At 42.2% G+C, this 144,179-nt stretch overlaps 4 protein-coding genes across 8 annotated transcripts in view; all 4 read right to left on the bottom strand.

Moving 5' to 3' along the window:
• Positions 1–12,277, bottom strand: part of LOC122552215 (G protein-signaling modulator 2-like) — a 26,586-nt gene extending 14,309 nt beyond the window's left edge. Inside the window, exon 1 of the mRNA XM_043694847.2 lies at positions 11,903–12,277. Coding sequence (XP_043550782.1) covers positions 11,903–12,043 — 141 coding nt within the window. The 5' untranslated portion in view covers positions 12,044–12,277. The remainder of the gene's footprint in view (positions 1–11,902) is intronic.
• A 10,537-nt stretch (positions 12,278–22,814) lies between these two features.
• Positions 22,815–34,384, bottom strand: LOC122552217 (serine protease 52-like). The gene is made up of 4 exons (XM_087983250.1): positions 33,869–34,384; positions 32,365–32,645; positions 27,925–28,073; positions 22,815–23,664 (listed from the first exon to the last, which is right to left on the bottom strand). Exons 1-4 carry the CDS (start codon positions 33,871–33,873, stop codon positions 23,260–23,262), a joined length of 840 nt encoding a protein of 279 aa, XP_087839376.1. The 5' UTR covers positions 33,874–34,384; the 3' UTR covers positions 22,815–23,259.
• A 4,510-nt stretch (positions 34,385–38,894) lies between these two features.
• stxbp2 (syntaxin binding protein 2) lies at positions 38,895–109,451 on the bottom strand. Of its 2 annotated transcripts, none has more exons than XM_043694850.2 (19): positions 109,389–109,451; positions 87,244–87,293; positions 82,087–82,168; positions 79,446–79,522; positions 77,280–77,358; positions 75,719–75,822; positions 74,875–75,023; positions 70,725–70,809; positions 61,919–62,049; positions 61,296–61,403; positions 58,598–58,655; positions 55,946–56,011; positions 55,545–55,625; positions 53,956–54,094; positions 51,962–52,068; positions 50,725–50,823; positions 47,617–47,702; positions 46,822–46,979; positions 38,895–42,692 (listed from the first exon to the last, which is right to left on the bottom strand). In XM_043694850.2, the coding sequence occupies exons 1-19, from the start codon at positions 109,423–109,425 to the stop codon at positions 42,613–42,615; spliced, it is 1,776 nt and encodes a 591-aa protein (XP_043550785.1). In that variant the 5' UTR covers positions 109,426–109,451; the 3' UTR covers positions 38,895–42,612. The 2 variants fall into 2 exon arrangements, with proteins under 2 accessions (XP_043550785.1, XP_043550783.2); XM_043694848.2 differs by lacking the exon at positions 109,389–109,451 and adding an exon at positions 109,027–109,066.
• Positions 109,452–131,817: 22,366 nt separating this feature from the next.
• pet100 (PET100 cytochrome c oxidase chaperone) lies at positions 131,818–141,582 on the bottom strand. Of its 4 annotated transcripts, none has more exons than XM_043694855.2 (4): positions 141,517–141,582; positions 133,459–133,545; positions 132,889–132,921; positions 131,818–132,101 (listed from the first exon to the last, which is right to left on the bottom strand). In XM_043694855.2, the coding sequence occupies exons 1-4, from the start codon at positions 141,544–141,546 to the stop codon at positions 132,006–132,008; spliced, it is 246 nt and encodes an 81-aa protein (XP_043550790.2). In that variant the 5' UTR covers positions 141,547–141,582; the 3' UTR covers positions 131,818–132,005. The 4 variants fall into 4 exon arrangements, with proteins under 4 accessions (XP_043550790.2, XP_043550791.1, XP_087839272.1 ...); XM_043694856.2 differs by lacking the exon at positions 141,517–141,582 and adding an exon at positions 141,284–141,422; XM_087983146.1 differs by lacking the exon at positions 141,517–141,582 and adding an exon at positions 139,352–139,588.
• Positions 141,583–144,179: the final 2,597 nt, after the last annotated feature.

Below are 144,179 nucleotides of genomic sequence, written 5' to 3'. Positions count from 1 at the left end.
GCTCTTTGGAGGGTCAGTGTGGACTGGTTGGGCCGAAGAGACTGTGGATGTGTTGGTGATTATTTTCCAGAGTTCGATAGATTCGGGATCAGTTCCTGCGGATTGGAGGGTGGCTAATGTTGTACCACTTTTTAAGAAAGGTGGGAGAGAGAAAGCAGGAAATTATAGACCAGTTAGTCTGACCTCAGTGGTGGGAAAGATGCTGGAGTCTATTATAAAGGATGAAATTATGACACATCTGGATAGTAGTAACAGGATAGGTCAGAGTCAGCATGGATTTATGAAGGGGAAATCATGCTTGACTAATCTTCTGGACTTTTTCGAGGATGTAACTCTGAAGATGGACGAGGGAGATCCAGTAGATGTAGTGTACCTGGACTTTCAGAAAGCTTTTGATAAAGTCCCACATAGGAGGTTAGTGAGCAAAATTAGGGCACATGGTATTGGGGGCAAAGTACTAACTTGGATTGAAAGTTGGTTGGCTGACAGGAAACAAAGAGTAGTGATAAACGGCTCCATTTCGGAATGGCAGGCAGTGACCAGTGGGGTACCGCAGGGATCAGTGCTGGGACTGCAGCTTTTTACAATATATATTAATGATATAGAAGATGGTAGTAGTAATAACATTAGCAAATTTGCTGATGATACTAAGCTGGTTGGCAGGGTGAAATGTGAGGAAGATGTTAGTAGATTACAGGGTGACCTGGACAGGTTAGGTGAGTGGTCAGATGCATGGCAGATGCAGTTTAATGTGGATAAATGTATGGTTATCCACTTTGGTGGCAAGAACAGGAAGGCAGATTACTACCTAAATGGAATCAATTTAGGTATAGGGGCAGTACAAAGAGATCTGGGTGTTCTTGTACACCAGTCAATGAAAGTAAGCATGCAGGTTCAGCAGGTAGTGAAGAAGGCTAAGAGCATGCTGGCCTTCATAACAAGAGGCATTGAGTATAGAAGCAAAGAGGTTCTTCTGCAGCTGTACAGGGCCCTGGTGAGACCACACCTGGAATGTTGTGTGCAGTTCTGGTCTCCAAATTTGAGGAAAGACATTATGGCTATTGAGGGAGTGCAGGTCAATTCCTGGAATGGCGAGACTACCTTACGCTGAAAGACTGGAGCGATTGGGCTTGTATACCCTTGAATTTAGAAGACTGAGAGGGGATCTGATTGAGACATATAAGATTATTAAAGGATTGGACACTCTGGAGGCAGGAAACTGATGGGTGAGTGCCAAACCAGAGGACACAGCTTAAAAATAGGGGGTAGACCATTTAGGACAGAGATGAGGAGAAACTTCTTCACCCAGAGAGTGGTGGCTGTGTGGAATGCTCTGCCCCAGAGGGCAGTGGAGGCCCAGTCTCTGGATTCATTTAAGAAAGAGTTGGATAGAGCTCTCAAGGATAGTGGATCTCAAGGGTTATGGAGATAAGGCAGGAACAGGATACTGATTAAGGATGATCAGGCATGATCATATTGAATGGTGGTGCAGGCTCAAAGGGCAGAATGGCCTACTCCTGCAGCTATTGTCTATTGTCTATTGTAGGGAATCTAATCTAAGAATCTGTGTCTAGAGTAACTCTCTGTTGAATAGTATCATTTGATCTCGCGAGCGTGCTGTATTTTACTTGAATTGCATTCAAAGGCAGCTCAGAGACAATCCATTCAACTGATTTCTGAATGAAAGATTTTATCAAAAAGTTCAGCAGGTTTGACCTTTACTCATTGGAGTTAAGAATGAGGTGCTCATCATATAAGATCCTTGACAAGATGGGTGCAGAGGAGATGTTGCGCTGTGCATGAGAGCACAGATCTAGGGGCCACAGTTTAAAAAGTAGGAGGTCTTCCTTTGAGATGGCGGTGCAGATGAATTTTGTCTCTTAGACTCTGTGAGACTCTCTTCCCCAAAAAGCAGTGGCAATGAGTTCACTGAATGTATTCAGGGCTGCACTCGATCGTGTTTGTGATCATCGAGGCAGTTGCAGAGCTGAAAGTGGAGCAGAGATCACCAAACCGACCATGACCTTACAGATCAGTCCAGCAGACTCAAGTGGTTGAATAGCCCGCTCCTGCTCTGCAGTCTTCAGCATTCCCCCTATGGTGCAGAGTTTACGTGATTGTCACTTCATTACCATCCTGGGTGGCACGGTGCCTCAGTGGTTTGCACTGCTGCCTCACAGCGCCAGGGACCTGGGTTCAATTCCAGCCTTGGGTGACTGTCTGTCAGGAGTTTGCGTATTCTCCCCGTGTCTGAGTGGGTTTCCTCCCACAGTCCACAATGTTCAGGTCAGGTGAATTGGCCATGCTAAATTGCCCATAGTGTTCAGGGATGTGGGCGTTAGGTGCATTAGTCAGGGGAAATGTAGAATAATAGAGTAGGGGAATGGAACCGGGTGGGTTATTCTTCAGGGAGTCAGTGTGGACTTGGTGGGCCATAGGGACTGTTTCCACACTATAGGGATTCAATGATTCTTTGTAATACACTTACCTTCAAAACAAAGACCAATGTTCCACTGCATTCAAGGTAGACCAATGTTCAGGCAGGGTCACAGCATTTTGTATACACAGCTTTCAATGTGAATTCTCTTCAAGGTAAAGTACACAACATCTTCCTTTCCAAAAGAATGTCCAACTTGTGTGAGGTAAGGATATGCTACTAAAGCCTGAAATTACTTGCCTAATAGTTTCTGACCTGGTCAATGTACCGCATCCATGACCTCATTAATTGGCTCTGCAAAAGGAATTGGTGAGCTATTGCATGTTGAGAATTTTATGCTCGCACATTTCATTACGGTGTCCCTTAGAGTTAGAATCCCAGGACACTTTGGAAGCAGGCCATTCAGCCCATTGAGTCCATACTAATCCTCTGAAGATGGTTCCACCCAGACCCATCCCATCCTCTGCAGTCCTGCATTTCCCATGGCTAATCCATCTAAATAATAAAAAAAAACAGAGTACTCACAGGAAACCCCCACAGACACGGGGAGTACGTGCAAACTCTGCACAGTCACCTGAGGGTGGAATCAAACCTGGGTTCCTGAGAGGCAGCAGTGCTAACCTCTGAGCCACCGTGCCACCCCACGTTCTATTGCGTTTGGGTGCGGGGGGGGGTGGGGGGGGGGGGGGGGGGGGGAATAATGTGTTACGACATGCTCTTGCATCAGTCAGCCAAGAACATACAGTCATCCGTTTTCTAGGGACAGAGCATTTGAAATTTTGGGAACATTTCAGATGTTGCGATGATATTGAGGTTTCCCATGTGACTAAGCGTGAGACATGTTCACCATTCTATCTCAACATCATCATCAGATTCTTGTCTGTCAATCACTTCACGTGGACACCTCTGGAGAGATACCAGCTGGTCTTTATTGCAGTTTACAGACACTCCTGGGGGTCAGTGCATCGCTCTTCATTGCTTATTTGCTCTTATGCACTGATTAGATTAGATTCCCTACAGTGTGGAAACAGGCCCTTCGGCCCAACCAGTCCACACCAACCCTCTGAAGAGTAACCCACCCCAGGCCCATTTCCCTCTGACTAATACACCTAACACTATGGGCAATTTACCATGGCCAATTCACCTGACCTGCACATCTTTGGACTGTGAGAGGAAACCCACGCAGACACAGGGAGAATGTGCAAACTCCACACTGACAGTTGCCCGAGGCTGGAATTCAACCTGAGACCCTGGTGCTGTGAGGCAACAGTGCTAACCACTAAGCCACCGTGCCACTCACTGTCTCTGCCAATGGCCTTTTCTGTTGCTTGCCTTTCCAAATTGATTGAAAGCTGAGCATTTCCTTGTTGCATACAGAAGCCCTCACCCGTCACATCTCCTGCTGTCTTTGGGCGCTGTAGTGTTTGTGTCAACCATCAACTTCATACAAGTAAGTTTCTTTCTCCCAGACTGGAAATGTCAAGTACTCAGGGACATAGGTTAAAAGTGAGAGGGGGCAAGTTTAAAGGAGATGTATGAGGTCACCTTTTATTTATACAGAGGGTGGTAAGCTGCCTGGAACATGTTGCCAGGGGAGGTGCCAGGGGATAGCAACATTTAAGAGGAATTTAGACAGACTCGTGGAGAGGCAGGGAATAGAGAGATACAGACAATGTGCAGGCAGAGCGGGTTAGACTAGAATGGCATCATGGTCAGCACAGACATGGAGGGCTCAAGGGCCTGTCACTGTGCTGTACTGTTCTTTACTTGTCGGCCTGTGAAGATTACTTTGTACTAAATTCAGCCTCCAATAACCATAGCATATCTCTCTGGGAAGCTGCCCTGGGGGTAGGTGCAATCATCACCTCAACAATCTGTTCACTAACTGCCCATCTGAAAAAAAACAATCACAGAACGAGCACTCCCCTCTGCATTTGGGTCTACAGCTTCTACACGCTCCTGTTTAAATGACATGAATTCTAGTCTTTGATTATGGAAATTTAAATCAGACTTTGAATTGGTTTTTTAATGCGGTGAATATCTTTTGGGGATCTTTTAGCTCATAGGCTATTAATCCTGATATGTTAAGTATATGTAGACCTGCCTTCCCAAATACAAAGCAAATATTAACAGCTTGCTGTTCCATGTAGGGCACAACTACATCTAGAAACCATAGCTCTTTAAGTGTTTTAATTTCTGTTAAGAGGTCTGCTGTGTCCCAGTTTAACTCAGAACTTCTGTGGATGTTCTGACAACGTGTTTTTGACCTTCCCTTGCTTATTATTGACCCTGCACGTACCCAATCACTTACTTTCTTCAAGTGAGTTAAACTGGACTCTCAATCAGGATTCGCCTGCTTACCAAAGCAAGCTGTGTTTTGAATATTCTCCAATGCTGTAACAAGGAAAGACTTTGAGGATTGTCTCATACAATTTGATTTAGCATTGTTCACCATGTGTTTCACCTGTAGATTAACTTGCTTATTGACTGTTCAAACACAATCAATTCTCATGAGTGACTGATCAACTTCATTTCATTTAAAACAGTAGAAGACATAATAACTTATGAAGCAGACATTACAGTAAGCCAACTGATTTCTGTGCATGCAATTTATGAATCCAAGGAGAAAGTGAGGACTGCAGATGCTGGAGATTAGAATTGAAGTGTGGTGCTGGAAAAGCACAGCTGGTCAGGCAGCATCCGAGGAGCAGAAGAGTGGATGTTTCAGGCATGAACCCTTCATCAGGTCCTGATGAAGGGCTAATGCCCGAAACGTCGACTCTCCTGCTCCTCGGATGCTGCCTGACTGGCTGTGCTTTTCCAGCACCACACTCTTTGACTTATGAATCCAAAGCAGACTATCCGCCTGGCAGAGTCACAACATTATGTACACTTAAAACATGGAGTCCATAAAGGTCCGCAAACACCACCTAACTGCTTCTGTTTACTGAAAACAAAAAATGCTGGAAATTTCAGCGGGTCAGGCAGCATCCATGGAGAGAAAGCAAGCTAAGGTTTTGAGTCTTCATCAGAGCATGGGAAGGTCAAAAGCATATTTCCTAGTTGAATTGGGACACAGCAGACCTCCTAACAGAATTTAAAATGCTTAAAGAGACATCATTTCTAGACTTGGCTCAATAGAGAAAAACAAGCCATTAATATTTGCTTTGCATTTGGGAAGGCAGGTAGACAAAAATTTAACTGGTCAGGATTAATCACCAAAGAGCTACAAGAGATTCCCAAAAGATACAGACCCATTTTTATTTATTCTTTCATAGGAAGTGGGCATCGCTGCCAAGGCCAGCATTTGTTACCCACCCCTAACTGCCCTTGAACTGACTGGCTTACTCGGTCATTTCAGAGAACGGTTAAGAGTCAGCCAGATTGAGTCGGGCTGGAGTCACATGTGAGCCAGACCAGGCAAGGGCAGCAGATTTCCATGCCTAGAGGTCAAAGAGTGACAAATGTTTGGACAAGGTGATGATTTGGAGATGCCGGTGTTGGACTGGGGTGTACAAAGTTAAAAATCACACAACACCAGGTTAGAGTCCAATGGGTTTAATTGGAAGCACTAGTTTTCGGAGCGCTGCTCCTTCACAACCACCTGATGAAGGAGCGTCGCTCCGAAAGCTAGTGCTTCCAATTAAACCTGTTGGACTATAACCTGGTGTTGTGTGATTTGTAACTTTGGACAAGGTGAGGACCGGTTAAATCTGGGTTAGGCCCGAAAAGGAGAGCGATAGAACATTGCATTAACAGAATGAACGCAGTTGGCCCTGTTTTTTGGAGTCCTTATCATATTTAGACAATTGACTTATCAGTAGGAGCTTAATAATTCTGAAATTGCCCTCATTGTGAACATCATAAGCATTTCCATTTTGTCTTTGAGTTATTTAATCCTGATGAAAACAAATGCCATTTTAAGATATCTTTATCCGCCATGAAATCGAGTCACACAGGAATTTGCATCACAAGGTTGGCTGGTCGCTTAATTGTCTTCCCATGAGGGATTGTTAAAGGACCGGGAGGGGCCTGCTGACAGAGATTTACCCAAAAGACAAACAGGAGAGAATGTGTAATGTGTATAGTTCGTGTCTGAGGGAGGGCTACTTGAGGGAGACACCAGGAACGGGAGAGGGGGGCATACACACTCTCAGGATCTTCCAGAGCAAAGGGGATTGAATGTAGATCATTTTCAAGATGAAAAGCAAAACCAAATCTCCAGAACGAACACTACATTTTAAAATTTTAATAATTGCAACTTAGGTGAAAAGGATTTGTCAGCCTGAAACAGGAGTTATACAGTTATATCACTCCTGGAGTACAGGAGTTATCCCATTATAGAGTCATAGAGATTGACAGCACAAATAAAGGCCCTTCGATCCATCACGTCTATGCCAATCAAAAACAACTGCCTAATCATTCTAATCCCATGTTCCAGTATTTGGCCCATAGTAGGGCGGCACGGTGGCTAGCACTGTTGCCTCACAGCGCCAGAGACCCGGGTTCAATTCCCACCTCAGGCGACTGACTGTGTGGAGTTTGCACATTCTCCCCGTGTCTGCGTGCATTTCCTCCCACAGTCCAAAAATGTGCAGGTTAGGTGAATTGGCCATGTTAAATTGCCCGTAGTGTTAGGTGTAGGGGAATGGGTCTGGGTGAGTGCGCTTCGGCGGGTTGGTGTGGACTTGTTGGGCCGAAGGGCCTGTTTCCACGCTGTAAGTAATCTAATCTAATTTAATCATAACTTGGAGTGCACACCTGAATACTTCTTCAATGTTATGAGCATTTCTGCCTTGACCACGCTTATTAGTAGCGAGTTTCAACTCCCACAATCCTCTGGGTGAAAACATTTTTCTAAATCTTCTGCCCTTTCCCTGAAAATGTATGCCCTAGGTCATTGAGCTGTCCATCGGGGGAAAAGTTCATTCGTGTCTACTCTATCAAAGTCCATCACAGTTTTGCACATCTTAATTATGTCCCCTCTCAATCCCCTCTTCGGTAACAAATCAATCCCAGTCTGTCCAATCATCTCTCCTGGGTTCGATTCCAGCCTCGGGTGACTGTGCAAACTTCACACAGACATTTCTCCCCCTGTCTGCGTTGGTTTCCTCCAGGTGTTCCGGTTTCCTCCCACAATCCAAGATGTGCTGGTTAGGTGAATCAGCCATGCTAAATTGCCCATAGTGTTCAAGGATGTGTAGGTTAGGTCAGAGAGATGTACAGCATGGAAACAGACCCTTCGGTCCAACCCATCCATGCCGACCAGATATCCCAACTCAATCTAGTCCCACCTGCCAGCAACCAGCCCATATCCCTCCAAACCCTTCCTATTCATATACCCATGGAGATGCCTTTGAAATGTTGCAATCGTACCAGCCTCCACCACTTCCTCTGGCAGCTCATTCCATACACGCACCACCCTCTGCGTGAAAAAGTTGCCCCTTAGGCCTCTTTTATATCTTGCCCCTCTCACCCTAAACGTATGCCTTCTAGTTCTGGACTCCTCCACCCCAGGGAAGAGACTTTGTCTATTTATCCTATCCATGCCCCTCATGATTTTATAGACTTCTGTAAGGTCACCCCTCAGCCTCCGACGCTCCAGGAAAAACAGCCCTAGCCTATTCAACCTCTCCCTAGTGTATTAGTCAGGGGTAAATGTAGGGGAATGGGTCTGGTTGGGTAACTCTTCAGAGGGTTGGTGTGGACTTGGGCTGAATGGCCTGTTTCCACACTGTAGGGATTCTATGAAACATCTATTTACTGCAAAGATAGTGCACTAAGGGTTTAATTGATTGACAATAGTTCTTTGAAAGTGATGCCACAGGTAGACAGGGTATTGAAAAAGGCATTTGGGAGACTTGCCTTCATTGGTCAGAGCAGGTCAGGCAGCATCTAGGGAACAGGAGAATCGACGTTTCGGGCATTAGCCCTTCTTCAGGAATGAGGAAAGTTTGTCCAGCAGGCTAAGATAAAAGATAGGGAGGAGGGACTTGGGGGAGGGGCGTCGGAAATGTGATAGGTGGAAAAAGGTCAAGGTGAGGGTGATAGGACAGATTGGGGTGGGGGCGGAGAGGTCGGGAAGAAGATTGCAGGTTAGGGAGGCGGTGCTGAATTTGATGGATTTGACTGAGACAGGCTGGGGGGAGGGGAAATGAGGAAACTGGTGAAATCCGAGTTCATCCCTTGTGGTTGGAAGGTTCCTAGCCGGAAGATGAGGCGTTCTTCCTCCAACCGTCGTTTCGCTGTGGTCTGACGATGGAGGAGTCCAAAGACCTGCATATCCTTGGTGGAGTGGGAGGGGGAATTGAAATGTTGAGCTACAGGGTGGTTGGGTTGGTTGGTCCGGGTGTCCCAGAGATGTTCTCTGAAACGCTCCGCAAGTAGGCGGCCTGTCTCCCCAATATAGAGGAGGCCACATCGGGTACAGAGGATGCAATAGATGATATGTGTGGAGGTACAGGTGAATCTGTGGCGGATATGGAAGTTTCCTTTGGGGCCTTGGAGGGAGGTGAGAGGGGAGGTGTGGGCGCAAGTCTTGCACCTCCTGCGGTTGCAGGGGAAGGTGCTGGGAGTGGAGGTTGGGTTGGTGGGGGGTGTGGATCTGACGAGGGAGTCACGGAGGGAGTGGTCTTTACGGAATGCTGATAGGGGAGGGGAGGGAAATATATCCTTGGTGGTGGGGTCCGTTTGGAGGTTCCTTGGTGGTGGGGTCCGTTTGGAGGTTCCTTGGTGGTGGGGTCCGTTTGGAGGTCCTTGGTGGTGGGGTCCGTTTGGAGGTCCTTGGTGGTGGTGGGGTCCGTTTCACCAGTTTCCTCATTTCCCCTCCCACCAGCCTGTCTCAGTCAAATCCATCAAATTCAGCACCGCCTCCCTAACCTGCAATCTTCTTCCCGACCTCTCCGCCCCCACCCCAATCTGTCCTATCACCCTCACCTTGACCTTTTTCCACCTATCACATTTCCGACGCCCCTCCCCCAAGTCCCTCCTCCCTATCTTTTATCTTAGCCTGCTGGACAAACTTTCCTCATTCCTGAAGAAGGGCTAATGCCCGAAACGTCGATTCTCCTGTTCCCTAGATGCTGCCTGACCTGCTGCGCTTCTCCAGCAACACATTTCCATCTCTGATCTCCAGCATCTGCAGACCTCATTTTCTCTTCATTGGTCAGAGCACTGAGTATAGGGGTTGGGACATTATGTTACGGCTGTACAGGACATTGGTGAGGTCACTTTTAGAATATTGTGTACAGTTATGGCTGCCCTGCTACAGGAAGGACATTATTAAATTGGAAAGGGTGCAGAAAAGGATTTACAAGGATGTTACCGGGATTTGGAAAGGCTGGAACTTTTTTCCCTGGAGCGTCAGAAGTCGAGGGGTGACCTTCTAGAGGTTTACAAAACCATGAGGGGGCATGGATAGGGTGAATTGCAAAGTTATTTTCTCTAGGGTGGGAGTGTTCAAAACTAGAGGGCACAGATTTAAAAGGGAACAAAAGGCAAGTTTTTTCCTACAGAGAGTGGTGCGTATGTGGAATGAACTGCCAGAGAAAGTGGTAGATACAGTACAGTTCCAGCACTTATAAGACACTTGGACAAGTGCATGAATAGGAAAGGGTTAGCGGGGTAGGGGCCAAACGCAGTCACATTGGACTGATACAGCTTGAGAAACCTGGTCAGCACGGACCAGTTGGGCTGAAGGGCCCTTTTCCATGCTGTATGACTATGAATTATTCTACATGATGAGATGGGCTGAATGGCCTGTCATCGCCATAGTTTGGAAAAATGTGAAGTGAATTTGTGAAATGACTGCAATTTGAAAGGGGCTGAACCCAGGTTAGAAGCTGAAAGGCTATTTGTGCAGTCGGGAGAGTCCTGCAGTGCAGGTCACAGCCTCAATGTGGAGGTGTTCAACCACTTTGGACTGAGCTGAGGAGAAATTTCTGAACCCAGGGGGTTGTGAATCTTTGAAATTTTCTCCCTGAAGGGTTTGTGGATGGTCATTGAGTATATTCAGGTCAGAGATCAACAGTTTCAATGATTAGGCCATTTTTGGAATATTGTCTGCAATTCCCTGCTATAGGAAGGATGTGGCAGCACTTAGTCATAGAGTCATAGAGATGTACAGCATAGAAACAGACCCTTCGGTCTAACCTGTCCACGCCGACCAGATATCCCAACCCAATCTAGTCCCACCTGCCAGCACCTGGCCCATATGCCTCCAAACCCTTCCTATTCATGTACCTATTCATGGCATAAGCCCTCCTTCAGGAATGATAAAAGGTAGGGAGGCTAAGATAAAAGGTAGGGAGGAGGGACTTGGGGGAGGGGTGTTGGAAATGCGATAGGTGGAGGGAGGTGAGGGTGAGGGTGATAGGCCGGAGAGGGGGTGGGGGCGGAGAGGTCGGGAAGAAGATTGCAGGTCAAGAAGGTGGTGCTGAGTCCGAGGGTTGGGACTGAGAAGAGGTGGTGGGAGGGGAAATGAGGAAGCTGGAGAAATCTACATTCATCCCTTGTGGTTGGAGGGTTCCTAGGCGGAAGATGAGGCACTCTTCCTCCAGCCATCGTGGTTGCCATGGTCAGGCGATGGAGGAGGCCAAGGACCTGCTTGTCCTTGGTGGAGTGGGAGGGGGAGTTAAAGTGTTGAGCCACGGGGCGGTTGGGTTGGTTGGTGCGGGTGTCCCAGAGGTGTTCTCTGAAACGTTCCGCAAGTAGGTGGCCTGTCTCCCCAATGTAGAGGAGGCCACATCGGGTGCAGCGGATGCAGTAAATGATGTGTGTGGAGGTGCAGGTGAACTTGTGATGGATATGGAAGGATCCCTTTGGGCCTTGGAGGGAAGTGAGGGGGGAGGTGTGGGCGCAAGTTTTGCATTTCTTGCGGTTGCAGGGGAAGGTGCCGGGAGTGGAGGTTGGGTTGGTGGGGATGTGGACCTGATGAGGGAGTTGCGGAGGGAGTGGTCTTTCCGGAACACTGATAGGGGAGGGGAGGGAAATATATCCTTGGTGGTGGGGCCTGTTTAGGATGAGGGGGAAGAATCTAAAAGGGACCTAAGGGGCAACCTTTTCACACAGAGGATGGTATGTGTATGGAATGAGCTGCCAGAGGGAGTGGTGGACGCTGGTGCAATTACAACATTTAAAAGGCATCTGGGCGGGTATATGATTACGAAGGGTTTAGAGGGATGTGGGCCAAGTGCTGGCAAACGGGGACTAGATGAATTTAGGATATCTGGTTGGAGTGGACCGAAGGGTCTGTTTCCGTGCTGTCCATCTCTTTGACTCTATGATTCGTAGACACTGAGGAAGTCAAAGGATGCAGGGCTAGAGTAGGGAAACTGAGTTGATGTGGAGGAGCAACAATGGTGTTTATTGAATGACGGAGTGGGCTCAAGAGGGACATGGTCTACCTTCTTTCTGATATGCAGCAGATTGAACAGAGAAACAAGTGACACCAATTGAGGCACTTACCAGCTCAGTATCAATGGCACTGGACAATTCCTCAAGCATTTCCTCCTTGCAGTCTGTCCCCGTATCGGGCCTACCTGGGTCGGGGGTGTTGAGATCACTGGTGGGCGAGCTCTGCTGAAGCAGCTTACCGCCGTGACTCATTGTTGAGAGGGACTGGTCACAGCTTACAGAGGAGAAGGCTTGATCAGCGCTTGCTCACGATATCCCGTCCAACTCTTCAACCGCGCTCTGCTCAATAGATGCTCATCGTCGTTCAGGGGATCTCACTCATCTCCTGCTCACCCCGTTCCACCAGCTCAAACACCACAATCACAGGTGCAGGGCAGAGCTGGTCAGATCCCGCAACTCTCAGTCTTAGCTCATTGCAAAAAAAAATCCACCCTGGTTCAGGTTTACAAATCCTGCGATCCTCTCCAACGCAATGCTGCAGCCTATATAGCAAGCGTGAGGTAAACACCCAATATGTTTAATCTGACAGGCAGCTTATCTCCAACGCACAATTGATGAGCTAAAAGAGTGATTAATTCTTTCAGATACACATTAATAAACAGCCTGTACCAAGTTAGACCAGCATCACAGAGTACAGTGCACACAATTTTGATTTCCATTTTCTAAAGAAAAGGTGCTGAAGGGGATTTTTTTAGGAATTGTTAAACTGAGAGGTTATCACTGTCAGGAAAGATTCAACAGGCTGGGCTGCTTTTCTCTCAGAGAGAGAGAGAGATCAGGAGTGATCTACTGGATATAGGTTTGAGAGAGTACTATACAGAGGGAAACAAAGAGCAATAAAAATAAGATAGTCAGTGGAGATTCAGGAGAAAAGCCCTTTACCCTGAGTATGGTTGAAATGTAGAACTTGCTTGCACAGGGAGTGGTCAAGGTGAATGGTATTGATACTAGACAGACAGATGTACTGACAAGGAAGGAAGGAATACAAGATTATGCTGATCGGAAGAGTCAAAGAGGGAATGAAAGAAAAGGTTGAGTGCAGCATTAACTATAGCATAGACCAGTGGGACCGAATGGCCTCCCTTTGTGCTGTACGTTCTGTAACATCCTCTGTCAGTTACAAGGCATTCATTCATTCACTCATGAAGAAGTTTGTTTCCCATTTGCCTAATGAGGAAGGCAGATCTCTCGAGCTGTCAGGTCCCTTTTACTCAGAAGTTTAAATATAAAAAGAACGCAACAAGCAAAGAGGCCATTACTTTTGCTAAATTTGCCTATTGCAGACAGACGTATCTGTTCAATTTATTGTTGAAGCCTCCACTGAATCCCAGCAGCACAGGAATCATTGTACCCCTGGGAAGTATTTTATGAACAATTACTCAAAACCTTAATAACGGATGGCACAGTGGCTCAGTGGTGCCTCACAGTGTCAGGGACCTGGGTTCGATTCCAGTGTCGGGCAACTGTATGAAGTTTGCATGTTCTCCCAGTGTCTGCATGGATTTCCTCCCACAGCCCAAAGGTTAGGTGGACTATGTGTTGAATTGCCCATAGCGTGTAGGCTAGGTGGATTGACCATGGGGAATGCAGGGATTGGGGCCAGGTGGGATGCTCCTCTTTGGATGGTCAGTGCGGACTCGATGGGCTAGGTGGCCTGTTTTTCACACTGTAGGGATTCTATGAACAACCAAACAGGGGAAGAAAGAAACAGAGACGTCGAGGTATCCATCTTCTATAGCACGTTGTAAATCTCTGACTCAAAGGGATGAGTCCTCCTCTGCTTGGAGGAGAGCAGGTAGTGTCCCTACCTCTGAGCTTGGAGTTCAGAATTTGAATCTCAGTCAAAGAGTGAAGGTGTGTTCATCACGTAGTTGATTATCAACTTGGAAATCCTTCCAAGACCCACCAAAGGGAGGCGCTAACAGTAGGAGAGATTCCTGGTCAGCATGGAATGGAGAGAGAGTTGGAGTCTTGACTTTGACCAGTCACAGCTCCAGGCTGCAGCATGTTGCCATGGCAGCCTGGGTATCCTCAGTGGGTCCAGAACACAGCACCATCACTCTTCCCTTACCATGGCCTTTGTGACGCTATTTTCTGAATGGATTGCAATTTGAGTGAAGACAAAGGGAGCAGATTAATCAGGCCTGCCCAATGCTAGCATCACATTATGACCCATCCCGCCACATAACTGAATTTAGCAGGGCACAATCAAATGAAGGCTTAAGAATGGTCTATTTTGTGAATAAAATGGACTGATTTGAGATTTGTGAAAGTTGGTCTGAAATAGGGGGGAACAAGGGTTGATGGAGCCTCTGTGTGAAGTGTTTACGTTTACTGATTTCACCGGCCCCTCACTTTGTAGAATGATCCTGCAGATTCTCTCTAGAGATTGAAGATCCAACAGAGTATTTTCATTGAGCACTAGAATCCTGCCCACTCTGGCTGACAGCTGCTGAGTAAAAGATTTTTAATCCCAAAGCAGTGAAGAAAGGATTGGATCTTTCCCAGAGTTGTAGACTCTCCAATCTCCTCCAGTCGCTCAGTCTTTCTGAAAGATCCTGCAGCCCTCTTCAAATCTCACTATTGTTAACTTCCCTCCAATTCCTTCCGCAAGGCCGCTCAGAGTTCAGCCACTGTTGAAACCTTTAGGTTACTTCCAACATTGCTGACAACAACACAGCAATCCTCATCCCCACAAAATATATCCAATCTTGACTGTGAGATGACCTCTTGTAGCACTGCTCATGGGGAGTCAGGACTGAGTAGTCTTCAGGTGAAGTGTAGTTTGAGTACATGGCTGAATCCTCATTTAAAACAAAAAAATCATGCATCCTGTCCTTCTTATGTAGAGTTCGATAACATTTACAGCATAGAAACATTACTCAGTTTAACTGATCCATTTAGTGATTATTTTCCATCGATGTCTCATGCCATTCCACTTTATCCAAACATTCTTTTATTCCTTCCTGTGTTTATCAAGCTTGCTCTTAAATGTATCTTGGCTGTTATTGAATCATGCAGTTCAGAAGAGGCCATTTGGCCCATCATGTTTGTACCACGAAAAATACCTATGTTAGTCCCACTTTCCTATAGTAAACCCATAGCCTTGAAAGTTATGACACTTCAAGTGCTCATCCAAGTACATTTTTAAAAGGTTGTTCTCCTTAGTTTCTGCAAATGGAGGTATCCTGTTCCAAATTTAAATATTCTCTAGGTAACGGAGAGTCTCTTGAATTTACTCCTAGATTTATTAGTAACTTTTTTTTGTTCAACACCAGGTTATAGTCCAGGAAGTTTATTTGAAAGCATGAGCTTTCTAAGCGCTGCTTCTTCATCAGGTGGTTGTGGAACAGGACCGTAAGACACAGAGTTTATAGCAGAAGATTACAGTGATAAAATGATACCTTGAACAAACCTAGATTAAGTCTTTCATCTTTTAGAATGGATTTGCTGGTTTCGGTTCTTCTGAAAGATGAAAGACTCAGCAATCTAGGTTTGTTCAATGTATCACTGTCATCTTCTGCTATCAATTCTGTGTCTTATGTCCTGCTCCACAACCACCTGATGAAAGTGCAGCCCAAATAAATAGTATTTCCAAATAAACCTGTTGGAACCTTAAACCTGGTGTTGTGAGATTTTTTTTACTCGGTCCACCCCATCCCAACACCGGCTCCTCCAAATCATAACCTCTTTTTGGCTCTTCCTGCCTTTTCTTTTCAGATAAAAGAGCCCCATTGTGTTCGGAGAGTTAAAACTTCTCAGTTCCGTTCTCATCATCTTAATAATTTTCTGCTCTCTCCAGTGGTTTTCTTGTGCTATTGGCACTAGACCTGAACGCAGCATTCCAAGAAAGGCCTAACCAAGATTTTGTAGCAACTTAACCATCTCCTGGTATTTCCAATCTATTTCTCTAGAAACGAATCTCTGTGCTCTGTTTGCTTTTTCTTGTGGCCTTCTTAAACAGCATTTTTATTTTTAACAGTGCGTTCATGATTTTTAACCCTCGCTTCTATTCTTAAATTTCACAATCAAGCCCCATATCTATATTTAATACCTGACTTGAGAAAGGATGTACTGGCACTGGAGGGGATGCAGATGAGTTTCACTAGGTTGATTCTAGAATGAAAGGGTTGGCTTATGAGGAGAGACTGCATAGACTGGGACTGTACTCGTTGAAATTTAGAATTAAGGGGGAATCTTATAGAAACATATAAAATTCTGAAGAGAACAGATAAGATCGAAACAGGGAGATTGTTTCCACTGGTGGATGTACTGTACTTTTAAGAGAGTTAAAAGCTATCTCAATGTAAACATGTGGTCCAGCTTCTGGGGTAGCTAGGGTAGCTGGTTGCCTGGAGACATAAACAGATTTGAATTAGGCCAATCAGTTTAAATATACCCCCCAAAGAAATACCAAACTCCAATCCAGTTTGATTTTAGTACATTGGCAATCTTAAAAGCCAATGACACAATCTGATGCTTTGGGGGGTATAATGTCAGGGAAACTTGAACAGTTGGGAGGAGAACTGCCAAGCCAACAACATCTGCAAACAGCCCAGAGAATCACTCTCTTAAAGGTACCTTTATCGATCAGTGACCTGTGAGGCAGAATCCCCAACACGAAGAAAAGAAGACCGGAATATAAAGAACCAAAAGCTGCCTGGTTTTGGGGTAAGAAGTTTTGTTTTGAAAATCTTAAGAGGGTGGGGGGCGCGGAGTTAATCGGACTAGTATTATAGAAGGGAAAGTTAAAGATAGGTTCGAGGAAGGAGTTGTAAATAGTTGTTAGTTAATTATTCTGTGTTACTCTTTAAGAAATAAAGTTGTTATTTTTACTTTACTTTTACTGGTCCTTGGCCTACTGAATTTTCACAGATTATTGCACGGGATAAATCTTTTCTGTGTTGCTGGTTTCCAATAAGCAGGAGGGTTTACCCAGTGTTGTAACAGTTTGAGAGCGCTATTTTTTGGGCTGTCCCTACATGCTGGCTTGGCAGTTCTTCTCCCAAATGTTCAATTTTCCTTGGTCTTCTACCCCCAAAGCATCGAATTGTGTCATTGTCTTTTAAGATTGTCAATATACTAAGTTCAAACTGGATTGGAGTTTGGTATTTTTGGGGGGTATAATTTAAACTGAGTGGCTTAATTTGAATCTGTTTTTGTCTCCAGGCAACCAGCTGCCCTCGCTACTCCAGTAGCTGGAGCACATGTTACATTGTATCTTACTGAGAACACTTGATGCTGTCACTGCTAGCTTTTAACTCTCTTAAAGGTACAGTACACCCACATCTTCATAACAGTGGGTGGAAGTAGAACTGGGGTGTAGCCTCAAAAGAAGGGAGAGCAGATTTAAGACTGAGTTGAGGAGAAACTCCTTCATCCAAAGGGTTGTGAATCTGTGGAATTCCCTGCCCAGTGAAGCAGTTGAGGCTACCTCATTGAATGTTTTTAAGGCAAAAGTAAATTTTTGAACAGTAAAGGAATTAAGGGTTATGGTGGAGCTGACTCCACGAAAAGATCAGTCATGATCTTATTGAATGGCGGAGCAGGCTGGAGGGGTCAGATGGCCTACTCCTGCTCCTAGTTCCTTATGTTCTTATATCTAGCAGGAAATTGCTATGTAAACGTTCATATTATAATTGCACTCTCCCACCAGTGGTGGCACTGCCGAGTCCCTTCCCTCCTAGAATTTCTCATTTACCTCTGCCCTCTCTGTTGGGACTGTGCATGCAGTCAGTGCTGATCAGCAAATAAACAACTCCCCAGTTGTTTCAGGAGAGGGTGAGACAGCAAATGAGGGGAAAAAATGTAACAAAACAGCATGACAGCAAACAGTACAACAAGCTTCACTGACAAGTGAGTGTTATACTCTTAGCATTGAGAGGTCTGAATGTCCCATAATAGTTCCAGTTTCTCTCGACACTGCACTGAAAATCTTGATTCAAGCAGCTTTACACCCAAACTAATGTAAACTGTGATGGTGACTGTACATTTCAGAAGTTTCTAAACCGTGACTTGCTACAATATTCATTTAAGAGGAACAGTCAGCTGGTGAACGAACCTCTGCCCATTCTGACTCATTAAATCCCATCTTAATTTCTATGTTTAGCTAATCCTTATTTTTGTATTCAGATTTAGCAAATCCTAGCTTTCGGGTAAACACTCTGCAAATCCTGGCTTTGAAGCGCTTACACTAATGGAAATTGGAAATTTATGCTTTGTTGAGGAGGTATTGAACACCCACAGTAACGTGGACTCAATCATAATTACCAGCAGAACTGTGCTTGTGTCGCCGAGGTTCAGGAAAGAGGCCATTCAGTCCACCGCATAGGAGTGTTCTTCTCCACATACATCAGCTACAGATTTCAAATGGTCTCTGGTCTGACCATTCTCTGTGGTGAATAATCCCTTATTTCAGCAACTCTAAATCCTCCACCCCGCTCATGGTTCATCCCCTTGGTCATCAAGCATCTCTACCTCTGCCTTAAACATTTCTACGTCCACTCTTGAGGAAGGGAATTCCAAACCTCTGATTGAATACTTCCATTAGATGTGGGCTTCGCTAGTGAGGCCAGCATTTATTAACCTCCCTCTGGACAATTAGGGATAGGTAAGAGTCAGCCACATTGTCTGGAGTTACATGTAGGCGAAAGTGAGGACTGCAGATGCTGGAGATGAGAGTCAAGAGTGTGGTGCTGGAAAAGCATAGCAGATCAGGCAGCATCCGAGGAGCAGGAAAGTCGACATTTCGGGCAAAAGCGCTTCATCAGGAATGTGGAGTGACATTGTAGGCCAGACCAGGTGAGGATCACAGATTTCCTTCCCTAAAAGACCAGATATACTCCTACAACAAAAATTATAGTCACTATTACTGAGACTGACTTTACATTCCAAATTTATTCATTGAATTTTAAACTGAGAAGACTACAGTGGTGGGATTTGAACCCATCGATTCATGCAGAGGTCCAGATTAACACTGTGACGTTATCAGTAAAGCACTTCTTCCCACAGTTGATCTTCTGTCGTATTTCCAGTTATGGTCAGTGATAAATTCATAAACATTAAAGGCCATCGACTGATCCAATGCGACCCTCTATTTAGATTGAGAACTCTATTTTGTTCTGGCAACAGGAGCAGTGTGGACAAGCTACATCTCTTCCTCCTCCCTCCATGGCCCCTTAAACCAACACTCCCCCCAGTTCCTCACTGCGTGTGGTCTTTTCCTCACACTCCACAGTCCCTTTTGGATCATTCTGCAATCTTGTATGCACCAGGAAGGGGCTGGGTTCAGATCGTTAGATTCCTGTGCTTTAAGACTTCAACGTTAGAGGGCAGCACAGTGGCTCACTGCTGCCTCACAGCGCCAGGGACCCAGGTTCAATTCCAGCCTCAGATGGCTGCCTGTGTGGAGTTTGCACAATCTCCCTTTGTCTGAGTGGGTTTCCTCCCACAGTCCAACAATTTGCAGGTTAGGGTAGAATGGCTATGCTAAATTGCCCATAGTGTCTGGGGATGTGCAGGCTAGGTGGGTTAGCCACAGGAAATACAGGGTTACAGGGATAGGATAAGGAGATGGATCTAGGTAGGCCCCTCGTCAGAGGGGTAGTGTGCACTCAATGGGCCAAATGGCCTGCTCCCACACTGTAGGGATTCTACGATTCCTGCGCAGTCACCCCTACTCCCAGCTTAGAAGGAACTTTGCATACACCCATGTGAAATATTACCCCTCTGATGCTGCCCTTTTGCACATTCCTGTGTGTGTGTGTGTACGCACATGCACATAATGAACTGCCAGAGAAAGTGGTAGAAAAAGACACTTGGACAAGTTCATGAAGAGGAAGGGTTTGGCAGATGGGGCTAGTTTAGTTTGGGAACAAGGACTGGCTGGACCCAAGGGTCTGTTTCCATGCTGCGTGACTCTGTAACCAAAACCCTGCAGTCTGAAATTCTTCCCTTAAACCTCTTTCCTGCAGGACGTGTTCCCAAACTTCCATCTGCCATCTCTCCCACCACTTTGTGACTTATTTTAACAGGGGACAATGGATCAGCATTCACACTGCACCTGACCCTCTTCATTACCCAGGGTCCACTGGGGAAACAAACATAGAATAGAATCCCTACAGTGTGGAAACAGGCCATTCGGCCCACCAAGTCCACACCGAACCTCTGAAGAGTAACCCATTCAGACCCATTCCCCTACCCTAGTACTCTATATTTACCCCTACCTCGTGCACCTAACCTACATATCCCTAGACACTATGGGCAATTTAGCACAGCCAATTCACCCTAACCTGCACATCTTTGGACTGCGAGAGGAAACCAGAGCACCCGGAGGAAACCCAGCACAACAGTGGAGTCCAAGAGAAAATTGTGCACCCTTCCCTCCTCCTTTTCCTGTCCCCCATCACCAAACCACCAGTCTCTATCCTGGGCAGTCGCTGAGTAAAAAAAAATATCATTTTGATTCAGCTACAGAGTACCTCGGGCCATGTTAGAAAGGACTCTGAATGCAGGGTGGTTTTTTACTACATTGAGGCTGGAAATGCAGCGACATACATCTAGCTCGGGGTTAACAAGAAACTGGAAGGGAACTTGAAGCTGAATTCAATCATGTGCTATTGTTCTCCTTTACAGAGATTGCTAGGATGGGAGAAACGACAAGACAACATAGAACATTACGGCACAGTACAGGCCCTTTAGCCCTCGATGGTTTCACAGGTTGGCACAACAATCTGAAGCCCATCTAACCTACACAATTCCATTATCATCCATATGTTTATCCAATGACCATTTAAATGCTCGGAAAGTTAGCGAGTCCGCTGTTGCAGGCAGTGTGTTCCACATACTCTGAGTAAAGAACCTATCTCTGACATCTGTCCTATGTCTATCACCCCTCAATTTAAAACAATGCTCCCTTGTGCTAGCCATCACCAGCCAAGGAAAAAGGCTCTCACTGTCCACCCTATCTAATCCTCTGATCATCTTGTATGCCTCTATTAAGTCACCTGAAACTTCTCTCTAACGAAAACAGCCTCAAGTTCCTCAACCTTTCCTCATAAGACCTTCCCTTCATATCAGCCAACATCCTGGTAAATCTCTTCTGCACCTTTTCCAATGTTTCCACATTCTTCTTAGAGTATTGTGTATAGTTCTGGTCTCCATATTATAAGTGCAGCCGCACAAGAGTTGTGTACAGCTGCAACATGACCTCATGGCTCCGAAACTCAATCCCTCTACCAATGAAAACTAACACACCATACGCCTTCTTAACAACCATATCAACCTGGGTGGCAACTTTCAAGTATCTATGTGCATAGACACAGATCACTCTGCTCATCTACACTACCAATCTTACCATTAGCCCAGTACTCTGTATTCCTGTGACTCCTTCCAAAGTGAATCACCTCACAGTTTTCCATATTAAACTCCATTTGCCACCTCTCAGCCCAGCTCTGCAGCTTATCTATGTCTCTTTGTAATCTGCAACATCCTTCTGCACTGTCCACAACTCCACAGACTTTGGTGTGATCTGCAAATGCACTAACCCAGCCTTCTATGCCCTCATCCAGGCCATTTATAAAAATGACAAACAGCAGTGGCCCAAAAACAGATCCTTGCGATACACCATGAGTAACTGAACTCCAGGATGAACACTTCCCATCAACCACCACCCAGTCTTCTTTCAGCTGGCCAATTTCTGATCTGAACCATTAAATCACCCTCATCCCGTACCATCGTATTTTCTGCAATAGCCTACCGTGGGAGGGCAGACAGAATTTGCTGACCTTTTCTGAGGCCTGACTTTTAAAGCAGACCTTCCTCATGTTGTAATCTGCCCAAATTTCCTCCTCTCTGAATCACAGACCCCTTCAGGACTAGTTTCCCTGGGCGTTTGACTGGCTTAGGACTACTCCATTCCTTAGCCGACACAGCCTCCAAAGTCTCACCCTATCGTGGTGTAATCATGAAAAGGAACTCTACATTGCAAAGTTGGAAACTGCCGTCTGTCACGGAGTATGTTCTAAGCTCAGAGGTTTCTGTCATAATAAATTGTCAAAAGAAAAATAGGTCATTACATTTCATTGAAAAGTGATGCATTTAGCAATCGCATTTGTGAGCAGTAGCAATATTTAAAGCTGTAATGACTAATTCATGAACCAAATAACAAGGGAATTAAAGGCTCAACTCCGCTGTGTGCCCGGAGACTCTAGAATTGAAGTCGATGATAATAATGAATCCATTCCGCCATCTGGAAAGGCAATTATTGCAAAGTGCTCTTTGAAACATGACATGGTTAGTTAACAGAGGATTTCCTGCTTAAAGGGAGCAGAAGGTCATTGAGCTCTTTAATGTTCATTCATAAAATGATTGAAATAACCCAAATTACAGTTGCCCTGTCATAATACCTCGATAAATCTAACGGCATTATTTGAAGAGCTGGTGGGAAGGCCTCTCTTTCGGTCTCTCCAGTGTCCTGGCTGATATTCATCCCACCATCCACATCACAAAGACGGATAAGGCGGCTATTATTGCAACGGTGTTTGCCAGCCCATTGCGTTCCCTACATTCCAGAGACCAGCTACACTTCATAAAGTACCCTGTCAAGATTGTTGGCTCGTCCAGAGATGGTGGAAGGCACTATCTAAATGCAAACCCTTCCAACAAGCTGGCTCGAGGCAATCCTCAGTGGGGTTCTCCTAACTCCGCTGCCTTTCATTCCCATGACGGGGAGTCATCCTGGTTCTTTGAAGTACAGTGCCTAATTGAAGCCAAAATTATCAGCACTCTTCATGCCTTGAATTCACATCCCCAAGAGGCAGAGCTGGTTTGAGGCTGCCCAGATATATTTCACTTGGGACTTTAACAACCAAAGACTACCCTTCATTATAATTACAGAAGAGTAAGTGCAAACTATTAATGTACAGTTACATTTTGACTTGCTAATTATAACCATGGTTTATTCATTAAGCATCATTAAGAATGATTTTCAAAGGTATTTTTCTTTTGCCTTGTATACAGCTCTGACAAAATCATATCTTGCATTGGCATTCCCATTAAATTCCATCCCTTCCTTTCCCAGGCACAAAAACTAAGATTCTCGACCACCCCACCTTCCCGAGGGATATGCCCCTTAGAATGAGGGTTGCTTCTTAAACCCCAACATTGGGAAGATGCCTTGTCCACTCTCAGTAGATATAGGAAGCCTCAGTCAGAAAGTTAGAGGTCTACTCCCGAGTCCCAAAGCACTGAATCAAGACACACATTGACAAATAAAGAGATTCATTTAATTCAGTTCAAAAACTTGCCACGGTAGGATCTGAAGTCTGGGATTGCTAGTCCATTACTGAAACAAAACAACCATATTCACAGTGCGAGCCTTCAGTAAACCCTCTCCTTCACTACAACGTTCAGCTTAGTGTGGTGAATAGCAGCAGCGCCAGTGCAAGGCAGGGGAGGACCTGCCGCGGATCCCACTGCCGATTGGACAAGTTGCTCCCGAAGACTACCTTGTGCGGTCGCTGCTTTTTCCACTTGCGTCTCCGTTCCCACTTCCCCGCCGATTCCCGCCTGGAGTTGCGGTTGACGGAGTGCCTGATTTTCTTGCAGGACAGGGTGGGCTTAGGGGGCATTTGGACGGGAAGGAACGGCTTCCCCGCCAGGAGGGTGCGGGTTTCCACCCAGTCCAGGTAGTGGGCGTACCTGGTGAACAGGGCGGTGTAGTTGCACCACTGTTTGCAGAAGCTTGCAGCTCCGGCTATGATCCAAACCTTCGTGCGCTTGTCCTGGCATTCGAGTGGGGCTCCGTAACCTCCCTAAGTAGAAAGAAAAACTGGAACCAATATCACTGCAATTACTTGGAGCGTTCATAGTCATAGAGCCAAGTGATAGCCTCAGCAGTAGCTCTTTAAGTCTGTGTTTTAGTTCAGACAGTGCACATTTCTTGACTATCTGAGCCCCTGCTTGGACAATACCATATTGGCGGCCCCATTAATGTCAGCGGCTTGGCTGACTGCAACCATTCAGTTGTTGCCTTTCTCAATGACAGTGAAAACCATTCCAGCACTGACCTTCACGAGTGTGACTCAGCAGATAACCATCAATACCCCATGGCTGTGGGCATCTGCTGTAGGAGTCTACACTGACAAGAAATTCAAATCGGGGGGGGGGGGGGGGTGGGAGTACAAATTACGTTCCATTCTTTCTCAACATCTATCCTCGAGAACGTATGAAACCTCATGAATCTTCTTTGATTATCTCTGAAATCAGGACAGAGAGACAATATCCGTAGGTCATTTCCTTCAGAAGATCCAAGATTAAGGAATAGTCTATATGGCCAATGAAAGGAATGGATTAAATGACTTTAAAAACAAAACTAGAGTCGTACGGCACAGAAACAGACCCTTCGGCCCAACTCGTCCATGCCGACCGGTTTTCCTAAATTAGACTAGTCTTGTCTGCCTACATTTGGCCTTCTAAACTTTTCTTACCATGTACCTGTCCAGGCGGCTTTGAACGTTGTAATTGTACCATCCTCCACCACTTCCTCTGGTAGTTAATTCCATACTCTGGGAGAAAACGTTGCCCCTCAGGTCCCTTTTAAATCTTTTCCCTCTCACTTTAAACCTATGACCTCTAGTTCTGGACTCCCCCACACCAGGGGAAAAGCTATTTAAGCTGCCCCTCATGATTTTATAAAATTCTATTTTATGAAATAAAGGTCATCCCTCAACCTCTGGACTCTCCAGTGAAAACAGCCCAGCCTATTCAGCCTCTCCCTATCGCTCAAACGCTTCAGTTTTTGTAAGGATTTTTTTGCAGCCTTTCCAGTTTAACAACATCCTTCCTATAGCAGGGAGAACAGAATTGTCCACAGTGCTTCAGAAATGGCCTGGCCAATGTCTCGTACAGGTGTAATATGGCACCCCAACTCCTAAATTCAATGCTTTGACTAAGGCAGACTCCCCTTCACTGCCATGTCTACCTGTGAAGGAACTATGTACCTGCACCCAGAGACTCCTCTGTTCGACAACGTTAGGGCCCTGGGGAGTGTTAAGTGTATAAATTGTGCCCTGGTTTGCCTTACCAAAATGTAACACCTCACACTCATCTAAATTAAACTCCATCCTCCACTCCTCAGCCTACAGGCCCAGTTGATCAAAATCCTGATGTATTCTTCTAATAACCTCAATGTTCTAGACCGACAAGTTCCCTTTAATCCAACATTTCTTGGTCTGGGCCATGGTGACAGAAGGGGTACTGCAACCAGCCTCAGTACTCTGCAATCAGAGGAGAATCAAAACTAGTATGGGGACTCCTGAGGGTTTTTCTCTGCAAGAAGCACACAATTGGTTTCAGCTGCCTCCAAAATTGCTCCAAACTCAATTTCTCTAATTGAGAAATCCACCTGCCTAGATTCAGAGATGAAAAAGTGTCACTTGGATAAGTTTCTGCCGGTTTACTGAGAACTGTAGCAATCATATTGAGAAAGGAGGAACAAACAATAGGAGAAGCAAGCCATTTGTTCCTTCAAGCCTGCTCTGTCATTCAGTAAGATCTTGTTCTTAGATACACCATCCCACATTATCTCCACATCCCTTTATATCCCCAAATATCTAGTAAGCTCTCACTTGAATACTCCATGTTTGGGTATCCAGAGACCTTTGGGATAGAGAATTTAAGATTCTTAACCCATTGTGTGAAGATATTTTACCTCCGGTCATGGAGAGGAGATTCGAAATCCTTGAAGATGGAGTCGCAGGTAGAGTAGTGAAGATGGCGTTTGGTACGTTGGCCTTTATTAGTCAGTGCATTGAGTTGGGAGGCCATGTTAGGGCTGCACAGGACTGTGTGTGCAATTCTTGTCTCCCTCCTATCGGAAGGATGTTATGAAATGTGAATGGGTTCAGAAAAGATTTACAAGGATGTTGCCAGGGTTGGAGGGTTTGAGCTACAGGGAGAGGCTGAATAAGCTGGGGCTGTTTTCCCTGGAGTGTTGGAGACTGAGAGGTGATCTTATAGAGGTTTATAAAATCATGAGGGGCTTGGATAGAGTGAATAACCGGAGGTCTTTTCCCTAGGATATGGGAGTCCAAATCTAGACGGCATAGGTTTAAGGCGAGAGGGGAACATTTAAAAGGTACCTAAGGGACAACTTTTTCATGCAGAGGGTGGTGCGTGTATGGAATAAACTGCTAGAGGAAGTGGTTGAGGCTGGTACAATTATAACATTTAAAAGGCATCAAATGGGTATATGAATAGGAAGGGCTTAGAGGTGCGCCCACACCTCCTCCCTCACCTCTATCCAAGGCCCTAAAGGAGCCTTCCACATCCAAAGTTTCACTTGCATATCCACTAATATCATTTATTGTATCCGTTGCTCCCGATGCGGTCTCCTCTACATTGGGGAGACTGGGCGCCTCCTAGCAGAGCGCTTTAGGGAACATCTCCGGGACACCCGCACCAATCAACCACACTGCCCTGTGACCCAACATTTCAACTCCCCCTCCCACTCTGCCGAGGACATGGAGGTCCTGGGCCTCTTTCACCGCCGCTCCCTCACCACCAGACGCCTGGAGGAAGAACGCCTCATCTTCCACCTCGGAACACTTCAACCCCAGGGCATCAATGTGGACTTCAACAGTTTCCTCATTTCCCCTTCCCCCACCTCACCCTAGATCCAAACTTGCAGCTCAGCACTGTCCCCATGACTTGTCCGGACTTGTCCTACCTGCCTATCTCCTTTTCCACCTATCCACTCCACCCTCTCCTCCCTGACCTATCACCTTCATCCCCTCTCCCACTCACCCATTGTACTCTATGCTACTTTCTCCCCACCCCCACCTTCCTCTAGCTTATCTCTCCACGCTTTAGGCTCACTGCCTTTATTCCTGATGAAGGGCTTTTGTCCGAAACGTCGATTTCGCTGCTCCTTGGATGCTGCCTGAACTGCTGTGCTCTTCCAGCACCACTAATCCAGAAGTTAGAGGGATATGGGCCAAGTGCTGGCAAATGGGACAAGATTAATTTTGGACAGCTGGTTGATGTGGACAAATTGGACCAAAGGCTCTGTTTCTGTGCTGTACACTAATGATTTTCTCTCAGAATAAGGGTTTGACTGTAAGCCTGAGGCAGTGTCCTGTTGTTCTACATTCTACAGCTGGGATAGGGGAAAACGTATTTCCAGGATCTCAGAGTCACACTTATAATCAAGGAAGCCAATTTGAGATCAGAATAAGTTTTTCTTGATAGAGTAGATAAGGGAGAAATTGTTCCTAATCATAAACATGGCAGCACAGTGGTTAGCACTGCTGCCTCACAGCGCCAGAGACCCAGGTTCGATTCCCGCCTCGGGCAACTGTCTATGTGGAGTTTGCACATTCTCCCCATGTCCGTGTGGGTTTCCTCTGGGTGCTCCGGTTTCCTCCCACAGGCTAAAATGTGCAGGTCAGGTGAATTAGCTATGCTGAATTGCCCGGAGTGTTAGGTGAAGGAGTAAAATGTAGGGGAACGGGTCTGGGTGGGTTGCTCTTCGGAGGGTCGGTGTGGACTTGTTGGGCCTGTTTCCATAATAACTAATCTAATCTAATCATAAAAGGGGTCAAGAACAAGAGGTTACAACTTTAGGGTAATGTGCAAAACCCTGTCTCATGATTAGAAAATAGAGGGAGATTCAATTGACCCCTTCAAGAAGGCATTTGATAGCAATATCAAATGGAACCAATGTGCAAGGTTATTGATAGGGGAAGGAGATTAGCAGTAATTCACAATGCTCATGTGGAGAGCAGGGACCACCTCCTGTACTAGCACAGTTCTGTGATTCTATGGGGCATTGGTTTAGTTCAGTTGGCTGGGTTGTTTCTTGAAGCAAAGTAATACCAAGAGCGTGGGTTCCATTCCCGCACCGGCTGAAGTTACCAGTGGAAGGACTCAACCTTTCCTGTTGCCGGAGGTTGCAGTGGGCCTCAGGTTAAACCACCACCCAATCGTCTCTCTGGAATGAGAGCGCAGCCCTTTAGTGACCCGTCACCTGTAGCTCACTTGACAGAAGACACAGCACTGTAAACAAGTTTTACCATACACAAAGACTGCTTCTTGTCCCAGTTCGTCACGCAAATCAGATTTTTCCTCAGGTTCTGCGGGTAGAACTTCTCACAGGTTGCAAGTGTCTGATGTCCGACATTCTGCTTCACCATGTGGTAGATCGGAGGCATGGGACCTTGAGCTTTGCACAGAAAGCAAACATGGTTAAAACCTTAGGAAAACCAGCTCCATTTCAGGCTGAGCCTAACTCAGCAAAACTGCTGAGTTTAAGCACACAAGGACAAAAATTGGAATGTCGTACGAGATTTATTCTTCAGTACTTTCCAAACCACCTGTTCAGGGGTGCTATTGCACATCTCTGGAGCAGGCAAGACCTTACCTCTAGACCAGGGGATCCAGGTTAAGGACACTACCACTGCGAAACAAGCACCTCAAAAGCAAAAGGTTCTCAGATATGCACTGAAGGCAAGCCCATAAGCTGATTTTGGATTGTCCCATTGCCTTTGTACTCTTCCCATTTTGTAACTATTTCTTCAGTAATTATCAGACATCATCTTGAGGCAGAAAGTGAGGACAGCAGATGCTGGAGATCAGAGCTGAAAATGTGTTGCTGGAAAAGCGCAGCAGGTCAGGCAGCATCCAAGGAGCAGGAGAATCGACGTTTTGGGCATGAGCCCTTCTTCAGGAATGAGGAAAGTGTGCCCAGCAGGTAGGGGCGTTGGAAATGCAATAGGTGGAAGGAGGCCGGAGTGGGGGTGGGGGTGGAGGCCGAGAGGTCAGGAAGAAGATTGCAGGTTAGGAAGGCGGTGCTGAGTTCGGATTTGACTGAGACATGGTGGGGCGGGGGGGGCGGGGAAAGAGGGGAAATGAGGAAACTGGAGAAATCCGAGTTCATCCCTTGTAGTTGGAGGGTTCCTAGGCAGACGATGAGGCGCTCTTCCTCCAACCGTCGTGTTGCTATGGTCTAGCAATGGAGGAGTCCAAGGACCTGCATGTCCTTGATGGAGTTGGAGGGGGAGTTGAAGTGTTGAGCCACGGGGCGGTTGGGTTGGTTGGTCCGGGTGTCCCAGAGGTGTTCGCTGAAACGTTCCGCAAGTAGGCGGTCTGTCTCCCCACTATAGAGGGGGCCATATCGGGTACAGCAAATGATGTGTGTGGAGGTGCAGGTGAATGTGTGGTGGATATGGAAGGATCCCCTGGGGCCTTGGAGGGAAATGAGGGGGGAGCTGTGGGCGCAAGTTTTGCATTTCTTGCGGTTGCAGGGGAACGAGCCGGGAGTTGAGGGTGTGGACCTGATGAGGGAGTCACGGAGGGAGTGGTCTTTTCAGAACGCTAATCGGGGAGAGGAGGGAAATATATCCCTGGTGGTGGGTTCCGTTTGGAGGTGGTGGAAATGATGACGGATGATACGATGTATATGGACGTTTGTCGGGTGGTAGGTGAGGACCAGTGGGGTTCTGTCCTGGTGGCGATTGGAGGGGCGGGGCTCAAGGACAGAGGAGCGGGAAGTGGAGGAGATGCGGTGGAGGGCATCGTCAATCATGTCTGGGGGGAAATTGCGGTCTTTGAAGAATCAAACCGGCAGACAATGCTCGCGGACACCTCCTCCTACTGCCCCCTTGACCATGACCCCACCTCCCACCACCAAACCATCATCTTCCAGACCATCCATAACCTCATCACCTCAGGAGATCACCCATCCACCGCCTCCAATCTCAGTCCCACAACCCCGCACCGCCCGTGTCTACCTCCTGCCCAAAATCCACAAACCTGACTGCCCCAGCCGACCCATTGTCTCAGCCTGCTCCTGCCCCACCGAACTCATCTCTGCATACCTTGTCCTGTCCCCCTTAGTCCAAGAACTCCCTAGGATTTGCGCTTCACCGGCCCCCAATGCCTTATCTTCACCATGGACATCTAGTCCCTGTACACCTCCATCCCCCATCACGAAGGACTCAAAGCCCTCCGCTTCTTCCTTTCCCGCCGTACCAACCAGTACCCTCCCACTGACACCCTCCTTCGACTGACTGAACTGGTCCTCACCCTGAACAACTTCTCTTTCCAATCCTCCCACTTCCTCCAAACCAAAGGAGTAGCCATGGGCACCTGCATGGGCCCCAGCTATGCCTGCCTCTTCTTAGGATATGTGGAACAGTCCATCTTCCGCAGCTACACTGGCACCACCCCCCATCTTTTCCTCCGCTACATCGATGACTGTATCGGCATTGCCTCGTGCTCCCACGAGGAGGTTGAACAGTTCACCCACTTTACCAACACCTTCCACCCCGACCTCAAATTCACCTGGACTGTCTCAGACTCCTCCCTCCCCTTCCCAGACCTTTCCAATTCTAATCTCGGACGACCGAATCAACATGGACATTTACTATAAACCGACCGACTCCCACAGCTACCTAGACTACACCTCCTCCCACCCTCACCCTGTAAAAACGCCATCCCATATTCCCAATTCCTTCATCTCCGCCGCATCTGCTCCCAGGAGGACCAGTTCCAATACCATACAACCCAGATGGCCTCCTTCTTCAAAGACCGCAATTTCCCCCCAGACGTGATCGACGATGCCCTCCACCGCATCTCCTCCACTTCCTGCTCCTCCGTCCTTGAGCCCCACCCCTCCAATCACCACCAGGACAGAACCCCACTGGTCCTCACCTACCACCCGACAAACGTCCATATACATCGTATCATCCGTCGTCATTTCCGCCAACTCCAAACGGACCCGACCACCAGGGATATATTTCCCTCCCCTCCCCTATCAGTGTTCCGAAAAGACCACTCTCTCCGTGACTCTGTCAGGTCCACACCCCCCACCAACCCAACCTCCACTCCAGGGACCTTCCCCTGCAACTGCAAGAAATGCAAAACTTGGGCCCACACCTCCCCCCTTACTTCCCTCCAAAGCCCCAAGGGATCCTTCCATATCCGCCACAAATTCTCCTGCACATCCACACACATCATTTACTGCATCCGCTGCACCCGATGTGGCCTCCTCTATATTGGGAAGACAGACAGTCTACTTGCGGAACATTTCAGAGAACACCTCTGCGACACCTGGACCAACCAACCCAACCACCCCGTGGCTCAACACTTCAACTCCCCCTCCCACTCCACCAAGGACATGCAGGTCCTTGGACTCCTCCATCACCAGACCATAGCAACACGACGGTTGGAGGAAGAGCGCCTCATCTTCCGCCTAGGAACCCTCCAACCACAGGGATAAACTTGGATTTCTCCAGTTTCCTCATTTTCCCTCCCCCCACCATGTCTCAGTCAAATCCCTCGAACTCCGAACCGCCTTCCTAACCTGCAATCTTCTTCCTGACCTCTCGGCCTCCACCCCGGCCTATCACCCTCACCTTGACTTCCTTCCACCTATCGCATTTCCAACTCCCCTCCCCCAAGTCCCTCCTCCCTACCTTTTATCTTAGCCTGCTGGACACACTTTCCTCATTCCTGAAGAAGGGCTCATGCCAGAAACGTTGATTCTCCCGCTCCTTGGATGTTGCCTGACCTGCTGTGCTTTTCCAGCAACACATTTTCAGATCATCTTGAGGCATAATTGATACATCAATGTATAAGGCATTGCCTTCAGCACCAGGAACTTCAGTTTAGAAAGGAAGTCAGTGGGATAATGAAATCAAAAATAATGACTTAAAAAACCAAACATCCATTGGGAGTGTGGGCTGTGTACCGGTGGCAACCCAGAAGGTACATTCCCAGTCCAACACTGAGGCAGTGCAGTACTGTCAGAGATGCCATCTTTTGGCAAACTAAGGCCCAATCCATCTGGTGCAGTAGGTGCTAAAACATCAAAATAACCAGGTTTGGTATTCCAGATGGACATTTTTCCCCAAGGACCATAGGTAGTTGAAAGGTGAGCTTATAGAAATTTAAAAATAGTGAGGGGTATAGATAGAGTTGAGGGTAGTTGCCTTTTCCCTAGGATGGGGGATTTCAAGACTAGGGGCACATTTTTAATGATGACGGGAGAGATTTAAAAAAAAAGACAGGAGGGGCATTTAAAAAAAATACAGAGATCAGTTTGTACATGGAATAAACTTCCTAAGTGGTTGATGTGGGTAGAACTACAGTAGTGGATAAGTACATGAACAGGAAAGGTTGGGAGGGATATGGGCCAGATGGGACTAGTTTAGTTTGGGATTATGGTCGGCATGGACTGGTTGGACCAAAAGGGTCTGCTTCCGTGCTGCATGACTATGACTCTAGCACGTCAAACTCTCCGGCAGCATCCCACTCCCTAGATAGGATATAGCCCAGAAGGTATTAGAGAGAGAGATGTTCTGCCCAGGCAGGAAGGGGAAATGTGAGATTGGGACACACCAATATTTCCTGCAAAAAGATCCTGCAAAAACCACCACTGGCCTAGGGTGCCAGTCATCAGTGTGTCTATAAGGGAAACAAACATAGACATCTTTGAAAAACAAGTTAATTACCTACACTTTTCAGTTGCCATCCAGTAACCCAGCAATTTTCTAGTGTATCCATGTCAAGGTGCCGATCATCTGGGAAACAGATTGGGGACACCAGGTTGTTGAAAATAAATGGCTCTCGCACCAGAACAAGGGCGATATCATGGTCTGGAATTTTAACCCCAAACAGATCGTACGCAAAATATTTGTGCAAAATGATTTTGTGGACGTTATAAATGATTTGCACGTCGTCTTGCTGAAGAGTCCCAGCAATGATGACCAAGTTCGGATAGAGTTCACTGGAGCTGTTGGATGATTTGAAAAGCAGGAATGAAATCAGGTGTCAGTATATAAAAAAAACTGAATTAAGAATGAACAAACTGTAGGTACTGGAAACCGAAAATAAAGTATAACCTGCTAGAAACTTGCAGCAAGGGAATTCAATAATTTTGGACCAACACATTTTTACTCCCTATATCCCTGTCCACTTAACTCTCTACAATTTGGGAAGATTTGACCTCTTCTCTTTTAAACGTCTGTACATTACTCCTTAGGTGTTCTTACCGTCTAGCACTTAAATCTTTTTTTAAAAAAATTCAATTGCCTCTGACAAAAAGAAGTTTACACACTTGGCTTTTTGTCTTTACCTGCTTCAATAGTTTTCAAAAGGGACTGTGACTTTTCTCTGAACACAGATCAAATAAAGGTACACCAAACATTAACTTCAGATAAAAGGTTAGTTTAATGCACTTTCAGCGTTTTCCCTTTTTAGGGGTTTTAAATGTCCAAAAGTAACCTAATTGTGGTTCCCAAACAGCATATTGGTGTCTCATAGAATCCCTACAAGTGTGGAAGCTGGCCATTCAGCCCATCAGGTTCATACTGACCCTCCCTCTCAAGAGCATTCCCACCCAAACCACCCCTCCTCCTTTCTCTAACCCTGCATTTCCCATGGCTAACCTCTCCAACCCTCACCCCTAATCTGCACACTGTGGGCAATTTAGCATGGACTATCCACCCAACCTGTACATCTTTGGACTGTGGGAGGAAACCCACGCTGACAGAGCACACATATTCAACGGTCACCCAGAGTCTGGAATCGAACCCAGGTCCCTGGCGCTGTGCAGCAGCAGTGCTAACCACTGATCCATTGTGCTGCCCACAAGTACCCTTGTACATATTCTCAATCTTGCAAGGTGCTGGACATGTGGTTTTATCTTGGTTCTTAGCTTAACAATCAGCTCTTCAAGCATCAAGAAAACAATACTATCTTTCAAAAATTACTTCCCAATTAATTTGTGAAGAGGCATTCTTGAGAGACTATGCCTGCTGCTTAAGTTTCTTGTCAAGACTACACAACTACTGCAGAGCAGAAATATAATCTCCCAGCTGAACTATCCCCTTTGGAAGGCCATTGTACAATTAGAAATCAGTCCCTTTCGCTTGGGGAAGCTTAACTCAGGACTGCCGTCACTCAGTGCCCAGCAGGCGAGAACGATGAAATTGCATGAGAGAGAGAGATACTTACAACATGAAAACACAATGTGCTGTTGTCAAAACCCACCATCTGTTCAGAATAATACCACCACACAAATACCTCCAGTTAAACTGCAATTGGACTTGCCATGGGAACTCTCCAGGGCGTATCTCTCTGGCAAAGTTGTTTTTATATTTTATGCTTGGCACACCACACCCTGTAAAATAAATTACAACGGATTTGTAGATTCAAGGCCTGTGGCATCAGACCTTGCTTCCCAGTAGCTCGTTCAGGCACTCCCGTGCCAAAACATTTGCAACTGCCACATCAGAATTACGATGCACTGTATTTAGTCTTGCATCTAACTAATTGTGCTGGTTTAAGGTTCCATTAGCACTGGTTTGATTCCAGCCTTGGGACAACTGTGCGCACACTCTCCCAGTGTCTGTGTGGGTTTCCAATTTCCTCCCTCAGTCCAACGATATGCAGGTTACGTCAATAAGCCGTAGTAAATTGCCCATAGTGTCCAGGGATGTGCAGACTAGGTGGGCTAGCCATGGGAAATGCAGGAATAGAGGAGGAGGATGGGTCAGTGTAGACTCATTGTGCTGAATGGCCTGTTTCCACACTGTAGGAATTCTATAGATAGATACACTGGCATTGGGAGAAGGCTGATCCCAGGTTTGGAGAAGTTTCCTCATGAGGGAAGGTTGACCAGGTTGGGCTTGTACTCCTTGGATTTTAGGGAGAATGAGTGGTGGCCTTACTGATACATACAAGAGTCTTAGAAGACTTGACAGGGCAAATGATGAAAGGTTGCTTCCTTTGTGACAGTCTAGGACCAGAAGACAAATCTCAGAGTAAGGAGTTGCCTACTTGAGGCAAAAATAGAGAACAACTTCTTTCCTGAGGAATGCGATTTGGTGAAATACTTTATTGCAGAGGGCATTTGAGACGGCGTAATTAAATATGCCCAATGCAGAGACAGATAGATTTCTCAAAGGGTCCAAATAGTCTATTATGCCTTCTGGGTTTGGTATTTTTGCTCGGTTCCTGCTCAAAAAGGGACAGATGCTGCGTGTCTCCTGATTCTAAATGACAGATGTGATGTGAAGGGATATTTAATTGCATTTTGTGGCAAAAGGAATAGAATACGGAGGTACAACATAGAGAACAAAAGTTCATGCTGGACAACAGCCCCACTGTGCTAAACTCTGCCCCACATACACACATTCTAAATATTAACTGAAGTGATGAGAAACCATACTTACCAGGGTAACACCAACCTCCTAACAGATTCCAAACAAATATACAAATATAAACTAATTTCATCATTTTTCTAAAAATACAGGGACAGTCATTTTAAAAACGCCCACCTCCAACAGTTTCTTTATTGCATTTCAATGCAATTGCTTACCCTATTGTGACATCGCCAGTTTCCTTTGCAGCATGAAGTGATTGTTTTAGAAATAAAATCATGACAATTACTTTCTGTCGCTCTTTAATTGGTCTATGGCTCACTTTTGTGCACTAAGAGCTCTAGGCAAGAAAGGTGACCAAATGGTGCTCATAACACACCCAACACTTTGAATTTGACTGTCGTGCAAGGCTGAGGTTTAGAGGAAGGATCTCTTGTTTAAATATCAAAAAGGGCTGCACCATTAAAATTTCAAAAGGGCTAGTGAAGTTATAATAGCAAAGTTGGATATCTTGGGTAGAATGCTACAATCAGTCCTCCTTCCTGTCTCAGTCTAAGGATTTTATAGTAATTAGTGATGAAGAATCAGCCACGACCAAGTCTCAGCATAACAGGAATCCATCTTGGGCTAACAAGGTAAGGTTTATTACTACCATATGCAAGCTAAATTATACTGATGGTTATGCAAGGGTGGCACAGTGGTTAGCACTGCTGCCTCACAGCGCCAGGGACCCATATTCGATTCCAGCCTCAGGCAACCGTCTGTGTGGGTTTCCTCTGGTTTCCTCCCAGAATCCAAAGACGTGCAGGTTAGGGTGCACTGACCATGCTAAATTGCCCATTGTGTTCTCTGGGTGGGATAGTCTATGGAGAGTCGATGTGGGCTTACTGGGATGAAGGGCCTGTTTCCACACTGTAGGGATTCTTTGTTTACAAAGTAGCAGACACCTGTCGCCAAATAAACTGCCCAAGACTCATTTTGACTGCCCAATCACATCGGGACCAACCTCAGCTTAGTTCCTAGACTAACACTTCCATTTTAGAGGGTATGAGCTATAAAGCAGAGGCTAGAAAAACTCAGGTGGTTTTGCCTGGAGCAACAGAGGCTGAAGGGTGACTTGATAGAAGTTTATAAAATTACAAAAGGCACAGATAGGGTTGACAGTCAGAATCTTTTTCCCCAGAATTGAAATGTCTTTATTAGGGGGCATGCATTTAAGAAGGTGAGAGGGGGAAGTTCAAAGGAGATGTGAGGGGAAAGATTTTTTTTTGAAACAGTGGTAGGAATGTGGAAAGTGCTGACAGAGGTGGTGGTGGGGGCAGATACAACAGGGGTGTTTAAGGGACTTTTAGATAAAGGAATAGAGGGATATGGACCAAGAGCATGCAGAAGGCATTAATTTAATTTGAATAATTTTGAGCACAACATGGTGAGCGAAAGGCCTGTTCTTATGCTGTACTGTTCTATATTTATGACCATTTTCAACAAGCAAGCTGATCAAGGGTCACTCAAATATCTGCCATGGCTCCGTTGGTAACACTGGAATCAACAAGATTTGAGCACAAAATCTAAGTGCGTTACTGAGGGAGTACTGAACCAGAGGGATTATTTTTTTGGAACAATATGAAAGAGATGATAATTTTATTCCAAAAGCAGGGGAATGCTCAAGTCAACACACACAACACAAAACTTGCTCACTGGTCCCTCTTCCCCATCTAACTTTCAGGACACTTCATATCCAGTAATGTCTTATCTGGTACTTTCCAGGCTGGAAACAATCAAATACTAGAAGGAATTTTATTGAACAAAAACTGATTAACTGTAGGTCAATAAACTTGCTACAATACACTGGGTCAGCATGCTGGAAATTGAACTCTCAGAATCGTTAACTTTTTGTGATAGTACTAACAAGTACATAACGTTTCCCAATTTACCAAGTTTTCAGCCCCATATTGATAGAAAGCATGGACCAGATTTCTGTTCTGAACTAGAGTAACTATTAATTGCAAGTAGCCAGACAAGCTACAGGTAAACAGTTATAAACAATCAGCATTTAATACTAATTAAAATGCCTAAATTCCCTTATCTCCCTCCCTCTTTTACACACACACACACACCTAATCTGTTATGAACAGAGGGTAAAGACAGTCCAGTAGTCTTTGTTTCCAGGTTCTGTTGTTGAGATGATCTTTACGACCCTTTCGCTGACCAGCACGTAACTTCAGTTATCTTTCTCCAGATGTTTCTGATGGTTGCCAAGACACACAAGGTGGTTGGTTCTGCTTCAAAAAAAGTCTGACTTAACAGTTAAAAGACACAGCAGACAACAATTGTTGCAGGCAAGATAAACTGGGTTTTCACATCACTGCAGGAAACAGGGAGGTTGCTCTCGAGCTGGGAAGAACTGCACACTTAACCCCTGTGAGAATTTGTCCCAGCTCCATGTTATTCAATTACCAGAGAACCAATCTCACAGTTAATGGCAGACAAAAAAAAAAAGTCCCTGTCATTGGTCTATGGACTAGTGACCAGTTATCAATCAACTTCTCATTGCCAACACAAACTGCTAATGAACACTCCCCCTCTTCTGCACCAGTCTACAATCACAAACTTCACTTACAGCTTGTTCAAACAGTTACTTACAATGCCTGCTATCAATGTTGAGTTACTTGCTTCTGAAACTTCAGTCACTCAAAAAAAAACAACAATTCTCTCATCTCAGTCCACACAGTTTTAAAAACAAAACAAAAAGATATTGTCCGACAAACTGAACGCTGACCTTTTGGGCCTTTTGTTACATTATTAATACAGTGGAAAGTTGAAATTTTTATTGCAATAGCACTAGAGAAATTCCTCAGAGTAACATTGAAGCTTCAGTTGCTTCAATGACCTTCCCTCCAACAAAAGCTCAGAACTGGGATATATACTGGTGATTAGTGTTCAGTTCCATTTACAATTCTTTAATGAAGTAGCCAACACCTACATGCAGGAAGAATAATACAACATTCGGAGCTTGGGCAAGTGACTTTACACTACATAAATAACATGTCACAAATCATCTTCACCGAAGAGAGTCCAACCATCTTCCCTAGGCAGTTCACATAAATATTTGTGTGGCTACAAGAGTAGGTCATAGGCTGTGGCGAGTGAGATTCATCTGACTTCCAAAGCCCTTTAATCACCTACAAGGTAAAGTCAGGATATAATGCCCCCATTTGTCTGGATGAGCACAGTTCTATCACCACACCAAGCAGCTTGACAACATTCAGTAATGCATAGCCCTAGTGGCTGGTATTCCATCCAACACAGATGCAGGGGAGTTGGTTACAATATGCACCATCCACAACGTACATTACAGCTACTCAGCAAGTCTTCCACTATGCCTCCTGGGAAGGTATCTTCAAGGGCCTCCCTTGCTAACTCAGAAGCTTACTGACATAACAAGGACCATAATGGGTCAAGTGGACAGCTTACTACCTCCTTCAAGGCCAACAAACCCCAGTAACAGCTTCACATACAGATTTCCCTCAAACACTTCATAAGATGCAAGTCTACAATTGAATACAGAACTGCAGAGAAAGGAAGCAATGAGTTGAAGGGAAAACTAGCCCACGCAGGAGGCTTTTCAATGCAGGAACGGGGGACCAAGGAAGAGAGTCACATTATTTGGCTACTTAACAACAGACTACAGCAGTAATTCTATGCATTACTATAGTGAATATACTTCAAAGTGGATGGGAGATACTGTAAAAGATCCTGAGGTGACAGAAGCACTACATAAATGCAGTGTTTAAACAAACTACAAATACATTACATGCTAGGAATGGAATCAAATAAGTGTTGAAAATGTAAATGAAATAAAAACATACATAAACAGAGAGTTTCTAGGACTTTAATTATTCAATGCATATACATACAAAAGATACACTGACTACAACTATTAAAAGGTGAAATATTTACATCAACTTTTGCCATCTAGTTAAATCATGAACACAATGAAATTAAACTCACTGAAATGATCAAAAGGTAGATTACATGTTGGAAACAAAAGATTCAAACAGGTCAGAGTATTAAGTTAATTAGCACACCCCTCCACCCAGTCAAAGTCTGCAATGAAGGGGTCTGCAGCAAGACATGCTTAAATGTCTGCCCGCAGCCACTTCATAAGGGCTCAGACCTAATAGTGAAGGTAGGTCTGGTTTACATACAGAAATCCTGGCTGATATTAAGGTCGCAGTGACATATGCAGACACACACCCCCTCTCTAATATAAAGTGGTAGGTGGACCACAGAGCCAGAGGTACTCATTGGATTCCAGATGCAACGTTAAAGCCAAATGGTGAGAGATAGCCACTTGGAAAAGCAGAAGGAAGGAGGGGGTTGCAACAGGGTCTTACGACTACACAGAGCATGGGACCATATGGAATACACCCAGTATGAAACCAGTTGGAGAAGTGCAGAGGGGTTCCGATAAACCTAGAAGCTCACTACAGAACCTGCTCAATTATCATGAGCAAGATAGGTTATTCAAGCTGGTCTTAAGCACACTCTTCAGACCAGGAGCATGCATGTGGAAAAGCATCCTCTTGGCTAGAAGAGGGTGACTGACAATCAGATACCACTGACAACACATCCTGTATTTGCCCAGATGTGACAGATCTGCCAAAGCGTGCCTCAAGCTATGAACTGTGCGTAAACCATCAGGTGCTTACCCCCAAGTATAACACATTTCTTAAAATAAGCCACAATTCAGGAGATTCCCTTTTCTTGAATCTGAACACACTTAAGAGCCCAGAGTGCATACGCCATCCTTTTAGAACTGCTGCTGGGTTAGGGCAAGAGCATGTTATGCAGTTTGAAAGGTGCATTTTAACAAAACACACACAAAGCATAGATCAATGCACAAATATTAAAGAAAAAGCACACAGATATTGTCAATCATTCTTTAAACAAAGATTGTATCACAGTATCATCCAAAACTAGAATGTTCCATCAAAAACATTGACAAAGCAAGATTTTTAAAGAGAGATTTCAACGTGGACTAATGAACGTGTTTACAGCTTTCATTTAAACAAAATTTACAAACATCTACTCCATTGAAAAATGTTTAAAAACCACACAAACTGGTGACAGGAACTTATGCAGAGGTTGCATTTAATTAGTGCAATAAAGCTTAAAAAAGTGAACTCATGCAAATCTACACAGACGGTCTCAGAGGATGTAGCCTTGACCAAAGAGCATTGTCACCCTCCTGTGAAAACCCTGGGATGCTGAGTTCTTGCAAATACCTTTTGCCAGATTAGTTTTATTGCTGCAATAGTTTAAATATCTCCTCCAGCGTGAAGCAGTGCAGTTTTCACAACCAGGAGTTCTTTTTGCGTCAGACAAAAAGGGAACAGTATTATGTAATACCAGGGACTGTTATGGCTGATCAAGAACATAAAACAGTGCTGTACATCTCAGGGAAAAACTGGATGCTACTGAGGATAGGGGAGAGATGAAGTCTCCAGGCACCATATAGTGTAGTGAGTTTACAAACAAATTAACTCTAACATAATCCCTAAAGGCAAGCCTTCGTTCTAGCAATACAAATTCCTCTTCTTTCTCCACTGATGATTTGTCTTGAGGTAATAAGTGTTTACTTGTAAATATAAATGTTATTAAAACATCGTTGGATATAAAGGTTAGCATTACAAGGTTATATGATCTAGAAACTAATTCAACATCTCTTATTTTACAATGATGGGATATTGTGCCGTGCCAGTTGCTGCAATACATGGTGCCATCCAGTCGGAGGATGAAAGTTTATGCCATGATTCCACATACAACAGTACAAATTTGGCAATGTTAGTGGGGGAGGGGACAAGGTGGTGAAGAAACTCATGCCCACCCTGAGAGAGCAGGTAACAAAAAGTTCCAGAGCAAGTCTCTCGGATTTTTATGTATTTACCTCAAGCAGCCGAGTAAAAAGTAGTAGTAGATGAGTCGCTCACTGCAGGAGTAAGGGAGAGAACCTGCCAGGTGAGGAGGAGGAGGGGGGCAGTGGGTGGGGGGGGGGGGGGGGGGGGGGGAGAAGAGAAAAGGAGGTTGGAGGAAGAGGAATGACAACACTCTTAAAAGTTCTGAATAGGTCAGATAGATCACATCACTGATATTGCCATCAACACATGCATGCAAACCACCTGGCTTGTTAAGTAAGGAGGATTACTCGTGACGGAAAATTTCACAGATAAGAAAACCGTTACCTATAATCTGTGATTGTTTTTGGACCTCAGATTAATATCAGATTATGATTACCATGGCCAAACTCAGCATCTGTCCCATTGAGACCTGATCTTAAAACATAATTGTGTCCTAAATTTGCTTTTTCATTATTTAATGTAATTTGATAAATGTTAATCAGAGGTCCATTTGCCTACAGAAAACAAACCATGGAAAGGCTTAGCATTGATATTCTGCAAGGATCAGCTCAAATGGATCTGAAGGACATTCAGCTCAATCTCTCAGATCGAAATAATTAAAACGTTTAACTGCTTATTCAGATTGCAGAACAACTGCAACAAAAAAAAAAGGTGAAGTAAATGATACAATACACCACAAATATACAAGCCTCTATGATTTGGTCCTTGCTTCCAGTTTACAAAACAATGCAAAGTGCATTAAAATGTACAGTAAAACAATACAGGGGGGTTTCCATATGTTGAGGGGTATGCTAAATGATTACACACTAACAGAAAGGCTTAAAACCTCATTTCTAACAGATGAGCAACTCCAGGAGAAAAAGTTGCTTATCAGCTTTGGTTGAGCTCAAAATCAAAGCACTTCAAAAGTTAGTTGGTAGCATCAGTGTAATTTATCTTTCTATCTTCAATTGTTTAATTGTATTCTGGCTCTTTAATTATTGTAACTCACGCCACGTCCAATGAATCAGCTCCTCGTCCTGGCCAAAAGGCGCTTTTTGGATCTTCTGGAGCTTTATTTCTGCAGTTTAAGGTTTTAATGCTAATGAAAGGAGTCAACTACAACAATTTTACAACATGAAGGCTTAAAGTCCAGGAAAGGGCGAGGTACTGCCTCCAATTAAAACCAAATATTCTCACCTTTGTTTGAGAAAGGGAAAATGGCAAAACTCAATCCACACTTTATGACTCGAACGTTAAGGTCAATTACATGGCTTCCCACGTGCCACCCAGGTTAACGACTCAATACTGACCAAAGGACTGAAAACGACCGTGTGCCTCTGTATATTAACAAACTTAAAAGAAATCCTCTCTTTTGTTAAATACACATCAGATGGGCAGGATTGAGGTGTCAGAGAGCTAAGAGCTTGCATCTTCAAAAAAGAAAAAAATTGGATTGGACTAAACTCACTAAGTGGCAAGTAAATTAGCACTGATGCACCCTTGCTTGATAATTAAGAAAAAGAGATACAACTGTAAACTTAAATTTAAAAGATAAATAAATAATTACATCTAATTCAGCGAGCTTAACATACAACCAGTTGATTTAGAGTCACTATTTCACTTTTCTGTGGGTTTAATCACAGTTGGGAAAATTACAGGTTATCGGCAGATTTGGTAACTTTCAACAGTAGCTTCAGCTTTTTGTCTCCAGAGGCTTGTCTAAATTCTTCAGGCTGTCCAGGAATTTTTCAGGAGTCAGGATGTGAGAAGAACCTATGGAGGAGTCAAAAGACAGACACGTCCTGGCATTGGTAAAACGGCAGAACATTTTAATTAAATTTAAGAGTCTGACCTTCCTGAAGAGTTTTCAGGAAAATGTAGGTTTGCTCGCTGAGCTGGAAGGTTCATTTCCAGATGTTTTGTCACCCTACTAGGTAACAGCAGCAGTGCTTCGCCACAGGCCCAATGAAGATAAGTCCTGCTTTCTATTTACATATGTTTGGGTTGGTGATGTAATTTCCTGTGGCAAAGTCACTTCCTGTTCTTTTTCTTGGAGTGGTAGATGGGGTCTAACTCCATGTGTTTGTTGATAGAGTTCCGGTTGGAATGCCATGCTTCTAGGAATTCTCGTGAGTGTCTTTGTTTGGCTTGTCCTAGGATGGATGCGTTGTCCCAAAGTGGTGTCCTTCCTCATCCGTATGTGAGAATACTAGTGAGAGGGGGTCATGTCTTTTTGTGGCTGGTTGGTATTCATGTATCCTGGTGGCTAGTTTTCTGCCTGTTTGTCCAATGTAGCGTTTGTTACAGCCCTTGCATGGTATTTTGTAAATGACATTAGTTTTCCTTGTTGTCTGTATAGGGTCTTTCAAGTTCATTAGCTGCTATTTTAGTGTATTTGGGGGTTTGTGGGCTACCATGGTGCCAAGAGGTCTGAGTAGTCTGGCAGACATTTCCGAGATGTCTTTAATGTAGGGGAGAGTGGCTGGGGTTTCTGGACGTGTTTTGTCTGCTTGTTGGATTTGTTGCTGAGAAAGCGGCGGACTGCGTTCATTGGGTACCCCTTCTTTTTGAATACTTGGTATAGGTGATTTTCCTCTGCTCTGTGTAGGATTAGGGAAAACCCAAAAGGCTTTCTATAGGTATGTCAGGAATAAAAGAATGACTAGGGCAGGAATAGGTCCGGTCAAGGATAGTAGTGAGAAATTGCGTGTGGAGGCTGAAGAGATTGGGGAGACACTGAATGAATACTTTTCGTCAGTATTCACTCAGGAACAGGACATTGTTGCCGATGTGAATACGGAGTCACAATTAATTAGAATGGACGGCTTTGAGGTATGTAGGGAAGAGGTGTTGGAAATTCTGGAAAGGGTGAAAATAGATAAGTCCCCTGGGCCTGATGGCATTTATCCTAGGATTCTCTGGGAAGCAAGGGAGGAGATTGCAGAGCCATTGGCCTTGATTTTTATGTCCACGTTGTCTACAGGAATAGTGCCAGAAGACCGGAGGATAGCAAATGTGGTTCCCTTGTTCAAGAAGGGGAGTAGAGATAACCCTAGTAACTATAGGCCGGTGAGTCTCACTTCTGTTGTGGGCAAAGTCTTAGAGAATTGTAAGGGATAGGATTTATGAACATCTGGATAGGAATAATGTGATGAAGGATAGTCAGCATGGTTTTGGGAAGGGCAGGTCGTGCCTCACAAACCCTATTGAATTCTTTGAGAAGGTGACTAAGGAGGTGGACGAGGGTAAAGCGGTGGATGTGGTGTATATGGATTTTAGTAAGGCGTTTGATAAGGTTCCCCATGGTAGGCTACTGCAAAAAATACGGAGGTATGACATTGAGAGTGAGTTGGAGGTTTGGATTAGGAATTGGCTGGCTGGAAGAAGCCAGAGGGTAATAGTTGATGGTAAAGGTTCATCTTGGAGTGCAGTTACTAGCGGTGTTCCACAAGGATCTGTTTTGGGACCATTGCTGTTTGTCATTTTTATAAATGACCTGGAGGAGGGGCTAGAAGGTTGGGTGAGCAAGTTTGCGGATGATACGAAAGTCGGTGGAGTTGTTGACAGTGAGGAAGGATGTGTCAGGTTACAGCGGGATATAGATAAGCTGCAGAGCTGGGCAGAAAGGTGGCAAATGGAGTTCAATGTAGGCAAGTGTGAGGTGATTTACTTTGGTAAGAGTAAGAAGAAGATGGGATACTGTGCCAATGGTCGGATACTTGGTAGTGTGGATGAGCAGAGAGATCTTGGTGTCCATGTACACAGATCTCTGAAAGGTGCCACCCAGGTAAATAGTGCGGTGAAGGTGGCATATGGCATACTGGCTTTTATTGGTAGAGGAATTGAGTTCCGGAGTCCTGAGGTCATGTTGCAGTTGTATAAGACTCTGGTGCGGCCGCATCTGGAGTATTGTGTGCAGTTTTGGTGACCATACTATAGGAAGGATGTGGAGGCACTGGAACGGGTGCAGAGGTGGTTTACCAGGATGTTGCCTGGTATGGTAGGAAGATCGTATGAGGAAAGGCTGAGGCACTTGGGGCTGTTTTCATTGGAGAAAAGAAGGTTTAGGGGTGACTTGATAGAGGTGTACAAGATGATTAGGGGTTTAGATAGGGTCGACAGTGAGAATCTTTCTCCACGTATGGAGTCAGCTATTACGAGGGGGCATAGCTTTAAATTAAGGGGTGTTAGGTATAGGACAGATGTTAGGGGTAGATTCTTTACTCAGCGAGTCATGAGTTCATGGAATGCCCTGCCAGTAGCAGTGGTGGACTCTCCCTCTTTATGGGCATTTAAACGGGCATTGGATAGGCATATGGAGGATAGTGGGCTAGTGTAGGTTAGGTGGGCTTAGATCGGCACAACATTGAGGGCCAAAGGGCCTGTACTGCACTGTATTTTTCTATGTTCTACGTGTAGTTCCTCATGTGGTGCAGTGTGTGTTTGTTCGTTGTGATAACATTCTGATGCAGCTTCGTTTGTACGCAGGCATCATGGTATCTCACAAACCCACCAACACACTAAAACAGCAGCTATTGAACATGAAAGTGCCCGTACAGACAACAAGCAAAACTAATGTCATTTACAAAATACTGTGCAAGGATGACAACAAATGCTACATTGGACAAATCACCAGAAAACTAGCCACCAGAATACATGAACACCAACCAGCCACAAAAAGACATGACCCCCTCTCATTAGTATCCTTACACACAGATGAGGAAGGACACCACTTCAACTGAGACACTACATCCATTCTAAGACAAGCCAAACAAAGACATGCACGAGAATTCTTAGAAGCATGGCATTCCAACTGGAACTCTTATCAACAAAGAGTTAGACCCCATCTATCACCCCCTGAGAAAAAGAACAGGAAGTGACTTCGCCACAGCAAATGACATCACCAACCCAAAGAAACCCAAACATACAAATAGAAAGCACTGAAGATGTTATCTAATAGGGTGACGAAACATCTGGAAATGAACCTTCCAGCTTAGTGAGCAAAGATTCATCCAAACCTCAACCTGAGCTAAAAATCTTCTCAAAACTAGTTTTTAGGCAAAGCAAAATATCATTGTCCCCAGAAAGCATTTCCATTTCACAGATAAGAATGCTTCTGTTAAAATGTATATCACATCCTTCAATCCTTCTGTTCTCAATGCATTCAATCACTCGACCCATTTCCAGCACTTGCTAGAATGAGATTCCAAAAACATTTCAAAGCTTGATTATCATTTGACCAACACGAAGTGTCCAATTTCATTTCTCACTCTGAATGACTCAAATTTTCAAACTGGTCTCTCCCCATCATCAGAAATGATGCTTCCAACATCCAAATGTCAAATATCCAGCAGGTTCTTCCAAGTTCTTTCTCTGGATAAAATTTAAACCCACACTAAATTATTCTACATGCTAAATTCTGTCAATGTGAAACTATTATACTTGTGGGAACAACAATGAAAAAGTGCAAAATGTACTAAACCAATAAAATAGATTTAGGAGAAGGGGCACTGTAAGTAGGCACCATGTAACAATTGCAATTCCTGGCTGAGGAGTTGGGAGAAGCTCCCTATCAATTAAGCCTAGAGAAATCCGCACCAGAAGTAATTAGAATTAATCTCTCCGATGCAAACTTCCATTAATGATCTAACCTCAAGTCACTGCAGTTTGAGAGAAGAATAAACCTGCTACACTCAGACAGTGCTGTAGTTTATAAGTAAATTAGAGCCATAATTCCCAGCCTACCACCAAATTCACTAGCCAATTTCAATAGTCACTCAATTTTACATGTTGTATGAAAGACAAGTTTGGGAATCAGAAGATGATTGTTTGCAAAGGTTCAATGCACATTTGCGAGGGAACCAATGAAAGAAGTTCAATACAGAAAACAGACAGGACTTACCAATCAACACCTCCCATTTGCCATCGGTAGCCTTGGTTACTTCATATGCGCAGCGCATCTCAGACATGGAGACACCCCCAATAACAAAAACAATGAGCCGGGGTCCAATTCTGTACTCTGTTGGAGTCTTGTTCTTGTGCCAATGACCAAAGCGGGCGCTTGAGGAAGCAACAAGGTTTGTTAATGTTACCCCATTTGCTATTAACAAAAGGACTGTCTCAGTGTTGTAGAATCTTAGCACGGGGATAATGACGCACAAACAACCTCCTCTTCTTAGAGGATGAATAAACCATCACTTTTGGTGGTTGGCAACACTGGCAAGATGATCATTTGTTGAACATCGTCAGCTGCCCAAAGTAATAGCCAAAGTAATGGTCTGATGCAACTGAATAACTTGCTAGTGCTGTCAGTGGATGGATAAACCAGTGTGGTACAAGAGTTACACATGGACCAGATCAGGATGAGCAGCGGGGTGTTCCACTAAAGGACTCTTGTGAATTAGCTGGATTATTTCAGACACTTCCATAGCCACTTTATAATGCCAGTTCTTAAAATCTACAATGATTTTAAAAAATTAAACTTTCAAAATTGCCAGGATGGGATCTGTACTCGTGCCCTGAGCAATAACTTCTATACTAACTACTCTCTTCTGAAAATATATAGGATCTTCACACAGCACTGCTATAGGAACAAAGTGACTAGTTTTTTTGCCTTCAAATGATGCAAGACGTTGCATCATTAACTAAGGTTTTCAATCCCAGTAGGTGGAACACAGGGAACGAATCAATCATGTACCTCACAGCTGTCTGTGTTGCTGCACTTGGGGCTGGGTCGGACACAAATGGCCACTGTTTTTTGCAAAGCTTTTCTTCCGTAGCATCCTATAAGATGGACAAGGTTTACATAAACATACATACTATTGCAAACAATGGATGGTAATGTGCACAGAAGAATGAATACTTCAGATGAGATATTGAATACATAGCCATAGTGTGCAATATTTACATATTATGAACTCCACTTTTTTTACCATTTAAGCATATACATTTTTACAACTTCAATATGCATAAGGATCTTTGCATTCACTATTTTATTATACACAAATTAATGCTATTCTCTATTTCCCAAGTTTGCTAGTCAAAAGAAATATAGCTTATTCTGGATGTTGGATGCAAGTTGAATCAGGAGCTGAAATTGGCCTGTCGCAAAGATGTTACTACAGTTGTTATGGGGGATTTCAACATGCAGGTAGACTGGGAGAATCAGGATGGTATTGGACCTCAAGAAAGAAACTTTGGGAGTGCCTCCGAGATGGATTCTTAGAACAGCTGGTGCTGAAGCCTACCAGAGAGAAGGCAATTCTGGATCTGATATTGTGCAATGAACCAGAATTGATCAGGGACCTCGAAGTGAATGAGCCATTGGGAAATAGTGACCATAATACAATAATCTTTAATCTGCAATTTGAGGGGGAGAGGGTATAATCGGAAATGACAATATTTCTGTTGAATAAAGGGAACTATGGAGCTATGAGGGAGGAGCTGGCCAAAGTTCAATGGTGCAATACCTTAGCAGGGATGACAGTGGAGGAATAACGGCGGATATTTCTGTGTATAATGCAGAAGTTGCAGGATCAGTTCATTCCAAAAAAGAAAGAAAGATCCTAGGAGGAGGCATGGGTGGCCGTGGCTGACGAGGGAAGTTAAGAAACATATAAAGTTAAAAGAGAAAAAGTATAACATAGCAAAGATAAGTGGGAAAGCAGAGGACTGGGAAGCTTTTAAAGAGCAACACAGAGGAGTACTAAGAAGGAAATACACAGAAAAAATGAGGTACGAATGTAAACTGGCCAAAAATATAAAAGGATAGTAAAAGCTTTTTTAGGTATGTGAAAGGCAAAAAAAGGTTAAGACTAAAATTGGGCCCTTGAAGACAGAAACAGGGGAATATATTACGGGGAACAAAGAAATGGCAGAAGAATTGAATTGGTACTTCAGATCTGTGTTTACTGGGGAAGACACAAGCAATCTCCCTGAGGTAACAGTGGCTGAAGGACCTGAACTTAAGAGAATTTATATTTGCCAGGATTTGGTGTTGGAGAGACTGTTAGGTCTGAAGGTTGATAGCTCCCGGGGCCTGATGGTCTACATCCCAGGGTACTGAAAGAGGTGGCTCGGGAAATCGTGGATGCATTGGTGATTATTTTCCAGAGTTGGATAGATTCGGGATCAGTTCCTGCAGATTAGAGGGTGGCTAATGTTGTACCACTTTTTAAGAAAGGTGGGAGAGAGAAAGCAGGAAATTTATAGACCAGTTAGTCTGACTTCAGTGGTGGGAAAGATGCGGAGTCTATTATAAAGGATGAACTTACAACACATCTAGATTGTAGTAACAGGATCGGTCAGAGTCAACATGGATTTAAGAGGAGGAAATTATGCTCGACTAATCTTCTAGAATTTTTTGGGGATGTAACTCTGAAGATGGACGAGGGAGATCCAGTAGATGTAGTGTACCTGGACTTTCAGAAAGCTTTTGATAAAGTCCCACATAGGAGGTTAGTGAGCAAAATTAGGGTGCATGTACTGGGGGTAAAGTACTAACTTGGATTGAAAGTTGGTTGGCTGACAGGAAACAAAGTAGTGATAAACGACTCCATTTCGGAATGCCAGGCAGTGACCAGTGGGGTACCGCAGGGATCCGTGCTGGGACCGCAGCTTTTTACAATATATGTTAATGATATAGAAGATGGTATCAGCAATAACATTAGCAAATTTGCTGATGATACTAAGCTGGGTGGCAGGGTGAAATGTGAGGAAGATGTTAGGAGATTACAGGGTGACCTGGACAGGTTAGGTGAGTGGTCAGATGCAGTTTAATGTGGATAAATGTATGGTTATCCACTTTGGTGGCAAGAACAGGAAGGCAGATTACTACCTAAATGGAATCAATTTAGGTAAAGGAGCAGTACAAAGATCTGGGTGTTCTTGTACACCAGCTGAAAATGTGTTGCTGGAAAAGCGCAGGTCAGGCAGCATCCAAGGAACAGGAGAATCGACGTTTCGGGCATAAGCCCTTCTTGTACACCAGTCAATGAAGGTAAGCATGCAGGTACAGCAGGTAGTGAAGAAGGCTAATAGCATGCTGGCCTTTATAACAAGAGGGATTGAGTATAGAAGCGAAGAGGTTCTTCTGCAGCTGTACAGGACCTGGTGAGACCACACCTGGAGTATTGTGTGCAGTTCTGGTCTCCAAATTTGAGGAAAGACATTCTGGCTATTGAGAGTGCGCAGCGTAGGTTCATGAGGTCAATTCCTGGAATGGCGGGACTACCTTACGCTGAAAGACTGGAGCGACTGGGCTTGCATACCCTTGAATTTAGAAGACTGAGAGGGGATCTGATTGAGACGTATAAGATTATTAAAGGATTGGACACTCTGGAGGCAGGAAACATGTTTCCGCTGATGGGTGAGTGCCGAACCAGAGGACACAGCTTAAAAATAGGGGGTAGACCATTTAGGACAGAGATGAGGAGAAACTTCTTCACCCAGAGTGTGGTGGCTGTGTGGAATGCTCTGCCCGAGGGCAGTGGAGGCCCAGTCTCTGGATTCATTTAAGAAAGAGTTGGATAGAGCTCTCAAGGATAGTGGATCTCAAGGGTTATGGAGATAAGACAGGAACAGGATACTGATTAAGGATGATCAGATTAAATGGTGGTGCAGGCTCAAAGGGCAGAATGGCCTACTCCTGCACCGATTGTCTATTCTCACGAAATCCTGAAAATATCAGCTATGAATGAGAGAGATAAACTGGTCACCTCATGATCACTGAATATGCAGCAAAGTGACAAGCAGCTTTCTGTCCTAAGTTGGAAACCCACACTTATCCAAATTACAACCACTATACCTCCATGATATCTTTGATGACAGGAGTCCACCTGGAGAGTTGGTAAGTTGACTCTGTTCGTAATTTCCTTTCCGGTTTAGATTTTGAAGATGATCCACTCTTAAAATGAAGTTAAAAATATATACAGGTTAACTTCACTAATGTCAGATACCAGCATTTTGTGTCTTCCTCCATTTTTCAAGTGACTGTGGATTTCTGATGCCCTGTTCAACCAAGACCCAATATCCAAATTACAGAGCCTAGTATCCATCAGTAAACACAATGCCCATCTTTGCAATATCCTCCATGTATCTCCCATAGCCAAGTCAGCAGAAAATTGTGTTTGTATTATGGTTATTTTTGAATTAGAGTTTTTCAAACACTGACCTTCCAACTTTCATAAACATCTGATGAAATGCAAGTTAACAGCACCCCAATAAAGCAGAATGTGCCTAAATAATAGCACAACACTTAGTTGCATTTCACAGTCTATGGCTGAATGTGGGTCAAGTAGGAAGATCAAATCTATCAATACCAATTTAACATCTTTCTAGCCTCATCTTTTGTTTCATTACTTGCCTTTTTGCAGGTCCTGGGCTTCCCCCATCACCAAACCCTCACCAGACACCTGGAGGAAGAATGCCTCATCTTCTGCCTTGGGACCCTGCAACCCCATGGGATCAATGTGGATTTCACCAGTTTCCTCATTGCCGCCCCCCCCCCCCCCACATTATCCCAGTCCCAAGTCTCCAACTTAGCACTGCTCTCTTGACCTTTCCATCACCTTTGCCATCTATCCGCTCCACCCTCCTCTCTAACCTATCACCTTTGCCCCCACCTTCAGCTACCTTCCCCACCACTCCTCCCATTTATCTCTGACGCCGGCCCACAAGCCTCATTCCTGATGAAGGGCTTATGCCCGAAAATGTCCATTTCCCTGCTCCTCAGATGCTGCCTAACTGTTGCGCTTTTCCACGCTCTCTACTTTGGTCTTCAGCATCTGCAGTGCTCACTTTCTTCATCATGGATGCTGCCTTGTCTCAACACTTATAACATTTTCTGCTTTTAGGATATTGTCATAATTTAGGAACCCACATTTTTTACAGCTGGACTTCAAAAATAATTATTGAGAAAGGATTACAGTCACATTTTTGTTAAGAATTAAATTTATGTCTGTGTTGGAAACAGAATACTACTTTCGTGACTGCTACATACAAAGCAAAAACTGAAAACAAAACTCAGTTTATGTAGTGCGTACCCCAGCTATGATGGTCGTACCCAGGTTCTGAAAGTTTCGGATGATATTGCTGTCTTCCTGGATGTTTGCATGCTGAATAAGTTTGGTGAGGTTCTCTTCTGTGATCCCTGAAACAATCAAGCAGAGCAGGTTTAACTAGAGGAAACAAGATGATAGAAATAAGAAAATATTTCTTAACTTTCCCCATGTGGCTCCCAAAACCTCCACAAGAACCTAACACTAACTTAGCCATTCTTGGCATTGGTGAGGTAACAGTGGATTTGATATTTGAGGAGGGACACTACTTATGGTCCCTTAACCCTGTGCGTCACCAGTCAATAGGATCACAATTGATCTTCAATCTCGACTGTACTTTCCTTCATATGACCTTATCCCTCGATTCTTTCAGTGTCAAAAACTGAAGCGATCTCAGCCTTAAATAAACTCATTGCACATCCACAGGTCTCTGGGATATAACATTCCAAGGATTCACCGGCCACTAAAGTGAAGAAATTCCTCCTGGTTTCAGTTCTAAATGGCCAATCAAATCTAATACTGTATCATCTAGTTGAAGTTTTTCTAACCACAGGAAATAACCGCTCAGGATTTATTCTGTAAAGTCATCTCAGAATCCTATACGTTTCAATTAGAAACAATGGCATACTGTTTCATAGGAAAGGCACCCCAACTTAACTCATGATCATCCTTAGCCAACCTATACTCAATGATGTCCCACCAAATGTGACTGGACATCAGTTAATGCTATTCTCTCAAGCTCAACCCTTGCAGAAGCCAAATAATGGAGCACAGACAATGAATTTGATAACTTCCTATGAAGTACAGGACTGAAATGTTCAAGTTTAAATGGTCAGATTGAGAGACTTTCTACTTGAAAAGCTCTAAGAGCTACTTTGTTGAGCGTAAGTTTGGCAAATCACAACAGGTGATCTTTTACTGTAGATGCATATTTAAATATAAGATGCATTTTGTGCTCAAGGTCAAGGGGAATTAATTCTATGCAAAGGACTAGTTGCCTGAAACAAACAAGCCATATCAACACAAGCAATAAAAAATGCAGATTACAGCTCCACAGAATGTGCCTTTGTTCCAACCTGGGGGAAAAAAAGCATCCGTTTACTATTTTGCAACATTTTCTATGTAAACATTTCATTGGAAAGGCATGGCCAATTCGTAGAATCAGGACCAACCTTGAGTACAAGCTCATGTTCACACAAGAAGGTGAGAAATAACACTAGTAATTCAGAGGCACAGGCCAATAGCTGGGGAAAATGGGCTCAAATCCCATTACAGCAAGTGGTAGAATTTATATTCAATCAATGCCTTCTGGAATCAAAAGCTGCTCTCAGCGATGATGTCCACGACAATATCATGGGTTTTTACAACAATCCAGTTCACCAATATCCTTTGGGGAGAGAAATCTGCCATCCTCACCTGGTGTGGCCTAGATGATTCCAGATTTATAGCAATGTGCCTGACTATCAAGTGCCCTCTGGCATGGTCTGCCAACCACTCAATTCAAGAGTAGAGGAATGGGCAATAAATACTGGGCTTGCCAGCAGTGCACACATGAGTGAATTGAAAATAAAAATAGAATTGATGACTCAAATCTATTTCACACTGACCATCACAATCAGAAGAAACTTTTGAGCTGGATTTAAACCCAAGATGCAGAGGCAAGAGGCCAATTCTACGTTTCTCACCACCACTTCTCCAGGCCCACTTGTTAAGTTTTGTTGTCACAAAGCCAAATAACCTCATTGAAGTGATCTTGTAAAAATGCTAGCAGTTGTCAACTTAATTACTTTACCTCAAATATTACAATGCAGATTTACACAGGGCTAACATGACATTTGTCAGAGGTTGTTTTGAAATCAACTGTGTGACAGGTCATCATGTGAAAGGGATAAATATTGGGAACCACAACTGTAACACTAGACAACATAACACTATTTGAAATAAATAAAAATATGAATTTTCCAAAAGTTATACTGCACCGTTCTTGAGGAAGATGTATAGAAGAATAATCCTGATTTTGTCATAGGATTTAATGTTCGTATCCAGTAAGATTGGCACAATTATCTTCATTGGATCTTTGACCTTCTCTCCCTCTGAATCAGTCCCCATGGCAAGGTCCTGTTTATAGACCACAGGCTCATTTTATTAATCTGATGTACATACATTTTAGTTGACAGTGGGGTGCTGGAAAAACTCAGCAGATCAGGCAGCATCAGAGGAGGAGAATCAACGTTTTGGACATGAGCCCTTCGTCAGGTAAGATTCCTGATGAAGGGCTTATGCCCAAAACGTCAATTCTCCTGCTCCTCGGATGCTACCTGACCTGCTGTGCTTTTCCAGCACCACACTCGACCCTGATCTCCAGCATCTGCAGTCCTCACTTTCTCCTAGTACATACATTTTATACAATTACACAATTTTTTTTGTTTTTACATACAGCAACCGTAAATGAATTTTTGTAAAATAGCCTAGACATTAGCGAGTTTGAGAAGATTTGTAACTCAGGTTGGGGTTCTGGATGTAGGTTTGCTCGCTGAGCTGTAAGGTTCATTTCCAGATGTTTCGTCACCCTACTAGGTAACACCAGTAAGCCTCCAGATGAAGCATTGGTGGCATGACCAGCTTTCTATTTATATGTTTAGGTTTCCTTGGGTTGGTGACATCATTTCCTGTTCTTTTTCTCAGGTGGTGGTAAATGAACTTGAACGACCCTTATACAGACCACAAGCAAAACTAATGTCATTTAAAAGAGACCTAAGGGGCAACTTTTTCACACAGAGGGTGGTACGTGAATGGAATGAGCTGCCAGAGGAAGTGGTGGAGGTTGGTACAACTGCAACATTTAAAAGGCATTTGGATGGGTATATGAATAGGAAGGGTTTGGAGGGATATGAACCGGGCGCTAACTACATTGGGTTGAGATATCTGGTTGGCATGGACAGGTTGGACCAAAGGGTCTGTTTCAGTGCTGTACATCTTTATGACTGTTATAACTGTAACAAACAGTACATTGGACAAACAGACAGAAAACTGGTCACCAGGATGCATGAACATCAACTAGCCACAAAAAGAAAAGACCCACTCTCACTAGTATCCTTACCTATAGATGAGGAAGGACATCACTTCAACTGGGACAACACATCCATCCTAGGACAAGCCAAACAGAGACACGCACAAGAACTCCTAGAAGCATGGCATTCCAACCTGAACTCTATCAACAAACACATTGACTTGCCACACCCAGAGAAAAAAAACAGGAAGTGACACCACCAACCCAAGGAAACCTAATCACAATAGAAAGCGGGCCATGTCACCAGTGTTTCATCCAGAGTCTCACTGATGTTATCTAATATGACGACGAAACATCTTAAAACAGACCTTCCATTTCAGCGAGCAAAGCCTACATCCATAGCCTAGACATTTCAAAATATACTTTCAAGGATCCACTTTGAAAAGCATCAAGTAAAAACAAGTTAGATCATTAAACGTTTAGTGTGACCGTGAATCAGTAACCGAAGATATTACCTACTACAAATATGGACTCCAGACTGACGCACAACACACTGACCTGCTCCACTTTACACATCTTTTCAACTGAGCCCTTAAAGTGCTTCATACAGTCTTCAACCAAGTGCAAATGTGTAGAGTACTACAAGGGAGAAAAATAAAAAAGTGACACAATTGTAATAGGACTGTGAAATAAGAGAATAGCAGGAATAATGTAGACAAAACAAGAAAACATCATTCTTTACCCTTAACTGAAAATTAAAAGGGAAAATAGTGCTTGAAGTTTGACAATAAAGGACTACAAATTCTTGAACTTCCTCCCCATTCACTAGTGAGGGCTTATAGTATAGCCTGTAAGTTATAGCCCCTGTAGTTTTTCTGCCTTCCAACTAACACTACACATGCTCACTTGTTCTCCAATCCCCTCCCCCACCAGAGATAATAAAATATTGTGGTACTCACTTTGCTGAGCTCCTTCTGATATTGAGGCATTTTCTTTAGTATTTGAGAAAGATCCCGCAGATTAGCCTGAAAGAAAAGAGAAGTACTTCTGACACTATTTTCACTTCGATTTTCTCCCCTTCCCTTTAAAGGGCTTGGCTCTTGTCAGAGTATCACCAACATTGGAGGGTGAAGTACCTGTTCTTCATCCTACAACCTCAGTGCAAGCTCTTCACAAGTGTGTTAAATCATATTCACACATGCGAATCACTTTCCAACTGGAATATGAAAGGAGGATCAAGAACGCAGTTGTAGGTCATTCTTTTCCCTTTCCTGGTCCACATGAAGCTAGAAGTGAGGACTGCAGATGCTGGAGATCAGAGCTGAAAAATGTGTTGTTGGAAAAGCGCAGCAGGTCAGGCAGCATCCAAAGAGCAGGAGAATTGACGTTTCAGGTATAAGCCCTTCTCCAGTGGTGCCTGTTTGGAACCCGTACCAGCCCATTCAACAGCTGATCTGGTCCCAGACTTTCCGGCATAACCCTTGGCCGTGTTGATAGTAAACAGAAAATCCTGTTAGTAAACAATCCTCAACATTAATAGACTTGGGCTGCAATTTCGTAAAGTGGTAAACAGGCCCCACTGAAACAAGTGATATCATGTTGAAATATTTCAGTGACTACACAGCAACTGGGTGACAGTGCCTGTCAGTAAGACTATTCTTTCACAGAGCTGCAGTTACAGTGCAGCACACAGTTGCTCATCTTTAGTGTTGTACTTCAATGTCAGTTCATGACAAAGTTTACTTATTATTTGCATTTATTTTATATGAGAGAATACGGTTATTGATTGGCACAACTTTGGCAAGCATTGAAACCCTCTTCAGGCAACACTACTGTTGGAAGTTAACATCATGGTGTGCGCTTATTGGTTATTAAGAAAGTCAGTAGAACTTGGGCTTTCATTTGGAAAAGGGGTCTCAGAGAATCTCTTTTAAAGGGATTATTTTTTAAATATGGTCTTGTTTTAACAATGTTAAAATTAGCACATTTTACACATATCAAAGAACATAATCACAAAGAGTGAGCAAAATACAAAATGAACTAGAGGATAGAATATCAGAAACAAATTTAATATAACTTAAAACATATTTTTCTGCCAGGAAGTTTTAAAGTTGGGTGGGGACGATGACAGGTAAACATAGGATCTCTCTAGACTAATGAAAAAGTGATTGGACAGGTGGCCTTTCTCACCCTTACCTAGCCAATAAGCTGATGTAGGAATGAGGAATTTTATGTTTTATGTATACTAAATCTGTACTTTGTGCAACCTTTCCATGGTGCAACACTGCATTGATCAGGAGGAGTGAAATGCACTTGGGTTTGGCAGCAACATCATTTTGATAAATTTCATGGTAGAGACTGTCAGAGCAACAGAATGCCAACACCAGTTAGTCAGTCTTCAATATTCCAAGCAAACATCAAATCAAGTTATGGGTCTTTGATTGATATGGCTGATTGTTTCAGGGTGTCACTGTGTTTGGTAACATATCTACCGCATGTCAGCAGGTCCAATACTACAGAACTGGTAATGTTAGACAGTAAAGAACTAAGGTTTGTGTAAAGATTGGTCACTCAGGTGTCAGCAGCAGTTGTTGTGGGTATGTTCACCGAGCTGGGAATTTGGTTTGCAGACATTTTGTCCCCTTGCTAGGGACATCGTCAGTGCTGTGGAGCCTCCCGTAAAACACTGCTATACTATCGGTTGGAATTTATGCAGTTTTGTTCCGATTGTTCGTTGCAGTGGTCAGTATATTGGGTTTAGGTTAATGTGTTTATTGATGGAATCTGTGGATGAGTGCAATGCTTCTCTGCATTCTCTGGCTGTCTTCTGTTTGGCTTGATCTAATAGTGTGTTGTCTCGATCAAGTGAGAGATCCCAGTCGTCTGTGTTAACTGATACTAGGGATAGCTGGTTGTGGCATTTAGAGGCTATTTGATGTTCATGAATGCAGATTGCTAGTTGTCTGCCCGTTTGTCCTATGAATAATGTTTTGTGCAGTCTCTGCCTGGAACCTTGTACATCACATTGATCCTGCACATAATGATATTGAGTCTATGAGCAGGACAAACTTGGTGTACAAGATTCTATTCAAGTCAACTAATCTGTGCTGATATTTATACTCCAGAATCGCCTGATCTTAGCTTTTCAGCATACCTTTCTAATTCACTTTTTCTCAAATACATCACGTATAGATGCAAGTATTTTCAATGCAAGTAACATCTTGCTTTCCAGCTGTAGCTTCCTGCTTTGTATGATCTAACACATTGAAAATAGGAACAGCAGTAGGCCATTCAGCCCTTCAAGTTTGCTCCACCATTCAGTATGATCACAGCTGATCATCCAACCGAGTATCTTGTTCCTGCTTTCTCCCCATATCCTTATGATGTCCCGTAGCCTTATAATCTATTTCTGTCTACTTCCTGAAAACATTCAAGGTTTTGGCCTCAACAGTTTTGTGGCAGGGAATTCTGGGTGAAGACATCTTACCTCTAACTCCCTTCCTTAAGAAAAAGGGCAAAAGACAGGGACTTTAAAATCAGATGCATGTTAGCTTGTGAGTGTACATAGGGATCTGGTGACTGTCATGACCAATGAAGAAAAATCTGCTCACCTTATCAGTTGTCATCCTTTTGCTTTCACAGAATGTCTTCAATAATTCTGTTACTTTCCTTAGGAGGAAAAACAAAAGGTGGTGTGTGTCTGTAGAAACTCTTATCCAATCCATTCAACAGGAAAGAATACATTTAAATGATTATTTATACAAATGGCCTGGCCTTGTAGAACCTGGCTACAAATCAAACTCTCAGGAGAGAGGCTTGCACAAGTCCAGTTATATGTATTGAGCCATAATAATTTTAATTTACTCAGCACAATGGGACAACACTCAAAACAGCATAAATTCCCACAAATTTAGAATAGTTTTGTGGATGCAATTTTAAGAATTCTGTGATAACAGCTATCACCACATTGAAAGATACTCCAATTCTAATCTAGGAACAGCCAAACTCTAGCATTGAGTACAGGTATGCCCGAATTCAAAGATAGCAGCAAACCCTATAATTTAAATGGCAAACTTACCTCCCTGGCCACCCCCAGAACTATTTCTGAAACATTCCATGTAACATTTTTGGGCTGCGGTAAACCGCAGAAACCAAATCTGCGGATATGGGGATCTACTGTATTCTATCAATCTCTTTGAGTGTTGGAGTTTATTCAAAGCATTTTCTAAACCCAGGCACTTCATTTCAATCCCAATCTTTAAAAAAAAAGTCTTCTTACAGCCTCGCTATCACTTAATTCTATGAGAGCCTTTGTTTTTAAAAAAATACCAAACACTCTGGAACAGCTTTAATGCAAGTACAAGTTGTTGTTGTTGCTAGTTAATTACATTAATTTAAATAGTGGCAGCCTCTCAGAAATAAGCTTCCAAATTTTAACCTTTCATATGTTACGCATGGGAAAACAATACAAATTGGAAAAACAATACAAGTTTTATTCCATGAAAGATTGTAATACACAGATAGCAAAATATATTGTACAACAATGTGTCTGGCACAAGGCTATGTCCTGGGAAAATTCTGGTTCACTATGGGACAAATGAGATTGCACTGATTTTGTGGACTGAGCATTCCATGGAGCAATCGACTGAGATCAAAAATATTTCTTAAGCTATACAAATTGAAATGCTGTTTCAAGCAGACTCAAGGATCTAAAATTAAGTAACTTATGTAGTTTGTAACTTATATAACAAACTACTTCCCTCCAACATTCCCAATTCAGACATTAATGCCAGTTAATCAGTGAAGACTAGGAGGGACCTGCTTTCAATTAATTTATATGTAAAGTTAATTAAGTGTAATTTTGTCAATTATCTTACCATTGCCATACTATAGCCTCTCCACAAGGGAAAATAACCCAGAGTGGAGGGATAGCTATGGGTAAAGGGTGTGGCTATAGGAAAGTTTGAAAATTAGCTTGTATCATTATTAATAGTGATAGGAGTGTATACACACACACAATTGTTCAGTACAGCAGTGACTACACAAAAATATTTAAACGTCTGTAAGACTTTGATGTGTCTATTTTTGTTTACTTGCTCTTTTTGGAAAAATTCTCACAATTTTGCTGATTTAAAAACACTGTGGATGCACTCTTAATTCTTGTTCATTTTCTTGAGTTCTCTGCCCAAGCTTGCTCCACCTTGACCTTCACAATAGGTAGAGAGGTTGGTCCCAAATCTACCCCTACAGAACAGCGATTGAACCCTTGTTGTTGGCAGCATTCTGATCCAACTGAAACAACAGGTCCTCCATCCCAAAAGAACCAGACTTACACAAATTTAGATTGCCACAGCATGTTGTAGGTTGGATAGTGATGTTAGAGGCTCCAATTCCTTTCCATAAGATAACTGTCGAGAAATCTTTCTGCCTTCCGTTGGCATACATTGGAATGGTTCACAGGCTGCTATTCAAATGTGTCTGGCTTCATTATAAACATAACTTCTTTAGCCATGTGAATGGACTTGAAACTGGAGCTTCTGCCTAAAGTAGCACAAGATCTGCTGGTGTATTAATTATGTTGGAATAATTATTATTTGTTGCTTTTGGATTACATTCAAGAGGTTGAAGGGGATAATTACTATAAATATTTGATGGGTACATGTCAGTTCTTGTCAGGATTAAGCTAGAGATAAATTATAGCGTGTGCAAATTTGCTATCCTGAAGACAGGTAGTACAGATCTTGTTCAAAACTTGCATTTATGTATCAACCAAGATCTCAGGTCATGCCAAAGCCATTTACAGCAAATACTTCAAAACAGATTCACAGTCAACAATTTAGGGAATGTGGCAGCCAAATTCCACAAGAATAATCTGTTTTAGTGATGTTGACAAAATTGCAAAGAACTTGCCTGTTCTTCAAAAGGGGTGGCATGGTGGCTCAGTGGTTAGCACTGCTGCCTCACAGCACCAGGGACTCTGGTTTGATTCTACCCTTGGGTGACTGTCTGCGTGACGTTTGCACGGTTTTCCTCTGGATGCTCCGGTTTCCTCCCACAGCCCAAAGATATGCAGGTTAGATGAATCTGCAGTGCTAAATTGCCCAGTGTATCCAGGGATGAGTAGATTAGTTGGATTAGCCATGAGGAATGCTGGGTCATAGGGTCAGGGTGGGGGTGGTCTAGATGGGATAGTCTTTGGAGGGTCAGTGAGGACTCAATGGGCTGAATGGCTTGCTTCCAAACTGTAGGGATTCTACGATTCTATGAAAATAGCAGCATATCTAATATCAAGCAATAACAAGGACATACTTGGAGACATCAGCAATGTGCATGTGGCGCAGCTGCAGCCAAAGTTCATCATCCTCATCCAGCAGAGTATCCTTCACTCGGGATTCTGCAACTCCTGCAGTTTCATACCTGAAAAATAAAGCAACAATGTGTCTGCAAATAGATCCAAAAATACTGTGTAGAAAATTATAATGTTGGGTCTCCTTCAATATACACTGCATTTCTAAGTTTTCCCTCCTCTCAAGTAATCGCTTCAACATCTAAATACAGATTATTTTAAAAACATTGAAATATTAAAATCAGTAACAAAAAAAAACTTAGTTTTAGTTTACAATGAAGCTCTGAATAACTACCATTGACACCAATGAAATGTCCTCAGATGCACAAACTGGGAACAAAACATCGCCAAGATATTAAGAGGAACTCCTGAATACTATGGAAAGATTTCCAAATGCCTGGGTTTTAAATGCTTTGCTCCAGTTGACTGTTACTGTACATGTTGCCATTCTCAATTTTAATGGAACTCCTTTATACCATCCATCTCAACTCTCAACATAATGCACCAGAAAACAGGGTAATGGAAAATATGCACTGACGCGTCAAAAAAACATTTTAGTTGGAGTAATTTTAAAACTAAAACTTACGAATAAATATCTTGATCAATTGGTAATAAATCGTAGGCCATAGCCTGGAGGGTCAGTTCATGCAGGATTGGTGACACTGGGTCGTAGCCCCGGTCGACTATCAACAGCTGTGAACGGGACTTTTCAGGACCCTAGACAAAAATTGGAGGTTTGAGTGAAACAAAAATTAAAAAAGGAGGCACAAGATAATGGCCATTAAGCCCAATGCGATTCATCTACCCACAGGAGAATCCCATTTATGCAATGTAATGAGATTACAAGAAGCGATGGAGACATGGAGAAATTTTCCCACATAGTTAAAGTCTGGAATAAACAGCGAGTACGTGCGTGTGCGTATGCGCGCGCGCAGAGTCAATCGTGTCATTCAAGAGGGAACTAGATTACTATTCAAAAAAGAAGAATGTGCAGTATTATAGGGGACAAGGTGGAAAAATGATCAATTGCTCATTGACAGCAATGGGTCAAATGGTCGTCTTCTATGCTGTGTGAGTAGTTTAAAGAGGAAAGCAATTCAAGGAAAATAAAAATCAATTAGTCTGTCTCCAGAGACTTGTACACTGTATAAACAGATACAAGCACTGGTCAAGATGGGCTTCAATTAAATATCTAATAGCCAGACTTTATTTTTTGTAGATCAGTAGTAGAGCAGAGGGTTATTTGTGCTAAAATGCTACCATCACAGGTGGGAGGAGAGCCTGCTGTTGCAGTGCTCAAAACTTGCAGGTGGAGGGTGCTGTTGCACAGAGAGTTACTCTGCATTGGTACAGAGAATATCTAAATCTCTACCTAGTGTTTGGCAAGTTTACTCACCTTTACTCAGGTTTCAGATAACAGCTTTGGTCTGTTTCTCAATGGATTAATTGTAGAGTGACCTCAACCAACAGGATTCTGCTTTAATGAAATCTCAAAGTACTTTTCTTTAAAAAGTGGAAGTATGGGAAAATAAAACAAATCCAATGACAGTTTGGATTTCCCCACTTTATCCTGTGGTAGTGTGGTAATAAATGTAAAACAGCATGCAAAAATGTTTCATGAACATTCCTTCCACATATGTCTTTGAGAATGTAAATACCAACTGTGAGGAATTCTATTGGGAAATATCAGAACTGGAGAGAGGCAATAACGTGTTAAAGTTGCCAGTTAAAATTTGCAGAAAATAGACCGCAGAGATCAATTACACAGGATGATTGTTACATTTGGAGGTACTGTTAAAGGTGCAAAGGCAAAATACAACAAAGTGGTGGAATACTCTCCATTTACTTGGATTGGCACAGCTCCAACACCACTCAAGAAGCTTGACACCATTTAGGACAAAGTACTCAACTGGCACCTATCCACCTCCTTAAACATTCATTCCCTTCATCATGGTACACATTGTGTACCATCTACAATATGCACTGCAGTAATTCAACTAGTCTCCTTCAACAGCACTTACCAAACCTGTGACTACTAACAACTACAGTGACAGAGGTAGATGCATAGGAACATCACCACCTGCAAGTCCCCTCTGAAGTCATATACCGTCCTGATTTATAGGTATTGCTGTTACTTTACGGCTCAGGTGCAGTAACTTCTCCATTTTTAATCACTGCAATATAAAGTAAAACAGTCATACAGATGCACAGCATGGAAACAGACCCTTCGGTCCAACCCATCCATGCCGACCAGATATCCCAACCCAATCTAGTCCCACCCTTCAGCACCCGGCCCATATCCCTCCAAATCCTTCCTATTCATATGCCTCAAATGTTGCAATTGTACCAGACTCCACCACTTCCTCTGGCAGCTCATTCCATACAAGCACCACCCTCTGCATGAAAAAGTTGCCCCACAGGTCTCTTTTATATCTTCCCCCTCTCACCCTAAACCTATGCCCTCTAGTCCGGGAGTCTCTGACCCCAGGGAAAAGACTTTGCCTATTTACCCTATTCATGCCCCTCAATTTTGTAAGCCTCTATAAGGTCACCCCTCAGCCTCTGACGGTCCAAGGAAAACTGCCCCAGCCTGTTCAGCCTCTCCCTATAGCTCAAATCCTCCAACCCTGGCAACATCCTTGTAAATCTTTTCTGAACCCTTTCAAGTTTCACAACATCTTTCCGATAGGAAGGAGACCAGAATTGCACGCAATATTCCAACAGTGGCCTAACCATATCAATGATTTTTTAAAAACTCTGATTAAGTCTGAAGTAATCCACGTTCTATGGACTGGACAGCACACCTGCCTTCCTGCCACTCATTTATTGCCCGTCTCAGCTGGAAGAGATTTCCATAAGTTATCCACAAGTGGAATACCGTGCTACAGGAAAAAACAACAGACTAACTACACTAATAGCAAGATAAGATAAAAACAAAGGACATTTGAGGAAATGATGCTGGCACAATGATAACCTAGGACTGTCCGAGCATGTACCAGACATCGACTCACACAATATCCTTTTGAGGAATTAGATGGCTGATGCTAAGACCCCAAGCAAGACAGTAATCAAAACAGAAATAATGCAATATCTAAAAGTCTTCTATAATATGATTTGTCATCTATTGCTGATAAAGCATAAAAATAAAGTGATTCTTTAGGAAACTAAAATGAATAAAAGATTCCAACATAGGTGAACAAGACTTAGGCTTTAATAGGAGAATGTCTAAACAACAAATTGCCAGCAGGGCACAGAAGGGAACTAAAACTTCCCCTATAAAGAAAGGAAATACACGGAGTGCATTCACTGTGGAACTGCTTTCAACGAGAACAAATTCAGAACATTAATATAATTTGTAAGTTGTAGTCAGTCAATTTCAGTCTGCAAATTTCTGGATGTACTAGAGGATCAGGAAGCTGGGAAGGATAAAAATGAGTACTTAGGTCATGAACATAAAGCCAAAATGTTGGCCTGTTGTGTTTGTATTCATTCATAGAGATGTACAGCACGGAAACAGACTCTTCAGTCCAACTCGTCCATGCCGACCAGATATCCCAACCCAATCTAGTCCCATTTGCCAGCACTTGGCCAATATCCCCCGAAACCCTTCCTATTCATATACCCATTCAGATGCCTTTAGACTTTGCAATTGTACCAGCCTCTATCACTTCCTCTGGTAGCTCGTTCCATAAATGCACCATCCTCTGTGTGAAAAAGTTGCCCCTTAGGTCCCATTTGTATCTCTCCCCTCTTACCTTGAACCTATGCCCTCTAGTTCGGGACTTCCCCATCCCAGGAAAAAAAAAATCCGTTTATCCTATCCATGCCCCTCATGATTTTATAAACCTCTATAGTCACCCCTCAGCCTCTGATGCTCCAGGGAAAACAGTCCCAGCCTGTTCAGCCTCTCTCTATAGCTCAAATCCTCCAACCATGGCAACATCCTTGTAAATCTTTTCTGAACCCTTTCAAGTTTCACAACATCCTTCTGGACGGAAGGAGACCAGAATTACATGCAATATTCCAAAAGCGGCCTAACCAATATGATTGATAAAATTAATCAGCACCAAAAAGGCAAAGAAAACTTTGGGATAACAAAATTATTCAACTACCGAACAGCTCTACACCATGTGATACTCTGCAATTGGTAAGCAACTCCAATCTTGATCAACACAATATTTGATTAATTACGACACATGGGTCTGTGATAAATGACAATGTCAGCAGAGGTAGCAAGTAATAATTAATCCAACTTATTAGCTAGTTACATCTTTATCAATTCCTCCACTTACTTCATACATTAAATCAACACCAACTGGCAATTTATTGCTCATCTGAGTTATGGATGAAATTACAACCATTGTGAGGGTGCTCCACAGTTGGTTTTGGTCAGAGTTGCAGGACTGAGTTCTGGCCCAGACAGCAGTTTTGATAGAGCCCAGTCTTATTATCAGTGGCTTTGATCTCTGAACCTTGCATGTTTCAGAAAGATTTTAATACCTTTAAACCTCATTTAACTGGCAGCACAGAGGTCTGTCTCCAATGCAGAATCTTCAGTCCAAGACTTGAGCACATAACCTAGGATAACAGTTTGGTGTACAGCTGAGGGAGCTCTGCATTGCTTGAGGTTTTGGTTTTCAGATGAGATGTTTAACTAAAACCTCTTTCAGCTCTGCCACATCCACTAGAACAACTGAAGTCACTATCTGATGAAGGACAAGCAGCTCCTGGCCAATATTTATCCATCAGTAATGCAGATTGGCTGACCATTCATCTCAGTACAACCAGTGGGACCATGCTGTCCAGAATGCCTTCTTCAGAAGTAATTCATTGGCCTTGAAGCTCTTTAGGACATTGGCAAGACGTGAAAAACACTGCAAAAATGAACATTTTATTACTGCAATCAATGTCCCCTGATGGGAAAGCAGATGCTCCCTCTGCTTGAAGGGTTAATAAAAAAGGAACATCACTTTATGGTGAAAGGCAAGAGAACTAGAGGGTATTTCAGGAAAATATGTTTCATCCAGAGGTGATGAGAATCTAGAACGTACTACACAGGAGGGCAATTGAGGTGGGATACCTCACAAAAAGGTATTTGGATGAGCACATGAAGTGTCATAATATTGAAGGCTATGGGCAAAGTGCTGGAAACTGGGTCCAAGTCAGATTTAGAGGAATTTATTTTGTCTGTGCTGACTTGATGGGCCAAAAGTTCCTGTTCCATACTGTATAATTCTATGATTCTAACATTATCTTTACTAATCAATCATTTATTCATTCATGTGACTTCAACTACTTTGATTCATAAATTTTTCTCAAGCCTCCAGGACATTTCTAAAATTAGCACAGCACAATTAAATAAATGACTCAAGTCCTTTCTGTTGGCATCATTTTGCAACTTTTTGCATAGAATGCCCATCAAGTACAGTGCATATCTATCAGTTTTACGACAGAACACTTTGCAAAAATGTGCAGGTCAATGCCACATATGCAGAAAGCTATTCCGAAGAACTGACCGTGGATCTGTTCGACAAAAAAAATGAGACACATAGTAACATGCACAGAAATAAATGCACGGTTATTTACCCTTTTCTGAAATGTAATCGTTCGCATTCTGGAAGAACAGGAGAATTGAAAAATGGACAGGGAAGCAAGGGACAGAAGGAAAAGAGAAAAAGAAAACAGTTTTAAAAAAAAAAAGGAGAAAGAAACACTGCAATGCAAACCAATAAATTGAGACCAGCTCACTTCACAGTCTTTGCAGAACACTCATTTTCACACATAATTAAGCAGATTTGGCCATGGAGAGTTCTTATGATAGAGCATATTAATATCAAGCACTAATTATGGTCCAGTTTACTGGCATGGTGGCTCAGTGGTTAGTACTGCAGCCTCACAGCACCAGGGTCCCAGGTTAGATTCCAGACTTGGGCGACTGTGTGGGAGTTTGCACATTCTGAGCTCAACCTGAGCTACAAATCTTCTCAAAACTCGTTAAGTCTGCACATTCTCCCAGTGTCTGCGTGGGTTTCCTCCCACATTCCAAAGATGTGCAGGTCAGGTGAATTAGCCATGCCAAATTGCCCATAGTGTTCGGTGCATTCATCAGAGGGAAATGGGTCTGGGTGGATTACTCTTCGGAGGGTCGGTGTGGACTTAATGAGCCAAAGGGCCTGCTTCCACACTGTAGGGAATCTAATCTAAAATCTAATCTAAATATACTTGATGTTATAAACAGTGTTAAAAGTCTACTTTTTAAAAATTTCCAACTGATCGGTGGCATTGCTGACTAGTGAACTCGACCATAATTAGTGCTCGATATTAATATGCTCTATCATTGATCAAGAACTCTCCATGGCCAAAATCTGCATAATTGAAACAGACCTGTAATTAATTACAAATTGCTCTTGGCTCTCAGGTTAACTTTCTGGCAGTTTTTAAAAAAAAATAAAATGATTATTATTTACCATGTGCAAAGCTCTTTGTTTTCATCAGGTGAAAATTAAGAACACTTAAAAATATTCATGCAGCTGAGTGTCAAGTCAAACGGATCCATTGTCAAAATGACCAATTATTCATCACATTAGGGTTTTGCAGTAACAGCGGAGAACAAAAAAAACTCAAATAAATTTTGAAAGTAGTAAAATCCAAATTCTGAGGGGGGAGAAGTAAACAAAATTATTCTCATCTACTTGGGGGGTGTTGACTCTTGCTGGGTAAGATTTCCCTGGTGACAGCAAAGAGGTCATTCAAGATAAGAATACAGACAGAGGAACCATCTTATGGTGCAGAATTAGTGTCCCTAATCCTTGACCAAAAGGCCTGGGTTCAAGTCCCACCTGCTCCAGAGGTGTGCAATAACATTTGAACAGGTTAATTAGAAAAATAAATGAAAACAAAAGGACAGACTATTCAAACATTGAGGCCATCACATCAGAATCCTGTCAGCACCTAATATCCATAGGTTTCAAACAGCTATTTTTGAAACGCAAGTCATGAGCAAGAGTCTTGACTGGTTTTCATTCTCCACCTTTACTCAATAGCGTGACAATGCTATGGATTTAAGAGAAGTATTTCATACTGGTTTCCTTTACAGAGAGATTAGCATAGCAATCAGAGAAGATAAAAAAATCTTGTGAAGCCTTGCTGTTTTATTTGGGAAAAAAAAAACAAACGGAAACAGTGGAAGTAGCTGGATGGGTACAGTCAAAGTCCCACAGAACCAGGTTTAGCTTTTAGCAGTTGCTGTTGAGGTCTTGAAGTGGAAGCTACTTTTCCTCTCTTTCAGTTACAGCGAAAAGCTGGGGGTTCTCTGCTTTCTACTAGAGTTGCATGTGAGACAGTGTTCCAAATTTGCCTTTTGCCAAGGGTGCGTTTATGGGATTTTACTAAATTGGAGCAGTTAATTAGTAATATTTATTGTATTTATTATTCTCTTACATTTTCCAATAGAGTTAAGTTATTCAAATTCCTTCTTTCATTGTATTTTAACACATAGTGTTTTGCTTTAAATCTGGTAGTTTGACCAATCAAATTGCGTCTGGAACACAAAACCTTACGTTTACCTTTAAAATAAGAAAAAGTTAGTGTCTAGACACTCTCCTGAATATTTTGAGGGAGTTTGGTCTGGTCCATAACAATAGGCCACACAGAAGTGAAGTAGGATGAGGAGAAAATCTGAAGGGAAGGAGACTTGGGCAGGACATATCAGAAAATAAGTACTTTAAAGGGCACAGGTAAAGATAGGATAAAGATAAAGACACAGCTGTGGTACAAAGCATTTCCATGTTTATTCGACCCTGTCCTCTTTATCCAAGCATTTGACAGTTGAGAAATGTTCAGTTAAACCCATCATAAAATGGCTGCAAGTCAAATTTCATAGGAATAACTGTCCTCAGTGACAAATTAGAGACAACCTAGCCAGTACTAACTTAGCATTGTTAAATTTTACATCTTTAATGCAGCAAAGTTACTAAGTGGTTAATTCCAACATTAGTCGATAAAGTCCTGATTGAAGGGTTAAGCTCGAAATGTAGACTCTCTTGCTCCTCAGATGCTGCCTGGCCTGCTGTGCTTTTTCCATCGCCACACTTTAACAACTCTGACTTCAGCAGTCTTCACTAGCTCCTAATTCCAACATTAGCTGCTGAAAATGCGCAGGTCAGGCAGCATTCAAGGAGGAGAATCGACATTTCAGGCATGAGCCCTTCTTCAGGAATGAGGAAAGTGTGTCCAGCAGGCTAAGATAAAAGGTAGGGAGGAGGGACTTGGGGGAGGGGCATGGGAAATGCAATAGGTGGAAGTAGGTCAAGGTGAGAGTGATAGTCTGGAGTGGGGGTGGGGGCAGAGGTCAGGAAGAAGATTGCAGGTTAGGAAGGCGGTGCTGAGTTCGAGGGATTTGACTGAGACAAGGTGGGGGGAGGGGAAATGAGGAAACTAGAGAAATCTGAGTTCATCCCTTGTGGTTGGAGGGCTCCCAGGCGGAAGAGGAGGCGCTCTTCCTCCAAGCATGTTCAACTCTTCAACTCCCCCTCCCACTCCACCAAGGACATGCAGGTCCTTGGACTCCTCCATCGCCAGACCATAGCAACACGACAGTTGGAGGAAGAGCTGACCTGCTGCGCTTTTCCAGCAACACATTTTCAGCTCTGATCTCCAGCATCTGCAGTCCTCACTTTCTCCTCTAATTCCAACATTAGGTCATCGTAAAATTCTGTTTATGTTAAAAAAAAATTGCAGGCTGCAGGAATATTTAATGGAAGAACTCAGGCTCAGAGCAGATGCCGAATCTCGATCAGCAACAGAAGTACTGATATTAGAAACAAAGCTAAAAGTAAAAAAAAATTATAATTGCTTTCAGAACCCAGGGCATTGGCAGTATACTGTTAGTTCAGCTTCTGCAAACTGCAGATAGCCTTCTCAGCAAGCCACTGTTAGTTATTATTGAACTTGTGACACTTCAGTGCATCTTCACTTCCTTTCCCACCCCATTCTTCAACAGTATCAAGGAGGCACCTGCGCAACCAGAGAAATGCTTCAACAAGCAAATGTTTTAATACTTTAAAATGAAAAATAAATTAAATCTTCTGTGAAATTTTGATGTATGACCCATTTCAAAGTCCAATATCCCCCCAGTAACTGATGTCTGATATCGTTATACAAGGACTTTCCAGTATAAGGGCTATTCAAGTACAAGGCATTGCATTGTATTGTATTCCCACGTTTTCCTTTAAACCCAATATTCTCACTGCTGCTTCTCAGCAAAAAAAAACACAAAAGGTACGTCTTCCCCAAAGTTGTTGGCTTTACAAATATTTTCAGCAAAACAAAGGCATAAATTAAGATGAGTTAACAGATAATTAATTGAACAAATTAGTGATAATATTACTCACCTCCCCCATGCTGGGATTATCAGCCTTGTATGCATTCAGTTTGTCATGTATTAGATTTGCCAATGTTGCATTGATTTCTGGGCCCCTAAAAACACAAGAAGAAACTTAAATTTTGCATGCCAAATGATAAGAGTTAACGGCTGCACAAGCTTGAGCTATGGGTTTTGCAAGCTCAGGCAGTGGTGTCACTGTGTTTGCAATACAGAAAACAATGTAAATAGCACGTTCAGAATGGTGGTGTAGAGACATGAAGGCAGATAGGGAGTGCAAGCAGTTGAAGAGTCAAACAGAATGCAGGAGTCCCCTGGTGTACTGCTCACCAACCAGTTTTCATGAAGAATGACGAGTTGGAGAGCAGCTATGATCAGGGATTAATTGGTTGGGTGGTACAGATGTTTTTGTGACCATGGTTTGGAGGTGCCAGTGTTGGACTGGGGTATGCAAAGTTAGAAACCTCACAACACCAGGTTATAGTCTAACAGGTTTATTTGGAAGCACTAGCTTTCGGAGTGGTGCTCCTTCATCTGCTGGCTGTGGAGTATAACCTGGTGTTGTGTGATTCTTAATTTAATTCTGTGACCATAGATGTGTCTCCAGGATGATATGTTACTTCCTTGGTGTCAGAGTCAAAGATGTTCAAGAGTTTTTGGTTGGGGGGGGGGGGGGGGGGGGGGGGGGGAAAGGGGAGGGGCAGAGAAAGAGAAAAAGAGGGTGGTGGTGGTCAGGGAGGGTGAACAGCCAGACAAGAGTCAATGTGAGATTGGTAAAGGAAGGCGGACCTGGTCGCAGAGTCAGTAATTAGGAGCTTAGTAGAAAATTAACAGGACTTCAAGAATAGCAATCTCTGGATTACGTCCAGTGTCACATGCAAAGGAGTACAGAAATTAAAGATAGACGAATGAATGGCTGGAAGAGTGGTGAAGGAGGGTTTTATATTTCTGGGGCTGGCTCTGGGAGAGATGGTTCCTGTACAAGCCAGTGGGTTGCATGTGAACAGAGCTGGAACTGAGTTTCTTGCAGGGTGCTTACCAGTACTGTTGAGGGGCCTGTAAACTAGCTGGGATGTGGAAATCAGGAAAGTATAATCAGAGAGTATCAAAGTATCAAACAAAACAGAGAGACAGCATCAGAATAACGAACAGAAATGAACTAAGAAATTGATTCTAAAATCAGGGTTACACTGCATGTTTATGAATGCACACAGTATCGTCAGTAAAATTGGCAAGTTAAGGGTGCAGATTGCTAAGTGAAATTATGTTGTTGTGATAATAAACAGACATGACTCAAGGGGGGCAGGACTGGGTGTTAAATTGTTGTGGTTACAAGATGTGCAGAAGAGATAGGAAAGTAAAACTAGAGGGGTGGCAGCATTGGTTATGGAGTGCATTGTAATGCTGCAGAAAGAGGATACCCCAGAAGGTTAAAGAACAGAGTTGATTTGGCTAGGACTAAGGAACAAAAAGGGATGAAATTACATTGCTCAGTGTAGTTGACAGACAATCAAATATTGACAAATATGTAGAGAAACAAATCGGCAAGGAACTTACAGATAGGTGCAAAAATCAGAGTCATTGGTAAAGGGCAACTTTAGTTACCTGAACACAATGTGGCATAGAGGTAGTGTAAGGGCAACAAGGGGCAAGTGTTCTACAATAGTCTGTGTCCAATCTACGTGTACAGAATGGAAGCACAGTTGGACCTGGGTATACAGAACAGGTTGAAGTACATAAGATCAAATATTAATGAAGGAGCGTTTAGGGGCCAGTTTGAAAAGCAGTGTGATGCTAACAGAGTGGGTTCAATTTCCACCACTAGTTGAAGTTACCGTGAAGGATTCTCCTTCTCAAACTCTCCCCTCCCTGAAGTATGGTGGCCTTCCGGTTAAATCACCATCAGGCGTCTCTATCTAATGAGAGCAGCCCTATGGCCTGGTAAGACTATGGGACTAACATCATAAAGTTTAGGGTAATGGGCTGAAAAAGGACAAATGACAATCCAGGGAATGAATAATTAACTAGGAACAGCTAAATTCAACTGGAGAACAAAGCTGGACTGTATGGTCTGGAAGAAAATGCTGGCAGGAACAACTGTAGCTAAACAACAGGTTTTTATATTAAAAAAAGATGGTTCAGGCACCGCTGCAATATATTCTCACAAAAAGGGAAAGGAAGGGCAAACAAACCTTGCACTCTCTTGATGTAAAAGGAAATCACAATTGAGAAAAAGAAAATGCCCCCATGACTGGTTTCAAATTGAAATTACAGTGAGAACCAAATCAAATAGAGAAGGTTCAGAAAGGAGGGGAAAAAGCAAATAAGAACAAAGGAGAGAACTGAGGGAAAAAGACAAGCAACGAACAAAGGGAAATCGAAAAGATCTTCTATAAACACATCAATAGTAAATGGTGGTGAGAGGAGGAGTACTGATTAAGAACCAAAAAGGGGATTTGCATACAGAGGTGGGAAATTGGAAGAAGAAGTGTTAAATGATACTCCGCTTGACCTTTATTATGGAAAACTGAATGTTGCTTCTATTTAAGTAATTTTATCTTGAATGTCTCATTTGATCCTGCCTTAAATAGAAACCATATCCAGAGTTATAGGGTAAAGGAGCAGAGTGGCACTATGTTATGACACATTCAGAGATACAATGCAGATAAAGGGCTGAATTAATCCAAAACACTTCACTCAGTCATCCAAAGACCAAGAATGGAATTGAAAAGTCTACAGTGCTTTTGACACAAATTGTTAAGTGTCAACATTACTTTGAGAGAAATCAAATGGGAGGTAAATGCTCCAATTTCTTGTGTACTCCAAACCAATACCATTCCAGTAAACAAATTCTCATTTGCTCCTCAGCAAACACACACATCTAAACAGATCAAGGGTCAGCTTTTCTCCCCCTTCCAAACTTGACAGCGCATCTCACTTCAACAACTGCATCAGTATATGCTTTCAATCTCCGACACAGGTCACCTCCCTGACCACGATATATTACTAACTTGTATGGCAAGATATTGAGTTGTGAGCTTGCAGCCACAGGAAGCTTGTTAGCAAATGTTTAAACTCAATTAGCAACATACCTTTGAGACAACCTTCACTAGTGAATAATCTCATCCTCTGCTCGATTATTCCACGTTTCTGTGGATATGCATGATCTCACCCACAGCCTCCCTCAAATAGCAGATTGAAAATTAAGGGTTTGTTTTCAAAAAAGTATGTTTAAAAAAACCTGAATTTTATTGCATTTCTATTTCACACTGTATTTTAAAATATGAAAGCTTGAAAGGAGAAAAAGATTGCAAAACTACTTTTACAAATACATTGCAGCAATAACCTAAAAAGAAATCTTTTTTAAAAAAATGGTGCGCTTCACTGAAGCATGAAGGAAATGCTTCAATTAAACAAGGAAAACTTAGACTGGATGACCAAAATCTTGATCAAAGTTCTGGACTTTTTAAAAAATGCTTTCTAAAAAGGAGGTTAGTGGAGTGGAAGAGGGAATTTCAGGAGCTGGAGACATTACCACCAATTGTGGGGAAAGGAGTGAGAACTAGAAGATTATAGATAAGAAGGGACAAGGCTATCAAAGGATTTAAGGCTTAAACATTTAAGTACAATAGATAATTGGAGGAGAAGCCAGTACGTGCCAACAGGGATTGAATTTGAACAGTGTAACTTCACATGCTTTACTGGCCTGAATTGAAACAGATTTTGTCAGCTTCATCCAAAGCAGGAAGGAAATGATGTTAAACTCAATTTCTTGTAGGTTAGTATGTATCTAGCTCCATATGTCCATCATTGAGATCTTCATTCGTAGCTACTTCAAATTCTGAATTCTATAGGTGGTTGAAATAGTTGAACTGAAGGTGAAGAACTTAAGAAAAATCGTAATTTATGGAATTTGAAGGGCAAGATATTAAGGAAATTACAACCATTCAATTACAGCATGACCAATTTCATCCACCTGACTCTGTTCCATAATTCTTCAAACAAAGCTCCTCAAAAGCTCAGTTCAGATGTTTTCAACTGACCTAGCCTTATCACCACCTGTCTTGAGGACTGGAGGGAGGAAAGAGTTCTAGCCCTAGGTCCATCACATACTGGGAAGGGGAAACATTGATGTCAACGAGGCTTGCAAACAGACTTACTTTCTATATCTCACAGCTGGGTATTCCTTCAATGTTTCACATAATGTTGCAATCTGCTCAGCCAGATCCTCCAACAGGGTACTATTACCATTTGCAGTGTGAGAGCTGAAGAAGTGATGGAAGGAATCCAGGGAATCCAGCGAGAACACCTTATGGAGATCACACAGAGTCACTGGAATGCCAGCATTAAAAATAAGCACACTAAACCATAGGCAGCTACACTATGTTATTCAAGGAAAATATGAACGATTACTATGTACTTTTGACAGAAAGCAAGATAAAGCCTGCTTTAAATTCAAATCAGTGAATTGTTTATGCATAACAGTTAATATTCTCAGGGTTTACTTTAATAATGCAAGATTATTACAGTAATAAAGCTGTTCAAGTCATGAGATTTATCATGCCAAATGGCGCACATTAGTAACTTTATTAAAGTGACTTGCCCTCAAAGGCAGCTACATCTATGGAACTGCCACAAACATATTAATTATTCAATGCTGAGACAATGGAGTGCCCTCTGGTTTAAAGAGCAAGATTTATTTTACAGATATTTGAAAAATGCTGTGTTTTGGAGAAAAGTACATATAAAAATTAAAAAGTCAAGACATATTAAATCAAATTCTCTCAAAACTGAGAATTCCTTTTATTTAACACAATTTTGACTTTTTAAACTTTAGTGCAAAAGAAATTAAAGGCATGTCAGATTGACTTGAAATGAAAATATATTTGCATCATTAGTGTGGCACAATGCAACTGCCACTCATGCAGGTCTACTGCAGCATCAGATGTGCTGTCCATGGTTAAAACGATGCATTATTAAAACAGCTGTCCAGCAATTACTCACTTGGGATTCGAGAGGAAGGAAAGATGCATGAATTTCTTTCAGGGTTTTTACTATTTTTGTGCATCGTGATCTTCCAAGCTCGGTAAACAGCGACTCTGGACAGGCTGCGGAGAGCAAAAATTTGGACTGAAACCAAACCAGATTGATCAATGCCCAGCACAAATTTTTAGTTAGCCATTGTGACTTACAAGGATGGATCAAGGCCAGTTACAGTGAGTTCATACAGATGGCATAACTTCTACCAAACCATTAAATAAATAAAAACTTGTAAACTGCGATATTTGTGACATAAGGTTTTATTCTTTGTAATGCTTTGAAATAAATCCAGTTTTAAGTTTCTCTCCTCCATTCCTTCCATCTGACAGCGTACCCATCCCCCTGGGGTACATGCAATTCAGAGGTTTACTAGAGGTCTAGTTCTAGAGCAGTATCAATTCAATTTTTAGGTTGGAGTTAAGAAAATGTTTGAGTGATTATTGATAGACATTTTCCTCATGAAAAATCTGTGGAGAAAGCGGTCATGTAGGGGCACTATGTGGCATGACAGTGTATTATTACATTAGTTCTACCCGCTCCTCTCAATTCCCAATCTACTGGCATACAATTCATAGAAGACGAAGGCAACACTTTCTGCCTTGCAGAAGGGAAGGCATGGGGTGGGGCAAAAATTTAAAAAAGGATAACATGTAATTTACACAAAATGCCTAAGTGTAATACAAGTTAATCTAACTGGAGGACTTTGCACCTGGATGAACCCCTAGAGAGAAGTAAACTGGCCCAAATTAGTATTAGAAGACAGAGTTTGGGAGAAGATTTGTAGCTCGGGTACTGGTTGTTGTGGTTCTGTTCGCTGAGCTGGGAATGTGTGTTGCAGACGTTTCGTCCCCTGTCTAAGTGACATCCTCAGTGCTTGGGAGCCTCCTGTGAAGCGCTTCTGTGATGTTTCCTCCGGCATTTATAGTGATTTGTATCTGCCGCTTCCGGTTGTCAGTTCCAGCTGTTCGCTGCAGTGGCCGGTACATTGGGTCCAGGAGGCTCCCAAGCACTGAGGATGTCACCTGGACAGGGGATGAAACGTCTGCAACACAAATTCCCAGCTCAGCGAACAGAATCACAACAATTAGAAGACAGAAAATGGTCAAACCAGCATTACATTGAATTCTGTGCATTCAGTTGGTCATATCTTAATTATAACCAGTACAATATATTTTACATCATGAGAAGTCAGCTGAACCCCTTCTTGACAGGTAGCAGCACTTCAAAATGGAACACCTGCTCCAATCCTATTTACCATGAACCAGATCCTTCCCAAATTCCTGTCCATATCCCTTATACTACTACCTGTAGTGAGTGTTCCAGTAATCCTATAGTATAAATTGAACCATATCATATGCTCTTGGATTTTCATGCAGAACTATGGAAAACATACATATCTTTGCTCTTCCAGAAAGGGTCCAAAACATGCATGTGAAAGAAAAAGCAACATTTGGAATAGCAATAACTTCAAGGTTGTTATCTGCTCAGATTAGAATTGGGGAAACTGGAAATATTGAACACTTACTGTCAATGAAGAACACATGGGCTGCTTTATACATAAATGTTGGAGTGTCTTTGAAGTCATTAATCAGGGCTCGAACAGACTGGAAAGAAAAAGATGAAGAGTCGCACCCAGGATTAAAATAAACCAGAAACATATATACATATTTTGCTCACCATGTAATTTACTTCTCCAATGTATATGATGAACAACTACCCCATACACCTTGATGGTCTAATGAAGAGTCATCTGGACTTGAAATGTTAGCTTGTGCATGCTCTCTCTCTCTATAGATGCTGCCTGATGGGAGTCCCAACTTTTTTTGTTTTCATTACTTCATATCAAATTTGAACAGTAGGACACTATAGTTTAATGGTTATTGCACTAATTGAGTAATGCAATTGTTAACAGCTCAAATCCCACAAAGTTATGAAATTAAATTTATTAAATTCAGTAATATGGTAGGTTGGGGGCCAAAGTGGCAACCATAACACTGACAAAATTCAACATGTTTATTCAGTTGTAACATTTTGGAACTCTTCTGAATGACTGAAATGTTATAATCCATTCCCTTCTCATAGATCTTTCTCATTTCCAGAACTTGTCTGAATTTCAATTATCTTTCTGTCCAGAATCCAAAACATTAAACTAGTGTTCCCCCGAACAAAACGCAGATTGACCTACAATGTATTTGCAATAGTACTGCCTTTTATTTCAGATTGCCAATATTTGCTGTTTGCTCTTATCTGTAGTGCAAGATCAACTATCCGCTAAACAGGATTGAAATAAAGTTCAGCTGGGGTAAAACAGAGGCAAGAGAAAGAAAATATCAGAATCGTGGATCATAAATGCCACCTTCAGATTAACTGCTCAACAGGACTTATGCCAACCCATTTTACCTTCATAATCAGATATTTGACCATTGTTTTCCTGAGAAATACACAACGCCCTACAAATGTCACAAAGTAGTGCACATGACAAACACTTTAAAACTAATTTTAATATTGCACTAAAGGTCCATAAGGAAACTGGCTCCTGCCATGCAGGTCCAAAGCAGCAGTGCTCCAAGAGCACGTTCTGTTATATTTGCTAAAGAACACACCCACTTTAATTGATCTTTCCAAAACCATTAAAAACAGATTTACTGCTACAGTAGATAAATATATCAATCACTGCTGGTAATAGAAAAACACCCCAAGGTATTTCATGGAAGCACCGTCAGATCAAAACTTGCATCAAAAATATAAAAGGGAAGGGGAACAAAACAAAAAAAAGGATGCAGACAACCAGAGACAGATGAGATATAGGGGCAAATTCCACCATGTGGGGTCTGTCTTTCTTGTAGGGTGTCACATTTCTGATCCTGGGATCACCAGTTCAATTATATGCCTAATCACTAACTGGAGCCCAAGAGTCTTTCTTTGGATATACATGTAATTAAAGTGGTTCGCATGGTGATACATCATTTATAAAACAGGAACACACACTGTAAGGGGACTCAGATTTTTAAATGACTAAACTAAAATTGATGGTTTGAGACTAGGTTTGAAGATCACGTAAACTCTACAATTTGCTGCCATTTGTTTGCAACTGCCAGAATTTGCTGTTCAACGCTAAGTGTTTAAAAAGAATTTCAGAAAAGATCAGCTTGCCCTGGATATTTGAATTACTATTCTTTTCTGCTGGTATCTGTGCTAAATCCAACCCAGACAAAACAGAATAGCGACATCCCTTAGATCTGTCATGTAGTTAGACAGAAACAAAAATAATCCTTCATCCATTGTTTTCCTACAATGGCAGTGCCATTTACTTCTCTTTGTACTCTTACACAGAAAGCTGATGTAAACTTACTGGTGATAATATAGTTTTCTCTCCACAGCATAGCTGGGGTAGGTTCCAAATCAGTAGAAGTTAATACAAAAGTACTTTTTGGATTTGTATAGTTGCAGAGCAAGTTAAAACGAGCATTAGATGCCCTCAATCCGGTTACTAGGAGACTGGTATGGTTTTTTTTTCAGTTGGGGTGGAGATGCATTCTTCAACAACATAGAAGGCATGCACCATAATAGTCTGGTGCCACACCCATTGTCAAATGAAGACGACTGACTTTTTAACAAATACACAACCATACAGAGTCTGGACAGTAACCTGAACAAGTGTTTATACTTGCAGCTTGTATTCAGTACATGCCTTTTCTGATGGTGTAATCAAGTAGATGGCTTCCAAACTGGGAATTGGCTCCCGCCGCTTGTTGATATCTTCGACAACTGGAACAAGAGAGACCATGTCGCAACAGAGTTTCAAGTATCATTATATGAGAATTAATACTGTATCTGTTACGCAAAAGTTGTGAACACCCTGCATAACCTAGGCTTCAGGCAAGGAGGGAAAAAAAATCTCAGCTTCAATAGGGATGCAATATTTGAAATCATAAAACAAGTATTTCTGCAGAAGCACCTAATCCTAACCCTTTTCTTCTGCACACTAATTTTCTAACAGTCACCTGTGTTTCAAAAATAATGCAGACAAGGGGAGAGAAAAAACAATGACAGACCTGTTAGACTAATGTCAAGTAATAGGGAAAATCCTAGAACCTATTATAGAGAATGAGATAATGGGACACTTGGAAAATAATCTGAGTCAATATGGATTTATGAAAGGGAAATCATGTTTGACAAACCTGTTGGCAGTTTTTCTGGATGTGTGACAATGCTGCTCCTTTAACAAGGTTATAACTAGATTAGATTCCCTACAGTGCACAAACAGGCCCTTCGGTCCAACCAGTCCACACCGACCCTCTGACTAACCCACCCAGATCCATTTCCCTCTGACTAATGCACCTAGCACTATGGGCAATTTGGCATGGCCAATTCACTTAACCTGCACATCTTTGGACTGTGGGAGGAAACCGCAGCACCTGGAGGAAACCCACGCAGACATGGGGAGAATGTGCAAACTCCACACAGACAATCGCCAGAGGCTGGAATTGAACCTGGGACTCTGGTGCTGTCAAGCCACTGTGGACCACTGTACTGTCTTTCGTTTTCTTTCCCCCCGCCCCAAGAGAGGTTGTAAAAGACAAAGACTCCGACAAGTCTGGGGTTTGGATGGGTTTTAGCTCCAGTTCGATTATAGCTAACAGATTCTTCCTCAAGCAAAGGGTTTTCAAGTTTTTAAAACAAAAACACTTGTACAAGGGAAGTGTTCCCAGCTCAGGTTTATTCTGGTTTGACTGGTTATTAGCACAGTAATGTTGTAGAAGCTACTGGACCCAGAGAAGCAGGTCCATGCTGATACTCTCTCTCTTGCAGATCTCCCCTGTATGACCCTGCTTGATTTTACCTTTTGTGCCAAGGCGTGTTTATGGGGATTGTTGCAAGTAATGGAACAGTTGGGATAACCTGTTGGGAGTTTTGGAGAAATTAAGTTATTTTGGACTCTGTTCTCTTTTGTTTGGGTTTCATTTGGTAATCTTGTAGATAAATTCTGTTTTGTTTAAAACTAAGTGGGTTGACTAGCTGCATCACTCCTGGAATAGCTACATTATACCTGCTTAAAACAACTAGCAAAATTAGGATCTAGACCACTTTCTTGAAATGTTTTGAGGGGGGCCAGGCCTGGTCCATAATACATTACCAGCAAAGTAAATAGTGGATGCATTGTACTTGGACTTTCAGAAAGTGTTTGGGATGGTGCCAGAGATTAACAAACAAAATTAGAGTACAAGGATACTTTTTTGGAGGGGGGGGTGGCGGAAGAGAGAGAGAATGAATGAGGGACAGCACACAGAAACAGACAGCGTGGACTGAGGTTTGGTTAACAAAAAGAAAACAGAAGTAATAAATGGTTTGGTAGTATATCTCAAGTTTGGGCCCGAGCAGTCAGCAATCTGTAATCAATTGTTTGGAATCAGAAAATGACAGGAACTGACATCACCAACCCAAGGAAACCTTAACACAAATGGAAAGCAGGTCACTAACACCAGTGCTTCACCAGAGGCTCACTGATGTTACCTCGTATCGTAACAAATGTCTGAAAATGAACCTTCTAGATCAGCAAGCAAACTTACACTCAGAATCCAAAATTTGCAAATGACAAAAATGGGTGGAAATGTAAGCTGTAAGCTTAGTGGGGGTTTCAATAGGTGGAATGGGCAAGAACATGGCAGAGATAAAATGTGGCAAATAAGTGAGGTAATCTGCCTTGGTTCAAAGGAACAGAAGTAGAGGATACTCTTTAAATGATGGGAAATTAGGAAATGGGGGGGGGGGTGGGGAAGAGAAAAAGAGCGACAAAGAGAGCATAAAAATTGATGTTGATTGTATTGAATAGTATTGAATTTGATAACTCACTAAATTGGAATCTAGTGTCCTTGTCTATCAAGAGTCTCCTTCCTCTCAGAGTTACAGACTTCGCAATAAACTAGACTGATTCCCATTTTTAAAGAAAACAAATATCTTTACTAAATGTTAAAAATGGTATGCAGCCGCCTGTGAGTTCCTTATACAATGATATATATTACCTGTTACACTGATGCAAATACAATACTGTGCTTTATAACATGCAGAGGTCAGGTGGTTAATGAAACTTTGGACTGTGCCTCTGTGCAATAAAATTAATCCTTGGCAGATCCATCCAGGCAGGTTTCTTTGTGCAATAATTAAACAATGATCACTTTGCAATGTAAAACGATATATACCAAATGCACAAGTTACCCTGGCTTGTCTTTACACCCTCATGCAGAACTCTTCCCCCACCATGCAAGCCAACTCCATGCCTTCCTCAACTGGGATTCAAACAAATGGTTACATTTAAATGTGACTTTACTCACTGGTTATGCCTTCTGCCATTATGTCAGACATTTTACAACAGGAAGACAAGATCTTCATACTTAGGTGATCCACAAGCAGAACCTAGGAAAGGTTTAGAGAAAGTTATATTTAACTGACTCCTTTGATTATTATTTGGGAGAGGCATTTAATCAAGACTGACAGCATGACATTGTGACAATATATTAAAAAAGCAATGGTTAGGTAAGGCTAAAATTGGGTTTTAAGAACGTAATTTAAATTTAACTGCAGGGCAATGGGTACAAATGATCAAAAAGATAAAATGTATATTGGGAAGCTGTTCATTAAGTGACTGATAATTGAAATGGTCTCGTCATGCTGCAATGGAGAATTTCCTACATTTTCGTAGAAACATAAGAGCATGAGTAGGCTATTCAGCCCCTTGAACCTGCTCTGGATTAAGGCTGATTATCCACCTTTCTGCTGTTACCCATGTTATGCCACAATATCGTTAATATCCAAAAATCAATCTATCTTGAACACAATGGCTGTGGTTCAGTGGTCCTCCATGGCAAGGCTTTTTAAAATTCTACCTTCTTAGTAAAGAATTTACTCATCTCATTGCTAAATAGCTGTACCTTATCTTCGATGGTTAGCCCTGGTTCTGGACACCCACCCAAGATCCTTTTTACCTCGTCTAGCCCTCTAAGCATTCTGCGTATTTCAATTAGCTCACTTCTCGTTGGCCTAAACTGTTAAGAGGCCCAGGCTCCTCAATCTTCCCTAAAAGTGACAGCCCTACCAGTGCAGGAATTAGATGAGGAACTTCCATTGCATTCTTTTATGGAAAATATACCTTGCCATGGGCAAGGGAACCTTAATGCACAATAATTGAGGTGTGCTCTCACTAAGATTCAAGACAATTGAAACAACACCATTATTTTTATACTCTTATCCTAGGAGGATAAGAAGAAAATATACCATCTTCTTTCCTTCTTAAGTGTTTGCTGCACCTACAGGCTAAATTTCAGAGACTTTTGATTAAGAATACACCAGTTCCTTCAGACACTCACGCTTCCCAAATCTCTCACCAGTAATGAAATGCTTTGCATGCCCATTCCTCCAATCAATGTGGAAAACCTCTCACTCACTCACATTTTATCTGCTATACTCTTGTCCACTCAATTTGTCTAAATGCCCTTGCAGCCTCTTTGCATCCTCAACTCATAATTCTGTGTTTGCGGATAACTAGTAGTATGTTTGGTCCCCACATCCAAATAATTGGTACAGACTGTGAACTGCAGCCCGAAGAACTGATCCTTGTGGTACCAGACTAATCACAGCCTGATAATCTGCATTTCAATCAGATAACCAATCCTCAATTCATGTCAGTATATTAGCCCCTAATCCATGCACTCTAATTTTGTTTACTAACTTATATTGGACTTTATCAAAAGCTTTCTGAAAATCCACCATATCCAACGGGTCTGCCTTACCTCTTTCACTGGTAACATTCTCAAAATACTTGGAACAGATGTGATTTGCCTTTCATAAATCTATGTTGACCGTCCAGTTATCACATCCTTTATAGTAGATCATATTTGTATTATGATCGATGTCAGGCTAACAGATCTTTAATTTCCTGTTTTAGGCCTCTCCTTTCTTAAATAGGGAGGTTTCATTTACAATCCTTCAGTCTGCAAGCACAATTTCACAATCTGTAGAATTTTGAAAGATGATCACCAATGCATCCACCTTCTTTCACTTCTTTCAATACTCTGGGATCTAAATCATGTTGCCGAGACTAGAGGGTTTGAGCTTTAAGGGAAAGGCGGAATAGGTTAGGGCTATTTTCTCTGGAGGATTGGAGGTCGAGGGGCAACCTTATAGAGATTTATAAAATCATGAGGAGCGTGGATAGGGTGAATAGCCAAGGTCTTTTTCCTAGGGTGAGGAAGTCCAAAAATAGAGGATGTAGGTTTAAGGTGAGGGGAAAGATTTAAAAAGGACCCGAGGGGTAACTTTTTCACACAGAAGGTGATGCAAGTATGGAACAAGCAGTTAGAGGAAGTAGTGGAGGAAGGTTTGATTAAAAAAGATTTGAAAGGCATCTGGATAGGTACATGAATAGGAATTGCTTAAGAGGGAAATGGGCTAAATGCTGGGAAATGGGACTAGGTCATATTGGGATGTCTAGTTGGCAGGCGAGTTGAACCAAAGGGTCTGACTCTAACTCAGATCGGGAAATGTCTCAACTTACAGTCCTTTAAATTTCTCTAGTACTACTATTCTGTTTGACACTAAATACTAACTTATTTCAGTTCCTCATTCACACCAGGCTCTTGGATCTTTATTATTTCTGAAAGGTTTCTGGTCTCTTTCTTGGTGAAAACAGACAAAGTGATTATTTAGCTTCTCTATTACTTCCCACAATATTTCAACTCTGCCTATAATTGACTAATATTGTACTTGCTCATAGTTTTCCTCTTTACATACTTAGGAGCATCTTTACAATCCATTTTCATGCTTCTTGCTCATTTATATTTAAACCTCCATTATCAGTTTCTTAGTTCTCTTTTACCAAGTTCTAAGATGCTCCTGATCTTCAGGCTTACTAGATCTCTGGAAACCTTAAGTCACCTCCTTTTATCTAATACAATCAATCAATCTTTAGCTTCCTTTGTCAACTATGGTTAACTCACTTTTCTGATTAGATTTTTGTGCCTTAAAAGTAATGCACATGTTTTATAAAAAAATGTATTTAATCTGTAAATTTTATACACTGCACATCTACTTTCATATCTTTCACCAATCCATAACAGCCAATGGGCCCCTTATACCTTCATTGCCTTGTTTAGATTTAAGACCCTAGTTTCAAATTGAATTACATCATTTTCAAACTTTATGGAAAATTCTATTATAAATTACACTTTATTATCTAGGGAAGAGAAATTTGAGGCAATATTACTAGTATTTGATAATTCATCAGAAAAAGATGCCAGTGATTTAGTAGAAACTAATGTAATTTCATTATGTATGAAAAGGTGACAATATATATCTAGGGAATGAATTAAAGACCCAACCAGTTTAACATTAGTGGAAGAAAAAAACAAAATGGAACCCTTACTAAAGGAGAAAATGGAAGAACACCTGAAATTAAAAATGTAACAATGAATAGTCAAATATGGATTTCAAAAATGAAAATCCTTCTTGATCTAATATATCAAACTTTTGGAAAAGATAGCAGAGAATAGATAATGGAAGTGTTGTGTATGCCATTTGTTTCAATTTTCAAAAGACCTTCAGTAATGTGCCCCATATACTGAATGCACATTTTTTGACTTAATCCAATCAGGAATCTTGAAGCCACTGGAAATCCCAAGCAAAGAATAGGAACATAGGATGGATATTCAGAATTTCAGGAGGTGGGAAGTGATATTCCACAAGAATTTGTATTGAGATCACAACTGTTCACAATTTATATTTCCTAAATGCACAAAGTTCAAATTGTTATTGATAATTGATAAATCTTTGATACCAAATAACACCAGTTTGCAGATGAAGGGTGAGCAGTCAATTCTGAGGAGCACTGCAACACATTACAGGGGATAAGTAAATTTGTAGAACAGGCTATTAATTGGTAAATGAAGTTCAGCACAGATGCATGAAAAAGCGAGGTAGTACATTTTGCGAAGAATAGGGAGGTACTTATTTGGTGGGGCAGAGGAATAAAAGTATCCCAGAATACAAATTAGACTTCATAGTTACAGAATAAAGAGACCAGCATTTACAATTTTGTCTATGTACCAATATCAATGAGAATGAGGGATATCATTTGGTCTGTTTTATTTCTCCCATAGTTTTCATTACATTTCCTGCTTTTTATCCCACACAGAAGTTAGTCACCTCAAACTGCTTTAAGATAATACTTGTTCATTGCCAGCTTGTCCTGCATTTCAAAAACTTAAAACATTCAATAAAGTTTACTTTTCTATTGGCACTGAATTAATCTCTCATTTAACTCACGAGATTGATAGTCTGAGGTTTCCATGTCCACTCATTTCTTAGCCTGCTAGCACTACTGTTGGACTGGGAAGAGGAGAGGGAGGTATGGAGCATTAGATGCACCATATCCTCAGAAGAGGCTTCTTTTGGATCACACCAATCACAACATTACAAACTTTCAGCAACTGTGCTTTAAACAGAGATCTGTGTCTCTCAATCTGGATCCAAGCCAGTCAGTATGACTGGAGCTGACATTCTTTTCCCTTGTGGATGAAGTTTATTAACCAAGTTTTAGTGCTCCGAGCACACAGCAGACCCACCTGCCTTACGAGTATTACCTGAATTGATTGGGAAACTGAAGTACATTTTCCATTTGCAGAACTAAGCAGGTGAGCTGAATGCACATTTTTCATTCTTTTTCAATGCTAATACCTTCCACTTATCTGTTCTGAATTTTATCTACTCTATTTTGCCCTCCTATAAGTCTTGGAATTTCTGGGATTCTTAACTGGTCCTCCTCTTCTTAGGCAGTCCCTTGGGATTGAGAATGACTTACTTCTACCCTGTTCCATTTCGAAGATATGGTACACTTACTCTAAGCAATAATTTATATAAGCTTTGAGGAATTTATGGTTCAGGTATCAGCATTTCATGCATCGTATAACAATGAGCTTTTGAAAAGTGTAAATACCATATCTGATTTAAGCAAACACTGACAACACTCTGCCAAGCTATTAATTACTGCCAAAGATTTATCACCCTGTGCCACCTAGCATTCAAGCTAAGGATACAGAGATTGTATTTAACTTATTGCACTGTCAGATTTGCAAGGCACTTCCTTCCAAGATCAACTCTGATTGGAGATTAAACAAGTCAAGGCACTGACCACAGCTCAATTGCTTGGAATCTTCACATTCCATACAAAATGTAAGTTACATGAGCCCATAGAAATATTACTGTAAATTCAAGCACTAATTTTTTCCAAAGGATGGTACAGCAAGCTTATGATTGGAAACAGCATCCAACCGCCTAACATCACTGACAAGGTCCAAATTATTCTTATGCCAGATTTTGATGCTGGTACTTGAACCACTGAGTAAGTCCAAACACACAAAAGAAACTGCCTGAAGACGAATCATTTCTCTTTCCTTCTCTAAGCTGAAAGTATTCAGGTCCAAATAGGTATTACATACCTTCCACTCTCCATCCTTCTTCAGATTCTTGATCACCCCAGTTAAAATTTCTACAAGAAAAGAAAAACTCCAGTTGAGATCATAAGAAAAGTATTTATGGGGTAATGTTTATTTTCCTGTCTTTATGTAGTAGTGTAAAGAGGATACGTGCCTTATTAAACAGAAATAAATAAAGCACAGCCCTGGATCAGTTAAGTCCTTTAATCAAAATACAAATATGACAAGCAACAAATAGATCATTGAAATGTGCAGCTTATTCAAGGAACAGCTACTGTGGATCCTTGAGAAGTATGTACCTGTCAGGCAGGGAGGAAGTTGTCCAGCATGGGCACCATGGTTTACTAAGGAAGTTGAATCTCTTGTCAAGAGTAACGAGGCTTATGTTAGGAGATGTGATGGCTCAGTTAGGGGGCTTGAGAGTTACACGTTAGCCAGGAAAGACCTAAAAAGAGAGCTACGAGGAGCCAGGAGGGGACATGAGATGTAATTGGCAGATAGGTAAGGCTTTTTATAGGTATATCAGGAAAAAAAGAATAACAGGAGTAAGAGAAGTGCCAATCAAGGATAATAGTGGGAAGTTGTGCATGGAGTCAGCGGAGATACGGAATGCACTGAATGAATAATTTGAAAAAGACAACGCTATCGAGGAGAATATGGAGATACAGGCTACTAGATTAGATGGGACTGAGATTCAAAAGGAGGTGGTGTTAACCATTCTGGAAAGGGTAAAAATAGATGCATCCCCTGGGCTCAACGGGATTTATCCAAGGATTATCTATGAAGCCAGGGAGGAGATTGCCAAGCCTTGGGCTTAGATCTTTATGTTGTCATTGTCTACAGGGATAGCGCCAGAAGACTGGAGGATAGCAAATGTTGTTCCCTTGAACAAAGAGGGGAGTAGAGACAACCCTGATAATTCTAGTCCAGGAAGCCTTACTTCCAGTCGTGGGTAAAGTCATAGAGTCATAGAGATGTACAGCATGGAAACAGACCCTTCGGTCCAACCCGTCCACGCCAATCAGACATCCCAACCCAATCTAGTCCCACCTGCCAGCACCCGGCCCATATCCCTCCAAACCCTTCCTATTCATATACCCATCCAAATGCCTCTTAAATGTTGCAATTGTACCAGCCTCCACCACTTCCTCTGGCAGCTCATTCCATACATGTACCACCCTCTGCGTGAAACGTTGCCCCTTAGGTCTCTTTTATATCTTTCCCCTCTCACCCTAAACCTATGCCCTCTAGTTCTGGACTCCCCGACCACAGGGAAAAGATTTTGTCCATTTATTCTATCCATGCCCCTCAATTTTGTAAACCTCTATTAGGTCACCCTCAGCCTCCGACGCTCCAGGGAAAACAGCCCCAGCCTGTTCAGCCTCTCCCTGTAGCTCAGATCCTCCAACCTGGCAACATCCTTGTAAATCTTTTCTGAACCCTTTCAAGTTTCACAACATCTTTCCAATATGATAGGGACCAGAATTGCATGCAATATTCCAACAGTGGCCTAACCAATGTCCTGTACAGCCACAACACGACCTCCCAACTCCTGTACTCAATACTCTGACCAATAAAGGAAAGCATACCAAACGCCTTCTTCACTATCCTATCTACCTGCGACTTCACTTTCAAGGAGCTATGAACCTGTACTCCAAGGTCTCTTTGTTCAGCAACACTCCCTTGGACCTTACCATTAAGTGTATAAGTCCTGCTAAGATTTGCTTTCCCCAAAATGCAGCAGCTCGCATTTATCTGAATTAAACTCCATCTGCCACTTCTCAGCCCACTGGCCTATCTGGTCCAGATCCTGTTGTAATCTGAGGTAACCCTCTTCTCAGTCCACTACACCTCCAACTTTGGTGTCATCTGCAGACTTACTAACTGTACCTCTTATGCTCACATCCAAATCATTTATGTAAATGACAAAAAGTAGAGGGCCCAGCACCGATCCTTGTGGCACTCCACTGGTCACAGGCCTCCAGTCAGAAAAACAACCCTCCACCACTACCCTCTGTCTTCTACCTTTGAACTAGTTCTGCATCCAAATGGCCAGTTCTCCCTGTATTCCATGAGATCTAACCTTGCTAATCATTCTCCCATGGGGAACCTTGTCAAATGCCTTAGTGAAGTCCATATAGATCACATCTACTATTCTGCCCTCATCAATCTTCTTTGTTACTTCTTCAAAAAACTCAATCAAGTTTTGAGACATGATTTCCCATGCACAAAGCCATGCTGACTATCCCGAATCAGTCCTTGCCTTTCCAAATACATGTATATCCTGTCCCTCAGGATTCCCTCCAACAACTTGCCCACCACTGAGGTCAGGCTCACTGGTCTGTAGTTCCCTGGCTTGTCTTTACCACCCTTCTTAAACAGTGGCACCACGTTTGCCAACCTCCGGTCTTCTGGCACCTCACCAAAGACTATCGATAATGCAAATATCTCAGCAAGAGGCCCAGCAATCACTTCTCTAGCTTCCCACAGAGTTCTTGGGTACACCTGATCAGGTCCTGGGGATTTATCCACTTTTAACCGTTTCAAGACATCCAGCACTTCCTCCTCTAATCTGGACATTTTGCAAGATGTCACCATCTATTTCCCTACAGTCTAACTTCCATATCCTTTTCCACAGTAAATACTGATGCAAAATATTAATTTAGTATCTCCCCCATTTTCTGTGGCTCCACACATTAGATGCTGATATTTGAGGGGCCCTATTCTCTCCCTAGTTACCCTTTTGTCCTTAATATATTTATAAAAACCCTTTGGATTCTCCTTAATTCTATTTGCCAAAGCTACCTCATGTCCCCGTTTTGCCCTCCTGATTTCCCGCTTAAATATACTCCTTCTTTCTTTATACTCTAAGGATTCACTCGATCTATCCTGTCTGTACCTGACATATGCTTCCTTCTTTTTCTTAACCAAACCCTCAATTTCTTTAGTCATCCAGCATTCCCTATAACTACCATTCTTCCCTTTCACCCTGACAGGAATATACTTTCTCTGGATCCTTGTTATCTCATTTCTGAAGGCTTCCCATTTTCCAGCCGTCCCTTTACCTGCGAACATCTGCCTCCAATCAGCTTTCGAAAGTTCTTGCCTAATACCATCAAAATTGGCCTTTCTCCAATTTAGAACTTCAACTTTTAGATCTGGTCTATCCTTTTCTATCACTATTTTAAAATGAATAGAATTATGGTCGCTGGCCCCAAAGTGCTCCCCCCACTGACACCTCAGTCACCTGCCCTGCCTTATTTCCCAAGAGTAGGTCAAGTTTTGCACATTCTCTAGTAGGTACATCCACATACTGAATCAGAAAATTGTCTTTTACACACTTAACAAATTCCTCTCCATCTAAACCTTTAACACTATGGCAGTCCCAGTCGACGTTCGGAAAGTTAAAATCCCCTACCATAACGACCCTATTATTCTTACGTAGCTGAGATCTCCTTACAAGTTTGTTTCTCAATTTCCCTCTGACTATTGGAGGGTCTATAATACAATCCCAATAAGGTAATCATCCCTTTCTTATTTCTCAGTTCCACCCAAATAACTTCCCTGGATGTATTTCTGGGAATATCCTCCCTTAGTACACCTGTAATGCTAGTCCTTATCAAAAATGCCACTCCCCCACCTCTCTTGCCTCCCTTTCTATCCTTCCTGTAGCATTTGTATCCTGGAACATAAAGCTGCCAGTCCTGCCCATGCCTGAGCCATGTTTCCATAATTGCTATGATATCCCAGTCCCATGTTCCTAACCATGCCCTGAGTTCATCTGCCTTCCCGGTTAGGCCCCTTGCATTGAAATAAATGCAGTTTAATTTATTAGTCCTACCTTGTCCCTGCCTGCCCTGACTACTTGACTCACTTGTGTTCTCAGCTGTACCCGTCTCAGATCGATCTCTTTCCTCACTATCTCCCTGGGTCCCAACCCCCAACCTTACTAGTTTAAATCATCCCAAGCAATTCTAGCAAATTTCCCTGCCAATATATTAGTACCCTTCCAATTTAGGTGCAATCCGTCCTAATTGTACAGGTCACTTCTACCCCAAAAGATATAGCAAAGTGTTGGAAAGGGTTATAAGAGGTAGGACTTATAATCATCTGGAAAAGAATAATTTGATTAGGGATAGTCAACATGGTTTTGTGAAGGTTAAGTTGTGCCTCACAAACCTTAGAATTCTTTGAGAAGATGACTAAACAGGTGGCTGAGGGTAAAGCGGTTGATTTGGTGTATATGGATTTCAGTAAGGCATTTGATAAAAGGTCCCCACAGTAGGCTAATGCACAAAATAGAGGCATTGGATTGAGGGTGATTTGGCGGTTTGGATGAGAAATTGGTTAGCTGTAAGACGACAGCTTGTGGCTGTTGATGGGAAACGTTCAGCCTGGAGTTCAGTTACTAGTGGTTTACCACAAGGATGTGTTTTGGGTCCACTGCTGTGTCATTTTTATAACGGACTTGGATGAGGGCATTGAAGGATGGGTTAGTAAATTTGCGAATGACACTAAGGTCGGCAGAGTTGTGGATAGTGCCAAAGGATGTTGTAGGTTACAGAGGGACATAGATAAATTGCAGGGCTGGGCTGAGGGGTGGCAAATGGAGTTTAATGCGGTAAAGTGAGGTCATTCACTTTGGAAGGAGTAACAGGAATGCAGAGTATTGGGCTAATGACAAGATTCTTAGTAGTGTAGATGAGCAGAGAGATCACGGTGTCCAGGTACATAGATCCTTGAAAGTTGTCACCCAGGTTGATAGGATTGTTAAGGAGGCATACAGTACGCTAGCTTTTATTACTAGGAGAATTGAGTTTCAGAACCAGGAGGTCGTGCTGCACTGTAGAAAACACTGGTGTAGCCGCACTTGGGAGTACTGCGTACAGCTCTAGACACCACACTGTAGGAAGGATGTGGAAACTTTGGAAAGGGTTCAGATGAGATTTACCAGAATGTTGCCTGGTATGGAGGGGAGGTCTTACGAGGAAAGGCTGAGAAACAGGAGGCTATTTTCATTAGAGAGAAGGTCGAGAGGTGACTTAATTGAGACATAAAAGATCAGAGGGTTAGATAGAATGGACACAGACTTTTTCCTCACGTGGCGATGGCGAGCATGAGGGGACACAGCTTTAAATTGAGGGGTGATAGATATAGGACAGATGTCAAAGATAGTTTCCTTACTCAAGAGTAGTAGAGGCGTGGAATGCCCTGACTGCAATAGTAGCAGACTCGCCAACTTTAAGGGCATCTAAATGGTCAATGGATAGGCATATGGATGAGAATGGAATAGTGTAGGTTAGATGGGCTTCAGAACAGTTTCACAGGTCAGCACTATATTGAGGGCCGGAGGGCCTGTACTGTGCTGTAATGTTTTATGTTCTAGATAGAATGAGGGGACCAGATTAGAATCACTGACTTCACAAAACCTAATGGACAAGAAGAAATAAAGTGTAAACATGGCGCTCTACAGTTCAAGTAGTAAAATGTTTTACCAATAGTCATAATTTAAAATTCAACAACTAGTTAGAGCATATTGCTACATTTATGGAGAATTTGCATTATTACATGTATTGCACAGATTGTGAAATCTCAGAGGATTGCTGCTAGTTCAACTTGTTGAGCTGTCATTTATAATTAATAATACATAAATCATAGAAAGTGTTTTATTCACACTTGTAAGTGTATTATGTAAAAGGTTAAACTCATTCCTCATTTTAATCAAACAGTAATGGAGAAGAAGCCACTTAGAGTCAGAGTTGTACAGCATGGAAACAGACCCTTCGGTCCAACTCATCCATGCCAACCAGATATCCAAAATTGATCTAACCCCATTTTGCCAACCTATATCCCTCTAAACCCTTCCTATTCATATACCCATCAGATGCCTTTAAAATGTTGTAAATGTACTAGCCTCCTCTACTTTGTGGCAGCTCATTCAATACACGCACCACCCTCTGAAAAAGTTGGCCCTCAGATCCTTTTTAAGTCTTTTCCCCCTTACTTTAAACCTATGGTCTCAAGGTTTGGACTCCCCTACTCTGGGAAATAGACCTTGACTATTCACCCTATCTATGCCCCTCGTGATCTTACAGACCTCCAAAGTCACCCTTCAGCCTCCGATGCTCCGGAGGAAATAGCCCCAGCCTATTCAGCCTCTCCCTGTAACTTAAACCGTCCAACCCCAGCAACATCCTTATAAAATCTTTCCTACACCCTCTCAAGTTTAACATCTTTCCAAAATAAGGAGACCAGAATTGAGCGCAGTACAGTAATCAATGCACTGACCAATAAGGCAAGTATACCAAATGTTGTCTTCATCACCGTTTACCTGCGACTCCACTTTGAAGGAATAATGAACCTGCATTCCAAGCTCTCTTTGCTCAGCAACACTGCCCAGGACCTTACCATTAAGTGTATTCTGTGTAACAAAATAATAATTCCTTCATTCTTCTACAAGAATCCATAGTTAATTCCCTCACTACCAAACACTATTGAGAGACTTACTAACCATCTACAATTCATTCATGATTTTAAAATTTCTTGGACCCTCCTTTAACCACCTTTTAGAAAAAGCACAAATACTCAAATTGTCAATCCTGATTTTATTTTAGTAATAAGGGGGAAGCCGGATGAGTGATAGAGGAATTGAAAAAAATGCGGGGGGGGGGGGTTTAACTACAGTAAGTAAGGAATGATGGCATGAAATACAAATCCGTGGAGACCAATTGGACCAAGTAGAAATTTACAATCACGGCACAGCTGATTCTGAACTACTCTTAAATTGCTCTAACAAGCCACTCAGTTTCAGGCAGTTATGGATGGGCAATAAATGTTGGCTCACACTTATCCATGAACAAATATGACAAAAGCAAAGAAAACAGGTCTTGCAATTCTAAAGGTTATTGAAATATCCTTTCCAAGGATTTGCTACCCTACCTGTAATGGGAAATTTGTTTTAATACCAACAACCTGTCTCCTCTTGGAGAAGCTCAATATTTGAACAATTCCCTTGAAAGATTATGGTGTGACATAATATTAAAGACAGTCAGATTATAAGCATTAAGATGCAATTATCCAGAAGTGCTCTGAAAATGTCGACATTTTAAAGGCTGATCAGCAAAAAGCAAAACTGGTACATCTTAATCACTTCTGAATGTTGTTGCAAATACAGTCATTGCAATGCAGTGGTAACAACAAACTGGAGGCAGTTCTCTACTGACGGTGCGAGAAGTGCAACTCAAAGATTAAAAAGTGGAGCTCTCATACAACCAATTATTTTGACTTATAATCGCACATTGGGAACTTAACCAAAGTGTAGAATAAGAGCAGACAATTACTTAGCTAAGCTTAGATTAGGAGCCATATTTTTATAGGCAAAAGTGAGGACTGCAGATGCTGGAGGTTAGAGTTGAAAAAGCGTGGTGCTGGAAAAGGAAGCAGGACAGGCAGCATCTGAGGAGCAGAAAAATGGACGTTTCCAACAAAAGCCCTTCAGTCCTGATGAAAGGCTTTTGACCTAAACATCAATTCTCCTAGCCAAATTCCAACATTCAGATCTTGCCCATATTCAGTCAGATCAGTGATTGGGATGTTTCTCAGATCACAAAGGGTGGAGTCCCCAGAGCAGACAAAAGCTGGTGAGGAAAAGAAGTATTGAGCTAGTTGACTTTAGGTGGGAGCATGCTTTGGGCAATATATGGATGGTGATGGCTTACACAAGGGGACACAGCTTTAAAATGAAGGTTTGATAGATATAGGACAAATGTCAGAGCTAGTTTCTTTACTCAGAGTAGTAGGGGCTTGGAATGCACTGCCTGCAACAGTAGTAGACTCGTCAACTTTAAGGGCATTTAAATGGTCATTGGATAAACATATGGATGAAAATGGAATAGTGTAGGATAGATGGGTTTCACATTGGTTCCACAGCACAATACCAAGGGCTGAAGGGCCTGTACTGTACTGTAATGTTCAATGTTCTATTACTGGGCTCAACACCTGGATGGGAAATCACGCTCCCGTAGCCAACATTTAACCAATGTTCCTGGCTGAAACACAAGCAAATGTAAATAGTTCACAAGGATATGAAGTAGTTTAGTTGCAATACTTTCCAAATAGCCTACTAATGGCAGATCAATATGCCTGTTAGTTTGCACATTAACTATAATACAAATCAAAGAATTATGACATAGCAATAGCCTACAAATGAAACAATAGTTCTAAAATTAACTTTTTCAGACATCCAGGCCTGAATAAGGGCTTATGCCTGAAACATCAATTCTCCTGCTCCTTGGATGCTGCCTGACCTGCTGCGCTTTTCCAGCAACACATTTTTCACCACAAAATTCAAAACAGGGCAAACCAGTTGGAAAAATTTTAAAACATGACCAGAACACCTTCAGTTCATGGGTTAGACAGTCCAGGCCTACTGAATCTCATCACCTCAGCCCCCATATGATGAATTAAGTATGATAAATGACATTTGTCTGTGTTGTCTATGTCTCAGATGGAGGATTCCCAACAGGAATCAACATATTCAGGCAAAGGGAATAAGAAAAACAGAGCAGTTCACTCTAATACAGGTTTGGATCCTAGTTTTTGTCAGGACAAATGCTGCTTATTTTATAACACGCCATTTTTTATTTCTAACATGTAAACAAAAACCTTACTAAAACAGAGAAAAACTACTTTGGAATCCAATGTGGATATACCCAGCAACTATCACACTGTTTTTATAAGGGACTGAAATTCATTCTCAATTGCTTCCCAATCTGCAGCCTAAATCAAATCAAATATTCAAAACCCTGTCACCTCTAACATAATTCTGGGTAAAATACCTGTCTATCACTCTGATCCTTGTAAACCTCCAATGGCCTTCTGTCCTGTGCAGGCAAAAGTTCTACGCCCTCCACCTGCCCCTTTTTATTTCCACAGTATTTGTTCCTCTTTACCTTTGCAACCACCTCTAATCCCAAGTCTCCAGCTCAAAAATTCTCTGTTGGGATTTTTGCTCTCCTTTCCAGTATCAGTGATACAAAGCAGTAGTCCTACAGAAAAAAAGCTTTAGCAGCACAGATCCAGCTACGTGCACATAGCCATTTTGGAACCTGATGACTTCGACCTGCTAAAACCAGGCAATTTTATTCATGCCGACAAAGTCCAAGAGGCTACAAAACCCAAACTTGCCATACTTAATTCCTTTCATTTAAGCTAAACTGCTTTTCAGCAGCAGTTTCCCAACAAATCAGACTGACCCATGGTTTCTCACACATCGGCTACTGCAATTACCCCAAATTAATCTTACACATATGGACTACTGGCATGCTTCCTTTGCATCAAATGTTGATGAACTTATTTATTCTAAAGCTTTTACTAATTAATGATCCAAGTAGCTCTAAGGTTATAGATCATACTATTACTACTACCACCACCATCATTGATTAGATTAGATTACATTAGATTACATTACAGTGTAGAAACAGGCCCTTCGGCCCAACAAGTCCACACCGCCCCGCCGAAGCGCAACCCACCCATACCCCTACATTTACCTCTATACCTAACACTACGGGCAATTTAGCATGGCCAATTCACCTGACCTGCACATCTTTGGACTGTGGGAGGAAACCGGAGCACCCGGAGAAAACCCACGCAGACACGGGGAGAACGTGCAAACTCCACACAGTCAGTCGCCTGAGGCGGGAATTGAACCCAGGTCTCTGGCGCTGTGAGGCAGCAGTGCTAACCACTGTGCCACCGTGCCGCCCTGTTGCTTGGCTGCTGTTAAATGATCACTGTAGTCATCATACGAGAGATGGATCGGTTTTTCAGTTTTGGTTAGAATGTTCTCTATGGTTAAGTAACATACTGACAACCACTACTTGGGATTATGAGGATTGATTGGACACTGAAGGATGGCTAACCAGCCAGTACCCAACAAATAGTAAGAGTCTACTTTTTCCAAGGGATTAGGAAAAAAAATCAAAATTGGCCAAAATTCAATTTAACACAAGTGAGAAAGTGCAACCATATAATATCAAATTTGCAGTGTTAATTGAAAATGAATGTAGTCTAACATTAGGGAAATTAAATATCTAATTAAATATAACAGAGTAAAGTCTCATTTTGCACATTACAAAATTAGAGGCTGGAGGAAGAACTGGTAATATAGTTTAGCTAAACTCTGCAGTGTGAGAGAAACAGTTAATTATCAGTGCAGACATCATTAAGATGTTTAACTTACATGCAACATGAAATCATTATTGGGTTTCACAATATCCCCAAGCCTTAATAAAATCAAAACCAATAAAACGGAAACTTAGCTCTGAACCAAATTAGATTTATTGAAATTTTAACTGATAACGTTGGCAACTGACTGATTAAAACAAACACTTCTTGGAGAACGGATTTTTGAAGTTGGCCATTTTGAATGGGCAGTTTTGGTGGTAACTCCACTTGTTTCTAGCTGCACTTGAACAGCAAGTCCTCAAATGAGAGCAGGTTGAACACAGTTTAACAGTCAGCTTGCAACAAGCTGGTCAACCCATTTATTGAAAAGGCTGCACTATAATTTAACCCACACCCTGTGTAGACTTTTTTTTGTCATATTTAAGAGATTACATTGTGAACTTCTGTCAAGGTCTGAAGAAATTTGACAATAAGACAATACTCAAGTTTATTACAGTCCAGGAAATTACACAAGGCCAGTTCAAACTTCCTGTCTTCAATAACTGCTGTGTATCAGGAAAATAAAATGACTAAATTGCAGACACCTGTAACCCTGATCAGAGAATCCAACACTTTGAAAATCAACAAGCTGGAGCAAATAAGGAGTAATTAGGCAAAAATAACAGTATTCATTAGCATGCTCAGAAAAAAAAAATGCATTAGTAAGTCAGTCATGAATTACCACAGCAAAGCACAACCCTGTCTTCAACTGCTCATCTCCTGACAATCCTCACACTCAGTTATTGGGGGGGGGGGGGGGGGGGGGGAGCCTGTTTTTCTTGTGTGTTTGCATGCAGTCTGAGCGTGCATGCACATCTGCCAGTGTGTGTGCACGCGATGCCCCTGTATTGCAGAAACTGTAAAACTGCATATCGCTCATGTCTGAATTTCGCAGAAAAAAAAAGGATGCTAAGGCTTGCATGGGCATGGAAAATAACATAAGCAGCAACCGTCCAGGCAACCATTGTTTATGGAGAAGCTATACCACAGAATATGAAGAGCAGTCCAAAAGTTAATTCAACAGTTTTAATCTATTACCAAGCACATCTTCACACATTGGGGCCCTCTTCCTGCTGCTTCCTTCCAAGGGTGCCATGAGTAAGATGTATGGTTTTAACCATAACCACAATGAGACCAGTTAACTCAAGTCAGAGAGGAACCAAACCTGGGACCTTTAGATCAAATGCAGTCACACACACACACAGCATATTATATATTATTGCGAGTATCATTAATGCTACCACACAGAAGCAAGGTTATTCTGGTTCTTGGGGGAAAAAAGTCACAGAATACAAGCATTTTTGTGATTTAAAGAATTTGCACCGTTTTGAGATGCTACAATACTTCTCAAAAGGACTACACAAGTAGTAGTAGTAAAGGGGAAGTACAAAGCTTTTAAGATTTGGAGGAATTATTTTAAACTAGGAAGGTAGCAAATCTATGGAGACTAGATCATTAAGTAGATTCAAGGTTGAAGTTAGATTTTTTTTCAAATCAGTAAGGGAATCAAGAGTTAAGGAGAAAGGCAGCTAAGTGGCATTGAGGATTAACAGATTACCCATGTCATTGAATGGCAGAGCACTTCACAGACTAAACAACCTAGTTTAGCACCTACATTTTATGGTCTAAGTCGCTGGAATTACAGCACAGTAGGACTCAATGAGCTTAATGGTATCCATGCCAGCATTCTGTACAGCAATCCAGTTGGCACTACTTCCTCCTTCTACCCTGCACCCCGCCCTGAAAGTTACAGCCCCCAAGTGCCTGGCCAGTTTGAAATAATAATCTTCTCTGCTCCACCATTCTTGTAGGCAGTGTGCTCAAGCTCTTTAACATTTTCTGTGCTGTATAAGAAAATTCTTCTCAACCTCCCAAACTCAAACTAATATTCCTTTGTTTTTATAAAAATGTTGGGCTGCCTATGGTGGATAGCACCATAAAATGGCTGCACGTGGTTAAAAGTTTTACTCAACTTAGAAGAGCTTGCTCGGCGTAGTTTGTTTTGGAGCAAATCATCAAGTTGGATTAATGGCTCTATAGGTAGATCTATCCAAGGTAACAGCTTATATATGCAGCTGTGGTTGCTTATGTAGAAATAATTAGATAAGAGCTCCCTGCATGCAGATGGTCTAAACTGATTAAGTATAAAATTTGACACAGATATATCACAAGAGGTAGGAAAGATCTATTCGTTTTTGTTAAGATTTACCGATAACCATAGTTATAGATTTCAAACATATACACACAAAAATTGCACAATAAGCATGCAAGAGACTCCATTTTGAAAAATCCTATAAAGATGGAAACCCATTTACAAAATGTAAATAGAAAGATTTATAATTGCAACTGCAAGATAATGTTTGTGTAACCTTCCAAGATCACGAGAAAGAAGCTGTTCTTAGCTATAACTGTATAACTAACTTCATATCAGAATTTATGTCACAAATTTTATAACAACTGGACAAAATTAGCATCCTTTTGTAACTCCAATGAGAATGGTATGTAAAATAAATTGCATAACAGAATTCAAAAAGGTACTTCGTGATAAGCTAGTTAATGCGATGCAGTTGGCAACTGTGAGAAGGAGTGCAGTTATCAACACATTTGAATGTGATTGTATACAGTATCCATTGTCAAAAGCCACTAGGAAGGGAGATCAGAGTGTCTGGGAAACATCATGCCTACCCATATCTAGCCATGCAGTTACATGATTGGCTTAATTGGAAGTTTATGTAATTAATTTATAAAATAATTAGTCTGTAATTGCTAAAGACAAACTGAAAACAAAAATGTATAAAAATGTCTGTCTTTTCTTTGTCCACTGCAGCAATGTCTGGATTTCCAAAGGCTTCTTCCCACTAGTAATTTCAATAAACTTTGATGCTGGAAGAGGACTCCAGGTGTCGAGTGATTCATTTTCATTCCACCCCAACAATTAATATGAAAGGTATTCATTTAGCTCACATGTAACCCAACTCTAAAGCTCCCCAGCACAATATTAAACCTCATAACTGTCATGTCTGTGCTCCAGGGGATGTAGGGAGGGGTAGATGGGTGACAGGAATGCACAAAATGCAGTACATCCACATTCAAGAATGCAGGTCTTAGTAATGTAAGATTGCATTTCTTTCTAAAAATAAATGTAGTCAACAGGCAAAAAAGTCTCAAATCACAGTAAACTTCAAACGTACTTTGAGCTCAACAACTAGTGATAGCAGAGTGCTTTAAGCTTATACTGGCGTACTCCAAGTATGCGCACACACCTTAGGTTACAGGAAACAGCATTAAAATTCCCCACCAAAAATTGTTTAGTCTCAATAATAAAAATGGATTTCCTTGCTGCCACTTAGAAAAACTGATGATTACTGCTTTTTTTAAAAACTTGTTCATGTGATTGTTGGCCAGGCCAGTATTTAATACTCTTCCTTAATGTCCTGGAGGGTGACAGTAGTGAGCTGCCTTCTTGAAGCCCTTGAAGTGGATGGAATCCCCATTAGCACTGTTCAAGAGAAAGTTCCAGGATATCGAGCCAATGAGTTAAGGAACATCAATATAACAGCAAATCACAATGTTGTGGCTTGAACAGAAATTGATGGTGGTGGTATTAATTTCCCCAGAACTTCTATGTGGGGCAGATCATGGGTTTGAAAGTTACCATGGAAAGAGCATTGGTGAAAATGCAGATGACACATTGCAATCACTGTGCATAGGTGGCAAAAGTAGTGAATGCTGAAGGTAATGAATGGGGTGCCAAACCTTAAAATCACTGCAGCCATTCAATCCATCAGACAAGAGTTCAAGCCATTTTAAACTGTATCCTTCAGATGAAGCAGTGAAATATTTCATGTGAAATGCTGCACAGAAAAGTAGAACTTGCTCGGTTCGTCCCAACTGCAGAATCAATTTATGATTTGAATTCTCTCACTTGTGCTCAGTGCAAATACTTTGTATAATATAGAACATAGAACAGTACAGCACAACACATTGGCCCTTGATGTTGTGTGCTGGCATTATGAATAAAACTGAGCTAACAGTTAAAGTAAAGAGAGGAATATCAGTTAAGTATTTTCAGATTTGCATTGTTGCTACTAATCAGCATTACAGCCCTCCATTTGTCTATGATTTCCCTTTGTCTCCATTTATATGACAGTCCTTTTGCAACATAAAGCCAGGCCAGCCCAGCCGAGGAATATTTCTTTTAAAAAAGAAAGACCAAATAAACTGACTATGCTATGGGTAGGAGGGGTGTTATCACAAAAACTTTGTGTACAGAACAAGCTGAGTAGTCGTAAATCCTTTTTACTACTAATTTGAAGTGGAAATTGTGTAGAAAAGCAACTAATTTTGACTTGGATAAAGCCACATTTTCAGGTAGAAATTACCAATTCATATACTATTCAGTCACCAAGAGCAAACCATTACGTTTGATTAGACTATAACACTTCATTTTAGGCAATTTGCAAAAACAATACAACTGTCAAGGCCATCACAGTTCCTTTCAATGAGTTTGGATGAGAAGGTTTAGCCAGGAGATGAATGGCATGAAAGTATTCTTTCTCACTGTTCACTAAATTGGAGCAATCTGCTTACATACACTATGAGGCCGCTCAGAACTTCTAAGTAACAACCATTGCCTGCTTTGACCAGGAGACTTTAATTCTGATGGAATGTGGGCTGGCTTGACCTGAGATACAAAGATACTGTACTCCCCTCAACTTGCAGTCAAAATAAAATATTCATAAAAAATGCCAAATCAAGTTCAGACAGCACAAAAAAGCCAATATTGCATTGTTCATTTAATTCATCACTTCAAATAAAAAGTGTTGCAAGATCAGCGTCATTATCAGCTACAGATATTTTTGCACGCACCCAATCTAAATTCACTTAAAAGCTCCAAATGCTCTTCCTGAAAAACTCAAATAGGAAAGGACTAGAGCTATAACAACATTGATGGCATTTATGAGATTAAGTGCACATAGCAGTGAATTTCAAAAGCTACTAGAGTATCATGCTTCAATGAAGTTTGTGACATTAAAAGTAAAAGGGATATTAAATATTGCTAATGGGATAGAATAAACCTTTAAAAGAAAGTTAATGACTCAAAAGGCAGAATCATGTTTCTTCTCTGCTAGCTCATTCATTACAAAGTAATAAGGAAAAAGATGTGAAATGTGCAATGTTATCCAATTGATCAACCCATTAGAGAATCGACAAGTTATGTAGAAAGCACTGTTGGACCGAAAGGGTTCAACTGTTTAATCTTATACGGATGAATGACACTGAAGTATTTACAGAATCACAAGCATCTCAAAAATGTGCTTCAGGAACTCTATTTACTAGCTTGTTACTTGCAATGCTCAAAAATGAAGAAACAGGAAACAGATTTGTGACACAAGGTTTTAACATTTGAACATTTCTTCAACTTCCTGAAAATAACTTGTTAAAATTCCCCTACAGTTTACATCAATTCTACCATTAAGAATTAAACAATGGTGATATTTTCATTAAATATTTACTTGAACATTAATAAAACTGTATCTGGAATATTAGAGTGATGTTATGTGGATCACTGATATTGATAGCGACAATGGGAGTAATCTGCAGACTAAAACCTGGCAGAACAAGATAAATTATACATTTAAATTTATCAATTTAAGTGGGATTTTACCTATAATACATCACAATACAACTTTGATGAAGAAACAACAAGTGCCAGCTTTGGTCACTTAAAGATCACCAATTGTTATGTTGTTAATTATTGTATGACTATAATACCACCTATTAGGAGTTCCAGCTGTCTTGTTTGAGACTGCTTTTGCAGGATCCGGTTGTATCTTTCCCTCTGACCAGGATAAACCTATTCTCGTTTTAAGGTAAAGTTGCCATTGTCCAAGCAGACCACAGGCCTGAGGGGGTCAGTTAGCTGGACAGCTGGTTTGTGATGAAGTAATGCCAACAGCATGGATTCAATTGCTATGGTGGCTGAGTTCCTCATGAAGGCCTATCTTCTCAACCTTACTCTTCATCTGAGATGTGGTGACCCATAGGGTTAAACTCACCATCATCTCTCTCTAATGAGACAGCAACCTTTTGGTCTACTGGCACTATGGTAATTTTATTCCTATTCTCTACTGTCCAAGTCACAAGCTACCAAACATGGTTTGCACACCTTACTTGACTTAAAAATCTTATGAAAATTCATTTCCTGTTTCTCCATTTCTTCACACTGCACACAAAATTATAATTTTTATGTTATTACAAAATCGCCCACACAGGATAAATGGGCATAAGAGATGTTCGTTCAAATGCACTGACTTGGTGGGAAATGTTTATCAAGGTGACTGAAGTATTAATGCTGAGACACTTGTTGCTCAGGATATTAACTAATGACTTTTAAAGTGGTAGAAACAAAACATTTACCACTTGTCCATGAAAAACAGGAATAAAAAGGTTCCACCCATTAGGAGCAAACTGAAAAGGGTGCAGGGATATCTAAATACAGTGGAAAATTGGGCTGAAAAACGACAAATAAAATTCAGTGTTGCCAAGTACAAAATTATAACACTAAATAAACAATAGCTGTTCAATTAAAAAGGATAAAAGCACAGAGAAAAATAGCATTTCAGAGTCTTGGCTAGCACGCAAAATCATCTGCCTGTATAATGCTTGTCATCTATAAATAAAGCAGAAGTTCTGTTCAGACAAGTGGTAACACACACAAATCACTTAGTACATGACACTGAGCCTATATAGGTCATTGTCTCTCCATCATTGGGGGAAATCTAGTTACCACATTACAGAAGGACTGCACGGTATCAGAAATTATCATCAGGAGTAACTCAGGTAGTAATTTTTTCAAAGCTTCATATATCTTAAACTGCCATTAACAAGCACGATCTCTGCAACAACTACCAAAGCAACTTAGGAGCTTGAGTGTATTGGTCAAGTTAGATCAAGAAAACTCAAAAGGATAGAGACCAGTATGAACCAAACTTTTCTTAGTCTTTTTCTGCCTGACCTTCAGTAGGCTGCAACGCCAGAATGGATTGGCTATCTAATTTATGTGCAAGTCTGAATGATTCAAGACTCCAAACCTTAAAAAAAAACGAGCAATATATTACTCTGAATCGCTGCACTTAGCTGATCTTAAAAGCAGAACAAAGGCTTGAAGCATCACTTAAAAATACTCAAATGAATTAGAAAGAGAAAATTGGGAAACCAGAAGGTTGTGAGTAAGTAAATATTTAAAGCTTACCAAAACAATGACAGTGTTTTGATTTGGTATATTAATACTAAAACTTTATAGATTTTATTACTTAAATTAGTCTGACTGCATGCAGAAGGGCTTATGCCCGAAACGTCGATTCTCCTGCTCCTTAGATGCTGCCTAACCTGCTGCGCTTTTCCAGCAACACATTTTTCAGCTCTGATCTCCAAGCATCTGCAGTCCTCACCTTCTCCTGACTGCATGCAATGTCAAAATGAAACAAATAAATCGATCCAAATCAGTTTCACTGAACCCACAGAGTGTATGAGGCTGCAGTTATACTGCATTATCTATCCAAGGCCAGCAATGGCAATGTACATGCTCACACGACAATAATCTATTTGACTGTGGGCTACTTATAGTTGTGAATGGCATGCTGTAACTGCCACATAACTCTACAGGTTGTGTTCAGGTCTAGGACCTGAACAATAGCTCCGCTATTTGATCTGCAAACTTTTGGATCATTTGGGATTGCTAAATGGAGTGTCCAATTCCTTCAAATTTAAAAGTGAAGCATGGAATATATAAAACTTCGAGTGGTCTTCAACTGAGCATTTGTTGAACATGCTCTATACAAAACCAAGTAATGTAAAATGACTTCCCACAGACTGTATACTGCTGCATTTTTGTAAGATGAGGTCTACTGTCACTTTCACTCCAAGAATAATTGAAGTATAAGCCACCCTATTTTGTTTGAACTGCTGAATGCACTTATTAATTATTCACAACACTTGAGGAAAGAGAAGCAAGTTACAGTTCACTGGGTGACACTCGTTAACCACAGGTTGGTTGCTTAAAAGCATTTCCCTCCATGCCAGAACGTCACATCTGATGGCACAAAGATCGCACTTGTGCAGTGACTCCTGTATTAAATTCATTTGCAGAAATACATTTCAGAGAATGACAAGCTGGTGGCTAAAGAATACAAATGAAGCAGAAATGCAAATAACGAAGAGGGAAGAAAATAAGAGGAAGTAATATGAACAAAGAGCAGATCTTAAGGATACAAGAAAAGGAGCCTGATGAAAAGAAATATGTTCAGAAATGGAGATCCAGGCTGCAGAGGATAATGGCTAAACACTGTCCACCACTGTGGAAGTTACAATACATTTTCTTGTGTTAAAATGTCTATTTCAAGAATACAATTTAGTTCTTAACTCATTTATGTGCATTGCACTTCTAAAAATAATTGCTTTCAAAACACAAGTGACAATGAAAATAAATGAACTGTAAAATGCTTTGGGATATCAGGGTAGTTTACGAAGAGAGTCATACAGCATGGAAACAGGCCCTTTAGTTCAACCAGTCCATGCCAAAAGTAATCCTAAACTAAACTAGTTGCACCTTCTCGTCCTGGCCCATATCCCTCCAAACCCTTCATGTACCTAAGTAATGCATCAGTTTCTTACATTCGTACCCTTTAAGAACCATTGGGTTGCCCAGCTAAATATTGCATTTGAAACAATGTTCACTACTACATCTGAAAGGCATCAGCTCCTTTTTGGAATTGGCGTGTTTACCAGAGGTTTGTGATGTTCCAAACTCAATGTGAACATTGAGGATATTAACATTTCCTGGTATGTGGCAACATTTTTAACATCATAAACTGATCATGCAAAATATTGGTGGTTAAAGTCACATGTGGGGAAACAAGTTCTAATACTGGATCACAAAATCCAACTGAACCAGCAACACCAAATGATTTGGGGTTCATTTTCAATGAACCACAGCAGCTATACCATGAGGAAAGACAACAATCACTATCCAATAAACCTAACTGAAATCATCTTGTTAGTTTGTGGAGTTGAACCAATTCTAAGAAAAATTGAAGGAAAGTCAATTTATAAATATCAGTTGAAAAATCAAGTTCCTCTATATAAAATAGGTCTTTGACATGCCACGAGGTTGAAGTCAAAATGACACGGGAATGAACAAACAGTCTTTAAAGCAAAAAGGAGTCTTAATGATCATTAAAGTCTGGGATAAAAGTGCTGCCAATTTTAACCTTCACAGCAGAAAAGTTTCACCAACAACGAATACCGGAAACTATTGCAAAAGATTTCATGTGAAAGCATTACAAATTTCACGCATGAATATTCTTACAAAACTTCCAATGTGTTTGAAACAGTGCTGTACTATCAAACATCTTACAGATATTTGTAAAGATACTATAGCTGTTTTGTTGAGCTGATTGATGCTTAACACTTTAATGCTTTGAGATTACTGACACAAACTTCATTTTTACAACATACATAGACTTGGTTGCTTCAGCTGGATGAAGCTGGATTGTTCAGTCTCCAGACAGCTCCTTAAAAGAAAAGTGTTATTTCATGCAGATATCTATTCTGTTTGAAACCAACCTAGGTTGCAAGTATGCACATTGTACTTGTAGATGCATATTCATTTAATTGATTAAACATCAAAGTCAGATGGAGGAAAACTTACAATACATCTTCAGTATATGAAATATGAATAATGAGTGGAATGATTATTTAAAAATCAGGAATTGGAGAATGAATACAGCACAGGAAATCACCATTTGGCCCACTGTGTCCATGCAAAAGGAATGTAGCAATTCCCATTTCACTACCTTTTCATCTTCGCAATGCATTTTTTTCATCTACTGCCTTGACCCCTATTGATTTTCAGCTTTCCTATTACATATCCTCTTCTCAAAAGAAGAACAATGGCAATAAATTTAAAGGAAAAATATTTACAGCCCATTTAGATCCATGCACTCATACCAATGTTTATGCTCTACATGTTCCTTGACTAACTGTTCAAAATTCACCAAATCTCTTTCCAATCCTTACTCCAGTTTTCCTTTTAACGCACCTTCTTTCTTGTAAGAGCATTAGCTGTATTAGAGGATTAGCTGGTCTCCCATTCAATGAAATCATGACGGATCTGAATCCATAATTCCATTTTCCTGCTTTTTCTACATCACCCTTTACTCTCTTACAGATCAAAAATCTGACTGAGCCTTGACTCCCTGGGTTTTAAAAAAATGCAGAGAAAGTGAGGACTGCAAATGCTGGAGACCAGAGTTGAAAAGTGTGGTGCTGGAAAAGCGCAGCAGGCCCCAGGCAGCATCCAAGGAGCAAGAGATTCTCCTACTCCTCGGATGCGGCCTGGCCTGCTGCGCTTTTCCAGCACCACACGTTTCAACTTTTAAAAAAAAAATGCCACAATCTGGGTAAAGTAAACCCTCAATTTAATACTGGATTTATTGGCAACTATCTTATTTCCATTGCCATTAGCTTCAGTTTTTTGCCATAGGATGAAACATCTCAATATGGTGGCACAGTGGTTATCACTGCTGCCTCACAGCACCAGGGACCAAGGTTTCATTCCAGCCTCAGGCAACTGTCCGTGTGGAGTTTGCGCAATCTCTCAGTGTCTGTGTGGGTTTCCATCGGGTTCTCCGGTTTCCACCCAAAAACCAAAAGATGGACAGGTCAGCTGAATTGGCCATGTTAAATTGTCCCATAGTTTTCAGGGATGCATAGGTTAGATGCATTAGTCAGGGGTAAATGTAGAGTAACAGGGTAGGGAAATAGGTTTGGCTGAGATACTCTTTGGAGAGTCAGTGTGGACTTGCTGGGCCAAAGAGCCTGTTTCGACACTGTAGGGGTTCTATGACATCCTGTTCAATCTCTATATTTACCTTATGAAACCTTTCCTTATTGTTAAAGACTATCTGGTCATCCTTTAGCACCTTCACAGTAAAATTAGCCCCAACCTGTTTGGTCTTTCCTGACATACTTAGTTTTGCTCTCACAGAAAACACATTTTGTACTTTCAAACCTATTTATTTTACAGCTACGCTTTATTAGCAATGCATAAAGATTTGTTTTCATCAAAACTTGTTTCAACAGCTGCGAAACAAGTAATAAACCATTGGATCACTGGCTGAGTAATAGCTCGGAGGAAAAAAACAGGTGCACACATACCCTGCAGCATTTACTGGACTTGCAGAAGGACATTTTACTCTTTGGAACTGGCCTCCCTCAAAAGATAAAACCCTCTTGTGGATCAAAACTGAACTACTAAAACCTAACATTTAAAGCCACATTTCACAAGTTCTGTCAAACAGGAAATTTCTCGAGGTACATTAACCCAACAGCTTTGGACGGATCAGTAAATAAACAGCCTATCAGAAAATATTCTTCTCCAATACCAACACTTTCTCTAAAATTAAAAGAAATGCATTAAAGCTGAAATCTCTTTGCGGACTTATTTATACATTGCGTATTAGCTAAATAAATCGACAAGAAAAGAATATTGCACCACACCCCGCAACTGATATTTTAAAGCCATCAGCTCATTGCCTGCTGTCAGTCCCAGCCCTGGGCTGCAGCTCATGGGAACCGGAAGTCCAGGCAGGTCGTGATGGACAGCACCGGAAACCAATCAAGCAAGGGAACGAAGACCAGCTACCCAATCGGCGACGAGAGGGCGGTGACCCGGGGTGGGGGGAGGGGTAGAAGGTTGGAGGAGGCGGTGGCCTCAGGGACCGGTGTCAGTTTATTTCGCTTCGAACCGTTCGCATCCTCGACGGAACTGGAAGGAAAACATTCGAACGCTGGGAGTGGAAGGGAAAAGAGAAACAAGAATGAAAGAAACGAGGAAACAACACCGGGGAAAACGAACTCACTTTCCCCGACGACCGCCTTCAGCCCCATCGGCGCCATCTTGGTCTTTCCGCCTCTCGCGCAGGTTACACGTCGCTGCGCTTTATGACGTCACCTACCGTTTTCCCCCCCCCGGACACGTCATCTTCCCAACCACATATGACGTAGCACAATATTGCTGCGGTGAACGTCACGTGTAACAGATGCCGTTGTGGTCGTTTGTGACACCATCCGCACCTATTGTATAACGTCATCCATTCTTATTCTGACGTCACCAATCCCTCTCACTGGGTCTTCGTCTATTCTCATCTCTTCCTTCAATGATCCCTGGGGCCCTTAGACTCCCCAAAAAAGACCATAAGAAATAAGAGGAGCAGGCCGTTCAGCCCATTCAGTAGGATCTGGTGGTGGACCCAGGCTAGACCCCTTCAAAGCATTTCAAGAAAGTAGCTCAGACCCTAACTTTTCTAGTTGTTTTAAGCAGATGTAGAATGGATATTCTAGGTGTGATGCAGCTGGTCAAACCACTTAGTTGTAAACAAAATAGAAATTATTTGCAACGTTACCAAATGAAACACAAACAAAAGAGAAAAGCATATAGAATAACTTAACTGTCTAAAAATCCAACAGATTATCCCAATTTAATGCTGCTGTTCCAAATTCCTGCAATAAATCACCATAAACACCCCTTGGCAAAAAAAAGTTAAATCAAACAAAGGGTCATACAGGAGAGAGAGAAATGTCAGAGAGATTCAGTATTGAACATATCTTCCATGTAGCTGTTTCTTTGACCAACAGCCTCAAAAAACTGACTGCTTGCTCTGAACATCCAGACTGTTAAAACCCAAAGCAAAGATGAGCTGGGAGAACTGGCCACTCGCCTTTCATTGTACAAGTGTTTTTCAAGCTTCTTTCAAATAGATCAAGCCAGACATTTTGGCAACTCTGCCTCATACAACACTTTTGAAAAAAAAAGGACAACAAAACCTTATTAAAGGAACAGCATCGTCACACATGGCCAATCTGACACTCTTCATATCCGCTTTGCGGCCCGTTCCCCATTACCCGTGATTGCCTGACTAATCAAGAATCTGCTTGGCCAGTCTGCAGCCAGTGAAGGAATATTGGGTGCTTGCGGCCCATCATTGGCTGGTGCTGAGTAAGAATACAACACCACTTGGACCCGTAGGCCTGCTCATATCAATCAATTGGATCATGGCTGATCTGATTATGCAACCTCCCACCTCCCCTCCCCCCAACACCATACCCTGATCACCCATCATCCCCTTGCTTTCAAGTATCTCTTTAATGCTAATACCACTGGAGAGTAATCCAGAGGTCAAGGCTATAGGGATATGAGTCTTAAAAGCCAACATGACAGCTGGTGAACTTCAAAATTTATAAACCTGGCATTTCAGAATGTCAGGAAAACCTAGGAAATCTCTCATCTCACCCTGGCCTGACCTACCTATGATGCCAGCAATGTGTTGATTCCGAAGTGCCCTCTGAAATGGCTTAGCAAGCCACTCAGCTGTCTCAGGCCTTATCACATACCAGATGGACTGCAACAGGTGGCTGGCTACTATCTTCTCAAGGGATAGAACAAATGCTATCCTTGCCAGTCAACCCTTGATAAAACAAAACAAGAACAATTTGCATTACATTTCAATCCCTCCACCACCGGTGCTCAGTAGCAGCAGTGTGTATCATCGACAAGATGCACTACAGAAATTCACCAAAGATCCTTAGACAGCACCTTCCAAAACCACGACTACTTCCAACGTGAAGGACATGGGCAGCAGGTACTTGAGAACACCACCACCTGCAAGTTCCCCTCCAAGCCACTCACCACCCTGACTTGAAAATGTTCCTTCACAGTCATTCGGTCAAAATCCTGGAATTCCCTCCCTACCGGCATTGTGGGTCAACCCACAGCAAGCGGACTGCAGCGATTTAAGAAGGCAGCTCACCACCACCTTCTCAAGGGGCAACTAGTGATGAGCTATCAATGCTGGCCAGTCAGCAATGCCCAAGTCCCGCAAATGAATAAAAAAATTAAAAATTTGTGTCAATTGAAAGTCAGTGTAGGCACCAATTTAGAAACAGTAAGATGCAACAAACACAGCCACGTGCTTTCCTATCTCTCCAATCTACCCCAGCAAAGATGATGGAGTATAAAAGTAAGCAAGTTTGCTAGAACTGCACAATCTGTTGGTGAAACCAACTATTGTATACAGTTTTGCTATTCTCATTTAAGGAGATAAAGACTTGCCTAAGGAACATTTCAGAGAAGGTCACATACGTTGATTCCTGGGATGAAGCAGTTGTATTAAAAGGAAACTACAGGGCAGTTAGCGTAACTATTGTCATAGTGAAACTGCTAGGATCCATTGTGAAGGAAGTAAAAGCAGAGCACTCTGAAAATCTCAGTGTAACCCAGCAAAGTTAACATAGTTTTGTGAAAGGAAGGGAGGAAATTACTGCAGATGCTGGAATCTGAACCAAAAACAAAAAATGCTGGAGATCACAGTGGGTCAGACAGCATCCATGGAGAGAAAGCAAGCAATGTTTCGAGTCTAGATGACTCTTCATCAGCTCCGATGAACGGTCATCCAGACTCAAAATGTTAGTTTGCTTTCTCTCTATGCATGCTGCCTGGCCCACTCCGATGTGGGTTAGCAGTTATTGCCTGCTCCAAGTTGCCCTTGAGAGAGTAGTGCCTTCTGGAACCACCGCTGTCCAAGTACTGTCGGTCGGCCAGAAATGCTGTTAGGGAGGGAATTCCAGGATTTTTTAACCAAACAATGATCAAACCGATAACAGTGAAGGACTCAATGATGGTGTACCTACAGGCATGTTTCATAAACTGACCAAAATTGTTCTTTCTGAAAGTATCCAAGAGTGAACAGGCGAACCTAGGGTGAGTTCATCAAGCATTTGGAGAAAAGCTGCATTCTTAAACCATCTGCTGGATAAGATCACCATTTTGTTGGTAAGTCACTAACATCTCAGCTGGACAGAACTCTTGTGTCTAAACTCAACAAAAGAGTAGCTCTTCGCTTTTTAAAAAAAACTTCCACTTATTTAGTTGTAACTGTGAACCATTTAGAGTCATAGAGATGAATAGCACAGAAACAGTCCAACTTGTCCATGCTGATCACATATCCTAACCTAATCTAGTCCCATTTGCCTGCACTTGACGCATATTCCTCTCAACCTTTCCTATTCATATATACATCCGGATGTCTTTGAAATGCTGTCATTGTACCAGCCTCCACCACTTCCCCTGGCAGCTCATTCCATACACGCACCACCCTCTGTGTGAAAAGGTTGCCCCTTAGGTCCCTTTTATATCTCTCTCCTCTCACCCTGAACCTATGCCTCTAATTCTGGATTCCCCCACCCCACGGAAAAGAACTTGACTATTTACCCTATCCATGCCCTCATGATTTTATAAACTTCAGCCTCCAATGCTCCAGGGAAAACAGCCCCAGCCTATTCAGCCTCTCCCCATAGCTCAAACCCTCCAACCCTGGCAACATCCTTGTAAATCTTCTCTGAACCCTTTCAAGTTTCACAACATCCTTCCATTAGGAAGACCAGAATTGCATGCAGTATTCCAAAAGTGGTCTAATCAATGTCTAACCAGCCGCAATATGACCTTCCAACTCCTGTACTCAATGCTCTAAGCAATAAAGGAAAACATACCAAATGCCTTCTTCACTATCCTATCTACCTGCGACTCCACTTTCAAGGGACTATGAACCTGCACTCCAAGTTCTCCTTGATCAGCAACACTCCCCAGGACCTTACCATTAAGTGTCTCAAGGAGAAAGTGAAGAAGGGCTTATGCCCGAAACATTGATTCTCCTGCTCCTTGGATGCCTGACCTGCTGCGCTTTTCCAGCAACACATTTTCATCATTAAGTGTCTCAGTCCTGCTCTGATTTGCTTTTCTGAAATGCAGCACCTCGTATTTATCTGGCAAGTTTGGAAAATTTTGAAGAACTCCTCCAAGTGAATGATCTGCTGGAGGATTCGATGATTGATTAAAAAACCCTCTGTGCGTAAACACGAGTGATTCTGCACGGTTATGCTACTGAGCATTTACTTCCAATATTTAATTACATGAAACCTTCATTAAGTTTTATTGCACAGTTTTATTTTGAAGTGTGTCTGTTCTAATTTAAAGATATTTTCTAATCAACCTGTTTCGAGATGTCATTACACTAGAGCAGGCAGGAGTCAAACTGAAGCCTTATGGCTCAGAGGCAAAGACAATACCACTGCACCACAACAGCCCTTGGCTCTAATTTAAAACGGTTTGTCCTGATGAATGTTGGCAATTGTATAACCAATGATTTTAGATTTACCCTCTGGAAATTTAATTAATATGCAACACCTGGATCATCTCAGAGGCCGTGTTTGCTTGAATAATGGCACTTTTCCAATTGAGTGGATGTTTAAATTAAATCCAATTAAAGTTTGCATTTCAAACAGTTTTTAGGAAGTCAAATATTTTCCTCATTTGCAATGAACAGTCCAGAGCTTAATTGATGCTAAATCTGTAACAGAGTGTATAAAAATTAACATTTGATTTATGAATGCAACATTAAAATGAATAAGGCAGACTTGGCCACCATAAATGGTGATTTGCATTGCTATTAATGTATCAATTGTCCAGCAACTTGGGGTGAGGAGGTATATCCCTTCCCTCTAAGATTATGCTAAAGGCTCAGTTCTGGATGATTAATAACACACAAAGAGTCCCTACAGCATGTAAGCCAAATGGCCCATTGAGTCCATACCAACCCTCTGAAGAACATCTCACTCAGACCCACCTCCCTACCTTTTTCCTGCAACGCCACATTTCCCATGGCTAACCCACTTAGCCGCACATCCCTGGACACTGTGGGCAATTTAGCGTGGCCAACCCTAATTTGCACGTCTTTGGATTGTGGGAGGAAACCAGATTACCTGGAGTAAATCAATACAGACACGAGGAGAATGTGCAAACTCAGTCGCCTGAGGGTGGAATTGAACCCAGGTCCCTAGCGCTGTGAGCCACCAAAATTTTTCCAAAAATATTATTTTTTTAGGAGGTTATTGGTCGTAGAAAACCAGGGGCCAAATCGTCAATTGAGGTGTGGCAAGCATTAGGTAGTTAATTGTTATCCTTTTTTGGTGCAGTGTCAGAGCCCCTGTCACTGAGTTGCATGCAACCCTGAGAGAGTAAAAATATCTCACCTCAGTCCCAAAAACCTCAATTTTTAAACCATGCCCCCCCCCAGGTGTGGACTCATTCTTTCCGCGTACACTTTGTCAAGATGTTTCAGGATTTTATGCACTTCAATCAAATCAATCTTCATTTTTCGAAAGTCCAGTGAAACAAGCCCAGTCAGTCAAAACCTTCCTCAACAGACAACCCCCTCATTCTATGTATCAATCTATTAAACTTTACAAGAACAATCGCAGAGATGAAGGGCTTGTCATATGCGGACTGGTTGAGGACTCTGGGTCTGTACATGATGGAGTTTAGAAGGATGAGGTGGGGGGGGGGGGGGGGGGGGTCTGACTGAAACTTACAGAAGCCTGGAGAGAGCAGATGAGGAGATACTTTTTCCACCAATGGGAGAGGTTAGGACCTGGGAAAACAGCTTCAGAGTGAAGGGATGATTCTTTAGGACTGAGATGAGGAGGAATTTCTTTAGCCAGACGGTGGTGAATCTGTGGAATTCATCACTGCAGAAGGCTATGGAGGTCAAATCATTGAGTGTTAAGAAGGAGATATATGTTTTTAATTAGTAAGGGTTAGGGGTAAAAGGCAGGAGAATGGGGTTGAGAAAAGTATCAACCATGATCAACTGATGGGACTCAGTTATTGGGCCGAATGAGCTAATTCTGCTCTTATAGCTTATGGTTTTTAAGTTCTCTGAAGCATTGCCAATGCACTAAACTCCTACTGGCCAGACTTGCTCACAGTGTTTGAAATGTGGTCCAGACAAGACTAGAATTTAGAGACAGAGTTCTGATTCCAAACTGCTATCTCTCCAGCTCCTGTTTAACAAGGTTCCACACTGGATACCTTCCTTCAACCAAAATATCCCCTTTAGCAAAAGTCAGAAAACTTTTTCAGCCCTAAGGAGTCAGAATAAAAACTTGCATGTTCATTGTTCATCTTTTCAATGTTCAGTAAGACCATGACAATCTTTCAAGGGGAGTCATTTCATTCTTATCACATACAATATGCAAAATTAATTCCTCTCTTGTGTAAACTTGACTTGTTCTCATTTCCATTTGTTGCTGGCAAGATTTGTATTGCATGGAAGATTAGCTCTTGTCTGATTGATTTCACTAGGTATAAAGTATGCCTGCTGGTCAGTTACAATTCACTAGGGGCATTTTAGCACGTTGATTTCAGCTGAGGAAAACTGGGTCTCTCTGACATCTATTACCAGCTTTCAACTAAAACTCGAGACAGACATATTATTCAGTTCTTGTTCTCTGATGCTCATTCAAAGCAGTGAGTGAAATGAGCTAGGTGAACCTGTTTTGACTTTAGCATATTAGACCAAAGTTCAATTGAAGGAATTGCATTTATATAGCTTATTTCACTGAGAATCATAGTTGTGAAATTGAACAGGGTATAGAGTAATGTAAGACGCAATTGTTAAATTTTACAAAGGGTAAGTCCTATGCATTGCATTTTAATGAGATAACCAACTCTCAACCAGATTTATTCACCTAAATATTGCTTTCAGACTTCTGCTTTGTGGGAGTAGAAGGGAAGATAAAGTGTGTGGTTTGTTCCTGCTCAGACAATGTGGATGGTGAAACTCCATGTAAGATCTCACATCTTGGATTGTTGAAATCCAAGGGGAATTCTCACAGACATAACATTATGTGCACAGTACATTGGCTGTGACCAGCCAGCTCGGAGTCAATCACCTGAACTGAGGAGATTCTAAATCTTCTGGTTAAGTTTTTTGTTTTTTTCTATTTTTGTTTTTTTTAAACCAAATCACTCTTTATTTACTCGTACACAGGCTGTGGGCAGTCGGCTCACCCAGTCCACTGAATGGAGGAGATTCTAATCTCCTGTTTATTATATATTTTTCTTGTCTCAAAAAAATAACAGTAACACACTAGCTGCGTGACTCTCCAGCTCATAATCAGTCCCCTGAACTGAAGAGATTCTAAATCGGCAGGTTACTGCGTACTCGGGGGTTTTTTTGTTTCAAAAACACAAAGAAGGCAATGTCTCTGATCAAGAGAACATTCCCCACAGTACACTGGCTGTGGCCAGCCAGCTAGGAGTCAGTCCTCAACTGAGGAGATTCTATTTTTTTTTTGGCCATTTTGACTGATACCAATTAGCCAAATTCTACTCCAGTATCTTGCGGTCTTTGGTTAACAATCTGTCTATCTCAGTTCTTAATCGACTTAACTTCCGCCCTTTGGATTTAAGGCTTTGGAATTCTTCTTGCTGTATTGATCTGTAGGACCGATACTCTCTGATTCAATAGTTCAGAGATCACTCAGGCTGTGTTCCTTCTATATCTGTTACTAAAGATGTCATATATTGTATTTTCAGATACCATCATGCAATATTCTGCTTTGGATATGTCACTGCCACCAATCCTCCTTTCTCTATGTTGAGTCTAGGGACTTTCCAATTTTCAGTTTTGCAAGGCAGATCACTGATGTCTGCAGAAGCAATTGTCTCACGCAGCAATGTACTTTATTGCATTATAGTAATAGATACACTTTACCTTATTAATTACCAAGGCAGTCCAGAGAAGGTTCACTAGGCTGATACAGATTTGGAGGGAGGAGAGGTTGATTAATTTGGGACTGTATTATTTGGAATCTAGATGAACGACAACTGACCTTACTGATCTTAGGGGACTTGATTGGGTAGATGTGGAGATATTGTTTCCCCTTATGGGAGAGTCTAGGACCAGAGGACATAATCTCCCCACATTTCCAATCGAGATGAAGAGGAATTTATTTTGTGTCGGTGGAGGACACAGTGACAAATGAATGCAGAAACCTTTATTCATCTTCCATCATCAGGAAGAAAGGAAACACCCAAGTGGCCAGTGACAAGCAGTGCTCTTCACATCAAAGGGCAATGCTCAGTGATCAGAAAAAGTGAAGGGGAGGGCTGGGATTAAATCAAAATAGAGTCGGAGGGGGAATAAAACACTCCATGGCCCGCCTCTCCCTGAGAAATCTTCTTGTATGTTCTTTTCTTTTGAAGATCAACCAGTTCAGAAATCAGTCCTCAAAAATAAAAACAATAGCAGGACACAGCTATTCAGCCAGTTCAGAGACAGTCCTATGACGTGAGGAGATTCTATTTGATTTAATCTCTGGCCTCTCTTTCATCCCGTTGTTTATACTTTTTTCTCCTTCTTTTTCCATTTAACATATAACCTCCACACTGCAGCAGTAGTGCTTATTTTTCCCCAGCACCATATTGTGTGTGCGCAGTGTAAGACACAGAGAAGAACAAGTGCAGAAATCTTTACTCATATTCCACCACCAGGAAGAAAGGAAACATCCAAGTGGCCAGTGACAAGCCGTGCCCTTCTTGACGAAAAGCAATGCTGCATGATCAAAAACGTGAAAGGGGAGGACAGGGATTAAATCAAAATAGAGTCAGAGGGGGAAATAAAACACTCCACAGCCCAGCTCTCCCTGAAAAATCTTCTTGTTTTTTTTTCCCCAGCACCCATGTTGTGCGTGTGCAGGTGTGATACACAGTGAAGGACAACAGGTGTACAAATCTTTATTCAATTTCCACCACCAAGATGAAAGGAGATACCCGAGTGGCCAGTGACAAGCAGTGTCCTTCTCAGAGGGCATTGCTGTGTGATCAAACAGTGAAGGGGAGGGCAGGGATTAAATCAAAATAGAGTTGGAGGGGGAGATAAAACACTGCACAGCCCGCAGTGCCCACCTCTCCCTGAAAAATCTTCTTGTTGTATTGGTCAGCCAGGGCTTTCCTGATTGGCCCAGGTTAACAACTCCAATCAAGGATCTCAGTGAGTAAGATCCAATCACTCCACCTTAATTCCCTCACTAATCAAGAACCTATCTATCTCTGTCTTAAGTACACTCAATGTCTTGGTGTCCACAGCCCCCTGAGGAAATGAGTTCCACAGATTAACTACCCTCTGGATGAGGAAATTTCTCCACATTTCAGTTCTGAGGTTTTAGATTACATTACAGCGTGGAAACAGGCCCTTCGGCCCAACAAGTCCACACCGACCCGCCAAAGCGCAACCTACCCATACCTCTACATTTACCCCTTACCTAACACTATGGGCAATTTAGCATAGCCAATTCACCTGACCTGCACATCTTTGGACTGTGGGAGGAAACCGGAGCACCCGGAGGAAACCCACGCAGACATGGGGAGAATGTGCAAACTCCACAGTCAGTCGCCTGAGGCGGGAACTGAACCCGGGTCTCAGGTGCTGTGAGGCAGCAGTGCTAACCACTGTGCCACCGTGCCGCCCATAAGGTTGTGCCGTCAGATCCTAAGTCTCTCCAATTGTCAGTCACTAATGGATCCCAATAGCAGCTATTGATTTCCCAGGCCAATCTTAACCCATTTCTTTGTCTGGCCAACGGTTGTTCACTCTCTCTAGTCTTCATCTCCAACCATCATTTATTCCTGCTCCATCTCCCCACCCCAGCTTCAGCATATATACCAACCTTTTCCTAGCTTCAATCAATCAGTTCTGAAGATTCGCTGGAGTTGAAACATAAACTCTGCTTTCTCTCCACAGATGCTGCCAGACCTGTTTCTGATGTCAGGCATCTGCAGTTCTTTAGTTTTTTGTTTCAACACTTTCAACAGATGTGGTTGCTATGGACAACACAATGGGGGTCCATCAGCTCCCACATCACGCAGTTATAACACATTGCCAACATCTCCATTTTAGTTACTTAGCTCCTATTTTGATTTCTGAATATTTGTTACTGGTCTTTTAATTTGTATCTTGTCAATATTTCCTCTGCTTACCTCAATCGGAAAGTAACCTATAGTCAAATACATAGTCAATATAGTAGCTATCGCTAACTAACGAATTCACGATTTATCTGTGATGTCATTTCTGTGCTGGGGCCCTGACTTCAGACTTCAATTTATCCTGTTTAAAACAAAACTTACAAATTTAAAAAAAAGCATCTCTTCCCTTCTGCATTGAATTTCCACATTGTCTCCAAGTTTCCCAAACTATATCCTCACTCGTGCTATGTCTGGCTCTGGTCGTGATCTCTCCTGCCTGACTGTGCAAAGCTTACTGATCGTGCACTTTCACAAGTCCCTTTCTTAATCAGAGTTGTGGTGAGTTGAGATTACTCAAAATAGTTAAGCTTCAATAGTAATTAAGCCATAATGAGGTTCTATTCAGGTGATTAACTGATAACTGTCCCTCAGTTGCTATCCTATGAACCTTTTAACTGGACAACTGAATTTTAAACTTTTAAAGTGGAGAAAATAAAGGTTTACCATTGTATTCTCACATTGGCTCAAAATTTCCTGAACTATATACTCATACAGACTGTGTTTCACCCTAATAGGGTTTGAGTGGGTTATTCTTCGGAGGTCGGTGTGGATTTGTTGGGCCGAATGGCCTGTTTCCACACTGTAGGGATTCTATCGATTCTATCAATGTTTGAGCTATAGGGAGAGGCTGATTAGACTGGGGCTGTTTCCCTGGAGCATTGGAGGCTGAGGGGTGACCTTACAGAGATCTATAAAATCATGTGGGACATGGATAGGGTAAATAGACAAGGTCTTTTTCCCTGGGGTGGGGGAAGTCCAGAACTAGAGGGCATAAGTTTAGGGTGAGGGGAGAAAAATTTAAAAGATACCTAAGGGGCAACTTTTTCATGCAGAGAGTGGTGTGTATGGAATAAGCAGCCAGAGGAAGTGGTGGAGGCTGGTACAATTACAGCATTTAAAAATCATCTGATGGGTATATGAATAGGAAGGGTTTAGAGGGGTATGGGCCAAGTGCTGGCAAATGGGACAAGATTAGTTTGGGATATCTAGTCGGCATGGACGAGTTGGACCCAAGTGTCTTGTTGCTGTGCTGTACATCTCTGTGACTCTATGGGATCGCTCCTTCCTAACCGTGTGAAGCTCACTAATTTGAATCAGTCAGGGGATTAAGGGTTATAGGGAAGCTGCGAGAAAGTGGAGTTGTAGATTCAGATCAATGATAATCTTATAAATGGCAGAGCAGACTCGTTCAGCTGAGTGGTCTACTTCTGGCTCCTACATCCTATGGCCTAAGCACACTGGGGAATTGTACAGAATACATCATCTGTAAGGTACTTGAGTACAGAACTCAACCATCTCTACCCTAAGTCTGTGTAACATCATCAGAATGGTGGAGCTCAAAGTAACATGACCATTAACTCTTTCAGGAACATTATCATATACTGTACAACATCTTCTTGTGAGTCCACAATTAACTATTGTACATCATACTCAATGTGACATGAATACTTACTTCTACAGACCCATTAACCAACATTATGCAATAGTATATATTTCAGAGACCAAAGCAACTGCTATTTCAGGTTTACATGCCATATGTTTGATCGTGTAAGACTTCAGTCAGAAGGAGCAATAACAGAAGTCGCTGGAAAAGCTCAGCAAATCTGGCAGCATCTGTGAAGAGAAATCAGAGTTAATGTTTCGGGTAACCCTCAATCAATATTACCAAAAAAGCTGATCATTATCACTTTGCCATTTGCAGGTGCCTGCTGTGCACAAACTGACTGCTACATTAGCGAGTTTTGAGAAGATTTGTAGCTCAGGTTGAGGTTCTGGATGTAGGTTTGCTCGCTGAGCTGGAAGGCTCATTTTCAGACGTTTTGTCACCATACTCGTAACATCTTCAGTGGGCCTCAGGATGAAGTCTTCATCTGGAAGTTCACTGAAGACGTTACCGAGTATGGTTACAAAACGTCTGAAAATGCACCTTCCAGCTCAGCGAGCTAACCTACATCTTGACTCCTCCATTTTCTATATTACAACAGTAAGTACACTTCTAAAGTATGTCATTGACTGTAAAGTACTCTGCTGTGTCTTTAGATCAGGAAAACCGCCATATAAATGCAAGTTTGGCTTTCGTTTACTCTTTTGACACAAGGAGGTGAAACTTTAATGGAAAATTAGTTTGTAGCTTTCTCAGTCTAACTTTGAAACAAACTAGTTCCTTCTTGTACATCAATTTAAAAATTCTTTAATTTCTCTAAATGTTATTTAAATTAATTTTTGAAGAGTCACCTATGATATGAAACGAAAGACTGATGCCTGTTCTCATCTGTACCCAGTGCAAATGGTGAATAATTCAAGCTGAGCAGTTTGATATTGCAATCTATGAAAAGGCAGGTGAATAAGTAACTGGTCATGAATAATATGAAGCTAATACAGTGGCTGGGATGTTACACATCATAAACACAAACCTGGAGGTTTTTTTTGAACACGAAGGAGAATGTATCATTTTGAAATCTTTGGCTCATAATTGGCCAATCAAAATGAGTCATGTCAGGTAATTTTTCGTTCCTGCCAACATATACTGCCTTGAAGATTCCAAATCTTGCTCAATAGTACCAGCAGTTTTTTGTTTTTACTAATTCACCAATGGTCATTCTTCAATTTTAGACCCAAGACAAAGACAGCCAGAAGACTATTTGAATATACGGGGCATCAAATCTAAACCATAACCCTTTTATCATCTGACATCTACTCCTATGAACTCCGTAGCAACCAGATGCGCAAACTGCATCTGTTCCCCTTCTGGGCCTAGGGCAGTCACTGATAATGACATGATGATAATGAATCTCATTTTGTCTTATTTTGCTCATCTTTGAGCTGAAAGGAAATATTTTGTACATGCATTGTATTATATATGCTCTGTTTGGTGGTGGTGAGGGTGGGAATTGGATAAGTAAATAGAGCTCTTGCTTGCACTGGTTTATTCAAAATAGTCCTAGGACAGATATAGTAGAACTGAATGTATCATACATTGATTATCACAAAGCCTTCGACTGGCTGTGGCTCCATTTGGTCCCCACTTTGTAGAACAGAAATCTGATACTTTCTCCCCTAATAATTATTGAGGTCAGAGATCAATTGGGAATGTCCCAAGTGAGATCGATAGATTTTTTGCAACACAAAGATACTTAAGGTTACAGAAGCAAAGCAGTGGATGAAAATTCAGATCAACCATGACCTAACTGAGCATTGGACAGGTCTGAGAGGTTGAAAGGCCTGTCCCCACCCCACCCCCATTCCTATCTACATTATAACAGTGACTATGCTTCACTTGCTATAAACAGCTTCACAAAGTTCCAGGTTATAAAAGTCATGAAAAAAATGTCAGCTGTACTTAACAAATATGTGGAAAATGCAATACTCACAAGAGTCTGCAGTACTGCTCAAGGGTAATGAGCTCGAAGAGATAATGCTTCTAAGTGAGAGAGAGCTTTTAATTATTGCAGTCAATTAAAATGAGTGTTAGAACATGCTGCATTAATGATTGTCTACTGACAATGAATGAGCTCCTGCACACTGCAAAGTTTAGTAACCTGCCTACAGATATCACTTTCAAAGTCACCAGTAACTGCACAAATAAAACTTCTTCTGAAAACTGACTAAAAATTGGAATGCATTATGCACTCAATTATTCTTTTTGAAGTTGAATATTGCTTTAAAAGTACTGATGCTGAAATTCTCTTTCCACACTTTGCAGACAGAAGGAGAAGCTCAGGATAAAGGCTTTTCATCAAATGTGATTAGTATAGCAGGTCTTCACAATGCATCTAGAGAGTGATTGTTGCTGGGTTGTGCAAAACTGGAGAAATCACTGATCTTTACTTTCGAATTTTTGATTAGATTAGATTATTCACAGTATGGAAACAGGCCCTTCGGCCCTACAAGTCCACACCAACCCTCCAAAGAGTAACCCATCCAGACCCATTCCCCCTGATTAATGCACCTAACACTATGGGCAATTTAGCAGGTCAATTCACCTGACTTAGGACGAAACAAGAGCTCCCGGAAGAAACCCACGCAGACATGGGAAGAATGTGCAAACTCCACACAGTCAGTTGTCTGAGGCGGGAATTGAACCTGGGTCTCTGGCGCTGTGAGACAGCAGTGCTAACCACCGTGCTGCCCAAGATTGTTTTAAGATACAAGACAAACAGCCAATAGCTATGTGTGCAGCACCTTGTCAAAAAGCTCTAGTACAGAATTAAACTGCCTACCATAACTTAGCAGCTTTCTGAAATAATTACACAAGTTGGTGAGTCATGGACCTAATTTCCAGATGTTTTAATGAGAGTCTGTAATAACCCTTACGTCGAGATGAACGTATAGGGTTATCCATTACGATCCCTTCTTGCAATTTACCTTTGGTTCTAAAATTACTCTAAATAATTACCATTGATGAATATTACACCTGAGCCTTTCTCCAGTCGATGGGAACAACAACTTGCATTTGTGTGGCACCTTTAACATAATAAGATGCAGCAAAAACACTGCAGCAAGTTTAGCAGTAGTAGTAACAGGAATAGGCCATTAGGTCCACTGAACTTTTTCTGACCGTCAAACAAATCATGGCTGATCATCTACCTCTCCATTCCTTTTTCCAATGACTCCATACGCTCGATATCATTGGTATCCAGGAAGCTATCGACTGCTGTATTGAACAAGCTCAATGGCTGAGGTTCCGCTGCCCTCGGGGTAGAGAATTATAAAGTTTCACCATCCTCTGACTGAGGACATTCTTCCTCATCTCACCCTTATGTGGTCTACCCTTTATTCTGAAAATGTGTCCATTGATTCAAGACTCATTAGCCAGGGAAAACGTCCGATCAATATCTCCCCTGTAAATTTAATTCTTTGAAACGCGAGAGAATATAGGCCCAATTTCTTCAATCTCTCCACATACGGCAATATAACCATTCCAGGAATCAGACTAGCAAAATTCTGTTGCCCTCAATCAGGTCCATCCCTCCTTTGAAGCAATGTAAGCCATTTGAGGAGATGCTAGAGCACATGACCACAAGGCTTGATCAAAGATTTTATGGTGTGTTTTCATAGAATCCCTACAGTGTGAAAGCAGACAATTCGACCCATTGAGTCACAGCAATCATTTGAAGAGCATCCTACCCAGACCCATCCCATTATCCTATCTCTGTAACCCTGCATTTCCCATGGCTAATCCAACTAGCCTGCACATCTCTGGACACTATGGGCAATTTAGCATGGCCAACCCATCTAACCTGCACATCTTTGGACTGTGGGAGGAAACTGGAGCACTCCGAGGAAACCCACGCAGATACATAGTCACCTGAAGGTGGAATTGAACCTAGTCCCTGGTGCTGTAAGGCAGCAGTGCTAACCACTGAGCCACTGTGCCACCCTTGTCTTAAAACAGGAAAGTGAGGAACTCCCTTCCTGACAGTACTGGGGGTGTCCCTACACCCCAAGGATACAGCTCACTGTCACTTTCTTTAGGCAATTAGGGATAGGCAATAAATGCTGGGCCAGCCAGCAACAGCCAAATCCCATTAACAAATTTAAATAAGATAGAGAGGATGTGAAAGGGAATTCCTGAGACAATGGCAGAGCTATTATAGTTTGCACAAGATGAATTAGAGATGAACAGATATTTTAAATATCTAAGATATCAAATAGCTATTCAGGGAGGTGATGGCCTAATGGCATTATTGCTAGCCTATTAATCCAGTGACTCAGGTAATGTTCTGCGGGCCTGGGTTTGAGTGCTTCCGTGACGGATGGGATAAATTAAAAAACCTGGAATTACAAATCCAACGATTACATTGTTGGGAAAAAGCCAACCGATTCGCTACTGCCTCAGAGGGAAGGAAATCTGCCATCCTTACCTGGTCTGGTCTACATGAAACTCCAAAAGCAAAGCGATGTGGTTAGCTCTTAGCTGCCCTCTGGCCAAGTAAGGATGGGCAATAACCTACCCAGCACTGCCCACATCCTGAGGATGGATTGTTTAAAAAAATCTTGGACTTACGCGCCTGGAAAGGATTACAGATGTAGGGTTGTGAGCACAGCTTCCATTTCTTTCAGCAATATCAGCAGAATCAGCAGTCTGATTTAGTTTCACAATCTTTCTTAACATACTGGATTATTATTGTCTTAAATTTATAGACAACCCATTATTATATATCGCTTGGCAAATCACGAGCGGTATTGCTAGTGATCAGCTGTTAAATAAATTGACTAATGAGTAGGTGTGGCACAGTGGCTCAGTGGTAAGCACTGCTGTCTGACAGCACCAGGGACCCAGGTTCAATTCCAGCCTCGGGTGACTGTCTGTGTGGAGTTTGCATATTCTCCCTGTGTCTGTGCAGGTCCTCCTGCAGTCCAAAGATGTATGGGCCAGGTGAATTGGCCACGCTAAATTGTCCACTGTTAGGTGCGTTAGTCAAAGGAGAGTGGGTCGCTCTTCAGAGGGTTGGTGGGGACTGGTATGGTTTCCACACCATAGGGAATCTAAAATCAGCAAAAAAACACACCAAAGCAGATTCACTTCACAGTAACTTCCAAAATAACCTTTTGTTTCTTCTGACATAAAATGTTCCCATAAAACCCACTTAAGGTATTCTAATAGAGTCATAGAGATGTACAGCACAGAAACAGACCCTTCGTTCCAACTCGTCCATGCTGACCAGATATCCCAATAGGCAAATTTGATTGATTGGTCTCTCTTTTCAGTACTCTACTCACTGTGAGAGATCATGTGGGCGGCACGGTGGTTAGCACTGCTGCCTCACAGCGCCGGAGACCCGGGTTCAATTCCCGCCTCAGGCGACTGACTGTGTGGAGTTTGCACGTTCTCCCCGTGTCTGCGTGAGTTTCCTCCGGGTGCTCCGGTTTCCTCCCACAGTCCAAAGATGTGCAGGTCAGGTGAATTGGCCATGCTAAATTGCCCGTAGTGTTAGGTAAGGGGTAAATGTAGGGGTATGGGTGGGTTGCGCTTCGGCGGGTCGGTGTGGACTTGTTGGGCCGAAGGGCCTGTTTCCACACTGTAATGTAATCTAATCTAATCTTAATAAACCTTATGTCATGTATTAACTAAGCTAGGAGGCAGGTGTCTCAATAACTGGAGTTTTTTTTAAAGTTTGATGAGGGCAGAACGGTGGATATTATCGACATTTCAGCAAGACATTCGACAAGATTCCGCCTGGTAGACTAGTGTTCAAGGTTAGATCAACATGGAATCCAGGGAGAGCTAGCCATTTGTATACAAATGCAAGTAAGAGCCACAGGGCTGTGGTGGAGGGTTTTTTTTTGGACGGAGGTCTGTGACCAGCGGTGTGCCGCATGGATTGGTGCTGGGTCCACTTCTTTTTGTCATTTACATAAATGATTTGGATGTGAATATAGGAGAAATGGTTAGTAAGTTTGGAGTTTGTAGTGGACAGTGAACAGGATTATCTGAGAGAACGAGACGTTGATCAGACGGGCTGAGGAGTGGCAGGTGGAGTTTAATTTAGATAAACGTGAAGGGCTGCATTTTGGAAAGGCACATCAGGCAGGACTTATACACTTAATGGTACGGTCCTGGGGAGTGTTGCTAAACAAAGAGATCTTGGAGTGCAGGTTCATAATTCCTTGAAGGTGGGGTCACAGGTAGATAGTACAGAGAAGAAGGTGTTTGATGCGTTTGCCTTTACTGGTCAGAACATTAAATTGAAGGAGTTGGGATATTGTGTTGCGGCCCAACAGGGCATTGGTTAGGCCGTGTTTGGAATACTGTGTTCAATTTTGTTCTCTCTGCTATAGGAAGAAGGTTGTGAAACTTGAAAGGGTTCAAAAAAGATTTACAAGGATGTTGCCAGGGTTAGAGAGCTTGAACTGTATGGAGAGGCTGAATAGGCTGGGGCTACTTTCCCTGGTGTGTTGGAGGCTGAGGGGTGACCACATTGAAGTTTATAAAATTATGAGGGGCATGGATAGAGTGAATAGTCAAGCTCTTTTTCGCAGAGTGGGGAAGTCCTAAACTAGAGAGCATAGGCTTAAGGTGAGAGGGGAAAGATTTAAAAGGGACCTAAGGGGCAACCTTTTCATGCAGAGGGTGATGTGTGTGGAATGAGCTGCTGGTAGAGGCTGGTATTTCAACATTTAAATGGCATCTGGATGGCTACATGATTAGGAAGGGATGAGCGGGATAAGCGGGATATAGGATCAGTGGTGCTGGAAGAGCACAGCAAAATTTACCTGGACCATCTCTGCCACCTCCCTCCCCTTCCTGGACCTCTCCATCTCCATCAGTGACGACTTGCTGTGCTCTTCCAGCACCACTGATCCAGAATCTGGTTTCCAGCATCTGCAGTCATTGTTTTTACCTTTTAGCGGGATATAGGCCAAATACTGGCAAATTGGAGTAGATTAATTTAGTATAACTCTGTGACTCAACAACTGCCTCAGCCATATAGGGATTGAACTGATACTGTTAGTATTGGTGTATATCCCACACTAACAACTGAACTACTTGACTCCCCACACCAGTGCCTTACAGTGTACAACATCTAGAGATCCATTGCAGCAACTCATTCAGGTTACTTCAAAAGCACTTTCCAAACCTGTGATCTCTACTGCATGGAAGAACAAAAGCATCAGATAACTGGGAATACCATCACCTACAATAAGACCATAAGATGTCAGAGCAGGAGTAGGCCATTCAACAATTTAATCTGCTTTGCCATTCAATGAGGTCACAGCTGTTCCAATGATATTCAACTCCACTTTTCGACCTTTTCCTCATTACCTTTGATCCCTTTACTAGTTCAAAATCTGTTTATCTCAGCCTTGAATATCCTTAATGACCCTGGACCATTAGGGAAGCTAAACAATTGCATTCTGGAATTATTTGTTGAATTTAAATTCCTCCAGGAGATGTGCTGGTGGGAATTAAACTCAACTTCATAGCATTAGCCTGGGCCTCTAGATTTCTAGTCTAGTGGCATTAAAATCAGACCGTCATCCACAAGTTGCCCTCTATGCACACACCATCTGACTTGGAACTACGTTGCAGTCCCTTCGCCATCACTTTCCTGGACTGCCCTCCTTAATGATGCTGTGGTGTTCCTATGCCCATGGAGTGCAGCAGTTCAAGAGGGCAACTTGTCACCACCTTCTTAAGGACAACTGTGTTCATAAGTGCTGGCCTAATAAGTGATCTTCCCATCCGATGAACGAATAAAAGAAAATGAGAGTCATGAGGAAAATATGATATGATTTTAAATTTACTATATTCGGAGCCACCATGATTCAGGTATTTAACCCTTTCCACCAAGTCAAGCTATAAAATTGAAGTTTCCAACATATTTTGCTTCCTGTGACACGCACCACCCAAACACCTCTGAGGCTTTCCGATAATCGTTTTGCACATTCTTCTATCCGCCCTCTAACAGCCACAAACCATGTGGCGAATTGTAACACTGTACAGCCCAAACCAATGCTGTGCAACCTTTTGTTGCACAGCAATTAAAACACCAATTAAAAGGTGCCACTGAGGTAGTGAAGTGAATCTGTTTTCAGAGATAACCATTCTAATGAAAAGAATCATTAAGCAAAACCTAGATTCACACAATTGTTTAGGTTTTTATATTTGTAGGTATAACTTTCCAGAAACATAATTGTTTAATTCAATTGTCAGCAATCTGCAAACATTTTAAACCTGGAATCTCACAGGGAGGCTAACGTACATATTCCTAGTTAACAGGTACATAATGTCTTCTTGCGATTCGACACAAGGCAGTCATCTAGTCCAACATACAAAAATGGAACTACTGTGAGGCACTGCGGGAGTGCTGCATTTCTGGAGCCATAGCCTTTCCAACAAGGCCTTAAACTGAGGCCCATCTGCCTTCTACATAAAGTCATTGGGTCATACAGCTGAGAAACAGACTCTTCTGTCCAACTCGTCTGCACTGAACAGACATCCCAATCTGATCTAGTCCCATGTGCCTACATTCAGCCCATATCCTTCTAAACCCTCCCTATTCATAGACCCATCCAAAAGCCTTTTTCATGTTGTAATTGTACTCGCCTCCACCATTCACTCTGGCAGCTCATTCCATACAAGCACCACCTTCTGGGTGAAAAAGCTGCCCCTTAGGTCCCTTTCAAATCTTTCGATCTCATCTTAAACCTATGCCCTGTAGTTATGGACTCTCCCACCCTGAGGAAAAGACCTTTTCTTTTCACCTTATCCATGCCCCTCATGATTAAATAAACCTCTACACTGCAACCAAATGGCCATCCGTTTTGGATTGTTTTTTCCTGAAGCACTGCTATTTATCTCTGGACCTGATGCTTACAGCATGGTCAATTATAGACCTTGGTTTTCATACCACATGAGGCTCCGTCAGGGGATCTCAGGTTACTGGCAGACTGTTAATAGATTACTTAATCTCCATGTATTGGTTTACTTGCACATTATTACTGTTCCTACAACCTTAACAAATGTTTGCTACAATATAGTTATGGCAGTGATCACTTGGAATGTCAGAATCAAGAATGGTGTCACAGCAACCAGTATTTTCAGATTGTCCCTATCACTTGTAAGTGTTATCCTGATGCCCATGTAAGCTTAACCTAGCAATCATTGCAAAAGCTATTGCACCAATCACCGACAGGGAAATAAATAGTTCAGTCTGTTTCCACTGGCATTTCCACATAAGGGAAACATTTCCTGAGCCTCTCACAAAGAGATCACACTGATCACTAATGCAATATTTTATTTACTGTTTTAAATAAGTCAATCATAATACAAAGAGTTAATCCTCTTGATTAAGTGTACCATTAAAAAAGGCACTTACCACACTGAGGAAAACACTGCTCAGTGGAAGCAATAGTGATTAACCTGATATTCTAGCCACCTACATGGATGATAGAAATTAGAATTAATGTAAAGTTGTTTTGTACTATTTAATTCAAAAGTGTCAATCAGACCTTTAACAAAAAAGATAAAAACAGTAATTACACCTCCTTAAAATGTAAAAATCCTTTTCATAAAACCAAAATGTTTAATTTTCAGCATTGTTTTGTTGCTGCCTTGTCATCATAATTTATTATAATCTAGCTTCTAGTTCAGAGTGCAAGTGAAATTAATAGTAACAGTTATACATACTTGAACGATAGATTGCCCATTTGTTTCCCTGAATCGGATGTTTACATTCCCTGCATTAACAAAATGCACTTGTCATTATATACACCATGTTGTTTCCTCTTCCCATCCCTATCTACCTATGAAATAGTTCCAAAATATTCACTTAGTCATTGTTCACCCAGTGTAAACAGTTGAGTGATTTTCTGGAATTGCATGTTCATGTAAAAAATAACTTCTTAAAATTGAGAAGATTTTGTTTGGATTCCAGCAATGTAGTCCCAATCGTTATGAATCAATGACAGACTGTACATAACAAATGGTCTACCATTGAAAAAGAGCCACCAAATCTGTCTGTATTCAGGCAACATTACAGTTTAACTGCCTTCCTGACCTGCAGTCTTCTTCTTGACCTCTCCGCCTCCATCCTACTCCGACCTATCACCCTCACCTTGACCTCTTTCCACCTATCACATTTCCAACGCCCCTCCTCCAAGTCCCTCCTCCCTACCTTTTATCTTCTCCTGCTGAACACTCTCTGCTCATTCCTGAAGAAGGGCCTGTGCCCGAAACGTCGAATCTCCTGTTCCCTGGATGCTGCCTGACCTGCTGTGCTGTTCCAGCAATAAAGTTTCAACTTTGATCTCCAGCATCTGCAGACCTCACTTTCTCCTCCCAGTTTAACTCTGTCACAATTGTACAAATATAACAAAAAGACACAACTAGCAAATGCTACAAGATTTATTGCTCTCATTGAGGTAATGCAATTCCGGACTGTAGGAAGCATATAGAATAGAAAGCAATTGGGTGCTGGGGAAAATATAAGCACTACCACAACTAGGCAGTAGTGTGAGGGTTAAAAAAAAATAACCAGGAGACGAGGTAGCTGATTAGCTCAAGTGTAAAAAAGAAAAAAAATAGAAAGCAATTGGGATCACTGAAGCACGAGGTAAATAGTGGATCAACATTAAACTGTTAGAGCAGGCAGATGCAGACTACCAGTAGAGGCAGAGCTCTGCAAAAGATGGTAGCCTGACTAAAGATGGCTGACATTCAAATTATGCTTCTCTGGCTCAAATAATGTCTGGTCACCACAAGCAAATTCCTCAAACCGTTACAGTACAATTACCACAGTTGGCATGCCTCTGAATCTAATACACTGATGCAAACTTCAAAAAGGTGCAGTGGTCAAAACCAGAAGAGCTTTATGATGTGCAAATTATGTGCAAATATTCTACAAACAAATTTTTTACCAGCACTGTTATAGCTATGTATTACTTTTATTTTGTAAAAAATAACTTAAGATCAGTGTGTTACGTACAGTTTGGCTTTTATGCAATAATCAACGACTGATAAAGAATCTCAGAGAAGAGAAAAAAAGTCTTGCAAAGTTCCAACACTTCAATTAATTGAAGACATGGTGACAGCCTGTGCAATATTGACTCTGCTTTACTGTTCTTGTGTTTTCTGGGTTTCGAGGGCACGCAGTAATTTTTGTTCCCGTTTTTCTCTCATTCGTTCCTTGAAATCTTCCAACTCTTTGCGCTGTGATCATTAAAAGAAAGCAGCATCAGAATCAATTCTTGAAACTGAACAATAGTTCAGAAGTGTGTGTGTTTGTTTATGAAAATACTTATAAAAACTACCCTTATGATATTGTGTTGCGAGAAGTGGTTGAAGTATTTATGATCATTACATCTCTCAAAGCAATAACACAATATCTCTGCAAGTAGGAAACTATTTACAAGAGCTCAACAGGATGATAGTTGCTGCCCTCTCTCTAGTGATAATGGAAATAAATGATTGCCATGGGACATTAAACAGGAAATTATTTTTGCAGCTTGTAGAATGTTCCATTCCTGAAGTTTTGATTTTTAAAATTTTCAATCTTGCTATAAGCCACTTGTAAAATTATTTTTTGGTCATTGAAATTTAAGCAAGGTTGGAGCTGGAATGGGCCATTCAGCCCTTCAAATCTGCTACTGTTCAGAGTGATCATGGCAGATCGTCTACTTCAAACCAGCTTCCCGTATTATCTCCATAATTCCTCGATTCTCTTAGAATACTGCAGATGTAAGAAGTGCTTTATGAGAAAAATAAACTGAAATGTTCATTGTTCATTTTTAGCCAGCTGATTGCCATTGTGTACCATTTTCACAACATTTAGATTTTATTTTCAAGTGTACTCAAGTGCAGAAGTACAGGAGTGCAATGAAAATGTCGCCAAACACTGTGCCACTTTGGGTACAAAGGAACCTAGATTCAAAAACTTAGCTACAAAGTATTAGGATAAACATGTTAAAAAGGAAGGTTCAGGAGTTCAGGTACTTACACGCATCTTCTCTTCTGGCGGATAGATCTCTCTCTGAAAAATACAATACCACCTGATGAAGGAGCAGCGCTTCAAAAGCTAGTGCTTCCAAATAACCTGTTGGACTAGAACCTGATCTGTGGGATTTTTAACTTTGAAAAATACAAGGTGAAGTGCAGTCAACAGTACAGAAAGCACCTTACAAAGTTATGAGAAAAATAACCCTCACAAGAAAGGAACTTCCCATTATTTTATAAAGCCCAACAGTTGGCTAGGCTGGAAAGGGGGGAGAATCACAAGTAGAAACGAAACAGAGTGAACTTATGATTATGCCACTTTGAATTTGTAGAAGATCAGAGTTAGATCCCAGACACTGAAATTTGTTCTTTTAACCAATGTACCCAACCATCAAGATGTGAAAGAGCTCGTGGACTACTCTACCTTTGATCTTTTGATTGAGGGGGAATTACTGACAAAATGTACGCTTTACTCAGCTTTCTGAAACTCAGTATCTCATGCCAAGTGAATGTCAATACACATTTCAATGTCACCTTTTGAACAACTGCAAACTGCAGCCTGTCACTCACTGACCTTCCTTTTGATCACATATTCCTCAAAGTATTCTGCTTGATTGGAGATCCAAAACACTGTCACAGGGAATGACAGGTAAAGGCACATCTGATAATAAAGAAACAGTTAATATCATAAACAGCTTGACTGCTTTGTGTCCACACAATTATCCAGATTTTGACAATCATTCAAGCCTCACATTGGTGTATAAGCATTCAAGAATGCATTTATATCACATAATCAGTAAACTGACTCAAGCAATGAGCTACTTTGAATGCAGTGGCTTACACATAAAGTGAAAACACAGCTAATTTATATTAGCAGTACCTCATAGAAATGGAGAGGAAGGTCTATTATACTTTGGGACAAATTTTAGCCTGGACATTGAACAATGATGTGGGTTATTCAGCATCACCTCCACCAGCTGTGGATTACTGTCACATCCAAAGAAGACTTCCAACATTATATTACCTCATTGATAATGGAACATTCGATTACATCCCATCTCTAATTGCCTATGTAAGGGTGATGATGAGCTGCCTTCCTGAACCATTGCAGTCCATATGGTGTAGGTACATCCAAAGAGCTATTAGGGTAGGTGGTTCCATGATTTTGACCCAGTGACGCTGAAGGAACAGCCATATATTCCCAGTCAGCATCCTAAGAGACAGGTAGGGGAACTTGCAAGTCATGGTATTGCCCTGTTTCTGCTATCCTGGACCTCCTAAATCATCGAATTCAGGGCATGCAAGGTACTATCTTTGAAACTTTCATGAATTCCTACAACGCACCTTGTGGTTGGTGCACACTGCTACTACCTGCGTTGGTGGTGATCGGAGCAAATGCTAAGGTGTTAAATGGGATGTCAATCAAGTAAGCTACTTTGTCCTGGATTGTGTCAAGCTTTGAATGTTGTTGAAGCTGCACTCTTCTAGGTGAGTGGAGAAAAATTCATTTCGCTTCTGATTTGCAGCCTGTAGATGGTCTGCAGTCTTTGAGGAGTCAGTTGAGTTACTCTCAGCAGAACCTCCAGCATCTAACCTGCTCTTAAGAGTTATTCAGCATGGAAACAGATCCTTTGGTCCAACTCGTCCACACTGACCATAGAAAGCATCACAGCGTGGTATGGCAACTGCTCCTCCCAATACCGCAAGAAACTACAGAGAGTTGTGAACACAGCCTAGTGCATCACTCAAACCAGCCTCCCATCTATTGACTCCATCTATACTTCCCATTGCCTCAGGGAAGTAACCAAAATAATCAAAGACCCCGGTTATTCTCACTTCCACCCTCTTCCATTGGGCAGAGGATAAAAAAATCTGTATACACGTACGCACAGATTCAAAAACAGCTTCTTCCCTGCTGTTATCAGACTTTTGAGCAGATCTTTCAAAAGTTAGTTCTGATCTCTCTCCCTCTCTTTCTGCATCTTCTCTGCAGCTGTAACACTGTACTCTGTTCTGCTACCCTGATGCTTTATATGGTATGATCTACCTGTGTAGCAAAACAACACTTTTCACTGTATGCAACAACAATAAATCAAGTTTCCCAAACTAAGCTAGTCCCATTTGCTTGCATTTGGCCCATATCCCTCTTAAACTTTCCTGTTCATTAATCTGTCCAAATGTCTTTTAAACGTTATAACTATATCTGTGTGAACCATCCTGTGTGAAAATGTTGCCCCTTGGATCCCTTTCAAATCTTTTTACTCTCACCTTAAAATGATGCCCTTTAGTTTTGAACTCCCTATGGTACAAAAAAAGACATTTGCTATTCATCTTATCTATGCCCCTCATGAGTTTATAAACCTCTATAAGATCACCCCACAACCTCCTATGCTCCAGTGAAAGAAGTCCCAGCCTACCTGTAAACTCAAACCCTTCAGTCCTGCTAACATCCTTGTAAATCATTTCTGCACCCCCTCCAATTTAATAATAACCTTCTTATAGCAGAGCAACCAGAACTTTACACAGTAATCCAAAAGTTACCAATATCCTGTACAATTACAACAAAACACCCCAACCCCTATAATCAATGGTCTGAGCAATGAAGGCCAGCGTACCAAATGCCTTCCTTACCACTCTTTCTACCTGCGATATAACTTTCAAGGAACTATGTAGCTAAACCCGGGTGGTCTCTCCATTCAGTACTTATATGGCTGGCCCAGTTCAGTTTCTGGTCAATGGCAACCCCCAGAATGTTGTTTGTTAAGGATTCAGTGATGGCAACATATGGAATATCAAGAAGAGATCAATGTTCTCCATCATTGTAAATATATAACTTCTGTATGAAATTTATAACATGAGGATTCAGATTCTTAGTTTTCTTTCCAATTGGTACATTATGACTCTTTCTTTCTTACACTCTTGACAGGAATCAATCTTACAATCTCCTCCTCTCTCAGAAACAGACAATAACAATAAACACATACCAATGCATTTGAATCCTCCAATTGGTATAAATGTTGCGATCATGATCATTGTATGGAAATAAATAATCCGCGCACAGGGCACAATTTCAAAATTTGTGGGTGTTACAAAACCTGAGTATTCTAACTGTGTGGATTGTACAAAACTTCAATAGGACATAGACACATTGGTGGAGTGAGAGAAAGTGAGGACTGCAGCTGCTGGAGATCAGAGTCAAAATGTGTGGTGCCTGTTGAAGAGCCTATGCTTGAAATGTCGACTCTCCTGTTCTAATGATGCTGCCTGACCGGCTGTGCTTTTCCAACTTTTTGATATTGGTGGAGTGGGTGATAGGTGGCAGTTGGAGTTCAATGCAAAGAAATGTGAGATAAGTTTGATAGGAAATACATGAAGGATCAATATAAAATAAAAGAGTACAAATCTAAAGGAGCAGAGGGACTTGGGTGTACATGTGCATAAGTGACAAAAGGTGGCTGGACAGTTTGTACCAACACTTAATAAAACATACAGTATCCTATGTTTTATCTGTTACTATAAGCCATTCCTGAAGAAGGGCTTATGCCCGAAACGTCGATTCTCCTGTTCCCTGGATGCTGCCTGACCTGCTGCGCTTTTCCAGCAACACATTTTCAGCTCTGATCTCCAGCATCTGCAGACCTCACTTTCTCCCCATACAGTATCCTACGTTTTACTTACAGGGGCATACGATGTAGTGGAAGGAGGTTATGTTTAACTTGTGTAAGAAACTAATTTTGTCTCATCTAGAGAGTTGCAACAAGCCCTGGCACTGGGTGAGTGCAGAGGGTGGTTTATAAGAGTGGTTCAAGGGATAAGGAATATGAAGATAGATTGGGAGAAGTTGTCACTGCTTTCCCCACAGAAGAGAAGGCCAAGAATAAATCTGACTGAAGCATTCAAGTCAAGAGGGGTCTGAACAGAGTCAATCGGGTAAAATAATTGAGAACAAACGCAGACAGATGTAAAATACTTAGTACAAGAAGCAAAAGTGATAGGAGGGAAAACATTTTTATACATTGAGTGGTTAAAATCTAGAGGCATTGTCTAGCAGTGTGGCACAGGCAAGTTCAATTAAATATTCTATAGGAAATTAGACAGTTATTTGAAAATAAACAGTGTGCAGGGTGCACCATAAAAACAATGGTGAACTGAGTCCATCACAAAACAAGTGAAAATGTAAGAATTGCATAAGGTCTGCTTGACAATGTGAGTCGCTAGGTATTGCTAAAATAATCCTTTTATCTGCTACTAATGGGTACATATTCCAACATGACTGAAAGCACCTCAAGCATTTAATATGGTTGAGATGGGAAAATAACTGGACGCAATCACTTGAGAGCAGCAAATGGAAAATAGCATTGGAGAGAAATGATTAAAGAAAAGCTAACAGGAAAGACAAAGATGGAAAAGAAATAGGACTGTAAGCAATGGAATACAGTCTTTTTTTTGTTGAAAAATTATGAGCAAAACTTCGCCTAAAGCAGCTTTTCTCTTTAATACATTATTACTCGATGGTATGTGACAAAATCAAACTGTTCAATTCCTGTGATTGCAACAGGCCATTAGCCATCAAGCAATATCAAAAACATTTTTTTCCTGCTCTCGGTCACACCTTTGAAATTAATGTTTTGTAAACAGTTGCGTCTAAGCAGCTATCAAAAGACAAATGTGAACAACTTGCAATCAACAGATGAGGATTGAATACAACCTTAGATTTCATTATAGTGAATTATGCATCATTTCTTGACATAGAATGTTCAGCATGGAAAGAAGCCATTGGACCCAACATGTTTTATACTCTACATTTATTTCCTCCCACTCCTCCACTGCTCACTCAGTCAGCATAACCTTCTATATCTTTGTCCCTTGTATTTATCTAGTCTTCTCATCATTTTTTCCAATATATCCACAACATTCCACTCAACTACCCCCAGCGGTCTTCAGATTTCTTCTGAATTACATATTGCTGCATTGACCTTGACTTTCGTTTTCAAAGTAAGATGCAAACAAAGCATTGAGAGATCCCAAGGCAGAACACAGCCTCAGGTGATGCTTGAAATCGAATTTCAGATTTCAATCACCTTGGGAGAGGAGGTAGCTTACTGTCACGAGGTCATCAATCCATAAAGGTTAACTTTGCATTTTCTCTCTCATTCAAATACACACAAAGATTCTGCTGAATATTTTTGCTGCTGCAGCAGCCAATACAAGAAACACACTCCAGCAGCGTTGAAATCTTTTGGAAGCCAGAAGTAGAATCTGGTTTAAAACAAGGAACTGCGGGTGTTGAAACTAACAAGATCAGAAATCGCCAGAGAAACTCAGCAGCATTTGTGGGGAGAGAAAGTATTGTTGATGTTTCAAGTCCAATGACCCTTCTAGAGACGTGATAGCTGCTAGGAAAAGGTGATGCTTACCTCCCTAACTCCTTCTACAGCATTGTGAACACAGCTGAGGTCATCATGCAAGTCAACCTTCCATCCAGCTACACTTTTGCTGCCTCTGAAAGACAGCCATCATCATCAAAGATGCCTCCCACTCCAGTTACAATCTCTTTCAATCTCTTCAATTTGGCAGAAGATACAGAAGCTTAAACACACGTACCAACAGCTTCAAAGAGAGCTTTTCCCCCACTGTTAATAGACTTCCGAATGGACGTCTCAAATTTCAAATCTAATATTGATCTTGCTTTTTATGCAACTTCCTTGTTCTGTCCAATCACCCTATATCTTTGAATGTTACGTACTGCATGCAAAACGAACCTTTTCATTGTACCGAGATACATATGACCATAATAGATCAAACCAAAATAAAATCCATCAGAAGCATAAATACCAACTTCACTGAGCTGCCAACAGGCTATTTAGCTTTAACGCAGTATCTCGCTCGCATGACCACTTGTCTGTCCTTGGCATGCTGCAATGCTCCTCCAAATCACAGCGCAAACTGGAGGAGCAACATCTCATCTTCAAACTAGGTAGTTTACAAACTTCTGGGCTCAATATTGAGTTCAACACCATCAAACCGTGAACTCATTCCTCCCCTTTTAGCTTTATTTGTTGCAGTACCACACCCCTGCTCCCCCTCCCCCAGTGGGGCGCAGGCTGACAGTTAGACATACCATTGCTCTGCCATTCTAACATTCTGATCACTTAATCTGAATGACCAACATGCTTCCCCCCAACTCCCCCAGAACTCCAATACCCTGCACCCCCCCCCAAACACTGCTTCCTCCACACCTCACATCGGCTCTAATGAAGACTGATCGAGACTTGGAACGTTGGCTTGCTCTCTCACCATGGATGCTGCCTGACCCACTGTGATCTCCAGCATTTGGTAGTCTTAGTCTGAAGAAGTGTGTTCTCTCCACAGATGGAATCTAGCTTTATTGGTGTTTGCTCAGGTTGAGGTTTAGGGTGTAGGTTTGCTCGCTGAGCTGTAGGTTTGATATCCAGACGTTTCATTACCTGGCTAGGTAACATCATCAGTGGCGACCTCCAAGTGAAGCGAAGCTGTTGTCTCCTGCTTTCTATTTATATCTTTCTCCTGGATGGGATTCCTGGGGTTTGTGGTGATGTCATTTCCTGTTCATTTTCTGAGGGGTTGATAAATGGTATCTGGATCTATGTGTTGGTTTAGAACACTATTCCAACGAGCCACCACACACTGCAGCACAGACGAACTTTGGAAAACAGAGGGGAACCACCTGTACAATGTATTCAAGAAGAACAGATACTCAAAAAATACAGTCCATAGATTCCTCAAGAACAAACCACGACAAGCAGACCTAACACAGCCAGAAACCCTAACCACCTTACCATACAAAGAAGTTTCAGAAATGACAGCCCGACTACTAAGACCCCTTGGAATCCTAGTAGCACACAAACCCACCAACACTCTCAAACAAAAACTAACAAACTTAAAAGACCCAGTACAACCCATGGACAAAACCAACGTCATCTACAAAATTCCATGCAAGGACTGCCACAAACACTACATAGGACAAACAGGAAAAATGTTAGCCACCAGGATACACGAACACCAGCTAGCCACAAAAAGACACGACCCTCTCTCCCTCGTAGCCCTACACACGGATGAAAAAAACCACCATTTTGACTGGGACAACACATCTATCCTGGGACAGGCTAAGCAAAGACATGCCAGAGAATTCCTAGAAGCCTGGCATTCCAACCACAACGCCATTAACAAACACATAGATCTAGATACCATCTATCAACCCCTCAGAAAACGAACAGGAAATGACATCACCACAAACCCCAGGAACCCCATCCAGGAGAAAAATATACACAGAAAGCAGGAGACAACAGCTTCGCTTCACTTGGAGGTCACCACTGATGATGTTACCTAGCCAGGTAATGAAACGTCTGGATATCAAAAATACAGCTCAGCGAGCAAACCTACACCCTAAATTTATTGGTGTGACTCCACCCTACCAACCTTCGCATAAACCAAATCATCCGCCGACATTTCCGCCACCCCCAAAAAGACCCCACCACCAGGGATATATTTCCCTCCCCACCCCTCTCCGCCTTCCGCAAAGACCGCTCCCTCCGTGACTACCTGGTCAGGTCCACGCCCCCCTAATACCCACCCTCCCATCCTGGCACTTTCCCCTGCCACCGTAGGAACTGTAAAACCTGTGCCCACACCTCCTCCCTCACCTCCATCCAAGGCCCTAAAGGAGCCTTCCACATCCAAAGTTTTACCTGCACATCCACTAATATCATTTATTGTATCCGTTGCTCCCGATGCGGTCTCCTCTACATCGGGGAGACTGGGCGCCTCCAAGCAGAGCGCTTTAGGGAACATCTCCGAGACACCCGCACCAATCAACCAAACCGCCCCGTGGGGGGCCCAACATTTCAACTCCCCCTCCCACTCTGCCAATGACATGGAGGTCCTGGGCCTCCTTCACCGCCGCTCCCTCACCACCAGACACCTGGAGGAAGAACGCCTCATCTTCCGCCTCGGAACACTTCAACCCCAGGGCATCAATGTGGACTTCAACAGCTTTCTCATTTCCCCTTCCCCCACCTCATCCTAGTTTCTAACCTCCAGCTCAGCAATGCCCCCATGACTTGTCCGGACTTGTCCGACCTGCCTATCTCCTTTTCCACCTATCCACTCCACCCTCTCCTCCCTGACCTATCACCTTCATCCCCTCCCCCACTCACCCATTGTACTCTATGCTACTTTCTCCCCATCCTCCTCTAGCTTATCTCTCCACCCTTCAGGCTCACTGCCTTTATTCCTGATGAAGGGCTTTTGCCCGAAACGTCGATTTTGCCTGTCCTCGGATGCTGCCTGACCTGCTGTGCTCTTCCAGCACCACTCTAATCCAGAATCTGGTTTCCAGCATCTGCAGTCATTGTTTTTACCTGTGTGTGTCCATCATTTGCCCTCATGCCTTCCCTCTTCCATGGCCCAGGAACTTCTCTGCTGCCCCAGGAACAGTTTTAATGGCATTTGTTTGGCTTCCTGCCACTTTCATAACATTACACTCCCTGTCCCTGGTCTGAGGTTGCTGCTACTGCTTCACATATTCGGTATTAACATTATAGATCCCCATCCCACCCCGGGGCCCATGATTTTATATCCACAGAATATTTACCCGGAATATCTCCAGCTTCACTCCCCCCATCTTCACTCCCTCTCCACCGTCACCGGATAGCGCCCTAACGGCCGCCGCCATTGGCTGGAAGCCCCGGCCAATCGGCTCAGACGCCCACCCGCACTGCCGTTCTAAGACGGCCGCTGATAGGCTCAGCGCGGGTAGCCATGGAGACACCGTCGCAAGGAGACACGCGCCGGCAGCGCCCGCTCAGGTACCAGGTGGAAGCGCAGAATCCCGACAGGGTGGAGGCTGGCCTTTCGGTCCATCGAGTCCACACCGACCGCCGAAAAGCATTCAACCCAGATATACTCCCCTCCCCGCCATCCCTGTACCCCTCCATTTCCCATGGCCAATCCACCCTAACCTTCACATCCGTGAGCACTATGGGTAATTTAGCATGGCCAATCCACCCTAACCTTCACATCCGTGAGCACTATGGGTAATTTAGCATGGCCAATCCACCCTAACCTTCACATCCGTGAGCACTATGGGTAATTTAGCATGGCCAATCCACCCTAACCTTCACATCCGTGAGCACTATGGGTAATTTAGCATGGCCAATCCACCCTAACCTGCACATCCCTGAGCTCTATGGGTAATATAGCATAGCCAATCCACCCTAACCTGCACATCCCTGGGCACTATGGGTAATTTATCATGGTCAATCCACCCTAACCTTCACATCCGTGAGCACTATGGGTAATTTAGCGTGGCCAATCCACCCTAACCTGCACATCCGTGAGCACTATGGGGAATTTAGCATGGCGAATCCACCCTAACCTGTACATCCCTGGATACTATGGGTAACTTAGCATGGCCAATCCACCCTAACCTGCACATCCCTGGATACTATGGGTAATTTAACATGGCCAATCCACCCTAACCTGCACATCCCTGGGCACTATGGGTAATTTAGCATGGTCAATCCACCCTAACCTGCACATCCCTGTACACTATGGGTAATTTAGCATGGCCAATCCACCCTAATCAGCACATACCTCAGCATTATAGGACAATTTAGCATGGCCAATCCACCCTAATTCCGCATATCTTTGGACTATGGGAGGAAACCAGGGCACCCGGAGGAAACATGCACAGACACAGGGAGAACGTGCAAACTCCACAAAGACAGATGCCCGAGGTTGGAATCGAATCATAGGATCCCTACAATTTGGAAACAGGCCCTTCGGCCCAACAAGTCTAACTGACGCTCTGAAGAGTATCCCACCCATACCTATTCCCATTGCTCTACACTTACCCCTGACACGGTGACACAGTGGTTAGCACTGCTGCCTCACAGCACCAGAGACCTGGGTTCAATTCCCGCCTCAGGCGACTGACTGTGTGGAGTTTGCACGTTCTCCCCGTGTCTGCGTGGATTTCCTCCGGGTGCTCCGGTTTCCTCCCACAGTCCAAAGATGTGCAGGTCAGGTAAACTGGCCATGCTAAATTGCCCGTAGTGTTAGGTAAGGGGTAAATGCAGGGGTATGGGTGGGTTGCGCTTCGGCGGGGCGGTGTGGACTTGTTGGGCCGAAGGGCCTGTTTCCACACTGTAATCTAATCTAATCAACACATCCCTGAACACTGGGCAATTTAGCATGGCCAATCCACCCTAACCTGCACATCTTTGAAGTGTGGGCATGTGCAAAACTCTGAATGCAATTTTAGGCCATTCAGCCCCTCAGTCAGTTTTGTATCTTAATGCAGCAAACTTTTTATGAACCAGCATTGATAGAACCAGGATGATGAAACATTCCGGACAATAAACTGGTATGCATAATCAATGTAAAAACACAAACTAAGTAATAGTAATGTAATGGGGGTATGCCGGTAAGCAGAAATAATGAAATCCTACCACAAAGAGGAAGGGACAGGGCAGTGGTACGTGATTCACTGCTCGGAGGCTCTGATTCTGCCACAAAAGATTGAAATTCATCAAGCTGAGAAGAAACTTCAAAAGGAAATTGGATAAGCCATTGAATTTCTCTATACAATGTTTAAACGGCATCTGAACGTGTATATGAATAGGAAGGGTTCAGAGGGATATGTGCCAAATGCTGACAAATGGGACTAGATTAATTTAGGATATCTGTTCAGCATGGACAAGTTGGACTTAAGGGTCTGTTTCCATGCTGTATAGCTCTGTGACTCTTTAAAGAGCATGGGGTGGTGTGGGGTAAATTGTTGAGTGACAAGCAGATGAATGCGTCTTACTAAATTGGTCTTGTGGGGAACTTGTATGAGCACATTGAGCTGAATGACCTGCACTTCAAACCATTCATCCCCTCTGTTGAATTGCATGTTGTGCAACTGCTTTCGTTAAATCTGCAAGCTGACTAGGAATTGAGCTGTTTGTACGTCACCTGATGAATAATAGATTGGCCAGAGAGGGAGTACAGCATAGGTTTAACAGAATAATACCTGTATGGGTGGAATGTTAAAGGAATCTGAGCTGTAGCCAGAATTGAATGAGAAGTCCGATGAGGCCTCTAGCTTGGTGTAAGAAGCATCCGACTCCATCCGTTAGATATTTTCAAATCATGCTTTCGATGTACCTGTTTACCAACTCTGCTCCTCCTGGTGCATATGGATGAAGTTCCCAATTGCTGACACCACAGGTGCTTTTCCTGCCTGGGGCTGAGCAGGTACCAGGTCTTCAG

Source organism: Chiloscyllium plagiosum, unplaced genomic scaffold, assembly GCF_037043375.1.
Source record: "Chiloscyllium plagiosum isolate Xiang-an unplaced genomic scaffold, Cpla_swu_hap1 HiC_scaffold_45, whole genome shotgun sequence".
Classification (NCBI taxonomy): domain Eukaryota; kingdom Metazoa; phylum Chordata; class Chondrichthyes; order Orectolobiformes; family Hemiscylliidae; genus Chiloscyllium; species Chiloscyllium plagiosum.
This window is presented reverse-complemented; position numbering and strand designations above follow the sequence as displayed.

Excerpts from the sequence above, each read along its gene's own strand:
- pet100 (XM_087983145.1), bottom strand. The coding sequence starts at position 139,217 with ATGCTGGAGATCACAGTGGGTCAGGCAGCATCCATG. Across the intron at positions 133,546-139,181 it reads TGGGTCAGGCAGCATCCATG|ATGTGCCTTTACCTGTCATT; the intron begins GTGAGAGAGCAA and ends CTTTATTATCAG. Across the intron at positions 132,102-132,888 it reads CGCCAGAAGAGAAGATGCGT|CGCAAAGAGTTGGAAGATTT; the intron begins GTAAGTACCTGA and ends TAATGATCACAG.
- LOC122552217 (XM_087983250.1), bottom strand. Across the intron at positions 28,074-32,364 it reads ATGGCAACTGAAAAGTGTAG|CTCAAGGTCCCATGCCTCCG; the intron begins GTAATTAACTTG and ends TTCTGTGCAAAG. Across the intron at positions 23,665-27,924 it reads AGAAGCAGTCTTTGTGTATG|GGAGGTTACGGAGCCCCACT; the intron begins GTAAAACTTGTT and ends CTTTCTACTTAG.
- stxbp2 (XM_043694850.2), bottom strand. The coding sequence starts at position 109,425 with ATGGCGCCGATGGGGCTGAAGGCGGTCGTCGGGGAAA. Across the intron at positions 56,012-58,597 it reads AAAGGATGACAACTGATAAG|GCTAATCTGCGGGATCTTTC; the intron begins GTGAGCAGATTT and ends CTTTTCTTTCAG. Across the intron at positions 52,069-53,955 it reads ATACATCTTCCTCAAGAACG|GGATCACAGAAGAGAACCTC; the intron begins GTGCAGTATAAC and ends TGATTGTTTCAG.